General features: G+C 42.9%; 8 protein-coding genes across 11 annotated transcripts; 7 read left to right on the top strand and 1 right to left on the bottom strand.

The window, feature by feature from the left end:
* Positions 1 to 14,878: 14,878 nt before the first annotated feature.
* On the top strand, positions 14,879 to 37,325 carry epha2b (eph receptor A2 b). 4 transcript variants are annotated; one of them, XM_079273498.1, is made up of 17 exons: positions 14,879 to 14,997; positions 15,691 to 15,770; positions 17,079 to 17,727; positions 27,818 to 27,973; positions 28,313 to 28,672; positions 29,048 to 29,178; positions 29,467 to 29,638; positions 29,748 to 29,847; positions 30,540 to 30,595; positions 30,690 to 30,815; positions 31,525 to 31,710; positions 31,882 to 31,943; positions 32,048 to 32,257; positions 32,399 to 32,548; positions 32,670 to 32,863; positions 33,924 to 34,079; positions 35,521 to 37,325. In XM_079273498.1, the coding sequence occupies exons 1-17, from the start codon at positions 14,913 to 14,915 to the stop codon at positions 35,627 to 35,629; spliced, it is 2,982 nt and encodes a 993-aa protein (XP_079129624.1). In that variant the 5' UTR covers positions 14,879 to 14,912; the 3' UTR covers positions 35,630 to 37,325. The 4 variants fall into 4 exon arrangements, with proteins under 4 accessions (XP_079129624.1, XP_079129623.1, XP_079129622.1 ...); XM_079273497.1 differs by having other exon boundaries at positions 31,525 to 31,722; XM_079273496.1 differs by having other exon boundaries at positions 29,437 to 29,638.
* A 13,567-nt stretch (positions 37,326 to 50,892) lies between these two features.
* On the top strand, positions 50,893 to 63,521 carry fam131c (family with sequence similarity 131 member C; the record flags this gene model as incomplete). The annotated part of the gene is made up of 6 exons (XM_079272785.1): positions 50,893 to 50,923; positions 52,412 to 52,476; positions 54,934 to 55,018; positions 59,294 to 59,539; positions 59,799 to 59,888; positions 63,250 to 63,521. The coding sequence occupies 6 exons, from the start codon at positions 50,893 to 50,895 to the stop codon at positions 63,519 to 63,521; spliced, it is 789 nt and encodes a 262-aa protein (XP_079128911.1).
* Positions 63,522 to 64,577: 1,056 nt separating this feature from the next.
* clcnk (chloride channel K) lies at positions 64,578 to 77,055 on the bottom strand (the record flags this gene model as incomplete). The annotated part of the gene is made up of 19 exons (XM_079273068.1): positions 64,578 to 64,652; positions 64,900 to 64,986; positions 65,480 to 65,560; positions 65,888 to 65,958; positions 66,380 to 66,513; positions 67,757 to 67,973; positions 68,493 to 68,603; positions 68,759 to 68,828; positions 69,537 to 69,692; positions 69,950 to 70,034; positions 70,470 to 70,571; positions 70,853 to 70,937; positions 71,789 to 71,914; positions 72,389 to 72,464; positions 73,163 to 73,240; positions 73,332 to 73,471; positions 75,301 to 75,429; positions 75,510 to 75,641; positions 76,905 to 77,055. 19 exons carry the CDS (start codon positions 77,053 to 77,055, stop codon positions 64,614 to 64,616), a joined length of 2,070 nt encoding a protein of 689 aa, XP_079129194.1. The 3' UTR covers positions 64,578 to 64,613.
* Positions 77,056 to 81,123: 4,068 nt separating this feature from the next.
* Positions 81,124 to 83,441, top strand: hspb7 (heat shock protein family, member 7 (cardiovascular)). The gene is made up of 3 exons (XM_079274247.1): positions 81,124 to 81,514; positions 82,575 to 82,699; positions 82,889 to 83,441. The coding sequence occupies exons 1-3, from the start codon at positions 81,355 to 81,357 to the stop codon at positions 83,066 to 83,068; spliced, it is 465 nt and encodes a 154-aa protein (XP_079130373.1). The 5' UTR covers positions 81,124 to 81,354; the 3' UTR covers positions 83,069 to 83,441.
* A 1,445-nt stretch (positions 83,442 to 84,886) lies between these two features.
* On the top strand, positions 84,887 to 93,150 carry zbtb17 (zinc finger and BTB domain containing 17). Its single transcript, XM_079274444.1, has 15 exons — positions 84,887 to 85,026; positions 85,933 to 86,177; positions 86,361 to 86,540; positions 87,037 to 87,366; positions 87,477 to 87,566; positions 87,870 to 88,135; positions 88,465 to 88,607; positions 88,692 to 88,992; positions 89,186 to 89,273; positions 89,663 to 89,779; positions 89,904 to 90,024; positions 90,426 to 90,556; positions 90,692 to 90,955; positions 91,130 to 91,219; positions 91,871 to 93,150. The coding sequence occupies exons 2-15, from the start codon at positions 85,973 to 85,975 to the stop codon at positions 92,287 to 92,289; spliced, it is 2,745 nt and encodes a 914-aa protein (XP_079130570.1). The 5' UTR covers positions 84,887 to 85,026; positions 85,933 to 85,972; the 3' UTR covers positions 92,290 to 93,150.
* Positions 93,151 to 93,490: 340 nt separating this feature from the next.
* Positions 93,491 to 98,687, top strand: ddost (dolichyl-diphosphooligosaccharide--protein glycosyltransferase subunit (non-catalytic); the record flags this gene model as incomplete). Its single annotated transcript, XM_079273350.1, has 11 exons — positions 93,491 to 93,725; positions 94,825 to 94,935; positions 95,053 to 95,139; positions 95,227 to 95,330; positions 95,433 to 95,527; positions 95,821 to 95,914; positions 96,095 to 96,243; positions 97,023 to 97,170; positions 97,295 to 97,415; positions 97,562 to 97,668; positions 98,032 to 98,687. The coding sequence occupies 11 exons, from the start codon at positions 93,491 to 93,493 to the stop codon at positions 98,179 to 98,181; spliced, it is 1,401 nt and encodes a 466-aa protein (XP_079129476.1). The 3' UTR covers positions 98,182 to 98,687.
* Positions 98,688 to 99,576: 889 nt separating this feature from the next.
* plekhm2 (pleckstrin homology domain containing, family M (with RUN domain) member 2) lies at positions 99,577 to 115,416 on the top strand. Its single transcript, XM_079274399.1, has 21 exons — positions 99,577 to 99,855; positions 101,106 to 101,212; positions 101,526 to 101,635; positions 101,767 to 101,866; positions 102,057 to 102,144; positions 102,239 to 102,413; positions 103,780 to 103,839; positions 105,262 to 105,550; positions 105,662 to 106,390; positions 106,478 to 106,547; positions 107,174 to 107,264; positions 107,507 to 107,571; positions 108,043 to 108,131; positions 108,322 to 108,454; positions 108,972 to 109,162; positions 109,631 to 109,696; positions 109,911 to 110,070; positions 110,317 to 110,496; positions 111,343 to 111,459; positions 111,635 to 111,765; positions 113,617 to 115,416. The coding sequence occupies exons 1-21, from the start codon at positions 99,796 to 99,798 to the stop codon at positions 113,744 to 113,746; spliced, it is 3,141 nt and encodes a 1,046-aa protein (XP_079130525.1). The 5' UTR covers positions 99,577 to 99,795; the 3' UTR covers positions 113,747 to 115,416.
* A 2,986-nt stretch (positions 115,417 to 118,402) lies between these two features.
* Positions 118,403 to 132,037, top strand: ano11 (anoctamin 11; the record flags this gene model as incomplete). The annotated part of the gene is made up of 23 exons (XM_079273342.1): positions 118,403 to 118,534; positions 119,041 to 119,158; positions 119,281 to 119,468; positions 119,575 to 119,682; positions 120,845 to 120,981; positions 121,081 to 121,138; positions 121,221 to 121,331; positions 121,419 to 121,584; positions 121,778 to 121,868; positions 123,663 to 123,759; positions 123,840 to 123,983; positions 124,621 to 124,758; positions 125,523 to 125,621; positions 125,774 to 125,876; positions 127,314 to 127,425; positions 127,516 to 127,570; positions 127,683 to 127,780; positions 129,285 to 129,421; positions 129,524 to 129,729; positions 129,826 to 129,962; positions 130,244 to 130,334; positions 130,801 to 130,984; positions 132,021 to 132,037. The coding sequence occupies 23 exons, from the start codon at positions 118,403 to 118,405 to the stop codon at positions 132,035 to 132,037; spliced, it is 2,727 nt and encodes a 908-aa protein (XP_079129468.1).
* Between the last annotated feature and the right edge of the window lie 11,234 nt (positions 132,038 to 143,271).

Raw genomic sequence — 143,271 nt, 5'->3', positions numbered from 1 at the left:
TCAAGCGCTGTCAATATTTATTAAATGCCAAAACTTGAACGTCAATGACATAATAAAAATGTTCTTGCTGCACATCATTTTAGCGGTATTCAAATGGCTATGAAGCAAGACGAATGAGCACCATGGCTATCAACGCTGCAGTTATGGACTCAACCCCGAGGCAAACAGCTCCTTGGTTTCGGGAATTTTAAAACCATGCCTTAAACATGAGGGTTTCCGGCTGCACCAGTCAAATTCAAGAGTAGACTAGCCGACAGATTCCCCAGCGGGGAGGCCTTTGGGGATTTAGTGGTGATTGGAATTCTATTTGGAAACATTTGGTGGTCAAGGCTGCGGGATCTTTCCCTCTTTGTATTCCTCAGAGTGTGATTAATTTCATTCAAATGCAGGCAGCCTGTGACAGACACCAACTTTACTGTATTTAGTTTAAGGTAAACATCTCAATATTAGTCTTCAAAATACATTTATGGAACAAAACTACTGCATGTAATGGATTATGGACAGTTATTTTCTATCTTCATCCCAGAAGGCTGATCCAGTTGGTCAGGACTTCCCATAAAAACAGGATGACACTGAGGAATACCAGCTGCAAAAGCATAAGATGGTGTTTGAGCAACCAAAGGAGGGTAAAGAGGGCCATAACCGTGCTTCGCTCATTTTCTCTCTCCTGTCATTAAGCCTACAGTAGAAAGAAAGAAGTGTGACCACTAGAAGAGGTGAGGCACAAGTGATTTATAGTGCCCCGGCAGGCCAAGACTTGGAATTTTAATTGACGCCCTGTTCGCAGCGTGAGAAGAAGCAGATCAGATTGGGACAGTGAAAAGGCGAGACAAGGAAGACTTGTGAAATTCAAGATGATTTCCTGCACGTTGTTCTCCCTCCTTCTCCAGATTCGTAGTTCTTCCAAGATTAGAGGCTCTGCCTTTGAGCGATGAAGCGAAGTCGAGGGGGAGTCCAGTGCCGTTGTCCTTAAAGTAGACATCATTCATATTTCTGAGCTCCTTTTTGAATTCCTTGCCACAAGAAGGCATTTCGAAAGCCCAATTTTAGCTAGAACATGTAAAGAATGTTGAAAATTCAGAGGTTGGTTTTTCAGACGCTGATAAGTGCTTTAATAAGTTTTCTTGTTGGCGCCCTTTCGGCATTGAGTTCCCTGCATTCCGTGCTGGTGTTTGGATAATGTGTCCTTACATGCGAGCAAAGAATAAACCTGGTAAAAGGGATACTTTGATTAAAAATACTGCTTACTTTGATTACAGTGCTGCATAATGTCAGAGCGTTGGAATGAAGTTGTCCATGCTGCATCGATATAGTCATGTCGAGCGCTGGAAAGTCTTTGTAGACAAGCACAATGCATGCCTTTGTCGAGGTATTTGCCAGTTATCAAACCGTTAATAAGCAAGCTTACACAAAGACTAACGCAAAGGAAGCTCAACAGGTTTTAAAAACTTCTGCTCAACAGATGGTTGCCATGCTGCTTTTCTTGCCAGAAACCTACAACAGCCTTAACCTTCATAACCAGAGGCACCAGTAATATCACCATATAAAAAGGCCTGAGGTGCTTCAGCAGCCTTTTTTTCCCACAGAGTTGTGAGCTTGAAGCCTGAAGCCTGACACCTGGTTGCAGTTGAAGATTTACTACTTGGAATATAGTTTGGCTCACCTCTGCCAACAACTGCACGGGAGAACGTTGATACAGCAGTGTTGTGATTTGCTCCAGGTATTAGACATTTGGAAGCTTTTGTATTTGTGTGGACTATGCGCACACTGACTCCCTCATGTGATACTGAAATAGGTGCTTCTTTCAGCCTATAGTACAGCACATATACAACATGGTTTACTACTCCTGTTGCATATTGTCACTACTAGTATGATCTATTTTACTTCTGTAGACCAGAAGATTGATACCCAATTTGTCTCTGCATCTTCTGCTGTCCAACATGCTAGCATAACATTTGTGTCTGCTAATTGTTTGTGCTTTGCATTGTCTTAAAGGGACAACGTGTTCGCTTATCTTATTGTGATGCAGATTTATAATATGTCTTTTAAAAGAAAGTAATTCATTTTGTTTCATAAGGTTCCGATAGAAACAAAAGATTGAATAACAACTTTGAATTACAGGGTGTGTCACTCATTAAGTTCTCCAGACAATATTCAGAGCATTCAAATAGCAGAAAACAACTATTAGCAATGTAAAGATATTGCGGAATTATGTCAACCTGATCAGAGAATGAAGTTGCCTCAGGTATACACTCTTAGCTCTGTCATTCCACATCTTGTTGTTTTTATTGCTAGCTCCATTAGCTTCTCCCAATCTCGTATTTAGCACCAAATACAAATGTCACATCCATGCTAGCAGCTGTTCCATTCCATTAGTTTGTTTAATTCTGAAAAAATCTCTTGTTAAAAGTCTCTGCTGTCAGTTTTTCCGAAATAAAAAAGTGTAAAAGGGATTTACTATCCGTATTCTAACAAAAATGAGTATCTGCCACAGCACCTGCTATTAGAATTTGAACCCTTTGTGGTTCTAGTAAAGTTAAACCACAATTAAATTGCCATTCAAATGTCAACTTTCCAACTTTTAACCAAGGCATTTAACCCACAACCATCGTGGGCTTGTGGGAAATAATTATTTCTTTTCAGTTATTGCAAAAGGTTAAACGTGTTATGATTTCGAAAATTCTGGACCAGAACCCAGAAATTCTGGTTTCCCTAAAGCTCTCCAGCCTACTGTATGCTAAAGCTTTTAGCAGTAAGCGTGGATATTCCATTAAGAATGCTTTATTTTGTGGTGTCTGTGAGATGATTTCGATGGTGGTCTCTCTTCACATGCTAGGCAAGGCCAAACTCCTAAAATGTCGTCGTCCTTCTTTGGGAAGACAACATTTTAGGAGTTTGGTTTGGAGTTAGGGAGATGTTGTGTCCACTGGCGCCAGCAGTCCCAAAGACAACACGAGTCTGAATGTCAAAAGAGGAAACTCACACAAAGTAGACATGGCTGATTTTCATGTTAGCACGATAAGCTACTGTAATACAGAATGTGGTATTTGTTTATTGTGATAACGTGAGTGATTTGAGTATGTTTGAGAGATAAAAAATTGCCTGGAGCCATAAATGCTTTCATATGAGAGCGTTAATGTAAACATAAACTGTAGAGAAACAAAAGGACTGAGTTCGATAAATGCCCTTTTACAGCTAGACTGGAGCATTTCAATCAGGGAAAACAAAAGGCAAAGGTCATGTACACACGGGTTCATCAAGTCATTTTGGAAATTCTTACGAGGTGCTCTCAAATTCCCAATGATTCAGGAATTTTTAAACACTCCTCAATGCACGACATCACATTCATCGTGTGACCCTGTAAATAAGTTGTCATGCAAACAACAGGACACATAGCTGACTTATAATACCTGTCCACGTAAAGTGAGAATGCTTCTCAAGGCTGAATATAAATGAATGAATGAATGAAATGCAATGATCCATTCGATCAAGTGACTGATGGGGTCACAGTACACGTTAGGTGTGGACAGGCAATGCTACAGCAATATGGCCTCACCCTGGTGACTCAAGCGTCATAAACACAACAACTTCCTCTGAAATCATGGCTTGGTGTCCTATAGTTGCAATCGTATACCCGCGATGCCATGCGTGAGCTTTCATATTCTATTTCTGACTTGCTTCCTCTGGTGTCCTTTTTGTGTTATGTAAATGTGACTTATACAGGTTTTTTATCTGTTCTGAATATTTATGCATGTAAATACATTATTTCCTATGCAAATTGTTTCAAGTGTGCTGATATGCCAACAGCTTGTTTTGGTCTCTTGTAGACTTGAGTGCTTTGATGAAAGATTCCATGGCTAAAACAGAAACTGGGCGCACCCAAAGTGTTTGTGTGCGCACATAATTATGAGAAGCATGCTCGGTTACAAGTTGACGGATGTTTAGAATGGAAATTATATGGGTTTTTTTCCCATTGACTTTCAGTCTGATTGTCTGAATTCACGTGTCTCTTGTCCCGTCAATGGACTTCTTTTGAGCAATGTCACGGCCTTCCCAGATCTCAGCATTAACATTGCCCTCTCTTGTACTTCAATTTAATTCATGTTTACATTCAGTGCTACTCAGCAAACACATTGTGTGTATCATGGAGGTCCAAAAAGAAAGGTGTTTAAAGCAGTTCCTTCCTCATAAACAGTTGCGAAGACGATTTTTCTCAAAACGTTTGAAACATGCCATCTTAATGATCATGTTGGCTTTTTATGCGCATTGCCACCATCAGTGGAGTTGCATGAAACCTTAACAGAACCAGCACACCTGTAGTATGTTAAATCAGCATTGTTTTAGTATGAGCACTATAATGGAACGCTATGGTCCATATATTACAGTAGGACTTTGAACGACTCTTGTTCCATTCCCTCTTTCCCGGAGCGGCAGGGTTTGGGTCATAATCTGGCTCCGGGGAGATGCGAAGTTGATTTGTGGTTCTTTCACTTTTTAGGGATAATAAAAGACAGACGTGTTGGTTGTCCTCGTTCTTTTCACCCTCCATCTATTCTGGATTCAACCACTCTCCGCCTCCAGAAACCAATCTGTCAGTCAGTGTGAATAAGTGTGAGAGGCTTCACATTGTGCCTCGGGTTGCTCGGCTGGCAAAACTGGAAACAGGTCACTTGAGGTAGGCGTAGGTGTGCTTGGGCCTGACTCATTCTGAAATAGGTTTCCAGAGGGTGGGGGAGTACAAAGAGGTATTATGCCAGTCAGGATGTGTTGATTGTTCAGCGTGCTCTGCCTGCACAGCGCTCAGAGAAAATGATGCGGTTGGAATTTTTTCAAGACTGGAAAATGCGAAAGTGGAATTAAGGAAGAGATAATGCAAAAAGGAAGGCATTTAACAAGAACAATCTGGATTCCTCTGGCGTGCTCTTTTCCATCGTGTGTTTGTGTTCGTTGGACAGCTAATTGTTCCGTCTCTGCTTTGCCGGTTTTTGAATCTTCTCTGTTAAGCATCCAGGGCACTAACAAACGATAAGCTGTTTACAAGAATATCAGTGCCGCCCTCAAACCTCAACCATCTTATGATTAATGGAAATATGTTTTTTTTTAAATTCTAATATATGTTGAAATTTAAGGTTAACCTGATAAAGTAAATTACATGATCAGACTATCATTGAAATCATGGGTCAGCTAAGTGACTCATAGTATAGCCAACTCATTAGTAATATAGTCAACATGGCACGACTGGGATCACTGGGAAAATATCCTTTCCCTTAAAATAACAAAAAAGTTGTTGACGTTTAAGCTTTGCAATAGTGGATAAACTGCGCTGTGGGAATAATCTAATTTAAAAAACTGATTGTTTTTTGAGAAAACACATCATTTGTTAACTTTTTTGTTGGTGGTAAATGTACTTAATTTCTCTCTCTCTGTGCATATCTTTCCCCGGACAGAGGGGAGCAGATCATACCTGACCCCCAAATTACATCTGGGCCATTTAAAGCTGCCTCCACCATGGGAGCTGCCTTAAGGTGCAGTCCCACTAATGGTGAGCAGATGCTGGCTCTACAATAGCTCTCGCTATTGAAACCCATTTTAAAAGTTCTCATTTCGCTCTTGAAATATAATGTAAGTAGCGTTTCACGTTTTTCACATGAAGTTAGAGTTAAATAGTTTTCACTGAACTGACTTCAGTGTGCTTTAGTCGTCATGGGTTCTGCTTTCTACACTCGCTTTAGCTCGAATGATGCATTCAATACCAAGTACTTCCAAAGAAAACTGTCGGATCATGAGTGATGGATTATTACTCAGGACACAGTTTTGGGAATGACATGTTGCTGCCGATATTATCATATGTCACTCTTCAATGCTTTGATCACTGAACATGCATTTCCATTAAGCTTCATTGGTGGCAGAAATCTCACAGATGGATATCTCAAAACCTCGCGCCTGCACGGCTACACCCCATATGGGTATGTGAGGGAATATGTTTTTTGTGATATGAGTGAACCTATAGAACAATCAGTGATGCTAGTCAGTGTTTTTTTGTACAGACCGCTGTGATGACGAGGGGATGATCCCAATGATTACTGATGATCCGCTGACACTTTTCTTCACTGCCATCATGAGGCTTATTTTTTTGTTATTTAGTGAATTGTCTTCACGGCTATTTGATGGATTACCATGACATTTGGGTCAGATTTACCTTGTACACAGACGATACATCTTACTGATTTAGGTGATCCCCTGACTTTTTCTTCAGCTCCACCAGCAGGTCAACAAACTACAGGTTAGGCAGAGAAATCAGGTTACGCGGGTGATCGAAAATGTCTGTAAACTCTGTTACAGGCCCACTTGGTGATTTTAAAACAGTTGGTAGGACTGGTCAAATCCCAACAGGGTCGTGTGCAGGTCGGAGTTACAGAGAACAACAAGAAGCACCTAAATAATTCACAGTCATTACAAAACTTATGTTCTGTTCAATTCCCATCCCACGCACACGTCATCAGCCTCACAGGTGCAGAAAAAGACTCGCTGTGGTATTTGGTGATTGTTGAAAGAGACCAACAAGAAAGAACAGGCTCTAGGCGAAGCAGCCCTTGACAGAGAGTCATTGAAATGAGCCGCCATTCCACAAACAGCTGTGATGCGTGTCACTCCGCTGAACCACCTCCACCACAATCACCAGCACCAGCAGCTCCCTCGGCGCTCGTGCCTCTAGTATGGCAAAGAAGCAAGCAGGTACACGAATGCACATGCCCGTACTGTACGTGCTGACACATGTATGCACACACATGCACGCATGCGCGCACGCCCCGCATTGCCACACTTGGATCTATGGCTGTAACAGCTGCAGGCAGGCTGTCTAAACACTGCGATGTGACAGCCTCATTCTGACAGCGCTGCAAGTGAAAGTGGACAGAATGTGTGTTCGTATTAATTGTGCAATCTGGAAGGTCACTGCAGGTGTGTTTATGGTGGCAAGAGGTTAAAAGACGGCGGCTGCATGGCACCGTCTGTGAACAATGAAATAAAGTGTTACCATCTCATATCCTGACAATTAGAGCTACCCACACAATGACTCAGCTTTTTCTTTTTCATTCAGACTATTTTGTCATTCTCATTGGCACGCCAAGGTGTGGGTACTTTTGAATATAACCTTATTATTCAAGGTTTACCATAGGAATTTTTACTTACGAAGTGGAAACTTAAACAATACATAATAGACTCAACAACTCAGTGGAACCAAGGATACTATTACAGTAACTACTGGAGGCATTTACTTAATCTTGCAGATGCTGCAACAATATGTATATACACTGATATATTATCACCTAACCTTGGCAAATGTTAACTATTCACACTCTTTATAGCTTGATTTTGGTCTCCACCAAGAAATATCTGTCTCTGTAGCAGCTGAAGGCTAAACTAATTTCAACAGCTAGTCAGTAATTGTACTGTATCAGGTGTTTGGTGCTGAACAGTGGGTTTATCTGGGCCTGCTGCTAAAGTGGGGGATTGGGGTGCAATTTTTATGCCTTCATACTGCTTTGTTGACACAAGGTCACATGGTGCTGACAAGCTGTGATTTACTGTAATTGTATTGGCTGAATCACAAATGCAATGCATGCAAACATCGAAAAGATATTGTGAATCTTGCAGAAGGATCGCGATGCAACGGGTGCAGCTGCCTTTGACAAAATGAAATGAACTAATCCATCAATTTATCCCTTACTTACCATTATTGTTTTTAATGATTAAAGACAACTAAAAGAAACAAATACTTCGATAATTAAAAAGGGCTGGATTCCAAGATGTTTCCTTTGGCTACGAAACTAGTTTTCTTTGTTGAGTTGTATGATTATTCTTGCTTTCACATAAGAATGGATCAATACATTTAATCCATTGTTAACATAAAAATATTGACCTGTGAGGCTTTTCATTTATAACAGTGCTTTGCACTTCATGATCACATGTTCATCAAATGTCGTCGATTAGATGTGTTACGTAGCAATGAATTGAAATGCTAAGTAAAAATCATACTTTTATTTTGTTTTGTTTTTCACCATAAGTATCAGTGCCTTCAATTTCATTAACACTTATGTGTTAACAATTATGTTATGATCGTGGGATCGCAAAGAAAGTAAATGATGCATTAAAAAATACATGAATCATCCTCGACACATCAACTGAAGTCTGTGTTGTTTCATTTTTAATACCATTACTAGCTGTCCATCTGTTCCAATGACAAAAGAGCAGCCTAAGTCTTTGAGCAATACATTTAAAGTTATTGCAAGGCTGGTTTAACAAGTTGATATTCTGTGTGAGCTCAGCAAACGTTATGTTGTGTGAACATATATATAATTGGTTTAACATGTCAAAGTCTTGGCAGAGTTGACAGTCCTCTGTTTGCTTTCAAATTGAGTCGTGCAATTTAGGAATCTGACTAAGTAGGATCAACAGTGAACCATGAAAGCTGCTCCCTGTTGTCAATCACTTGTTGCTAATTGCTAGTGGCAGGGAGGATGGAGCGAGGAGGGGAACGGAAACTACAAGTATTTATCTTACAGTTGATCTTTAAACTTACCTACCACAGCTTCAACATCTGCGGAGCCTTTTTAGACAAGTTAACTGCAGATTATACTTAGTCAGCTGGACTGAGAGGAGCAATTTTAGATTTAGTCATTGAGCTATTAGAGGGTCCGTGATTTGCACCATGCAGCTGAGCCTTCGCTCAAACAGACTGTGTTTCACTGGTAGTCCAAGTGTTTGCTGCTAACTTTGTATGTACAGTATACTCTGTTCTTATTTATTTTATTTGTAATTTCTTTTTTTCACTTTTGTCTATTTTTTCTGTACTGATTTCTGTGCTGCTTCTCCTGAATTTCCCTCTGGGTATCAATGAAGACTTATCTCAACTATGAACTTGTGTTATTTTGTACATGATGTGACGGAGAGGGGGTGAGATGGAGGACGAGAATGCAGGCTCTCAAATAACCAGCCGATTTGCAATCCAACCCTCACTCATGGTTATGAGCTTTGGGTAATGACAGAAAGAATGTTATATTGGTTACAACCGGCCAAAATGTGTTCCCTTTGCAGGGCGAGGACCTCAGAGATCCCGAGGGAGCTTTGGAATCGACCTTCTTTCTGTCTATAGAAACCATTTTAGGTAATCAAACTTAGAGGAGACCAGAACCAGAACATGGCTAGAGGGATGTCCCACCTTAAGATCCACTATATTAGGACCTGGAGGACATGGCTGGGACATGCATGGTGTGGGGAAGCATGTTGGAATGGAATTCAAATGGGGCCTGAAATAGAGGCCTGTGGAATGCCACAAAAGAGAAAGATGTGACTTGAATTGTCATGGGAGATAAATAACACTTTCAGATCTATTGTATTGAATGCTAAATAATAAAATTAAATAAATAAGCTGCAACTAAAGGAGGACTGGCTGGCATGGCTGTAGACTTTTAGTCTTGTTTAGTTGTGTTAAGCAACAGAACAGAATAGAGGCCCCAGATGCAAGAAAATCAAGGCGAATGTAAAAGCTCATTTCCACACACTCCTTGTCTCAGCACATCGCTCCATTTCCTCCCTCGTTGCGTCCCATCAGATACCAGTGAGCCCAGTAGGGTCATCTGGAACTGAATCAACAGGTGGCTTTCAATAGAGGCACTCAGCAGCCCAGGGTCCCTCCTCCTCGGCCCCTCCAGGAATCCACTTCGACTTTATTCTGAGCTCTGCCTCCTTTTGGTCTTTCGTCTGCGCTTCCTTAAACGTCCACAATGGCCTTTAGGCTGGCAGTTACACGATATGGAAGGAGGAAAGGAAGGAGGTGCCCGAAGGAGCAGGTCATTCTACTTGGGTGAGCAAATGGGAACATCTGCCACTCCAGTGTGACCCGTGTCTCCAATAAAAAAAACACCGGTGGCGTCGTCTGAGAATATGAGCATGTTCCACCTCAGGGCATCGGAATGCTGAGATAATGTTGTGATAAGGAGTTGAATGAATGGTACGATGCATCTATTCTGCTTTTCTTTTTCTCCTGCAGGGTGGATCGGTACTTTCCAAGGACAGTTCACATGGAGGAGGAGGAGGAGGAGGGAAGGAAGAACTGCTTTGATTTTGAATAAATATGGACATAGGGAGGGCCATGTGAATATTATAATTGTATGTAGATACACTGATAAAGCCATTGGATAATGGATAATGGAACAATCTGTGGGTAACAGTAAACTTTTATTTTTTTGTGTGCAGAAGTGTGAGGAAACCTTCGGTTGCTCAGTATAGTTTTCAGGATGAACAACCGACGAGTCTAGTGTCAAGTCCTAAAACCCAGAACAAACTGAATTAAATAAACGTTTTAAGCCAAAGTTACTTGAATGAAGATGTGATACTACCGTCTGAAATACGTCTTTGGTTAAGATATGCTCCGGATATCTTTTTGTTTCCTTCTGTCAGACAAACCATTAATCATTGCATTGAATATTTAAGTTGCTTTTAAGTATCACGTAACTAAAGTGGGTTAAAGAACTAAAGGCTGACACTATAGCGACACTGCACAGAAAACATGTGCTTTTACAGCTTTTGAGTTTGAGTGACTTTGGGCTGGTGTCATGAGCAAAGTTAACTCTGATTAAGTTGATTTTATCACAGGTTAGCATTGCTTCAGCATTTTACGCATCATACTTATATTTTAAAACTTGTAAAAGTAGAGTTGCTTCGTCAAAATGAACTCTTAGAAAATGGATAAAACGCATTCAAAATCCCACTGGAGATAAACGCTGCAGGCTGGTCTGATCCAGTATTTGTACGCATGAAAAATGAGGTGTAGCTTCTAGTAGATATCATACCAACACGTTGAATACTTAAGGTCTGCCTGATGTGACACGAGCCGCACGGTGGTGTAGTGGCTAGCACTGTCACCTCACAGCAAGAGGGACCTGGGTCTGTGTCTGTGTGGAGTTTGCATGTTCTCCCTGTGGAAGGCTGGATTCTCTTCGGGTTTATCCGGCTTCCTCCCACAGTCCAAAGACATATGCAGCTGAGGTAGATTGATGACTCTTAAATTGCCCGTAAGGTGTGGATGTGAGCGTGAATGGTTGTCTGTCTCTGTGTGTCAGCCCTGCGATATTCCGGTGACCTGTCCAGGATGTACCCTCCCTGCCTTCACCCAATGTCAGCTGGGATCGGCTCCAGGCTGAACAGGATGAGCGGATACAGATAATTGATGGATGGATGGATGGATGATGTGACATGAACTCGCCAACAACTACGACTTAATGGATGCATTATGGGAATGTAGGACGCCGCTTTCTTTGGAGCTTGCCTGATACTATAAATCAGGATATCTCTGCATGTGCTGCTTTGATTTGGACTGTTTATTTCTTAAGCAGTCTCTTGTATCTCCCCTAACTTTACTGAAATACAAAATCACCTTCAACCTGATTTTGTGAGTCGGTAGTTTGATGAACAACTGTAATAATATTACATATATTTTTTTAACAGAGTAAAGGAATCCTGTCTACTACACTGTGGCAAGTGTGTAGAAGAAAAGATACACTAACGTTAAAATTCACAAAGTCCACAAAGTCGTATCTTTAACGGAAACTTTTTTAAGTGTTAACGTGACTGACAAAACATATACAGCTCTGAAAAGACAGACAAAACATGAAAACCATGTAAGGCATCACAGGCTCAACTTTGCAAGTACGGGAGACTAATCGCAGCATCAGCTACCGCCGAATGTTTCCTTTCAGCAGTGGTCTCTTTATCTGTTTGAAATACAAATGGCCGCACTGCAGCCAACCACACATGGTTGGTTTACATTACAACTCAACACGTAGGTCACACATGCCCTCGAGCTTCCCACCCTCTCACCTCAATACACACACAAAGCATTTGCTCATTACCACATACACACATTTCTATGCATAATATATACAATTGTCCAGATGTCTCCCTCGTATGTTGATTCGCACAAATCCAGCTGCCATGTCTGTGGCTTCTAAGTTGATGTAAAGTATTAGCATGGTTTCCGGCTGTTCTAGGGGAGCATAAATGAAAACTCAGTGATCTATATCTTTCCTTGAACTGTCCATGCTGAACGTGGCTTCCACAGGTAGTTTGCAATTCCTCCGCACAAACCTTATGTACCCTCTTAATCCCCCTCCCCCCAAACCCACTCCTACCGTCACCCTTATCAGGTAGCAGTAAATCTGACAAGGCACATGGAACTACTTTCTCATGCCAGTGCCCAAACATAGCTGGATCAACAGGTTCAGGTGTTTTTTTGTTAGTTTTTTCGGGGGGGGGGGGGGGGGGGGGGTATTTGCAGGAGATGGAAGCACCAGGCTATGTAGGTAATCAGACTAACAGATGAACCAATATCCTGTTCTCACATGGCTGTATGCTGGCCCACACTTGTTGCACTGTGTGTTTGTGTGTATGGGGAACAAAGGCCCTGCTGTTGGCCCATCCACCACTGCTGCTGTAGTTGCCTTACACCTGTGCTTACCCCGCCAAACACACACACATAACCCCAACCTACCCACCACCACCCCCGCCCTCAACCACACGCTCCCAATCCACTTTAGTTCTCAGTTTACATCCTGCATTAGCTTTTAATGCTGCCCTACAAAGGACAATGCATATTCAACAGGCTTACCAGGACAGATAATGCACATGTGGCCCCTCAGGCACATATTATGGTTTCATATTCAAAAAATGGAAAAAAGACCATATCAAAGGTTTCTTCATTCCCTACTCAACCACCCCCCCCCCACACACACACACACACACCTAACCCTACCCATCCTGTCATGACCTCAACCCTTAATAACTGAGAAGCAGAGCTCCCCTTCCACTCCTGCTCATGAGGACGAGGTGTGAGAAGTGAGAGGAAGAAGGGAATGTGAGGACGGCTGTGGAGGCGAGAGTGGACGGGTGAGTGGTTGGATTTTTAGGGATTCAAAAGCTCACAGAGAGCCGTGGCGTTCATCTGCGGTCGGAAGGGGGCCTTTGTGTGAAACCGGAGCCCCCAGAAGGCATGGGGGTGGAAGATGGAGGGAGGGTGCAGTGGTCTGGGACACAGCAGAAGCACGCCTCTTTTCCCGCAGTGTCGGCGTCACAGGTGTGCGAACGACAATGCATGTGTGTGTTTGGGAGAGAGACCCATGTCCAATCAATGACACACTGTATTGTAATCCTCTATTGTGGGCACCAGGCTGGTGCTCAAAGGTAAACACCATTGGGAATAAACGGAACCAGGTCCCTCTGGCTGGAGCACTGCGTTCAGTGATGTATACAGGATAGGAATGGGAGGGGGGGGGGGGGGGATTTTCGAAGCCAGATGTAAAGCACAGCATCTCCTCTTATCGCTTTCATAGCCGTTGCTCAACATTTTGCCATCGTAACTCTGGCCAACAAACACTGAAAGTAAGTCAGATAAAGCTTGACAGTGAATTCCACTGTGCACCAGTTGCTAGGTAAAGGACTTTTCTTTATTCCCCATATTCATACTGGACTCCCACTCCCACTCCCACATACCCTCCTGGGACTGAAAAGAGATTAAACTTTGTTTTGTTCATAACTTGACGACTGTCTGTCTACTCTACAGGGTTGGCGGGGTGCAACATTTTTGGGATACTTCCCATAAATTATGACGGGCTATCAGTAGGCCAGCTGTACTGTTGCTATTATGCTGATATGAATACATCTCTCTCCGCTTGTCACAATGATTCTACCTCTGTATATGGGGATGCTCAGAAGAAAGGGGCGTCAAATAAAGCAGCTCCCGCTCCTTTTCCCTCCTATTCAACGGGGCAAACTATTCTAAATCAAAATCTTCATGCTAATTATTCTGTGGCCCTGCAGGCTGCTTTACAGCCAGGTAGGCAAGACTGTAACCAAGGCCATGGTGCCTTCAAGTGCCTTCAAGTAAAACTCTACTTCGATCAGATTTAAGGAGAGTGAATGAGGAGTTGGTACTTCCAAGTTATATGAAGACAATGCAGATTAGGTCTGCGTTTAATGGTTATTTTGATGATCGATGAATCAGTCAATTTCTTTTCGGAATAAACAATGAATAGTTAATTCTATAGAATGTCACAAGATGGCAAAAAATACAAACATCACATAATAGTTTCCCAAATCCCAAGAAGACGTCTTTAAATTGCTCGTGTTCATTTATATTGATTTGAAAATGAGAGAAAAGCAACAAATCCTCCCGTTTATGAAACTTGAACCAGTAAATGTTTGACACTTTTGCTTGATAAATTCCTGAACAGTGAATTTTCTATTGATCGAGTAATTCACTCGTGGTTTCAACATAGTGCATATTATATTCACACATGTACTGTAGGATCCACGAATATTCACAGAACTATTTATTTATTTCGGTCATCTATGGTCATAATGCTGAATCGGGTCTCCATCGCTGTATCATAGGTAAGATAAGCACATTTTATACAGTGTGAACCCACATAGTAATTTGTTGTTCCAATCAATACAATAAGGAACAAAGAACAAATAAATAACCCAACTTTCTCTTTATTCCTTATTTTCTTTTCTTTTTTGCTCAACAGACATGCATCGGGCTGTACCTCAAATTGAAACGTTTACAGCTTGTAGCCTACACGTGCGTTTGTGCGAAGAAATTGCAAAAATCTCTGACAGAATTGCAAAACTTTCTCATGCGCCACTATCCCCTCTCCAGCTCCTCTACCCCCGCCCCCTGAACACGCCCCCACACACGCGCATGCACGAATACATACACACACATGCACACGCACATTCCAGCAGGCGGAGTCTGTGACGTCCTCCTGGTTTGTGAATGAGCTGCACAGAGTAGCGTTCTTCTCTCAGAGTCCCAGCCAAGCTCAGGAGCGGAGCGGAAGGGAAAAGTTTACCAAATGGATTTCTTCACTGGAGTCAGACCTTTACTATTTTCATATGTACTAATTCACGGCATACTAATAACTTTACAGACTAAAGAAGGTGAGTGTCTTTATAAAAAAAAAAAAAAAGAAGTCTCAATCATTGACGAGGCTAAATCTTTTGAGAGTTTATTGAAGTGAAGCGCGTGCTCCATGCGGGGAACCTCCTTTTAAGAAACTTTAAAACCAGGAAACCCACTTTCTTAATCCGGTGACAGTCTTGTAGTCTCTCAAAGTCGTATACAAAGAAAAATCTTGAAGTTCATAAAAATGTATTTCGTTGAAGTTTAATATTGAATCACTCAGCTGAAAGTGTATGCCTGCATGTGCGCTGCTCTAAACTCTGTCAGCAGGTGAATTCTGGCAACTTGTTTCTGAAAATATTTACTTCCTTTTGTATCAGCCGTTTATCAGTGTGTGTGTGCGTGTGCAGTGTTTATTTTACACCCATTAGTTTGACATTCAGAAACTCTCAAAGTATATGACAGTTTATTTCTAGTTGCTGTGTCGTAGAAAGCCAGAATTTTGAACCTTTATTTCGAAAAAGTTGTTTGTTTTGTGAAATTTGACTTTTAATTACATCTGGTCAGATTTTGAGTTAATATGCAGGTGATTTAAAACCATTTCATTTGTAAATGTTCCAACTTCTGTGTAAGAAAGAAAGTAGGATTGATTACCATTCATTCTAAGTCAAAATGCGCATGAGCTCAAAGGTTTATTTCCATGTACTGACTGTGTTCTCATGTCTCCACAGAGGTGCTTTTGGATATGAAGGCAACGGGAGGTGAACTGGGCTGGTTGACATGGCCCTTAGATCAGGGAGACAAGCTCGGGGTGAGTACCGGTTAGACTTCTCCTGCAGCTCCCACGTTTCCACTTGGAATTTGCCTTAGGACAAAACAACTGCTTGGAGAAAATGCACAGGAAAGGGCCCGGCCAAACTGAGATCCTCAAGGGCAGAACTATTTGACCATTTGACGTGTGTGGTTAGCCTTGTGTCTGTGTGTACATGTCAGGTAGTTCTACAATGTGGAAGCTAAGTCTAATTGTTGCTTGAGTATGGATATTGGAGTTGTAGGATCCTATCAGGAGCTGCCTGCAGAGCGTGTCTGGGCTACACCAAAACCGAGGCAGACAGAATCGCTGCTAGCGCTGAACTAGGAATACTTGTGGTTTCAGGGCTTCAGCTCCAGAATTGTATGGTAGAGAGCAATTAACTTTAACAGTTTGCAGCATGTGGTACCTCTTCTTAGAGGGGGAGGGGTTTTAGATGGGGCCAATCAGTCAGAGCTACCTTTTCCTCAAACCAGGGTAAAATGTCTACGTTTTGGAGATGCGTCTAGATAATAGCTACATTGTTGCACCCAAATGCTGCGGTTTGTCTCTTTGCCAGAACACAGGAGGAATGTGTGCCTTCTTCCATGAAGTAATTAACCAAGCAAGCTCATGCAAATTCACTGTAAATAGCCTCATTTCATGTGCCGATGACTCAACGGCATGTGCAGGCGTGCTGTTCACAGTGGCTCAACCAACTGGAGGTTTGACTGCTTAAATAATCCCTTTGACATTTAAGTTTCACTTTTTGCACTAATGTGCATCAAGTGCTGTACTTTCTTGAGGTTGGTTGGAAACATTTTGTCTTGTGCATGTCATGTAACTACATTCACTTATGACAATTATTATTTCAAGTTTTAAAGGCCCCTCATAGAATAATGTCCACCAGCTGTTTAATAGAGGTGTTTGTGTAAACGCGGCACCACACACTCTGCTAACAAAGCACATTCCTTTCATTAATAGCACGGTGGCTACATGCAGAGAGCAAACCACAGGCTCTGCCCCCGTGAGGGCCAGTTGTTCCTAGAGCCAAGCTTACGTTAAAACATGTCGCTTTTTTCCCCAAAAATATTTGTGGCAGCATTTGGTATTAAAGCTGCAACGCTGTTTGGGGAAGATGCCAATAGTAGCGACAGAATGTGAAAGACCGAATTGGAAATAATTTGGTATCTTTGCAATGCCAGAAATGCTTTCTCACACACAGTCCTTGAGGTTTTTCTGCATTGTTATGCTGTAAAGGCCCATAATGGCTCCCAGGGGTCAGTGTTGGTACCTCTAACCTTGTTGGTTTGTGTGGTTTTGTTTCAGTGGGAGCTCATCCAGAGGACCCTAAACGGCTCTCAGCTCTATACCTACTCGGTCTGCAATGTCGGGGAACGTGAGCAGGACAACTGGCTGCGCACCACCTTCATCCAGCGGCAGCCGTCGGCTTCGCGGGTTTTTGTCGAGCTCCAGTTCATCGTACGCGATTGCAACTCCTTCGATGGCACCTCGCTGACCTGCAAGGAAACCTTCAACCTCTTCACGTCCGAGTCTGATGCGGACGTGGGCACCACCTTCCGCAAGGGCCAGTTTAAGAAAGTGGCCACCATAGCGCCCGACGAGATCACCGGCAAAAACGCAATGCACATCAACACTGAGACGCGAGTGGTGGAGAACCTGTCTCGGAAAGGCTTCTATTTGGCCTTTCAAGACATCGGCGCCTGCGTCGCTCTTGTCTCCACCAGGGTCTACTACAAAACCTGCCCAGACACAGTGAAGAGCCTTGCGTCGTTCCCGGAGACCGTGGCCGGTGGTGAAAACCAGGCGCTGAGGGAAGTGACCGGGGTGTGCGTGGACAACGCCGTCAGCGAGAAGATGCCCCGCATCTACTGCACCGTGGATGGGGAGTGGGTGGTGCCAGTTGGACAGTGCCAGTGCAAACCGGGCTATCAAGAAGTCAAAGATGCGTGTCAAGGTAAGGGCGTGCGGTTGAATCTTTGGTATTTGTAAAAGTCTTTCTGCCCCCAGGCACCCCCGATGACACACCATCTCAGTTCCCATGAGAGTTTTAAAACGAACATTAGTCATTTATCTTCATTTTAATTGCCGTTTGTTGCAAAACGTGTGGTATGCTGCGGATATTCATCATACGTGTTATTATCATTGTTCAGTGGAATTCTCCCCATGGCTAACAAGGCTACTGTGCAATGGAAGGAATGCTTAGAGCTACTTGTGCATGTCCCAGCATCGTCCCTGACCTTGAGCCGATACCTATGAAATTAGCGAATGTGAGCTTTTGAGTTTCAGCTATGAGTCTTATTTAAGATCCTAAGGAAGTGTTTGTACAAGCCTCGATCATGTGCTTGTGCTATGAAGTGATACACCCCTTGTGTCATCAAGGCTAACATTGGGCAGTGAGAAAAGCTTTCAGTTCTAAGGGAGCTCACGTTCAGGTTACACCTACAGTTTAACTCTTTACCATTTAGTTCTGAAAAAAAATTCTCATAAACTCGCAAGACATTGCGTAAAAATCTTCTCCGAAGTGTTGTGGTCTTTGAAACCACACATTTTAAAAGAGTTGTTGAAGTCGTGCTCAAACACTTCACCTTTCTCAACGCTTCACATACTGTAGGTCATAATAACTTGCAGCCTGTTGCATCAGGTGATTTCCTGCCCCCTCATTATCGTGTGTTCTCTTATCTCGACATGGGTGTGCTACGTAGTCCAACCATGACACGGCCCCTTGACTTTGTTGCCATGGCGTCGCTGTGTTTCAAGTCCTGCAAATAAGGATTTTATTGTTGTGGCAACGGCCGTCGGACTGACAGTAAGTGATCAAAGAAGCCGGAAGGCTACTGTACTGTGATGGATTAGCATCTTCAAGGCTGGGGGGTGGGGGGCTCGGAGGCAGGAGGAGGCCTCTGAGCCTCACTGACTTTGTTCATCTCAAGCATCACAGAAAACAGGGGCCCTCCTCGCCACATCCGTCTGCCCCTCGTGAATCCACTGAGCCCCAGCTTTGGGGTGTATTGTGTGACTCCAGCAGTGTATGTCAACATACAACACAGGCCGGCATGCAAGGGCATGTTGGAATTTGTTCCATGTCAGAACACCTAAAGACTCCCATCAGCCCCAAGTCATCCTCCCCCTCTTTTTTTTTTTTTGTGGAAGTTTCTTTTATACACACACACATGACCTCACCCACACACACACACAGGTAATATGCCTAATCACACTCTGGAACATACACTTTGGACTGCAGTTGTAAATCCACATGCAGCCTGTCTATAATAAATTCCCTCCCATTGGCTACAGAGCGATAAAAGTGATGAAGTTTTCTGTCAGTACATCATTTTCAGCTGCGGGAAAGTGCCGGGTAAGATGATTGGGGAGGAGGAGAGGCAGGAAGGAGTGAAAGAAAAGTCATTCAAAAGCGACAGAGGATTTGCTTTGCGGAGGGGTGTGATTTTAAAACAGAGAGAGGAGAGGTGAGGTATGGAATGCAAAGGTATGAGAACAATGAAGTGCTGTGTTTTCCCCGTGAGGCCGGAGGAGCCCACCTCCGCCTCCTCTCCCCCTTGGTTGGTACATTCCTGATCAGTTTGCTGAGAAGGAGCCTCCGAACATTACTCCAGACCTGTGGAATTCCCAGGGGGGGAAGAGCAACTCCGGGTCAAGCCCTCACATAAAAATTACTAAACAAAGAAAACCCCCCAAAACTACCGAGATGAAGTCAAATGAGAAGCCGGAGACACACGAGGGCAGTTGTAGATGAGGGTGGAAATGAATCACAGGGTTGCAGAGCTAGGGCCAAGATGAATGGTGCGTAGGGCTTTAAGTGGAATCTCATACAGACACACAGTTAATCATTCTCCCAACTTCTTTCCTGTGCTGCCTGCTGTTCGGGGGGGAAAACGCAAAACTTCAATTGTGGTGTTTTTTTTTTTTTTTTCTTCCTTGGTTTGAAGGTTTCCATGTTCAGTGATGTGTTCACTCAGTTTTATGACTCCTCGGCCCCGCGGGATCTGTTAAAGTAGCAATCTGTGACTTGATCTGGTTTTTGTCCGCGTCTCCTCATCAGCACTTACCGCGATGGTGTTTTTGGCTTAAAGATCCCTAGTACGTCAAACCCCCCCCCCCCCCCCCCCCTAAACTCCAGTTGAGGTCTCTGCAGGTGGTGTTCGGCGCTCTTCTCTTGGTGTCCATCATTGCTCGTGTAATCTACGGCTTCAGTCTTGCGGACAAACAAACTGTAAAGATAAAAAGGCATCACTTCCTGTGCTGCAGAAACCTACCAAGAAATGTAAGGGCTTTAATGAACTGGTTGTAGATCATATCGGTCAACAGTAGAGAGGCATTTGTTTTTTATGGAAGCATTAGAGACTTCTATAAACAAATCTTTATTTTGGCTCTCAAAAACGTCAATTATGAAATTAATCAGAAATAGAGTAAGCCCAGTGAAAGCTGCTCTCAAGATTTGTGTTTATTGCCAAAATCCACACAAGACTGACGATGGCCTGATGAAGACGGTCTTTGTTTTCTCAAAAATGTGTTATTCTTTTTCCCTGCCCTTTATATTCTAACATCCAACAATAATACAAATATTTCTCTGGTGAAACAAGTACTTAAATCTTCAACAAGTAATGAGTATTTGTAAATGTTCCTTTAGGAAAAGTCCTGCATTGAAATTTACAAAGTGAAAAGCTTCGTTGTTTTCTATGACTGAAACTTGTTTGCAAAAATAAATAAATTCTGTAAATAACAATAAAACATGGTGGAAATGGCTTTTCAAGTGGCGTAATCTATTTAATTTGGCTCCTGTTTTACACCACAATGTCGTGCATTCAAAACAAACATACTTTTTTTTCATTCTGGAAAACAATCGTAACTCTTTATGCAGCTAAGCGGTTGGCTTTTAAATCGACAGCAGCGCTGTGACTCACTGTTGACACTGACACAGTTTTCCTCCGCTGCCTGTTGCCCCCTTCCTTACCCATAATCCTCCCTGGCACAATAGAGCTGCATACCGTGTGTCAACCCCACAAAGGACCACGGGCTGCCTTGGCTGGTCCTCAGGAGTGTGTTGAACCGCCCAGGTCCACACCTCATCAGCTGCTCGAAAGCCTCAACAAATAGGACTTAATCCCATGTCATGGTTCTAATGCCAGGAGACACAATGTGATATATTTGGACTGCTGAGGGCAGTTTTGGTGAAGAATGGCGCCTCGGTGGAACAACTAACTGTCCACTGAGTTCCAGTAAAGTTATTATTCCAGAGAGCCAGAGAGGTTCCAGTAAGCCATTTTCACGCTGCCCCTCCTTTCCTCTCGGTCCGTGTCTCCAAACTCATCCCCAGCTGAGGTAACAAAACAGTTGGTGACTAAGTTGTAGCTGTGACTTGCGCGCTGTGGTGAGTGATTTGTATGGGTAGTAATTGACTTGGGTGTGTTTGTGCTTCTTAAGTGAAGTAACTACAGGTTCTGCATGCTTTTTTGCCTTTGTGCAATCCTTTTTTGCCATCCTCTATACCTCTCTCCCCACTTCCTGGCGGCCCCTGGAGAGCCTTTCTATTTTTGCATCAATTTTCCGCCTCTCATCTTCTATTTATTTGATAGATTCTTATCTCAACACTCGATTCCGTCACAATTTTGCAGTTCTTAATGCACGTTTCTCAGACGTACACTGCTGCACAAGCTGTCCCAAGTATAACAAACGGACAAAAGTTTTCCTTTTGTGTGTTGTGTTCTTGTTGTCCGTGAAAGCACAGAGCCACTGTTGTTTTTGGCTGGCGTGCAGGTCATGAATATGACACCAATAGAGTTGAAACATCCCGTTTCACACGGCCCTGATGGGACGATTTAGACTGTGAGGTTCTCGTCTTTCTCACTGGTAAATACATTTCTCCGAGACTGACTCGTAAAGATAAATAGAGGCTAAGTTTGAACAATACTGCCAATCGCAGCGTTTTAGTGCAACGGAGAGAAAACAACAACCGGCCCTGTTCTCATCGTGGTTAGGGCATAAACATTTAGTGGAGGTGAAATGTAAACTTCAGCTGTCCGCTTCTGTTTTTGTTGGTGAACTTTATGACGGGGTTTGAGATTTGGACGCAGATTGTTCCCTTGGAAATACATGCTGGAGAGCCAGTGTTTCAATGCCAATAGTCTTTAAATCTGCTCGTACCTGGAACCAACTGGTTCATCGTAATCACCCCCAAACCTTTTAAGACCAAAAAGTCTTGTGCAATTTCAGCTTATCTGACGAACGGGAACATAGCGCCATACCTCAGGATCTCAGGGATTTGATTTAGCTGGTTTACAACGGATTACACATCAATCATCTCCTGCTGCAGAATAAAGTCTACATTGAAATGTTCTCGTCTTTTACCCCTGTAGCCAGTCGCTGAAATAAAGTCGTAAGTCACCGACTTATCGGACACGGCTGCTCCTTTAGGCTGGATATAACCTCCTTTTCTTCCCCTGCTCTCGAAAGCAGCCGTGATTACTTTGAATTGGGGATTCCTCAGATCTTGTGCCAAGGTAATGTCTGCCTAGCGGGCTGAACTTGAGGGAGTTGGTTGGATAATGGGGGGGGGGGGGACCCTGAAGGCACTGAAGTGGTGTCATGCACCGTCTTGTTGGGCCGCGTTTGGAGTGAACAGAATACTGGCAATTACTGTGAACGAGTTGACAGGAAATCTAGCAAAGAGGAGATCTGGTGGGCCGATGGTTCTTTAATGTGGATTAGAGCTGATAGCACTGTTGTGGGATCAGTCTGTGGGTTGAGCCTTTGAGGTGTCACTGTGTAAAACACACTCAATATCAACTATACAATCAGATATGTTACTTCTGCACTGCTAGCCTGAACACTGACTGAATCGTTAAGCGTGAAAACAGTATATGAGCCATTTTTGGTCTCTGGACAAAAGTAGTTTAAAGCTGCAGTACTTGACTTATTTAATTTTCTAACTTTGACTACACATCTCGGATATTACCACCTGGAAAAGTTGACATGGCGAACTCGTTATCAAACGGTAATGTTAGCTCATTTACGCATGTAGCAGGTGCACGGCAACATACGCAGTAACTTGGAGTTTTGTTTCTGGTCACCAGATAAAACACAAGTCCAATATTCTCTCTTCTTCCTGGTTTGGCCTCTAACTTCTGGGTCTCCTGCTTGCTATATGTTCACATTTGTTCAACTAGCTGCTAACAGTGTTGATGAGAACAGAGTTTTCACACTGGAATACCAAAACAATGCATGAAAGGAGGCCTTTTACATTTCACACAGTTATATCTATTGCAACACATAAATATTGATCGGTGCAGCTTTAACCTGGGGTTGGTTACTTCAAATATCAATAACGACCAATTAAATGTGTTTAAATTCAGTCTCCTAATTTAGCTTGTGAATGTCTGTCATTAGTGAAATAACTGAACCTCAGCAATTGTTGGCTTTTTTTGTGTGTGTGTGTATGTGTGTGTGTGTGTTGGTTGTGGTGGGGAAGTTGGGACATATTTCCTCTTGGTGACATTCCTGAGCCTGGGGGCTGTTGGTGTGTGTATGCGTGTGTTGTGATGGGGTTGTCCAGACCAATGTGAAGCACATTGTATTGTACGGCTGGTGTGTGAGGTCAGCACTTTCCTTCCCCCATGTCAGTCAGTCATTCCCCCCCCCCCCCCCCCCCCCCCCCCAGCGCCACCCACCAGCTACCGCCCCACCCATCACCGCTAACAGGACGAGCCCGCAGCGGAAACCGGAGGTCACCTAATCCCTCGGTGACTCTCCGACCCGTTGGCTCAGGGCTTTCCATTGTCGCTCCGCTCCGAGCGGCCTCGCTCAGCCACTTTCCATTTTGTTGTACTGCCTGATAAGTCATTTTGTTTATTGGTGCATTTGGTCCCATTTTGGCCTCTATCCCCTAACCAGGAAGCAGACGGTTGTCTGCATCCAGTGCGTGACCTGTTGGCTCTGCGTGCTCCAGTAAAATGGTGTTGTGTTTGCCACCTGGAGAAACGTGGCCAAATGACCATGACTGCGGTGCAACTGAGGCCTCTGTGACTCACGTCAGCCAGGATTGGTGTTTTTAAAAGTGTCTACTCTATTTTAAACCATGTTTAGTATCTTTTGTGCCTTCTTGACTCCACTTTTCACTCCCTGTATTTCCTCCTCCTGTTGCCGGGCTGGACAGAGGGAGTGAGAGGAGAAAGGGGATCAGGGAATTTATTGTGTTTGTTAACAACCCCAGATGAAAGCCTGAGTGCAATTGTAAAACAGATGTAATGCCCTTACAGCTGCTCCATTGGTCAGCTAATCCTTTTGACTAATGTCCCCCCCACCCCCCTCCCACGTGCACACACTTCCATCAGCTCCTACACCTTTACTGCCCCCTGCTCCCTCCCTTCCTCTACCTCAGTGACCCCTGGCTCATGTTACCCGCTCACCTCCCCCATCAGAGACCTCATTGTTTCACCAGAACCCGACTCCCCCAAAAGGCTAATGACATGTTGTCACCCCGCATACAAACAAAATGACATGACATATTGCAAGTTACGGGTCTGACCAACTCGGAAACAAAAATGGGGGATGGGGAGGAGAAGTTTAGTAGATGAGGGCACAGACAAAGTGAAAACACCCCTATCCTCCAGATGCCCTGATAAAGATCTAGATATTGTATTTGTTTCTTAAGGATTTATTTTTCCATGATGTTTTTTTTGTTCACTGGCTGTACTTTAACCTCCCTCCTCATGAGGCAAGCCTCCAGCTGCTGCTGCAACTCTTTCTCCCTCCTCCTCCACCTCACGAACATGTTTGTTTTACTTGGCCACTGACTCCCTGTAAGCCATGCGCTACCCTGAGGCAGACATGACCTTTCTGCCTTTTTAAAAAGCCCAGCATCGGACTCGATTGTGCCCCCCCCCCCCCCCCCCACCACCACTTACTCTTCCAGTCCTGAGGGCCATTTCTGTTGTCAAGCCCCCATGTTACCCATTCATCCATCTATCCGACCATGCATTCATCACTGTCGCCAATCTCATCCATCTTAACTTCTGCCGACAAACCGGGAGGGGGGCCCTTAGGGGGCTCCCACTCCAGAGCCACTCAGGCTCCCAGAATGTAACAGGCCCCTGCACTCACTCCCAATAAACAAACACAGATCCACTCAAGGCGCACGGGGGCCTCTCAAATGACAAACCGATCCTTGCTCTTTAGCAAATGGGGAGGGAAAAAAAGTCCGGTTTGAGTTTGTCAGATGTTTCAAGTCAGAAGAGGCTGAGAAACTTTTGCTTATGATCGGGAAAAGTACGTCCCAGGAGCGTACGTCCCCCTCCCCCCCCCCCCCCCCCCCCCCCGTAGTTCAGTGCTTAGAGCCCACGTTCATGTCGGGTCAACACATTTTAGCTTCCTTTTCGGTCATTATTCTGTCTCAGGACTCTGGTAGTCTCCGCTCTGAGTCTTCATTTGGTCACGCTTCCCTGTGTTTCCATGCTTTGATTGATTGGCTGCGTTAGGAAGGAAGGCTGCATCAGCCTCACACTTCCTGCTTCCTGTTGTGTCCAGCAACAATTCAAAGCCCTTCCTCCTCCACTGTGGAACCGAGGAGTTTCCTCTCGCCGGACTTTTGCTCTTTTGTCAAGGAATCCTCTCGTTGGATACCTCCAGCAGAGCATCATCTACTTACTGTCTTTGTTTCTCATTATATCGAAGGAACAGAAACTCATTCACCTTCATAACGGAGAACTGGGCGGAAACTGAAGCTGCTCTGCTACAGGCCTACTGTTGGGTGGTGTGCACTGGAATGCATCTTGATTATAGAGGCGGCTCACAGTGTAAGGCCATCATCTCCGCAGACCTGACCACGATGCATTGCAGCCTGCACTGTAGCGCCAAAAAGAGGCTAGTCCTCCTCTATTCAGTTGCCATGTGGCATTTCGGCTATTCTCATCGGCTATTCTCATCGGCAATGCTTGTGTGTGTATGTTCTTTTTCTTTCAGCACTTGAATGGCATGGCATTCTCCTTGCCTGCTAGTCAGTGGTGAATAGCAATGTTAATGGGTTAGCTGGGAGCCTTTTTAGTGAGGACTGGGAGGGGAGGAAGGAATTTGGGGATTACGAGGAGGAGAGGTAGGCTATGAATCGGGGTTTGAGGCAGCAGCTGTTCCCCCTTCTCAATGGAAGAGTTCGCCCTGGCCTGTCTTTTCTTTCTTCCCTCTTTTCTTCAGTCCTCGGCAGGATACAGTGTTCCTCTCGGTCTTTCTCGAACCTTCTGTTCCTTCCTAGCACCTCACTCCGGCCTCGCCCAACCTCCGCCTCATTCGCGTTAATGAGTGGCTGTTTAGTGAAACAGCTGGCCAAGACGGAGAGGAGATGCAGTCTTGAAGGGGGAGGATTGAGTCTCATGCAAGCCTACCATACAAACTTACAAATGATTCTCATGGCGAGTATGGTTCCTGAGACCATTGTTGTCATGCTCCGATGCTAATGCAGACCTCTTCACAGCAGCTCCAAGCGCTGTGATGGAATAAGCTGAATGGCGCCGAAGAGAAACTCATGGTCAATCGAGTAAATCCCCTTGATATCATGTAAATGGAGCCGTGTGCTTTCCGTTTTGCGTGTGGTCACTTGCGGCTTCCAAATTAACTTCATTCAAGTGAGCCGCAGTGAAAGGCGGTCATAGGCCGAGACGGTATCTCCGAGTGAATCTGATATCGTCTTTGTCCTTGGTTCTGCTTTTCAATTCAATCCTACTGGAATCTGACATCGAAACTGTGTTTTTGCCTCGGTCTCAACTTTCTGGCATGAACTTCAATCTCCCACATGCGCTTAATTTCATGTCCTCTTTCTAACTTGTCTGATCTCCATCTTGCCATACTCTTCCTCATTCCCAACCCTTTGTGTCTTTTCTCTCTTGCATCTTTCGCCTTCTGTTCTATCTTTGCTCTCATTTGCATTGTCAACATCTCATGACATCTGTCATGGGCTATTTAAACACTGCAGGCAAAAGAGTTAGGGGGGTGTGGGTGTGGGTGGGCGGGCGTGGTGTGGCTTAACTGCCTGTGCAGAGGGACATGAACAGGTGACAGGCAGTGGACATAATCCCTCTTCTGATGTCAGATTTAGCCATGTGTGCCACGGGTGTGCTTTGCATACATGTATGTGTGTTTTGTGCATACATGTGGGTGGATGTGTGCAGTGCATACACAAATGTGTGTGTCTATGAATGTGTGATGGTGCGAGCACATGAGCAGCAGCCGGTGGAATGCTCTTGCAGAGTTAAAGAGGGGGCCGTCTCATTTTCACTCTCCTTTATGCTCTCTAAAATTTCACACCGTATTAAGTTCGTATTTTCACCACCGCTATGCACAGCTGGAACCTCTACCTGGATTTCTTTATTCTGAGTTGGACATGTGAAATTTGGTATCATCCTACCGAGGCGATACCGTATCAAATGCGGGTCTGCATGTCTATGAAAGAAGAAAAAAAAAAAAAGAAAAAACATAAATTACCATTGAGTGCAAACAAATGGATGCTCTGCTTTTGGCTGCTTCACTTCCATTTCTTACGTTTATGATTTTGCTTGTCTTTATTTCACAACACTGAAGACTGACTTACTGCTGTGGAATGTGGGATGACTGGTTGTGTTTGTTGTGTAAGAAAGCGGTAACAGAGGGGGGGTTGGTGGTTAAAAAAGTAAAGAGTAGGAGTGCCGACTAGGCAGGGAGTCTGTGTTCTTTTTGTTTTCAGGGTTGGGTTCATGTGAGCAGCAACTTCGCTGGAATAGACAGTGGTTTAATGAGTAGAGTGCAGAGCCTCGCCTCTGTTTTCCCTCCCATATATCTGTGACTTGTCCAACTCTCACCTTTAGCCTCGACATAAGAACGTGTCCACTCAGCCTTGTCGCGGTGCTCGTGAGGTGAAGAGTTCATACAGCGTTACTGATCTTCCAAAGGGGCTTGAATGATCTGGACCAACTGGTTCTGCTCTGTGTGGTATGAGACGTTGCCTGAAGTCAACATTGTCCTCGTCCACCTGCTCATGCTGCAAATGTGTTTGTTGTTTGCAGAATGTCAGCCAGGCTTCTTCAAAGCCGCAGCATCCGGTAACAAGTGTGAGCTCTGTCCTGCCAACACCCAGGGGCTGGATTCTGGGGCTTTGTTTTGCCCCTGCACGGATGGCTTTTACAGGGCCCCAACTGACCCCGCTAGTGGACCCTGCTCAGGTAACGAGTCCCCTTGATCCCTAATGAGAACCATGCAATGAGAGCATTTGGAAATATTAGCTGCCAATGAGCTTCCAAGTGATGTGATTTAATTTCCACCTGTGACTTTAGTTTTAACCCAACAGACTGTGCAGGGATTAAACATTATTCATGGGTTTCAATAAAGAATCGGAACTCTGAATTTTAGGACATCCTATAAAATTCAAAACAGCACTTGTTTTTTTGGACCTTCTGATTTTACTGTCATGTCAGAGAGGAATCCCGACACTTTTGCTTCCTGTTTTTTCGTCTTCCCTGCTTCTAGTAAACATCCCCTATCCTTTCCCAATCCTTGTTCAGGCCTCCCCTCTGCCCCACGAGACCTGGTGGCCACCACCACCCAGCTCTCCATGGGAAAACTCCTCCTCTCCTGGAGCCCGCCCGAGGACACCGGGGGTCGAACCGACATCACCTACAACGTCGAATGCCAGCGTTGCGAGGGCAGTGTCTGCCAGCTCTGCGGAGAGAAAATCCGCTACGAGCCGGCCAGCACAGGCCTGACCCAAGCCAAGGTTTCAGTGAGCGAGTTGGACGCACATCTCAACTATACCTTCACCGTGGAGGCACATAGCGGCGTGTCGCCGTTCGGCAGTCAGGCGATGCCACGATCTAATAGGCCGCGGTCCACCAGCGCTCTGACTACATCGCTGCATTACACAGGTGAGTGCTGCTGATGAGAGGGGGTGGTGTGATGATGTTAGTGCTACAATAATGACCGACGCTATCGCTGAGGCAGTGACAACTCTGCAAGTCGAATCACGCTCCCATGGTGAGAGGAAATCAAGTAAACTAGTTGATCTAGGTTTGAGATTCCAACTGCCGAACTGCAGATCAATCGGTCTTTAACCGACGAGTTCCTCCCCCACGTTAATTTCCTTCCTCGCATCTATTCATCAACATCCTTTACCTTTTTAAAAAAGTCACACTGGTGTGATGTGGTCCTTGCTTGTGAGCGCTCTTATGAGGAGGGATATTTTTGGTACTTTGGGTGGTTTTTCGCATCCCAAAGTTTCTGAAGTGTCTCTCTGTCCTCAGACCCCCCCAGGATTACCACGATGCGACTGGTTGAGAGGACCTCTGCCAGCTTGTCCCTTTCCTGGGATGTATCCCCCCGAACACGGGTCCAACCACGGCCCATCCGCTATGAACTTACCTACCGCAAGAAGGTGCTTCACTCTTGTTTATTCTCCTGAAATTTGTTTAAATTAATAGTATTATTATACCGTCACCACTGTAGAAGTTTAAAGGTGCTTCTAAGATAAATTAAATGCCGTTCATCATTTTAAGGCTCTTGATCTGATTATCAGCACGAGTCCAGCGTAAATGTTATGTTACAGGATAGAGGACTTGCCATCATAAATGTCAGAATTCATCCCTCTAACATGAATGCTAAAATTTAATCTGTTCTCTATTTTCAACATTAGCTGAATTTGTCCCCCATCTCCCCTGGACAGGATGATAACCTGGACGTGACTACCTACATCGTGCGCATACTGGAGAAGAATTTTGTGCACATCAGCGATCTGGCCCCTGGCACGGCTTACCTGTTCAGGGTGCAGGCCCTCAGCAGCGACGGCAGTCCTGGAGGCTCCAGCATTGAGGAACAATTTGAGACCTCCCACGAAGGTACAGAGGGGAACAATCAAGAACAAAAGTTTCACAGGTTTCATTCAAGAATGGGATGTCTCTAATGTCTGTCTTTTTTTTCCTCTTTTTTTTTTTTGGTCTATTCCAGGACACCTCACTCAAAATAACACGGCAGTCATCTTCGGCGCAGCAGTCGTGGGAGCGGCCATGTTGTTCATAGTGATCCTGTTCCTGTTCCTACGCAGACGGTCAGCAACCGCCCCTCTGCTGCTCTCCTCGTCTTTCTGTCCTGTTAATCAGTCCTCCTTCACTGGCTTCCTCTCTCATTCTTCTGCTTTTCCTTTGTGGGGCCTCCATGTGGCCTTTGCATTCACTCTCTCCTCACCGCTCTCTTTCTTTCCTCCTTTAGCCAACTTTCTCTTTATCTGGATCTGTGTCCCAGCACTCACTGGGGAAGAATTTGCGTTGAATGTGCCTTGTCATTGCTCAATGGTTGTACTCTAGTCTAGTGAGTGTTGGGAGGGCCTTTGAAAGGGAATTGGTCCGGGGTGGTACATTGTTGGTGATGAGAGGCGCTTGGTTCCTTCTTTACCGGACCGCAGGCCCTTTGTAAAGGTGACCTGGGCCTGTACTGTAGCAGACTGTAGCCCGTCTGTCCACCTCCCTCCCGCCTGCTTGTCTGTCTTTCAGTCTTGAAATCGGCTCGGCAAACACAGTCTGCCGTCAGCCTTTATCAAAGGGCCGCCTCTGTGTGAATGGACGCATTGCGCCAGTGTCTGGATCCTTTTGAAAGCCTTAGAACTTCTTGAAAAATGGTTACAAAGGTTGCTATGTGCCATTGATATTAAATCAGGCAGATGATGTAAAGACACATTTGTTCTTTGAAAGTGGGATATTAATTTGCAGATGTTTTTTTTTTTTTTTTAATCTTTTTATTCAGGAAAAGAAACTCTCACTCCAGACAAGGCCCAGAGGACACTTATTTCTCCAGTTCAGGTCGACAAAACAAATCTCTCATCTCTTTGTCACCCTATTCAATGGGTTTAATTAATTTATTAACATACAACAATGTTTTGTTTTCTTCTCACAGAGCAATTGAAGCCTCTGAAGACCTACGTCGATCCACACACGTACGAGGACCCTAACATAGCCGTCCTGAAGTTTGCCACTGAAATCCACCCCAGCCACATAACCAAACAGAAAGTCATTGGAGCGGGTGAGTGACAACCCCGTTGAGACAATCTGCATGGGGCTTAACTCCGAGATGTTAAAAGATTTGTCCAATCCCCAAATTCGCTGTTGATATTGTGCATTTTCCACAGCTCACTGGTTACTGTAGTGAGATTATCAGCTATCTGGCTGAGCTCTCGCACAACAAGTTGAGACATTTTATTGTGAGACAACTCTTGGCTGTGAGATCAATCTGTTTTGGCTGCAGTTGACATGTACAATTATGGTACACAAAGAAAGTGTTGCAGGAACAGTATTTTGGAAGGATATCAGAGCACCTTCCCGGGCCCTGCCCACATCTTAAATTCTTAAAACGTTTATTCAAGTGTGACCACCTTTACCCTTTGAACCAACAGTCTTTTTTTTCCACTTACACCCCCACCCAAGTTCCCACGGCCGTGACACTCCCCCCCCCCCCCCCCCCCCCCCTTTATTATCCTCATGTGACAGCTGATTCCCATGCTTCCACACCACAGGCCATCCACCAATTATACAACATAGCATCTCTCAACACCCAGCCAACAACACACCTCTGTGAGAGAGCCTCAGGCGAAACGGCCGCAGAGACTTCCTTATTCTCACTCTGTTGCACAGCGAACCCCTACAGCTAGAAACCTGAGCAGAAATATCAAACGCCCCGCCACCTGATATCCCTTTCCTAAATCAATCGTTCCATTGATGTTTGTTTCCTGAAGGGGAGTTCGGTGAGGTGTACCGTGGCAATCTGAAGATGCCGGGGAGGAAAGAGGTGGCGGTGGCTATCAAGACGCTGAAGCCGGGTTACACAGAGAAGCAGAGGCAGGACTTTCTGAGTGAGGCCTCCATCATGGGCCAGTTCTCCCACCAAAACATAATTCGCTTGGAGGGGGTGGTGACCAAATGTAAGGATTTCTGTGAGTTTTGTTGCTTTTTTGGCCCAGTTATTTTATTTATTTGTTAAGGATAGTGCACATTTAATAAAACATTCCTGTAAATGCGACAGCATTATCCATGTTCAGGGACATAATTTGTTCTTTTTTTTTCTCTGTGTGTGTGTGTGTGTGCGCACGCAGTCAAACATCCCATGATCGTGACTGAATACATGGAGAACGGAGCACTGGACAGGTATCTTAAGGTAAGTCCATCACTTTACTTTTGTGACGGTACACAATATTTGCTGTCTGGAAAATGTTTCTGGTCACAAAACTAAATTAATCCGTGTTCACTTTCTGCCATCAGGACCACGATGGCGAGTTTCCCTCCTTCCAGCTGGTGGGCATGATGCACGGCATCGCCGCGGGCATGAAGTACCTCTCTGACATGAGCTACGTCCACCGCGACCTAGCCGCCCGCAACATCCTCGTGAACAACAACCTGGAGTGTAAAGTGTCAGACTTCGGCCTATCCAGGGTGCTGGAGGACGATCCCGAGGGGACGTACACCACAAGCGTAAGTAGACATGGAACTTCCTGTTGGCGTCAAGCAAAAACAATTCCACCTCAGTCATGTCATTACAAGGTACAGCGTTGGCTTTTAGAAGAGTCGTCTTTTTTGTGTCTGTCTGTCTCTAACGTGTTCTTTCCTGAACAGGGAGGTAAGATCCCAATTCGCTGGACGGCTCCAGAGGCAATAGCATACAGAAAGTTCACCTCAGCCAGCGATGTGTGGAGTTTTGGCATCGTCATGTGGGAGGTCATGGCCTTCGGCGAGAGGCCCTACTGGGACATGAGTAACCATGAGGTAAGTGTTTACAGATTGCACTTTTCTCTGAGGTTTTGCTGTTGGGGCCAACGTTTTATGTTAAAAGAAAAGAAGCCTACCAGGGAGAGGAGATTTCATCACATTTAAAATCTTTTTGCAGGTGATGAAGGCTATCAACGAGGCGTTTAGGCTGCCAGCTCCGATGGACTGTCCCTCAGCTGTTTATCAGCTGATGCTGCAGTGCTGGCTCCAGGATCGCTCCAAGAGGCCGCGCTTTGGGGACATCGTCAACCTGCTGGACAAGCTGCTGCGGAGCCCAGACTCCCTGAAGACCATCGCTGATTTTGACCCACGGTAAGATTTAGTTACATACAAGACCAAGGGCTTGAAACGCACATTCGTCCAGTGCCGACCCTTCAGCAGCTGCCAACCAGTTCTTGGAAACCACCTTACAACCAAAGGTTTTTCCCAATGCTTCTTTTTTTTAAAGATAATGTTGAGTCTCACTTCTGTTAGCTCCTTTTGTACTCTTTCAGTCTCCCTTCTGGTTGGTTCTGGTTTCGCCATTTGTGGCATAAAACTCTGATAATAAGCACCGAAAGTCATGTGGTTTCCTCCAAGAAGTGGAACCTTTCTCAACTTTAGAAAGAGCTATTAGCCTAAAAAGAAACAGTATTTTTTTTTTAAACATGACCAGTATTTGATCATTAGGCCTCTGCATAAGAGGGACATGGTCTGAGTTCATGTAAAAAGGCTATTAACAACTCTGACAGGAAAAATAAAAATATAGTTTTTTATTTTTAAGAAAGTTGATAGTAGAGATAAAGACAGGAAACGGGGGGATAGAGAGAGGGGAACGACGTGCAGGCTGGAACCAAACCAGGGACCTTGTCGTAATCTGGTGTCATCTCTTTCACAACCCGGTCTCGTCTCCCTCCTGAATTGAACATTGACTTGGACTTCTCCCGACTTGACCTGGACCTGCTTAAAAACAGCAGCTCCCCGTTTACTTCAAGTTCAAAATGGGCTGAGTATTTAGGATTGCTTGGGGAAGAGAGGCAATAGCTTTAAGATGTTCTACTTAAACCATTACAAGGACAGACTGACACCGTGCCGCCAGGCTAATGACAGAAACGTGTGTGCACTCCTGCCAGGGAATAACAAAAGCACCATTGTATGTGATTGTGTGTGTGTGTGTGTGTGTGTGTGTATGAATGCATATTTTCCCTTTTGTGAGGGAGCAGTATGAAAGGACAAAAGGCTGTCAAGCTCATGTTTTAATTGGCTCTCGCCCTCACTGCTCCAACTGGTTTTCATCACCAACTGGTTTCTTGCACAGTCGTCCACCATCGGCCTTCGTTGTGGGAAAGCCTGTTGATCACTATCATTTAGATCTACTTTCCTTTGCTTGCAGTGTATCCATCCGCCTGCCCAGCACCAGCGGCTCGGACGGTTCCCCCTTCAGGTCGGTGTCCGAGTGGCTGGAGTCCATCAAGATGAGTCAGTACAGTGAGAACTTCAACTGCGCTGGGGTCGTCACCATGGACCAGGTCCTGCAGATGAAGAATGAGTGAGTGGGACATGATTTCAGATTTGGTGACTCCACATAATGAGTTTCGATCTATTTACTTTATTTGGTTCCGTGTGTTTTTGGCAAAGAAGAGGAACATTTTGTTGTCTAATTACGGCATAAATTCTAACCAGCAAAGATGTTTTTCCTCCCACGATGAAGTCTGTTGTGCCCCCCCCCCCTTATAGTTTATGTATTTGTTTTTCTAAAAGAAGTTGCTTTTATATAGCCTGCATAATAGTTTGCGCACAATATAATCTCCAGCCTCAGTTACAACTTGAGAAATATTTTAGATGGAAAAAGTAATGGAGGGAAGGAGAAGGAGTGGGCTCATTTGTGGTGGGGCGGTGGCTCGTGGTCTCTGCAGTCCTTATTATTCTTTCGTCTCTCCATTCTCTCTCTCGTCCCTCCCTTCACTGTAGGCAGCTCTGTGCAGCACTTTTGCTAGAGCCCCGAAAACCACCGGTTTTGCCTGTTTAGGGCAAAGGCCTTTTGTGGCTTCTTCAACATTAAAGGAGGGGAGGAAGAGGAGAGTAGCCTATGGAGCAGCAGCAGCTCGAGGGGATTAAGGAACTGAAATAGATGGATGAGATTTAAAGGCCCCGACATTTATACTTGTAGAAAGATTGAAGAGGTGCACTTGGAATATACCCTCTGAACTTATCACAGGGTAGTGTAAAGCTATTGGATCTTTTCAGATGTGTAGGAGCGCTATGGGGGTAATTTAATGAAATGGACTCACCCATAGTGAAGCACATAATATATGGTTGTTTTGAAGCAATAATGAGGGCCAGAGCTTTTCCTAACCGCATGACCAGCCAACAAGACCCCCTTCCCTCTGCCGTAGTGTAAGTGTGTCAGCAGGTCTTGCTCCTAATTTGGGGAGATGGGCAGACTGTAAATCAGACGACAAACCCCTTTGAAGTGTTTGTCATACAGAATGGTGTGATTTCATGGCCCCATGTTTCCATCTCGGGGCATCTGGTAGCACTCTTGGAAAACCAGCGGTTATTTACGACCCACCCTCTGCTTGCCAGACGAGTGATTCATGGTCAACGGGGAGAATCCTCGTTAAGTAATTAAGGCTGTAATTAGGGCTTTGACTTTGGGCTGCTGCGTTCCGGAGCTCTTGCAGGTTTGCATCATGTGCTCATGAAGAGCGAAGCCCCCAGTCATTACCCTTTTTAATGTCGGCGATAAATTGAAACCTCGGCAGATTGCTAACTTGGAACACACCCCCCACCTTTCCGTGCTGGTTCAGCGATCGAGCTCTGCACAGGATTGGCGTGGAGGCTGGCACTCTAGCACGTTGGATGAGTTGGTGATTACTACAAGGCTCAAGAGGCAGGGAGGTTGTGCGTGAAAAGTGTTGGAACAAGTCCAACGTTTAAATCCATGTGCTGCTCCTCTTATATTCTGTCACGTCTCCTTTCTTTCACAGGGATATTAAAAACATCGGCGTGAGGCTGCCTGGCCATTTGAAAAGAATCGCCTACAGCATCTTGGGTTTAAAGGACCAGACCAGCACCCTGAGCGTCTTCGCAGTGTGATCGTGACAACAAAGGGAATTGAATGCGGGCTCTGAAGCAGGCAGCCCTTTGAACTCTGAGCTGAGCTGGAGCGAAACTGCAGGCACGGCGTTGAATCGGCAGGACCAAGAGACATGTGCCATCCATTGGGGGCCGACTGAATCAGACTGACTTGCTGTACATTTTTGATTTCTTCATCTTATCCACATGGGAATTGAGCAAATATACAACAATAGATGTATCAAGTAGACTCTGTATATTTAGATCTCTATTTTTACTGTCTTCATCTTCTGTACAGTTACAATTCATTCCTCCAGTTTGTTTTATTTTTTTCTCATTTCGCATTCCTGCTTCAAGAAAATCAACAATCAAGTCAGTTCTGGGAACGGCTTCAACTTTACAAAATTGCACCCTGTTGCATCCAGTATCAAACAAACAAACGCAGTAAGTGTGACAGTGTGGAGCCCAGCCCTCACTTACGTGGAGGTTGGCACTGATGTCGCGACGTCTCCCTTTTTAAATGGCACTTTGGTCCACTTCCAGACCAATGAGGATGGAGGGTCGATCGCTTGAGCTGGCCCAAAGTTAAAGAGACGGTCTATAAACAAACACAGACGGACCTGGCGTTGCTACTGGCCTTCTGCTGGATCTGTGCAGAAATTAAGCTATACTCATGAAAGTGATGTTGTATGAAAAATAAAAGAGGATATATATCAGGTACTCTGTGTACAGATAACAAAAAATGTTGGGGTGACAATTTATAATGTAGCACTTGGATCTAGAATCTCATTGTCTTGGTTTGTCTCAGAATTGCATGGAAAAGGATGATTACACACAAAATCCCGAACAAAATGAAATTGTATAGAAGTGGTAAATTGTGTGAATTGAATAAGTTTCAGTTAGAAAGCTATCCATCTGTTCATAGCGTGCTGGTAATGAAGAGGGAGAGGGTGAAGTTTGCCAAAAAATGCAAATTCCTGTTAAGAGGATTTAATGAGTCTTGTTGTGGAGATGATTTCATACTTAATAATAGTTTGGTTTGCAATTTCAATGTCATTTATTTTTTTAGAAGCTATATTGATTCATATTTCGGTGTGACATGTTGACAGGACGATACTATGTTCTTTAAAAATGTCGTGCCTGGCTCGTTCCACACATTCAAAGACATTTTAAAGTGCCTGTTTGTGGGACATTAGTGGGAGTTTGCTTCTGTTTTTAATGAAGCAGCGTGCCGCTGTAGTGGGACATGTATAGTGGACAGTTTCCCCAGTGCTCTTAATTGATGACTGCAAATCATTGTGTTACTGATGTACACCTTCCTTTACTTGAATTTTTACTGTATTTTCAAATGCATCTATGATGCTCTTGTAGTGGATAGATCCATCTTTGGAAAAGGGATTTTGTTATTACTCTGGTTGACAGGTTGCAATTACCTTTTGTACATTTTGTATGATCTCACTTATTACCAAACTGATTATTTTTCTAAGTTCTCATCACTTTCCCAAGTGATGTCTCCTCCCTTTGCTGCCTTTCCAAACTTTTTGAGAGTTCCTTCATCGGAAAGCAAACTCCTTTCCTTTTTGCCTGTTTTATACTGTATTTAATAGCCTATTTATTTTTTACTTTTATTTATTCATGCTGAAAAACACTGAGCTGGGATTATAATTGAAGGTTGTGCTCTCATTCTCAATCATAAAAATTCACTGCATTTGTGGAGCGATGGAGTCTTGTGTTTAATTCGGCAAAGCCTGCTGTATGATTGGTGCAAGACGGAGCAGAGGAACGCTTTATTTATTTTAGACGGTGCCCGGATGGTTAGACTTCCACCTGGCTACCCTCATAATGCTGCAGTATGGTTTAATTCCAGTGTTTGAACCTGGAATAAACATGCATGTGCTTCATTACCTGCAGGGGGGAAGTGTCTAAGTAAGTTTAATCAAGTATACTTTAGTACAAATATGAGATACTAGAACTTTATGCTTCTACTTCACTACATCTGCACCCTGTGCTCCTACTTCTTAAACTAAATAAATTAAACTACCTAGCAGGATAGTATATGTAGTTTAAGTGTTAAGATTAGCACAACCACATAAACATCTGCACCAGTAAAATGCAACATGCACATTAATGCAGCAGTCATTTTAATCCAGAAACTTTATTTCTAATGGTAAAACGCTGACAGACAATTTGCTGCAGGATGAGTACTTTTTGTACTATCAGTATGTGTTGCTGGTTAATACTTACATTGTTTCCTTTCAGTAAGGTTCTGAATGCAGGACTTTGACTTGTCACATAATATCGAACTACACTACTGATGTCCAGACATGAACACACACACATTGTACACAACACACATCAGCACTCCTGTCAGCAATTCAAATTTCTTTTGTTTTAGATTAATATTTTGTAATCAAATCAACCAGATATTAAAGCAAGACGCATGAGATAAAAGTAAGCTTGAAAAATCTGATGTTTGTATTCATTTAACAGAGGCCGTGATCTTTCTTGGGAAATGACTCGCTGCCTGACTCCACGTTTTCTTTTCCCATGAACTCCTCTGTTGTGGATGGAAGGAATTCTGTCTTACTGCCTAGAAATATACAGTGCAACAGCCCTTTACATTGGGATTCTGGGTAGGAAGATATGGACAGGAAATGTGATATATTTGGAGATGCACTTACCAGACATGATTATGGCATCATTCACCTGTCTTTAACCTAGCATGTCTTTAATACAATACTTTCGTATTTTTAATATGCTCATAATCTTTGCATGTACGTATCAAAAATAATTAATAGTTTAACATGTAGAATTGCACTTGCAACAATGAATATTTCACGTTCAATAGATAGAATAGGTTACCAACAATGAATCTGTTTTTTCACAGCAGACATTTGACGTTATCGTCAAAACTAAGCAAATACGACCAAAATGTTATCAGCAGTCAGTCTGATGCCTAAACTTAATATAACTAATACATACATTTGGTGTAACGCCTGCTTCTCTCACTACCTACATTTACATCTTTTTCTCCCAAAACTAAACCAGAGGTCAGAGGTCAGACAATTCATTTGGGGGAACTTCCAATGTCTGACCTTTGAATGGAATGCTTCACAGCAGCGGGCAAGCAGGCGAGCGTACAAATGTCAGCGGAAAATGTTGCATCAGATCGCGAGACTCACACCTGCTGACGACAAAAAAAAGTGCGTATAGAATGCAATAAAATGGAAATGTTCACGCATGAGAATTCAAGTCCAGACATGCCCCCTGCTCACGTTGTGCTTCACCTTGACAGATCCACTTCACCTTATCTCACTCACTCACTCTGACCTTGCAGTGGCATGGAAGTCCCTGGCGCCTCGCATTTTGAAAATGATCGGCTTCGGCTGATTGATGCAAGCGACAAAAGCCGTAAATGCATTCCTAAGATAAGAGCCCGCGCGCTAGAAAGACAAGTGTCAATAGTTAGGTGCTGAATTAATCCGCGGCTCAACAGAGGAGCAGCGAGAACAAGCCCAATGCAGACGGGCCATGGGAACCTGAATCTGACACTTGTGAGTCCTTGTCCTTGACTTAGAGTTGGACGTGTGTTCTTGCTTCTCTTAAGCCAATAGGATGCCTAGAAATAGTCCTGGCTTTGTGTGGCGACTGTAAACTGAGAAAGTCTTCCACCACTTTCCGTCTCCAGTGTTTCACAGCGTGGTGGATTATTTTCTTTTTTTTCCCTCTCCCTCTTCCATCCTCCACGGAAAAAGAGGAGCGGAGCCACGACGTACAGCTGCTGACTGTACTGTTTGGTTTCATGCAAATCCACGTCTGAGTGCGTCCAAACTGACTGCCGGAGCAGCTTGGTTTATGTCCCTGTCGTCAGCTGTAATGTGATTATCCTCGCTCCGCGGGGGTTGAATGTGTGGAAGTTTGTGTCTTGTCATTAGGACTGTAAATGACAGGGATGCATGGAGACACAGAGAGATGGCGAGGGTGGGGGTGGATGGGGGTTAGCTGGAGATTTGAGCCCTACCAGGGCTTTACTGCAGGCCACAATAGCATGTGTGGTGATTGTGTTGAAGGCTTGGCGTCCAGGGCCAGGGCCTCCCCCCGTGGACTGTTGTGCGTGGGGGCCGCGGCTTTCGCTTTCAGAGTTTTTCTCCTCCTTCTTGTGGCTTGTCAGATGTCTTTGTTCAGAGGGGGAAGGTCAATTTGAAAAGACTTAAGGAAGGAGAGAAAACACTCCCATGGCACTGTTCATGTATGACCTCTCCCTATACCACCGCCCTTCCATTTTTATTTCAATTTTAATTTTTTGTTCTTATGTTTTCCTGGAAGCTCGCAGTGTCATGCGGGGATTCGAAAACCGGCCACGCTTAGGAATTTACATCCACGCTAATTTTAGCAATGGGTTCCTGACCAGAAAACACATCCTCCAATTTCTGTCTATATTGGGCTTCCTGCGTCTTTCCGCTGCAGTTTCTCTCACCAGCCCTCCAGGGCTTTTGCAGATTATTCTGCTCCCTAAATTTCCTCCAAGCCCCTCAATTTTCCCATTTTCACTACATTCTCAACTGAAAGATTTTATACGTCCTGATTAGGGGTGTAACGGTACGCGTATTCGTATTGAACCATTCAGTACGAGGCTCACGGTTCGGTACGCATGACGAACCGAATACGTTTGAAAAAAAAGAAAAAAAACGTTTTTGTTTATTAAACTTTTTTTTTTTTTTTTAACCTTTATTTAACCAGGTAGTCCCATTGAGATTAAAAATCACTTTTGCAAGATGTAACTAACAATACTACATAACATTAAGGAGCAGTTTTTGTTTTTTATGCTGATGTGTTGCTAAGAAGACACCCCAGAAGACGGGTCACTCAGGTATAGTTCCATCATTGTTCAAAGTCAAAGAATAACTTTATGATGTTAGTTGGAATGAATAAATATATTTTAAAATCAAGTACATTTCTCTGGCATTTATAGTTTTCTACTGTACCGAAACGTACCGAACCGTGGCTCCACCGTATCGTACCGAACCCAACCGTGTGAGTTTTGTGAACCGTTACACCCCTAGTCCTGATCCAACATTACGCTCTGAATGCTGCCAAAGCTCATCAACAAACTAAGCTGCTGGAACTTAATGATTTAATTAACTTATTTAAAGAGACAGTGAGGAGCAAATAATTATTACCAGCAGCGAGCATTTTCCCCAAATGTGCTGCTGCGATCTGTTTGATGTCAGCACCAGGCGACACGTGGGGGAGCAGAGAGCAGACACACACACACAAGCTGCTGCTGACATAAGCCTTGTCTTTCTGCAGACTCTTTGTATATTTTGAAACGCCGGCCTAATTCACTCCATATTCCTGCTAATGGCACTGCTGATGTCACTCAACACATAAAAATTCACACAAATCCGTCTTTGCGAGAGCCTATGAATGTCTCGGCGCTGCTCACCTAAAGGTGCCTTTCTGGCTATGCAGGAGGTTTTGTCAAGGAGAGAATCGTCAAACTGCGGCAGCACAGCAGTCTTACCGCACCAAATTCCTCCTAAAACTGCCTGCAGGTCTGAGGTAGCGAGGAGTTGAAGGTGCTACACAATGAAAAAGGTCACACATTTGCTGTTTTGAGAGAAGAAATATGCAGAGATTTTTGCCTTTTAGGAGATGAAGTTCCATTGAGGTCTGCACATGTAGTAGTTTAGTCTTAACAACTTATTGAATATAAATGTAATTTGTTGAATAATTTGTATTTAGACATGGTAGTTTAATAAGAGCATCTTGCAATGAATTAACCTCTTAAACACTAGCCCTATTTGTAGGCCTCTGCTCGAAAATAGCATACCCATACTAAGGAGACCACAGTTCTGTAACTACAAGGTATATTTTAATACTTTTTGAGGCTATAATCAGATCACAACACTGGGGAGATTGTCCAGTGGGTAATATTGTGTATATGTTGCTGGTTAATATAGTAAATGAAGATATTCAGGTTCGCCTGAAAAAAAAGCACTTATTGATATTGTGTTTTTGAAATAATGCAGCAGCTCCCTAAAAACTCTCCCAAATCACTGCACAACTGATCAGTAGTTGCTGAATAAAGGCTAAAGTGGGATAAAGTGAAGAATAAGAGGCTTTAGTACAGGAAGCACTTGGCCTCCATGACGGTACCGCTAAAACGGATTATTTTCGATGTTTTTGTACTAATATTTCATAAAACGTCACAAAAGACCAAGGATTTTTTCGGCTGAAGACCAGCGCCATGATACCCTTGTCCACTCACAGCTTTATACTGGTTCAACTGAGAGACAAAACGAAGGTAGTTATGATTTCTGTGTCGCATGCTAATGCTAATCGATGTACGGATTAGCCCGCTAGCTCTGAGCTAAGTGGTGCAAATATGGATTTAAAGCTGATATAACGCAGATTTCTGGCCAGGATTTCGTCCTTTTATCACACATTTTCTAGATGCTTATATGAGTAGTATATAGTTGTGTTTGGAGTGTGTAAAAAGTGACTTATATGATCGTGTTGCCCATACGTCCGGTAAGGCAAGGCAAGGCAAGGCAAGTTTATTTGTATAGCACATTTCAACAACAAGGTAATTCAAAGTGCTTCACATAAAACCATTAAAAGCATCAAAACATAAGGCAAAAGAAAAGGAGATTTAAAAACAATTAAGAACATTCATTAAAACATTAAAAAACAGTGTAAGAAATAAAATGCAGTAGTAAAATGCAGAAATGCAGGAAATTGATTAATATATTAATTGAATGTGGTTCAATTAAAGGCAGCAGCAAACAGAAAAGTCTTCAATCTTGATTTAAATGAGCTGAGGGTCTCAGCAGACCTGCAGCTTTCTGGGACTTTGTTCCAGATATGTGGAGCAGAAAAACTGAACGCTGCTTCTCCATGTTTAGTTCTGACTCTGGGAACAGAAAGTAGACCGGTCCCAGACGACCTGAGGGGTCGGGATGGTTCATAAGGTAGCAGCAGATCAGAGATGTATTTTGGCCCTAAACCATTCAGTGCTTTGTAAACCAACAGCAGGATTTTAAAGTAAATTCTTTGTAGGACAGGAAGCCAGTGCAAAGACATTAGAACTGGGGTGATGTGGTCCACCCTCCTGGTCTTAGTGAGGACTCGAGCTGCAGCGTTCTGAATCAGCTGCAGCTTTCTGACGGACGTTTTAGAGACCTGTAAACACACCGTTACAGTAGTCCAGTCTGCTGAAGATAAATGCGTGGACAAGTTTTTCCAAATCCTGTTGAGACATAAGTCCTCTAATCCTTGATATATTCTTCAGGTGATAGTAGGCTGATTTTGTAATTGTCTTGATATGGCTGTATCTGTAGATTTGTGTGTCATCTGCATAATTATGATAACACACTTTGTTGTTTTCCATAATCTGAGCTAGTGGAAGCATGTAGATGTTGAACAGAAGAGGCCCCAGTATTGAACCTTGGGGAACACCACATGCCATTTTAGTCAGCTCTGATGTGTAATCAGCTACAGACACAAAGTATTCTCGGTCCTTCAAGTAGGATTCAAACCAGTTAAGTGCTGTGCCAGAGAGTCCCACCCAGATTTTTAGTCTTTCTAGGAGTATGGCATGGTCGACCATGTCGAATGCAGCACTGAGATCCAGTAACACTAAGACTGAACTTCTGCCATTGTCTATGTTTAAGTGGATGTCATTGAAAACCTTAACAAGAGCAGTTTCAGTACTGTGGTGCAGTCGAAAGCCTGACTGGAAAACATCAAAGCAGTTATTTATGGGCAAGAAGTTGGTCAGCTGTTGGAAAACCGCTTTTTCAATTATTTTACTTAAAAATGGGAGGTTTGATATTGGCCTATAATTTTTCATTGTTGCGGAGTCTAAACTAGCCTTCTTTAGGAGTGGTTTAATGACTGCAGTTTTTAGGGCTTGTGGGAAGACACCTGAGAGAAGGGATGTGTTTACAATTTGTAAAAGATCAGTGGTCATGCAGTTTGAAATATTTTTGAAAAAGTGTGTTGGTAGAATATCCAAGCAGCAGGAGGATTACTTCAGATGTTGTATGATGTCTTCTAGGCTTCTACGGTCGATTTAATGAAATTGTGTCATGATATTTGAATGGATGTTATTCAGAGATCGGGACAACACATATCCTGTGGTTGGTGTGGAGGCACTGACTGCTTGTCTAATTTTCTGAATTTTGTCAGTAAAAAAGGAGGCAAATTGATTGCATGCCCAGGTGGATTGGAGCTCAGCAGCTACCGACACTGGAGGGTTTGTTAGCCTGTCGACGGTAGCAAATAAGGCACGTGTATTGTTCTTGTTTTTAGTTATGATGTCAGAGAAGAATGACTGCCTTGCATTTCTAAGTTCCAAATTATAATTGCGAAGTCTCTCTTTATAGATGTCACAGTGAACCTGGAGATTAGTTTTTCGCCACCTGCGCTCAGCTTTCCGACACTCTCGTTTCTCTATTTTGACGAGCGTAGCATTTCTCCAAGGAGATCTTTGCTTACCCGAGACAACCTTCACTTTAGTGGGTGCAATGGCATCAATAATATTTTTTACTTTAAAATTGAAGCCATCTACAAGCTCATTGACTGAGAGGCAAGAGAGGGCTGGTGTGGAGGAGAACTTCTGAATAAATAGTTCACTGGTGTTTTCAGAGATGTAACGCTTTGTCACAACCTTGGTTTGGACATTTGTGTGCAAGGAGATTGCACTCTCAAAGAAAACACAGAAATGATCAGAGAGTGCAACATCAGTCACAGCAACCTTGGAAATGTTTACACCTTTGGTGATGATTAGGTCCAGAGTGTGCCCCCTGTTGTGGGTAAATGAAATATACACATGTACACTTCTGGCTATCAAAATGAGCAATTTCTGGACGCTACTTATGAGCCCCCCTCCCCCCCAGAGCCCCCAAATTCGGGGGCGTCATGCTAGGACAAAAACAATTTCTAAACAGCTAATGTGACAGAATAAGTATGTACCGTATATAGAATTGTCTGCAAAAAATAAAGACCCATCAATATACAGAATTACTGTAGGTCCGCGAGTGTCTGTGATATCAACCGCAGGCCTCTGGCTCAAGCCCCTGCTCGCCAACAACATGCCCAAAACGTGTATCTCTGCAACTACCGTACGTCAGGGTATGTGTCATTGGGTATATGAGAATGAAAATGGAACGCAGCATGAATTAAAGATTTAATTTCCGCCTGACAAAACTGGGTCACATGGTTGATAACAGCACTCCAATTTCAATCTTGATTTGAAACTGGATCCCAGCTGCCAGTCTTAAGACAAACACATGATATGATGTGAGCTTAAACTCCAACTCCAAATATCCCTTTGAAATGATGGTAAAAATGGTTATCGTGAGCTTTTATCCGAGCCTCTTCTTGTTATTATGCAGGATGAATATGTTGCTAATTGACTTGTTTAACTCGTCCTTATCTGGTGTTTGTTGCGATGCCTGTAACTGCCCCCGGTGTTTCACTTTATCAAGTGACCCTGTTAACTGCAACTTTCAATCGGGGGGCACTTAGGTTCAAGAGTTAAGAAAACATATCCCTAAAACATCCGAGTCAACTATTCTTCAAGTATGTTGACACATAAGGAATTTGACTTGGGTTGTCGATAGGCCAATAGCTCCTAATATACACACACACACACATATAGAGCACAAATTTACCGGGAGATACAAAGTCAGACATACAGCTAAACAAAGAATGCAAATGCTAAGCAAAGATAAACAAACAGAAACATATAGCTATTATGTTAAAAAAAACAACATACAGTTTACATTTCTACGGTATACAGGCCAGTATACTATATTATCAGGACTATGGTGTGAAATTAGTGTATGGCAGTGAGACGAATGTTGAAATAAATATTTGGCAGATTATTCCATGCTGAAAAAGTTTCATCTCGTCGCAGCCCTAGAGAGGATTCACCATCCTGACACAAACTTGTGATCCAAACCAATTATTATCGCTGAAAAGTATATTTTTTATAATACAGTCAGAGATCTTTTGCAGCCAGCATCTAGAGGACATCAGTGGTACTGCGTAAGTCATTCCGCTATGGTGGCTCCTGTAGGCCTACTATGTGTGGATGTTTTCTGGAGCGTTCGCTTTTACCCTTTTTCACTGCATGGGTGGCATGTCCTGTAAATGTGCCTCAGATTACATCCAGTAAATGTTTTTTTGTTTCTATGAAATGAAGAACCAAGCTTTGAAGTTAATATGACATTTTAACAGCAACAAAATTCCCATAAAGAAAGAAAACGCGGTGTCATTATTGTAGTTGTCTTACCCAGCAGGATGCGTCTCTCTGCGACTTCATGGCTCTTTTTTTTCTTTGTCTCAGCCCCCCTCTTAATTTCCGCCTGTCTGCATATGTTTTGGAGGCCATTAATCGTCCCCTGCACACCATGCACCCCAGCAGATAATTACGGTCATTAAACCAATTAGGGAGCACATGGAGGGGAGGTTTCAGTCGGGGCCCCAGGCCTCCCACTCCTGTTCTTCTCTTACCAGGACGGCCGAGGTGGTCCGCTGAAAACGCTGGCAAAGCCTTGAATAAAGAAGGGAGTGAATTACTTCAGCCAAGCTCTGGATTAATGCAATTTCCTGTTGGTGTAGCCTTGACAGACCTTGCCAACTTTGCCTCAGGCCAAGTAACCAAAGCCATTAGCCAGCAAAAGTCCTCCCCATTTTCACATTCCCTTTTTTGTGGGACAAAGCAGTCATTTAGGTTTATGTCATCAGAATGTTTTCCTCAAGGCTCGGGCTATTTTGGTGCGTCTGTGGCAAAACACTGAAAATGAGGAGCGAAGATATCAGAAGGGGCAGGGGAGGGAGTGAAGAGTGGTCCGTCTGTCTGCAGACAGTGGTTTTCAACATGCTCAGTCTATCATGTGATTCTAGAGCTAATATTATGGTTTCATTGTGGCTGGCACAGAGCGAGTTCTGGCAGAGTGAGGCGCTAACACACAAGACATACAACTATGATTACTTAGTTATTGAGACAAATGGAACCGAGACTTCCAGTCACCGTCCGAATGTGCAGGCAAGCCACAGAAAGTCCCTCACACTCCCTCAGAAGGTCTCACACGATTAGTCGTGTTGGACAACAGGCTGTCGTCCCTTGTTTCGGCGAGGCATTTCCCAGCATTGCTCATGTTTTGCTTGGCACGTGTGTCCCCGAACTCTGCAAAGAGAGCATAAGTGAAAAGCCAGCACAGAACAAGGAGCTCCACACAGGTTGTCTCAGCTTCCTCATGAATACCACGTAAAAGTAGATCAAATGTAGATCTTGTAATGACTCCAAAATACATAAACAAAGAAAAACAAAATCAAATCCTGCATGTTGAGGATACGATGATGACAAGCACATGACGGTCCAAACAGGGCTCCAGCTAACACAGATGTTAATGGTGTGAGCTTTATTCTCGGGTGTCGGAACCTCCAAAGTTAGAAAATGTGGCTCAAAAAAAGGAAACAAGGAATGAAACATGAGGAGCAAAAACGACTTGAATCTGAAAGGGTTTAGCCACGATAGCCGCAAACCCTGCATAGAGGAACTGGGCGGATGGATACTGAACTGTTTTTCATCAATAAACTGCCACAATGTATGCTAAGCTAGGCTAACTGCCTCCCTACTCCGGCTCTGTACTTAATGCACATACATGAGAGTGGCGACCTTCTCATCTAACTCTTGGAAAGAAAACGCCAAATTCTGGCCAGTTGCTAAGCTTACTTTTTTTTTAAACAGTATTTCAATGTATAACAGTTTTTTTTCTTTATATTCTCATGATGTATATTTGATATGTTATATTTAATATATGCCACAAACATTAGTCTTGATATTTCTAGGCTCTGTCCCCCAAGTGGAATATCCACACTGCGGTGTTCAGCTCTGCTCTGATTGGGCCAACTTGAGTGTAGGTGATTGTGATCAATCATGTAGATCACGATCGCCTGAGTGATTATTGTGTTTGTGTCTATATATAGCTTGTTCTGCTTCGTGAGGGTGATTTTAAATTCTGCTCTCAGTTAGCCTGAAGCTCATTGAAAGATTTGAATTAGGTGGTCATTTTGGATATAAACCACGATGGCAGCAAAAATTACCAAAAGCTCAAGACTCTCTGATCTCAGCTAAAGGCTCACACCGTCTACCAAACAAGCCTTCATCTGAGCCTCAACAGGACTGATTTTGTTGTTGCATGTGCTCTGCAACCTTAAGTAGAGCCACTGCCAAACCATGTGGATCCGCTCCGGGTGTGAAACGTGAAGCAGGGTGGCTCTATAAAGAAACGTAAGCTTGACCTTGTGAAAGGTTTATAACATACTTCCAAGGCCCCCCCCCCCCATCATATTTAACGTATATCAGAGTTGGAAATTCCCACATTGACACAGACTGAAACTAAAAGTGAAGTTAAACTTCTCCTGAAGCTGGATCATTTAGATCAATTACAGAATCAAAGTAATTGCACCTGTATTCCGTCATAACTCGACACTCCGAACTGAAAACGTGTTTCATTTACTATGTGCACATAAACGGTGCTATTTGAGAATCATCCGGTATTGAAAGGCATCCAACTCCCTCTTTGCCTAAAGGGGAACAGAAATGGCTGCTGCTGAATGTCTGTGGCTTCCCAGTGAGGAGCATCACAGTATATGCAGACGTTACACATTCCTGCTCCCTTTGCTCTCCTCAACGACTGGGCTAAAAAAAAAAAACACGTTCTCATCTAATGAAATTCAAGATTTTCATTTAGTTTGATAGAATCTCCAGTTCTATAGGCAGTGGGACAAAAAGGTTTCTGCAATATGCAAGGTGAGAGGCAGGAGGGCCTCCTGCACCCTCCTGCGGTGGTCCACGTTTGGATTAACAACACAGTTCACAAGGAGTCAACAGAAGACACAGGTGGAAGTTTGAGGCATTGCTTTCTAAAAATATAGGGCGATAGATATGTGATAACAGAACTGCTGCACTTTTGCCTTTTCACCACAAGAGGTCAGACTGCTCCCAACCAGGTTTCTCTGCCATGCCGATTGTGTCTCAATATCGAGTTTAGGAATCTGAGTCTTTGAAAAAGTTCCATAAGATCATTACAAATATTCAAGATATATTTCACAAGTCCTGGAAGCAGAATGGTCCTCATCTTTCAGGAGTCAAGAAATTCTTAGGAAAAAAGTACAACTTCTATCTTATACTATCTCTAACCCTGACCTCAGTAACCTGGTGATGGAACAAAACCGACACTCTGTCAATGCTGTCAGACGTAACAATCAGGCACCTCGATGAGCAAGCAGCCGCTGAGTGAAGCCTCTGTAAGATGTGTCAAGAACACAGCAGTGAGCATTAGACAATGACTTGCAACTGTCCGTTTTGTCCTAAAAACTGCACTGTAATTTTGTGGAACGGCTAATTGCTGTAATATGACAGGCATCTGTCTGGAAACTTTGCGGCTGTGCTGTTGTATTTCTTTTACATTTTTATTTTCTTCAAAAAATACGGTAATACATAGGCAGTAGACTATAGTCTTCACTGAGTATACTGAGTGTCTCTTAAACAGGGAATAGTAAATGTATGAATGCGAATGAGGGATTTTCCACCAGACACAAAAGACAAAAAGAGTCAGCACACTTTTGCTGAAGATTTGATGAAAGGTTGTTTCAGGAAGAGTCCTCAGAAAGTGAGGCTTATTGTCCACACAAACCTCACCGCCTCCGCCCATGGAGGCCAGCCGATATGTATCATGTGTATCTACGTATATTAGCAATGATAACCCCATTTTATTTTATATCCACCATTACAAAAGAAAATATTTGAATGGGCCTGAAGCAGCTGAAAAAATTAATAATATCATTGAATATAATTTACAGGTGCTAATCAACCATAGCCTGTAGGCTTGTGTTTACATTGTAAAGCCAAGGGTGGATGGTGGTGGCGATCACCGGCTCGGTATGCAACAATTTGAATGCTGGTACAACACTACAGTGCCACCTTTTGTGACTTCATTTTCAAACCTCTTGTTCTGCATTCCTCTACGTCATAATGTGAGAAGAAGTACTTTTACTGTCACGGTTAAACAAACTTTTATCAACACGAGACACGCAGCTCTTTCTAATCCTCTGAATGGAGATATCAGCGTCCAGGGATTTGGAAATTTTATCAGCGCCATCTTCCCCTGCCCATCAAATAACGTTCCTTTGCCTCCTTTCTTTGAAAAATGAGTTAAAAAGAAACATGGAGTTGCTTGGTTGCCATGGCAACATGATTCCCCCCCCCCCCCACGGCATTTACACATTTCATTACAGGCGTGTGTGTGTGTGTGTATGTGTGTGTGACAGCGCTAACGAGGTCACAGGAGACGCAGCACGCTGTGTATTAAGGTGTGAATGTGTGTTATTGAGTCTATATGTCTGAATTTTCTTCAACTTAAATCTGTGAAAACTAGACATTTAAGATGTCAGAGTTCTCGGAGCATTTATAACCATAAACGGCAATAATCAGATTCTATCTCTTCGATACAGGAAAGCCAAAACATTCCTAAGCATTATGTACCGATACTCTCACTGTGAACCTTGTTGTGGTTAATTATCTGTTACTCTGTGACATACTTGACAAAACTGTGTTTGTACTTTCACTACCATTTGTTGCACAGTGCGAATTATTTGATGAGATATCGATTTCAAGGAAAACAGTTAAATATTCTTTCATGTCACGCATCAAAAACAGTACATTTGTAGCAGCAGGTAGACATTATTTGGTACTTTCATACAATGTGCTGAATTGTTCCCATATCAAAATAGCACTAACATATTTAACATATAGCTCTGCTCTGTCATCAAGCCCTCCATTCACAATGTGAGTCTCCTCCATACAGTAGGATAGAGAGGAAGAGTGGAGAGGGAGGAGAGTAGAAGAGAAAATAGAGGGGAGGAGATTCAAAATCGTCAGCAAACAGACATTCATGCTTTTTCCCCGATTTCTTCTTGCTCTCTCTCTCTCTCTCTCTGTCTCACCTCCCCACATTTTGTCTGTGTCTCTCCCTCACCTCTCTCCTCTCCTATACAGACAAGTCAGCCAATGCATCAGCCTGCAGCTCATCTGGGCATCCACTCGTACTCCCACCTGCCTCAATTCCTCGCCTCTCTCTGCTCCTCTGCTGGCTCATCCCTCCTTTTCCTTCCCTGCCTTGCTTCCCCTTCTCCCTCCCTTTCACCCGCGCCTCATCCTCAAGCCACCATGGTGAACAGATAAACCGCCCGACCGTCCTGACACCATGGGCGCCTGCCTCTGCAAAGGTCACAAAGGTCAGTGCCTGAATCCACCTGTTTTGTGCGTCCAAGTCCGTGTTTCTGTTTGAGGGTTGGCACAAGTGTCGACAGCGGGGCCGACAAACATTTTAAGGAGCACAGCTGTTTCAGAAAGTTGCATCATGCTTTCGAGGGACAGCTCTGTAGGTGAGAATCTAGACAATTAAGGAAAATTAACGAGGTCCCTGAGGCGATGACGACCTACTGAATCACACTTTTAGCCTGGCTGAAGTGCTTGCATGTATAGTGTTGCAGAGAACAAATGAAAACATGCAACCGACAACTTGTTTTCATTTGATCTTTTCGAAAGCTATTGTTGATCTGAGTGAATCCGTGGATGTCGCTTTAGAAACTCGACTCCGGGGGGCGGGAGAATGATGAGAGGGCTGTGAGGATCAGCGGACGACAGCAGGCGGCTTTAGGATATGACAGCTCCATCCAAATCTCAGATCCAACTTGAGGATGTGACTTAGGTTGCAATTTTCTCTCTCGTATTTGCCGTCTGCATGGAGCTTTAGGTGGAAATAAGGCAGGTGTTTGTTATCTGGATGAAACAACGATGGCTGGGCTTGCAGCGGGGGCCTCTTTCAGGAGGAACACAAGCACTAATTTGCGCTGTCAAAACAAAAGATCTGATCAAAAACAAAAGGGCAATTGAAGGTGTAGGCTACCAGCATTCTGTGACATCTCTGAACAACAATCTATGTGTTGTTTTGTCAGTGAGCGACATTTAACGTCACGTCACATTCTCACACTTATTTTTAGCCTGGATCTGTGAGTCTCACAATATGTTGTGAGATAAGAGGTCCCTTTTAACAAGGTGGAGGGTGATGATGGCAGTGCTTTCAAGCTGGGAAGAAAGAGGGAAGGCAGCTGTGAGGCTCCTGGCAGACAGCTAAGAGAAGAGCGGGAGTGTGTTTGTATGTGTGTGTGTGTGTGTGTGTGTATGTGTGTCTGTGTGACTCAGGGTGGGATTTTAACCCCATAAGGAAGGCGGGTTGGTTCACGAATCATGATGGATTTGTTGGCCTGTGGATAGCGTTTGATGAGGCCACAGCACGGATCGTGACTTAAGTAAATGGAAGGCTATCACTCGCCTCTTGTTGCTGTCGTGTATCCATAGCGACAGCCAATTGTCTTGACAACATCTCCCAAGTGTGTGTGTCCACGTGTCCACTGACCTTTCTCATGATGTTAATTCGCCATTGCTGTGAAGTGCGCTCCATTTCCTCTTGCCACTCGTATGAACCTCATCACCGTCAATTAAAAAGCGAATAGGCCGAGTGTGGGCTGGTGCAGAGCTAACTATGCAGAGAGGCTCCAGTTAAATGATGCTGAGCCTCGCTTGACCCTTGGCCGTTTGTCAACTGGGTTCTGGCTGTAAGGACCATCACCCTTGCAAGAAACACACCCACACACACACACACACACACACACGCAGAGCATGAATCTAACACCAGTGTTTGTTTGTGTGGCTTCCCACAGAGCTCCACTATCCCATGACAACACTGCAAGACCAGACTGAGGAGGTACAGCGGCCCTCTGTCAAGGTGAGTGAAAGCCCTCATCTTTACCTTGCAGGCTTTGGCCTGACATTGGCCTTTTCAGTGTGTCTGCCTCCCAAATGTAGACTGACAGCAGCGAGTATTGACTTTTAGTGTCGGTTCAGCAGAATTATAGCTTCTATCACCAGAACTCTTTTCAAGAGAAAAAAACAGTTCCTCTATTTGATGCTGTGTGAATTATTGGGGAGGCTATTTCTGCTGAACAAATTCCTTTTCATCTAAGTTGTATTGGGTTCGGGGAAGAAATCTCAGAGACAAGTAATCTACAATTCAGGGCAAATAAAACCCACACGATCTGTATTCTTAATACCACAAGAGATAATTATGAAACTATATGTTTTCTGTGCTGTGAACCGACGTTTTAAGTGTTTGCCGGCAGTGTTTGCTGCTGATTGAATGAAAATGAAATGAGCAGAATATTCAATGTTCACATTGGAAGGTTCTCAAACAGCTGTTCAGTCTGCTCCTCAGCCAGGCTCTATCACACTCTCCATGCAGGCTTACAGTGAAATGACCAACCTGATCAATCAGCTTTCTCTGTATTTGTGTATTTAAAATAGTAACACCCTGCTATTAAAATGAATGTCCCCAGCATTTTACAAATTCTCAAATATATATATATATATATATATATATATATATATATATATATATATATATATATATATATATATATATATATATATATATATATATATATATATATATATATATATATATATATATATATATATATATAAAAAAGTAGACTTGTTCCTTTAGGTCAATTTGTGTATCTCTTTACTCTTCTGTCTTGTGTACTTGTTCTGTGCTTTGGGGCGACCGTGGCACACTGGGTTAAGAGGTCATCTGGGAACCGGGAGGTCAACGGTTCAATCCCCAACTGGGACGTGTCACGTGTGGGAGTGTACCTGAGCAATACACTGAACCCCCGGCTCCCCGGGCGCCTGTCATTCCCTATAGGGATGGGTCAAATGCAGAGAAAAATGTCCCCCTTAAAGGGATAAAGATAGTATAAATTCTTTCTTATTCTTGCTATAATGTAGCTAGCATACATTTTGACATGCTATTGCAGGATAAACACAGGTGTAATTTATATTATTAATTGTGGCCCTCTTCCAAATAGAATGGGACTATAATTAATAGTATTAATTACACCTGTGTTTACCCTGCTGTGACATGTCCTATTTCACATTGTGTTAGCTCAAGTTGGCCGATAGCCTTCACATTTCTAGCGTCTCCATCAGTATTGCATCAGAGACTCGTCAGAAATACATCACTCAAATTCTTTGTGGTAAGTAGAAAATAGATGAACGAACTTACAACAAACAAATTCAGAGTTATTGTTTTGTATTTCACAGTTTGATGTTGAGCTAACTGTACAGCTAGTTTTTGCAAGCTATCTGGACAGCTATTAGCAAAATCAACTTAAAGATATTACCACCATTGAAAGAATGAGACATTTGAGTTATTACATACTTTTACGAAAGTAGGATATGTTTGTATGGCTGAATTACTTTACTACCAGCCTTTTTATAACCTTTTTATTTGCGCTACAAAGCATCACAAATAGAATAAATGTTAAACCTACCAAACTGTGTCTTACAATCATTACTTAATGATACATTTACAGATATCATGATGTTAAATAAGAATTGTTCAGAATTAATTTTGTTAAAATATAAAAAGATCAGTTTTAATGGAAGGACCAAGACCTCTTTGGGTTTGCAGTGACCACACATCTGGCAACGAAGCACTTGATGTCAAAAACAGAAAGGGCCATAATTTACCCAAGATACCGCTGGGTTTTCCCAATTTTCCCATTTTACATTCAAGTGACTTTTATGCAACATTTATTTTGCCTGTAAAAGTTAATTTGGAATGGTTTCCAGCACTTTGAAGCGGCGCCATCCACTAATGTGTAAACATGTACTTACTTATTATCCCATTTTTCTTGCAACATATTTGGGGAAAAAAAGCTTGAAGGTTTTACTTTCAGATCAAAAATACTAAACCAAGGGAAATGCATTTGCAATGCAGTTTCTCTTTCCATATTGACTGTTGCCACTTGGGTGTATGTTTAAGTTGAAATTACTTTTCCACAAATTCCAGATGTTATTATCATCCCCATTTTGTGTGTGTTTGTGTGTGTGGGTTGAGTCATCACACACAGGACGTGATTGCCAGAGGAAGATGTATATAAATGTGCTGATGTGTGCGTTTGGATGTGTGTATGTGTTGTTTTTTATTCATGGATCCTGGTGATCTGTATGGCTTGCTCCTATGTGAGATAAAAAAATATCTATTTGTCATTCAAAATCCCATGTCAGAAATGGTAAATTATAGCTATTTTACTCGTTTGGATTGGAGAACAAGCTTTTCACCTTACATCAATGATAAAGATGTGACATTCTCCCTCCTCTTGCGCATTATATTGTGCAGGATGGCCAGAACCCGTCCAACTGCAGTGTGTCAGATAAAAGCAACGGCTATGATATCGGCGAGCTGGCCACCTCCTCTTTGATGGGTGAGACAGACAGACACACACACACAAACATAAACAGGTTGAGGTCATGTTGTGTTTCGTTATGGATGAAACGTATGAGACTGGGGAAACAGCAAGCTGGGGAATTGCGTTTGTAACCATGGAAGGTTAGCATTGTAATTGCCCTCTTCCTTCATACCCTTTAGCTCTCACACATATGCTGTATCCATCCAGACATGAGTAAACAGTCAGTTACACACACGGTTGCTTCACCCATTTGATTTTTTGCTTCACCTTTGAGTCTGGCTTCCTCTTCTCATCATGTCGGTGCCTCCTACTCTTTTTCATCCCCTGTTCCCCATCTCCACGGCTTCTCTCCCTCTGCGGGAGGTTAATCATCTGACTTAATGTGTTATGCCTTGCTGAACTTTCCCCAGTGAAAGCTCTTTTATTACCCCGACAGCATAATTATGAAGGCTGTGAAAACCTCATGAATATGTTAGACCAATACAGACATTCAGGCAGACAGCTGAGAGGCCCGACACCTGCTTTGGGAATGACAGAACCGGTCCAGTAAAAAAAAAAAAAAAACGCTTTTGGACATTTAATCACTTAATCACTTGTCAGTCATCATTTAAATTGGCGGAGCAAGTTCTGTTGAGTGGATCAGTCACAAAGTGCAGCCGACAACCTGCTGAAATCAGATCCCACTGCGGAAAACTTTGTTATTATTGTACTAATGGAATTACATTTAGAAGAATATCATGCAGACGTTATTGCTACATTTCATCTTCTCATATGCTGCTGTTTGATTGATGTATCAAGCTGATGTGAAGTTATCAACAGCAAATGGTTTGAAAAGCCCTGCTGGTGGCACCAAGAAACTGAAATGAAATCATTAGATTCCATGAATCTAATAGTGTTGCACTGAACAAAGGAGTTAATGGCAGTTCTGTTAACCTAACAGCCTCGTAGTGAGAGTAAACAAAGTTCGTCTTGAGGGAGCGGGCTGCCAAAGCAGTTGTTGAGATATACTGCTTCTGTTGCATGGACGGACAGAGTGACTGAACAATCAGATTCCGCATATATGAATGCATATGTGGCATTGGTGTGTTTAGTCATGCTAACGCTGTGGCTCAAGGAAGGATGAAGCCGAATGACTTTGGTGATCCCTGACTTTTCCTTTTGCGCCACCAGATGAAATGTCTCGATAACTGTGAAACTTTAACTTGTCATCTAGCTCCATCATCTGCTCACATTTTCAATGTGTGCAATGCTCTGGTATATGACCAAATACAGGCAATATAATGGCATCAGCCTAAGCATAAAGAGAATAGGCTTCTGGTTAAATCGTCCTTCGTGTTTGCTATGCTTCAGTTATAAAGCAATGAAACGGTTCAGAAGTAGTTTTTTTGTTCAGTAAAACTCATGTAATGATACTCTGGTCCGGTAATCGAAACCAGTGTGACATAACGAGGCCTTGTCAAGTGCCAACAACTGCACTTCCTCTAATGGTGACTTGAGGCTGACTCCAAATTCAATTCAATTCACATAGACACATGTTTTTTTGGTCTCTATAGGTCATCTAAACTAAAGGATGCACCAGATGCCCTGACACGTCGATAAGAATAAACCTTGAGAAAACTGTACCTGTATCTTTTTGATATTAGCAGCCTTCAAAATGTTTTTGTCAGCTTTTGATTTGAATGCAACACCTACACTCCATGTTTGTTCAGCCCCTTTGTTTCCTCACAGCAACAGCAGGGAGTGATGCCTCACAGTATGCGATACATGTCTATTTTTGTAAAGGGACTTATTCCTAATGGATTGTGGTTGCATTGTTGACGGTAACACTGTGTTGTAACATAATGAACAAGACTGCGAAATCCATACATTTCTTACAGCATCCACAGAAATGTCAGTATTGTTGATCCTTTGAAATAACATCTCAAAATACTGAATCTAGCTGTGGCATTACAGTGGGGCAGCTCCTGTTACATAGTATAGGTAATGCAATCTCAGAACATGCTAGTTTTCCATAGAATTTTTACCGCACTCTCGGCTCTATGGAACGTTTTAATGTCTTTCAGCCCATTGTTTGGTTTTACTGCCCAGATCTTTACGTTAGTTCAGTCTCACAGCTCTCACCAACCTCGATTCCAGACACAGTAGGCACACGGTTTCAGCAAAAAGCTGTTATGAATCAACTGCTACCTGCCGAGCACCAAAGAGAAGACAAGTGGAGACAAAACACAGAGCTAGTTACTGGACTTCCATTTGAATGCCAATGATGCTCCGTATCTGCCGGTTGTGTAAATCGATTATTGACCACCCGATCACCTTTATAATATACCAATGTTGTTTACATCTTGTGACCAAAAACATCAGTACATTTTCATGCTACCATCTAACATCATGGAAATGTTTTACTTTCGTTTACACAGAAAGACCTTTTGGCAAACAAATCAAATATTTCTTCTCACGTGCGAAATGCAAAAACAAATCCACATAATTTCTAGTCTGTTATCATATTTAATGTTGGATTAAAAAAAATCCAACATTAGGCAGAGCCTTAGAAATCAACAGAGACATATTTGCTAGCTTGCTGCTGCCCACTGAAACATCAAACGCATGATTATTCTGTGCACGGGGTGTGATGGCAACCTGATACGATCTGGTCATTTTGACACCGCAGTGTGGAGAGAAAGGCTAAAATATCAAATTCGACAAACAAATGGGATTTTCCTGCACTTAAATAGCGATGTGCACACCTATTTCCTCACCATCGAGTGTCAGCCAGAACAGAGCCTCATTGTCACAGTGTGAACGCTGGGTGAGACAGCAGTGGGTGTCACAGTGCACAAAAGAACACAGAGAAGAGTCAGTAGGTGTTGAGCTCAAATGAAAATAACATGTCAGGATTGTTTTTTTGTTCTCTCTCTTTCACTTAGCCCAGGCTGCCAACTGTCTTGGCTTCGTTATTATATCAAGTGTTTCAATATCTTGTTGCTCTGTCCTCCTCCCTCTCTTCTTTCTCGTCCAACCTGAACCTTTCCTCCTCATTGTCTTTTTCCACCTTTGCCTTTTCAACCTTTGCTTTCTCGTCCTTTCACATCATATTTAATTGACCTGTTCTGCAATTATGACCAAGGTAACCTGTCCTGTCACGTTCGCTTCAACCCCTCGTTCCCCTCGACCTTTTCTCCCCTTCGTGTGATTAAAATAAATGATGGCTCCATTGTAGTTTTGCCCAGTGACTCTACAGGTTATGAATGACATATTACTGTAGAGATCACAGCATCTCCATGAGATGCTGCTTGAATCTTGACATGAGTCCATTAAGTTAAAGCAACAGAGCTGATGATTTGAGTCAGTCACAATAACAATAACAACAAACCGATTTGAGTTTTGAATGAAAAAAAGACAGGCCTTGCAGAGCTTGAACGTTTAATTATTAAGGTGCGCTCTGACAAAACATGAAGCGAAAAAGTAATTGGAAAGATGCAGGTGAGCGCGATCTGTCGCTAGCGAACTTACAGCATTCAAAATCACAAAAATGACGCACGGCAAAAATTTGCTTTGGTTTCTGTCTGTGCACATATACCTTTGGAGCTATTGCACTGAAAGGACTTGTGTGAGCACAGCTGAGAATGCTTAACACTTTCTCATTTTTTAAAGTCAGTATGCAGAGAGCTGATGGACTTTCTTTCTTTGTTCCACTTTTTAATCAGGCCTAAAAACTAATTACAAAATAAAATTACAAAATAAGAGCAAAGTTGTCTTGCGTTATCTCATTGTGAGTCAAATTAAATATTTCATTTTGTGTCATTTTCATGATAGGTTTTCTACTCCTGTGGGCTTCTTACGGTGCTGTTGAAGTGCTGTCCGTAATCATCAAGAACATGTACAATTCTCTCCAAATTCACCCTTTGGTGCCGTTATACTGTCATTTTCAACCTTAATGGAACTCTGCATCAGACTGCAGCGGGAAAGAACAACTCTTTCATGCTTCAGGTTATGCAAATCAGGAGAACATGTTCACCTTCAAAGTCTGAATTATGCTAAAGTATTCTTCTCAATTCATAGCTTTACCCATTCTTCTTGCTCTATGTGTCTTCTTTTGCCATTTCCATATTTCTGTCTCTTAATGTGACATTTTTCTTCATTCTCTATCACATACTGTACACCATTTCATGTTGCCTATAACTTTAGCGTCTCCTCAAATTGTCTCCTTATATCCTCTGCTCCCACACTGACTGTATGTCCATCTAATCCACTTCATCATGATGCTGCCCTCCTTGTCTTCCTCTTATTTAGGTCTGGTGGCCACGATAAAGGAGCATATCACTAAGCCGACTGCGATGGCACAGGGGCGGGTTGCTCACCTGATTGAGTGGAAAGGTTTGGGTGGAGGTGGCGAGGCCAGGGGAAGCGGGGGCGGTTGGAGCGGGAACTGGGGTAAAGGCGGCGGAGGCTGGGGGGGTGTGGGGACCGAGCTGCATGAGGATGAACAATTCTACTCCCAAATGACGGATGAACTCAAGGAAGCTCGCTTCGCTGCAGGTGAGACAGACGAATTAATTCAATTGAAGGAAAACAAGTCGTGGTCGGTGGAGATGGAGTGACACTCGCATCCCTGTGGCCATTGCTTCTGTTTGATGGGCTTGTGCAGAGAGAGTGTCTACGAAAATCAATCGCCCTTAAGATGTGCCATTACAGTGACTCAAATCTAGAGCACTTATTTAGATTTCTCTTTGTTTGTGATGGCGGTAAAAAAACAACACTTGTGAGAAAAGGATCATCAGACGTGCTTGTTTCACAGGAGTAGCAGAGCAGTTTGCCTTGGCCGAGGCGTCCATGAATGTGTGGTCCCTGAATGACAGCTTAGACCAGCCCTCCACCAGTTTACAAGGTTTGTCATGTAAGATAGCTTTTGGTCTAAAATGTCTCTTTTTAACTTCATGTGAGATTTCCTAATGAGGTGCAAACTTTGCAGATCTGTTGTGTCTGAAAACAAGTGAACCAAAAGATTAAAATGAACCATTTCTGCTGTAATAGTGTGGATTTGTCTATTATTATAAGTCTTTTCTTTAATGCTACTGTTGGACTGATGGAACAAGACACTCAATCAATACCTGCTGTACAACTTCAATTATTTTATGTGTAATGCAAATATATATGATCTGATATGTTATATGTTAGATTAAAATATGGAACATTTTTCAAACTCCAGCTTTGCTCTTACCCACAGGAGCGGACGAATCCTGAGCGTGATGTGTGCATCACTGTCAGATGTTTTTATATTTTTTATTCCGTTTTTAACTTTACTAATGGAATTGCTGTAATGTCACACATGAAATTGTGTACACACATTCATGGTCTCCAGAGGATGACACCTGTTGACTGTGGTCATACCATATCTTGTTATTAAGCTTCACCATAATAAACAAAATAACGTCCATATTTTAATCAACCTCCACCCTACTTTGAGCTTAAAGGGGACATATTGTGCTAATATTTAGCTTCATACTTGCATTTGGGGTTTCTACTAGAACATGTTAACATCCATTAACACATCATCTTTCTCGTAATGTCTTTCTGAATATACCTGTATTCACCCTCTATCTGAAACGCTCCGTTTAAGCGCCTGTCTCTTTAAGACCGCCTCCAGAAATACCCCAGTATGCTCTGATTGGCTTGCAAGAAAAATATAGTGCACCTTGGTTCTAAAGCCGTGGGTGGAGATACTCAGATGAAGGGGGTGGTATGTTCTACTGAACCTGCACGTGACATATGAAGGGGAGCCAAATCTGAATGGCTTGTTGAGTCACATGCTATCTAGAAAGCCCACAAAAACTGACTGACTTGTCTTATTTCACAGTCTGTGGGTTGATAGGCACTCCAGATACTGTATGTTAATTATCCAGGTACTGTATAATTGCAGAATTGCGGCAGTGTATGGTTGATTGCGTGCAGCGCAATGTCTCAGGGAGACATCGATTCAAATTTAGAAAGTGCAGAAAATATCGCCATTTCCTCCGGGACCGAGTTCGTGCAAGGCGTACACTATGAAACGCAGATCGGCAGAGATCTTTTCCAGACGTTGTTTGTGTGCGAGTAATTGCAGAATTGCGGCAGTGTATAGTTGATTGCGTGCAGCGTAATGTCTCAGGGAGACATCAATTATTGTTTCAATGTATGTTTTAAATCTCCTTTACTTTTTACTACTGAATTTTATTTCTTACACTGTTTCTTTAATTGTTTTTAAATCTCCTTTTCTTTTGCCTTGTGTTTTGATGCTTTTAATGGTTTTATGTGAAGCACTTTGAATTACCTTGTTGTTGAAATGTGCTATACAAATAAACTTGCCTTGCCTTGCCTTTGTGCACAAGCAATGAAAAAGCGAGTTTTCATGATATGTCCTCTTTAATGCTGATATTACATGTTAACATGCGGTGCATTCCCCCCCCCCTGCATAATCACAGTCCACAGCTAGATAACTACTTTCAGTTTGTAAATGACACTTAACTTCGCCAATCAACATTTAAGGTGTCAGATTTGCCTTAATAACTAAAACAAATCCCAAATATATGGCCAAATATATGGTTGCTTTCAGTTCGTCTTTTTCATTGTAATTACTGTTTGAGCACATATTCAAATTCTGTTTTTGAAGCCATACTTAACATTAAATTAGTTTGAACTGAACAAAATAGAAATGTATCCTCTATCCCAGGGGTCAGCAACCTTTACTATCCAAAGAGCCATTTTGCTCTATTTTCCACCAAATAAAATGTGTCTGGAGCCGCAAAAGCCATTCGATATCACAGCTTATATACGTTTTATATATAGTTGTATTATATATACAAAAACTATAGTTTGTTGTATTTATGAAACAATAGAACAAGAATAAAGACAATTATTGACATTTTATTGCTATTTTAACTTTCATGAAGAGGAGAAAAAAATACACTGGCATGTGTAGGTCTACATTGAGGTCACAGAACTAAACACAGAACTATGCAGGCCTTGAGTCCTCCCCATAGCTGTGGGAAATAAATTTGAAATAAATATAACATATAGCTGCAGAAGTGAATCAAACACAGAACAAGTCAAGTCTATTTGGGTCCTTTCCCCATGTTTGTGGAAGAAATATTAAATAAAAAGTAGCTTACTTTGAAATAAATACAACATATAGCTGCAGCCTAATATCTTAAAATGAGTGAAGATAAACAATAGGCAGTTTGTATTTAAGTAAGACTAAAGTCCATTTCAGTGCGATGTCATCCTCTTCTTTCCTCAGACACGTACAGCCATCAACCGTCGCGCCTGAACATAAAAACACAACTACATCAGTTCAGGATCTAAAATTAATATTTTTCTCCAAGATAATAGCCAATTAAATGATAGTGTTCTCACCTGTTTAATGTGACTTTTGTTTCTGAACATCGCTGCAGAGTTTCTCTATGTCAGGGCTGTAAGATGTGACTTTGAGCTTCAAACAGGACTGCAGGCTGTCATCTGTGAGGCGGGAGCGATATTTAGGCATCTCCAGCTTGATCTTTTTCAGGACATGCTGTGTGTTGGGTCTGAAAGTGTCTTTCAACATTCGATTTTTTGTTGTTTGCAAATTTCTCGCCACATATTAAGCATACAGGTAGGCCAGCGTTGTTGGCAGTGAACGCAAATAAATACGTCCACGCAGAATTAAATTCTCTATTCTCTATTTTCTTCCAGGAGTTTTCTTTTTTTGGATTTATCCATTGATAACCTTACCGAGTCTACAATCACGACGAGCCACCTGCAGGGGAAGGCGCTTGACGGCGACGTAATAGGATGTGATGCACATTTTAGTTGACTCAATATTAAAACGTTTTTTATTTTCCATGACACAGTATCACCTCAAACTCCAAGATATGAGGTGTTCCCTTTGAAAGATTGTCCACTGACAAAAAACATAAAAGTAAATAAAACATCTTTTTCTTTTTTTTTTCTTTTTTTATTTTTTGCACAAAGACTCAGGGAGCCGCAACAGAGGGGCTAAAGAGCCGCATGCGGCTCGCGAGCCGCGGGTTGCCGACCCCTGCTCTATCCATATATTTTACCAGCTTTGGAGGGAATTCGGTGTATTTAAATGGATTTACAGTTATATGTAATCTACATGCAGCAGCTGGTTCAGAATAAATTCTACTTTTTTTGATCCAAGTCAAGCACTGAGTGCATCTCTATTTCTAGTATATACTAGTGTGACTCACACTGTTATTATCCCTCCTCAGCTGCACAAACCCACTTCTTGTCCCAGTTCTGGCTGGATGGTGGAAGCGTCAGCGTCCCTCAGCACCTGTACAGCATCCACGCCCAGACTTATGGTGACAACAGGGCGGCCAACTTGGTCTGTCCGCCAGTGGTCCACACCGTTTCCCCAACGGCCAACATCCAGCAGGACAGATGTCGTCCCCTCGACAACAGAAGCACTGCGACTGCAGAGGCTGCTGTCCGACACGTGGACAGCAGCTCGCTATCCGAGGATGACGTTTTTTATAACTAGGCTAAACAGGAAAGCGAGCCAGCAATCTTGACGGCAATCTCTAAAACGAGCCCTACTGAGAGGACTTGAGTCCCATCCACCAGCAACGGCTGACCCAAAACATAAAGGCAAATGGCTGGCCTGGGGAGGTTTCAGTGCCTGGTCCTCAGATACAAAGACTCCAAATTGTATTTTCTCCTATGTTGAGGCGTGTACTTTTGTGAATGTACATAGTTCCATTGTTCATTTTTATTTTTATTCAGCATACAACAAAACACTAAAGCAGTATAGAGTATCGAAAATAACATGAAATAAATTGAAACTATGTCTTCTTTGAGGTTTACCAGCTGAATCTAGAGAGAAGAAGAAGTCTGTTGTAAAGGAAGTGTAAACACAATTATCGAGCTAATATTCACACTTTTTCATTCAGGTGAATATTGGTGTTGCTATCAGGTGGCCAATTAACGTTTTTGATGGTCTTACTTGGGGGTGCCACATCTAGATTTAGACCTGTAAAGACAAGGTAGACTGACTGTGAGTTTAAGTGAGCCACTAGCCACCTCCATCACAACAAGATGTTGATAAAACTCTGTCTAATTCGGTAATATGTGTTTGGTGGATATGTGTCAGTTCACCTGTCCCAATGACGTTTTAATGGTCTGCAAGGTGATTTTCATAGTGTAGTGAAATAAATCGAAACCAGACTGCATGGAGGGTAGAAAGCCAATCTCAAACTCTCAAAAATGCATCAACATTGTGTTATTTGGTGTACAAACAGTTTCATAGGCTTTTGTTTTCATCCCCACATATTATTCAGGGTAGACACACTTTTAATATTGCTATGTTACAAATTGAGGGTCAGGGAATGAGATCGCCTGCTATCGCCTCAGTGGACGAGACCCTGCTATTTTCAATAAAATACGAGACTATAACCTCTATTACATGTTAAGGAGCCTCCAGCGGGTGATGGTGTTGTTATCTTTGGGCAATGAAGAAGTGATATTATGACCAGAGCCAGGCTTGTGTCACTGCTAATCAAGAAAGAGATGGATTCACGTTTGCTTAGAATAAAAGTAAGGCCAAGGGATGAGCTTATTTCCTGTGTGTTGCTGATTAGATTTCTTTGGCCAAGTCTTCTAATATTCTCTTCATCTGGAGGAGAAAATAGAGAAAGAAATAGGGAGAGAGGGAAGAGACTGCTTTGAATTCGTATAGAGCCATTTTGTCTCCCGACACCCAATTACAAATGCTCTTGTTTCCAATGTGTATGTGGACGAAACAAACGCCCAAAGAGGAACCAAACAAACTCAAGCTGTGTGTGTCATTAACAAACATTGAGTATTATATGTGTGGCTGTTAGTGAGCGTGAATACACACATAAAACACAAACACGTATTACCTCTGGCCATGTGATGATCCCGACCAGCCTTCCCTTGTCTGCGACAAACAAGGTCTGAACCCCAACCAGACTGAGGATACTGTGGGCCTTAGAGGACGCGAAGGAAAAGGGATTAGAAGTAAAAGTTGCTCACCATTTTGGGAAATGTGATTATTCACTTTCATTCCGAGAGTTAGCTGAGAAGATTGCTACCAATCTTCTGTCGTTATACCTGCAATAACTATCACTTATAATTGTTCAGTCATGTTTCTGGCCACGTAAGTGGAATATTCACTGGCTTTTAGCTCTGTTTTTGGTCTCCACCAACTCCTGAGGGCAACATCTTTCACTGCTCGATGCTCGACTATGTTCACCAGCTTCACGTTGCTAATCTTGCCTCTCCGCTGATTGGTGCTGGGCCAACCCATTCTCACTCCCAATGCCTCAAAAACAGCAGCTTGGTCAGTGGCCCTCGCTACAGAGGCTACCGTTGGCGTGTTTGCGATGCACTGGGCTTGGAACTAAGTCCAATGCAAACCACGTCGCTGAAAAGGCTCCGTAAAGCTGAGTGGAGCAGCAGAGTTGCTCAACGTCTCCCTACCTCCTGAACGCTGGTGTGAGGTGATAACAGGACAGAGGTCGGGTAAATGCAGCAGACCTCATCCAGATGTTTCTCCAGAGTCTGAACAGAACACAAAATGATTGAACGTGTGTATGCATTTTCGAACAGATGCATGCTTGTCATTCAGTAGCATTTGAGGAAGTATGATTTACAATTGTGTTGTACTGTCCTGAATATGTTCATACTTGCTCTACTGTTGGACATTGCTACCATCAGTTTTTTAAAAGCAGCTCTATTTTTCTAACTCTATAATGCTTTAGAACGGATGTCAGGTGTCATAAGATGAGCTTTTACATCAGCCAGCGGAATGTAAAGACATGACCTGCCTTTTAAACAGCATCAGACAATGCTGCAGCTATACCTGTGTGACTCCATCCAGCCTTTTACCTCAGCGGTGCAGCGGCGCAGGAACATCAGCAGCTCTGACCGGAGAACAAAGCCCAGTATAACCTGCGAATCTTCAACAGACGAAAGGAGAGCAAATTAATTTCCGTCGCCACAGTCGGTGCAACAGTTTCGAGTGTGTGCAGCTCTCTAGTGGGCTGTGAGTCCTCTGTTGCAAACGTAAAAATTCAGCAATGTATTTGCAACGATTTTCTCACACTTGTCGCCTCCTTGTCGGGGGACTTTAACACTGCTGAATGGCTGCAGCTTTTTAAACGGTTACAATCATCGTGTTCCTCCATTCTTTTCAGGGACTGTGTTCATCCAGTGTGTATCTGACATTTTCTTAAATATCCTGATGACTGTGTGTCAATAGTCTATGTCCTCACTTATATCGATTTCATTTTTTTGTGGGAAGATTTAGACTAAATATGATTTCCTTGGCAAGACTGCCAATAATCGAGTAAAATAATCGAAATATCCTTGTCTGCGCACCATGTGAGTCCACCACAGGGATTTGTGTGTCAGTGCTGGTGTTGACAGCATGCTGAACCTCCACTCGCCCAGCTGCTTTCTGAAGCTGCACTGATTTCCCTCCCAAAACCTGTCCGACTGGTGTGGAAGGAAGCCTGCAAAAGAGAGGAATCGTGTCACACCTGGAACAAAAGCAGCAGTGGCTAAATCGAATACATCTGAAGGTTAATGCCTTTTCAAAAGCAGTCTCGGGTTGTAAGGATTCATCAAATCAGTGGTTTGGTTTGATGGTGGATCTGACACGAGTGCCCAGGTACAAACAGAAGCAAATTACTTCTGTCAACAAATTCACAGGGTACACAGGAGACTCTGGGGAAACCATTTTCAAGTCGTTTCTCAAGTAGCGTCTTCTGTCAGACAATAAGTCGTCTCCACCTGAATGCTGTCTACAAGGAGCTGTGGGTGACGACGACTTGATTTCCATCGAAGCGTATTATTAGAGGCTGAAAATCCAGTCTGCGTGAGACACAAGTGTGGAGGGAAAAACCTCAGTGAGGCCGGTAACTGCTGTCAGCGAGAAGGTATGGTGTCATGTACCCATGTAACCTACAGCCACAATAGTGATTCATCAACTCTATATTTATATCTAATCAGTGCTTTCAAGGAATATTTACTCATAGCAGAATATGATGAAAAATGACTCTGAAAATGACTTGAGAGGTGAAGTGAGACTGAGACCGGGTGTTTATGTTGAGAGATAGCGAGGGATGTTTTTTAATTGTGTTTGGTTTGGCCTAAAGTACAAAGACCACACCAACAAACAAAACTGTTGGATCCATGAAGTGTCGATTTACATTTTAATGGACAAAAATAAGTTAATTGGAAATGAATCTCCCGGCAGTGTAGCCTGAAAAAGTGATTTTCTCCAAGAGCTTGTTGCATTAGAGATGCTTTACTTTGTAATAAACTGTTCTCAGGGCAGAAATATGCACATGCAACTCATTTCCTTTTAGGTTTTCCTCCTTCAGAGCACAAATTGAGAAAAATTGCTATGCCGGTGGTTGATCGAGCTCTCTTGAGTCATTACTTCGCCTGCTTTTCAAATTCAGCTGTTTAAAATCCATCCTCACACCTGCAGCTTTCACAAGATGTCACAGTCTTTAGCTACTGTATGTGAATTAAGGGTAACTTTGACCTAGTCAAGGGAATGAGAGAATCCTCTGCACTTGTGCCTCACACTCAGCCAGATTTAGCCAGGTTTGTGAAGTATTTCCAGGACTTTTCACACTGCTTCCATATTATTGATTGTTTCGTGATTGTGTAACTGCCGACACGGAGGCGATCATCCCAAAACTTGGTGTATTTCTTTGATCCATCTGACACCTCGTTTTTACTTACCGGGGGCACGCCTTCACCAGAGAGGGCAGGTGTGGCAGCCTCTTGCTGATTGACAGTGCGTCATAGAAAGATGGGCGTTGCCCAGAGCGAGCAAGGGCATTGGCCAGCAGAGTGGCAAGGAGGATGGGTGCAGCGTGGCTGAACTGACCGGTTAACTCTAAAGCCAGCAGCGCTGGGGACAAGGTGTGTGTCACGGCCCCGGAGAAGGCTGCTGCACCTACAAGGCAGAAACCACATTAAGACACGACTCAAAGGCTGTTTTTCAACATTGATCCCATTTCCTATATTTTGTGTGGACATCTCCACACTGTCAATGTACGTCTTTGCCACCCCGTATTGAAAAATGTATTTGTGTATCCTTTGGGTACTAATGGTGTTATAAACAGTTAGTACTCAAGTTATCTTGATCACTTAAGTATTTTAACATGATAGCACAAATCTACATTTTATTCAACATAATATTGCTTCATAGGGTTATTACATCCCGATAACACTGAATATTTTAAAGTTTCTGGAATATGTTTACGTTAAAAATGATCAAATTCAGATATTGGTCTAAAATATGAGCTCTTGGCAGATTTGGTGAAAACATAGTCCGTGGCTCACGGAAACTTACAGTGGTTAGAGGATACAACATTAAGAAAAAGTGCATTAAAGAGGGATACAAACACTGCAGATATACAGCTCATGTCTTCTCGATATGAACAGCAAAGAGCCAGTGATCAATGTCTTCTACCAGCAAGTGCATAGCCCCCAGGATTTACAGAAGCCCACTGCTGGCCTGAAGTCAATCCAGTGGAAGACACATAAGCTACTCCTTCTCCAAACAAACGGCCCAAAGCTGCCCCTGGAGAACAGAAATAGAAAAACACACACACGTAAGAGGAGTTTCTCGATCTTTCAGATTACGGAACAGCTTTCACATGCCGGTGAGAGGATGCAGCAAGACTTCAGGTATTCCGCAAAAACAAAAACTCGCCCAGGTGCTTCTCTTTCACTCACCATAGACAAACACTGGCATGACGTACCCAGCTGGCAGAGGCAGAGTGCAGGCGAGGACCAACATCCACATCTGAGGACAAACAACAGACACACACACAGTCAACTCTACAAGCACAGCAGATGAGCCACTTGTCGCGCTGTGTGCATGGAGATGTTTCCACTGCTCTCGAATCAAGTTTGCAAAAATAAACAGATTTTTTTGCCACTTCACATCTACAGCTGGTGTTGAGGGGACAATCACAGTAAGCCGATCTCTTCTCAATGCAGAAATGTCCACATACAAAAGCATTTTTTTTTTTTGCAACAGTAAGTAAGGCTTCCATCCGCTTGGAGTGCAAATGAGAATGTTAGATATGTGCAGTGGTTGATGAGTTTTTTAATCAATACCGTCAACTCTGCCAACACTTGTCTGGCAAGCTGTTCTCTGTTACAAAATCACTGAATCCATCCTTTTATCTGCAGTGTTGTTATGGAAGAGCATCAGATATCACAAGACATTTCAGCATGAAAGGGTAAACAGCCTTTAGCTCGCTACTGTGCAAATGTCAAGTACTGTATGTTAATTAAGGGTCACTGTGACCCAGGGCAATAAAAGGACTGAGTGCTTTGTTGGTTATAAGTGCAGGCAAGGCAAGGCAAGTTTATTTGTATAGCACATTTCAACAACAAGGTAATTCAAAGTGCTTCACATAAATACATAAACACATAACTGATGTTATTTCAGGTAGACAGATAGATAAAAAAATACTTCTTAAATGGCTTTCTCAATTGCTTATACCTTCATGAGCAGAAAGACAGCCAGAGAAAGGACTGGGCTCCCTGGTGAGCTCCACTCCAACAAAGGCTCGGGCCCCAGTTGAACAGAGGCATTGTGGGATTGAGAGCTCCACTGCCTGCTGTCCAGTAGGGAGGTTAGGAGCTGCTTCATGGTGAGCTGTGAAAGACATGTCTGCCATTCAGAGTGTTGTGCAACCACGAGAAAGACTAAACAAAGGGTCAACATTAAAGGACGAGTCTGGCATTGTTCTATTGTTGTTCTTACTGTCTCAAGAAAAGACATTTTTATCTAATAATCCATCTCTCAATACTGTATGACAAGCACAACATTTCCTATATGTAGCATGGCTCCATGTCATCAGTTATGTGTTTATAAAGCCCCCAAAAGAAATAAACTGTGCCTTTAATTCCTACCTTAGAAGCCATATATTGACCAGCAGAGGGAGGAAATGTCAGAGATGCCAGGAAGAGGGCCACCATGCCCGAGTATAGACCCTTCCTGCAGAGACGTATTCACACATACAGCCACCATTGTTATAAGTTCACTCTCATTTGGGTGAATCCTATTGAAATTTAAATGCATTTCAATGGGCTGACCGCTCCCTGTGACTTCATCGCAATAAACTTCAGCTCTGGTGCTTTTCAGATCTATGCTTTCAAAGGTTTACAATGTTTTACACTACTTAGATCTGGAGTATATATGAAATCGCTAGGTTTAAAAAAACAACATCTAATTGTAGCTTGAAAGACCCTGCACAGTCATTCATCATCAATCATAAAGCTGTCAGTTGCATATCAGTGTGGTAAAATGGATTCAGGCGCTAACAGATTTGTAATACAGTAGACAGAAACACACCATTGGCCCCTCAATCTGCTTGAACTAATACTCATCGCTGAATCACTATCAGGCTTTCACATCGCAAAGAGCTCTCACTCTGTCGTCAGCATTCTGATGAAGATGGGGTTTGTTTTGATGAATCGCAGGATACACCGATGGCAGAGGAGGTAGCAGCAGCTCACAGCTCCACACAGCAGCCTGTTTGCAGACGGAAAGCCAACTCAGTCCACAGCGGGAGGCAGGAGGCTGATTTTAACCTCGTCATTAGCAGACTGTCGGAAGTCATTATTCTCGGGGAAGTGATGAGGAGGAGGAGGCCAGGAAATGATTGACTTGAGAACAAAAATAACTCTGAATGCTGATTAGAATATAGGAGGAATGCAGAAAATGGTCAAAGACTTTGAATGCTAAAATGTCCGTTTTTATTTGTGGGACTCGACTTGTTTAAACTATGCAGACGCTGTCAAAAGTAAACTCACCCCAGGAAGGCAAACAGAAGAATCTCCAGTGGGTAGAAAGGTAAAGCAGAGGGGAAATTAGTTTTGAACATCGCCTGAAGAGTCTCTGTGGACACAAAACAAATTGAAGTCATCCCTCTTATTTCTCCCACAGCCTCTCAAAATCTAATCTTCCCTCACTTTATCGCGCTGAGATTTTATTGAAATTCGCCCTCGGTCAGCGGAAATGTTTCTGCTAATTTTGACAAAGTTGATGCTCCCAGTCATTGTCCTGACAAGTAATTAGATGGTTGTCAACATCGCTGACAAGCTGAAATGAACAAATCATTATATTTACTTTGAAATACGTTTGTCAGTCGGCCTTCAACTGTGACATTCTCTCGTGGGAGAAGAGTACGGAAAGGATCGGTGTGCAGGATTTCGTGGCGTCTGGTGGTGAGGTTGCAGATTGCAAATAGCTGAATACTCCTCCGCTCGCCCTTCCCTTTCCAAGCACTTTGGAGAACTACGGTGGCCTTCAGGTAACATAACAAAACGCAAAACTCTCGCTAGAGTCAGTATTTGATTTGTCCATTCTTGGCTACTGTAGAAACATGGCGGTGCAGTGGAAGAGGACCCCGCTCCCTACGTAGATAAAAACGACTCATTCTAAGGAGATTATACAATATTTTATCCTACACACTGGAACCTTGAAACCAAACTCAATTTAAAAATGTAACATTTTAATATGACCATGCTTATTGGCAAACATATACACACTAAAACATAACTTTTTTACAAATCGTTAGGGTTGTCTGTTGATTTCAGCACATATGCTATGTGGCCAAAAGTATGTGGACACCTGGAAATTACAGCCATTTCTGATTGTTTCATTCATTCCAAAGCCATGGGCCTTGATTTCCAGCTGTAGCAGCTCCCACTCATCTGGAAGGGCTTTCAGCCAGGGGCGTCCATTACCTCCATCTCCACTCCACACTGAGAACAGGCGGAACATCAACCCCCCACAGGCGGCTGAGAAGAAACATGGGCAGTAATGCCTCAGGGCAAAGTGGGAACACATCACTTCCACGCTGAACAGCACACCTACAGGAGCAGAGGAGAGTGAGGAAGTCACATCAGACTTTTCCAAAAACAGCAGTAATTATTGTCTGCTAAATGAGCAGAAGACAGAAGAAGAAAAGGAATGATCGTTTTGCCTGCGTGTGTGGCAAAAATCAAGCAAAAAGGAAATGTAAAAAATATGCATTCAAAGTGTTAATCTGTAATCGTATATGTTAATAATGACATTTTGAATTCATCTTGCAGTGTGAGCACAAATTGAGTTTGAGGCTGAGGTGCTGAATCCCGATGAGGTTATGAAAGGTCATACAGTGAGCTGAGAGAATCAAAGCATCGGGCCGAGAGGCGACCAAAGGAGGAAGATGCTGAACACATTATGATGAGGATAAAAGGAAAGAGCAAATATGTGAAGCTAAGAAGTGGGAAATGTCAGGTGGAGCTGCATTAACCAGAAAAGTGTGATAATTCCTGATGCTGAACCCGTACTGGCTCCCTCACCACTGATGGGAGCTCCAAAGCAGCTGGCTACTCCGACGGCAGCAGCTACAACCAGCATTTCTCCAGCAGCTTTTTCCTAAAAGAGAAAGATGGCATAATGTGCCGCCTCTTATCAGACCATAATATCCTCCAGGAAGTAACAATGAAACTTTTCAGAAGGCGGTTTCTATTCCAACCAAATGCATTTTCTTTTTTTTGTGAAGATATAATACAATATTTAACTTGATTTCAGAATGATATTTACTTATATCCTAATAGGCTATACCTTCTTCATCATATTGTGAAAAATATTCATAAAGTAGAAAAAGGCCATTTTTAAAAATGCATAAATCTCTCCATTTTCCTGCAGCTGCATTCTTTCTTAATTTTTTGACGTTTGTCAGCAAATAGTTGCATATTTACACATCCAGCAAACACGGAACAACATGAGCATTTTGAATAAAAAAAAGACAGTAGTAGTAGTATGACCTGCACATTGTTTCTTTGCTCCCAATCTGACTCGAGCAGTCATGTTGCACATGTGAAATCAAATGTTATTGTCAGGGCAAAGAAACAGCATGCAGATTCTGCAATGCTTTACCCTGATAATTCGTGTTTGGTTCAGCACCCCTTCAAGAGTTGTTGGATGGTGCGTACCTCCCTTCTACAAAGCCATATTGGCTCGAGGTGTAATGGCTGAATCTGAGTCCAATATTTACTCTCCTTTTAGCTCCGTTTTGGTTTCCACCGAGTGAAGTGGGTAAACCCATTGCTGAAATTCTTTCTACGGTCTACCTTCTTATTGGGTTGTATGAGAGTGCAGAGGTTGCTCAGATAGGCTCCAACCATGGTGGAAAGATGCACAAACGGACCCTAATGTTAAGAGACAAACATAGAGAACTGTGACGTACAATTTCAAATGGATGCTTCGTATGACAAACAGGTATACTGAGACGCCTCTCACCACTTTGCCCAGGAAAACAGTGCTGCCGGCTGCCAGTGTACAGATAAGGCCCAGGAACTTGGTAAACATATTAGTGAGAGACAAGTAATGAGACATTTCAATGCCGGCCAGCATGGTTCTCACCTCTGGTATCCCAGAGCCTGCGGAGAAATGAAGTGACAGGACAGTATTTTTTAAAGACTGAGACGTACTAAAGCAATCAAGACGTTTTTTTATAAAAGCTATTCCAGGTGAATGCAGAGGAATGACTTCAGAATATTTAAACAGTTTGACGTGGTGGCAAGGACAATCAGCACAAAATAAAATGAAGCACAATTTAGTTTGTGATTCGTAAAGTTACGTTGGCATGTTTTTAGTATTGAAGCGGCTTCTTTGGGGAACTTGGTTACATAAATCAAGCACGTTTGCCCTTTTCAGGTTAATCTAACAGCTTTTCTCTTTGGCAACAACAGAGCAATGTGCTCATACTTTTAGGGGCAGAAGCCGTAAACACGACTGGGGCAGGAGTGTCCTGTGAGACCTCATTGTTGTCCTGCCCACCACTTTGAGTGATCCCATGTGTTAGAGCCCCATAACGGAGGTGGTGAGTGGGGTCACCTCATCAAAATCTATCATTTTAGTGTGCAGCACGATGAGCTCTTTTAATCCCTGCTTTCCCTTTTGTAGGTTCAGCCGCTGGCGTTTTGCGACTGCAATTTCAGTTTTGCTTATTCTTTTGCTTGGGTATCATTCTTTTGCTTGTATTATCGAACCAACCAGGTTGTTTTTGATTCTTTTTTCTGTTCGTGCCTTTTCTTTCATTGAGGCGGAGTTGCTTTGTTGGGAAGCCGGGCCCCCGTGGTGAGGTGTCTACACCATATACATCCAAGTAAAAGCACTCAAACAGAAATTGCATTATGTTTGCTGCGGTGAGTAAGCAGTAACACCCCTGGGCCCTCCTCAGTGTAGTCTGCCTCTCCACCAGTGGCCTCAGCCCACTTTCCCATGTTTGCTTAATGTGTTATGACTGGCAGTTTCACATGCAAAGGTTGTCCAAAGGATTCAGATTATGAATTTAGGCTTTTTTATTTTCTTTTTTTTTAGCAAATGAAATGAAATGGAACTAATTGTATTCCCGTTATTCGGTTGAGTCATTTTCATTTTGTTTTTATCATCCGTTACTTTCCAAGCACCTCCGGCCCCTATACCTATTTAATTATTTCAATAAAACAATTGGTCCATTGAGAACACACGTCTGTCCTGTATCCGTAACGCGTCTGTGAGCCCAATAAATAATTGTTGAGACCGTATTTGTGTTGATAAAAACACATACCTTGCTTTGACATCTGTTTTACTCTAAATGGGATCGTAATTTACTAAATCAACATGTTGATTGGTCTAAGCCTTGAAATAGCACTTGAGACATAAACTCTTATTTACATTTACCAAGGAAATGAATCGTGTGAGAAGTAGGGGTCATTTCTTAGACTCTTGTACAATCACTACTCTTTATGCAACCGCAGGAGAAAGAATGAAAGTTTAAGGTACTTTCACATTGGCTTCACTATAGAGAACCGGGGGCAGCCTGGTCTTTCCATTGTGCACTGATAGGCCTTTCCGAATTCAAATAAATGCGAGCTAATATGACCTTTGTTCAGGTTCCAGCCTCTATAGACCTTCTATAATGAATATCATTAAAATGAAGGCCAAACAGTGGAATCTATTTTTTTACTGATATTTTTCCATTTAAGCTCGCCAGCGAGCATTTGTTGCTGCTTGTATGGGTGGAAGGAAAATGGTCTACATTGAGCATCATTAGTGATCCTTCACTGTGCTACAAAATAAGAGTAGCATTCATTTTGAGTCGTGTTTGAAATCCGACTGACAAAGGCGACTCCAGTATTCACTCGGCTTTTTGTGCTCCTTTGCTCTCCACCAACTCCCAAGGGACATGCCGTGTTGCTAACACTAGTACTGTAGCTGGACAGACCTGTGGAGAAGGGACAGATGTTGTCGGAGAACGATGATGCGACTGCACAGAGGCATGCTGGGTAAAGGGTCCAACAGAAGAACTGCAGCAGACTGTTGCCCTCCAGCTTCATATAAAGCCTCTGGTGAGCTACATGTGGAGTGAAAGCGAAACATTAATTTTCTGTCATTTGCTCACTCAGACTGTGTCTTGTACGTCGGCGTGTCTACCTCGCAGCAGCTTTGCCACAATGACGTCCATCAGAAAGCTGAGGATGGCCATCGAAATGCCCAGAGCGGCGTAGCCATACCACTCCATCCCACACACTGTTCCCAAACAGCACCGCAGCTTCAGCAGCCACTCTAAGGATGCAAACATGTGGGTTAGCCTTAAGTTTCATTTGGGTTTTGTGAGGCATTGAAGTGAAATACGGTTATTGACGATACGCTGCAGATAAATAAGGAACACATTTCAACTAAGAGACATCATGACACTTCACTGGTTGATTTCTTGCATTAAACCAAAAATGCAAAAAAGTTTTCAGAAATTTTGGTTGAATATGGAAATGTAGTGTTGTCGAATGTGTTAAGTTGCATAAATATACAAAACTGAAATCTGAACACTGGATGAAGCCAGGTTAAAGACACTTGTTTCATTTTGTTGACGTATTAACATCACAGGTTTTTATCGAGGGACTTTTGCAAATACTTATATTATTCCATAAATCAGAAAATACTTTCAAAAGTTAAAGAAACATGTTTTTAAGGATTAAATGTTTTATAAATCAGGCTATGAATGACATAAGGACAAACCCCTCCATAGAAACCTTCAGAATATAGATGGGAATGAAACTGGGATGTATTTATTTTCTACTGAAGTAGCAGCTTGTGGTTCAGTGTGAGAAAAAACTCATCTTTAAAAACGGGCCTTTGAAGATGTATTATAAAATTCCATACATTTTGCAAGACAGTAGAGGTGAAAAGAATACAAAAAACAACTTGACACCATGAAACATCCACAGTTGAATAGTTTTTCAAATATGCAAATGAGGCATTCTCTATTGTTAACTTTTGGTGAATTTAGGAGAAATCTATAAACGCAAATAGCCAAAGTAGTAAAATATGCATACATATATATACGCTTTCTGTTCCACTAGTCTGAAATAAGACATGTTATGGAAGCAAATAGCCAAAGATCTCAAAATTGACCAGTGCATAAAGAAACCGATGCTTTGACTTCGTTTGAAAATGCAAAGAACCTTTACCAAGGCCTCACAGGGTTATTAAAAAGTTATGGTTTGCTATGATTAGTCGATTGGAAAAAGGCTATATGATACTTAAAGGATCACGTGCAGATGCACATAGCAATAGGATACAGAACAACGCAGCCACAGCGTATGAATATTAATGCAATAGAATCTCCGTATTGAGGAAAAGATTTCCCATCTGCCTGCAGGTAATTCCTGATTTCAAAAGCATTACATATCACATCCTAAAAGCACGATGTCTCAGATTAAGCTCAAAACTCAGATTGGTGTCTCAGATTGGCGTCATGAATAGCTACTCTGATGTATTGATCGGGTCGGTATCGATCACATTCTAATGATTTTTCCACTTCAGTCTGACCTTTGACAGTTGCACGGGACCGTCGGCATGGCTTCCATGGATCAGCAAGGAGCACAATCCTATTACAGGATGTGTCTGATTGATCTCCTTGCTCCCAGTCGTCGTTCTCTCCGACGGTTTCACTCCCAGCAGCCTCCTCCGGGCTCTTCATTTCGTCTTGAAGTGTTGGCATCATTGTGTGATTACAGTCTCAATCGAACACTGAGGCTCAACGATGGAAGAAAGAAAATATGAACGCACGGCTGCACTTATTGCTGCTACTGCAAAAGAAAACGAGAAGACAGCTAGACTTACCTTCTAGTTGCAGTGGAAAGTGTTGGTACTCTGCCCTCTGTCAAGGTAGCGGGCATAGAAGTGATGGAGCAGTCATGGTTGAGCGGGTAGCTAATATTAACTCTTTGGTGGAACAAGTGCCCTTCATCTGTCTTGAGTGTAGAGGAGCAGTGAGAGAGACATTTTCACGCTATTCAGCTTTTTAATCAACCATACCGCCGAAATTGAATGTACAATCATTTTCTATCAGCAGAGATTACAGGTTTCTTTGCAGGAAGATATTGAATAAAGGGCAGGAAAGAATTGAAATAGATGAGAAACCGAGTCGGTTGAAGATTTATATCTACGGATGTCATTGCTTTGGCTTTTCTTGTGCCAGTGATTGGCTTCAAAGACTCGTTTGAAAATCCCTGAAGGACCAGAAAAAGACATTCGACATGAAACGACAATCAGCAATCCTGTAAATATCCGTCGCTTTGTAGGAAGTCACGGTTTCGTTAATTCCAGCGGATTGCTCAAGGTCAAGGCAATCGTTGTTCAGATCTCGGGAACACACACACACACACACACACACACACACACACACACACACACACACACACACACACACACACACACAGACGTTAACTGAGCCTCTAGTTAATGTTTATTTTCCTCCCTGTTCGGCTTTCAATAAGCACTTGTGTTATTACAGAGATTTGCATGCTGTGAGCGACAGTCACACTCTCACGGTTATACACTATACAAATGTACAGATTGCTTTTGCGCAGACCAAAACTTGTTTCCATGGGAACAGCACACCTAGGCGACCAGAGAGCCAGAGAGTAGTTCTTTTTTTTACTTAACTCTCATAAACAATCATTGTTGACAACCTGAGTAGTTTCCCCGCAGGCATTGTAAGAAAAGGCAAATCAAATGATGTAACAAAGACTCCGAATCCCAAAACTGACTCTGTTTACAAATGAATACAAAGCAGAAATCACAAGTTAAACATTCTCTTTCTTTACACAACAGAAATACAAAATGAAAACATGAAATACAAAACTTTATTTGTGATTAGCTGAGATTTTGTTGTTTTGTTCTCAGACCAAAACTTCATTGAATATATATATATGTATATATATATATGTATATATATATATATACATATATATACATATATATATATATATATGTATATATATATATATGTATATATATATATATACATATATATATATATATATATATATATATACATATATATATATATATGTATATTTTGATATAGAATTGTTTTTTGTCATTATGAAATCAGGAAACATGTGCATTGCGTGTGTCTTGAAGCTGCATTAATACGAATAAATTATATCCATAAATGTCCATGTCAACAATAGATCAAATGAGTATAATATGAAACGCTGTCCCCAAGTGACACAGCTTTAAAGGAAAACCTAAATTATTGAAAAGTAAATATGTGTATTAAATATATATATTTTTTAATCAAATTGGACTTTGGTATTTTACTCAGGCCAATAAATAGGCTTTTCAAGTGAAGTACACCTTTTTAAGAAAGATCATTTCTACATGAAGGTCATGCCAGTGAATGGAGCCCCGAGTCGTAGTAGCTTGTTATTCATGAATATCTTTATAATCTGCTCACAAAGCTGACCATCTCACTTCATGAAATAAATCAGCTGCAGTGAGATGACCTTCCAGTTCAGCCACTGCGTGTCAGTTACTGTGGGACTTGTCCCTCTGCCTGCAACATTACGTAACATGCAGCAGCTGACGCAGACACAACCCAAACGTGTGTGTGTGTGTGTGTGTGTGTGTGTGTGCGTGCATGCCTTATGTGGCCGAATGCAAACACAAGTCCACACATATAGTGCTGACTCAAAGTCACTTGTGAGACAATGTTGATTACTGGCAGCGATAGATCAGATTGACTCTCCTAAATGTCGTCCTCCCTTTCTCCTGTTATTCTTGTTTGTCATTTTCATAATTCCTGTGCTCCTGGCCGGATCTCTGAAGTTATGATTAGCAATATTTTATCTAATTTACATATTCGTGATTCTCTATCTTATTGAAAGCCCTTGTGTGAGGATATGACCCATCATCGCTTCATTTAAATGCATTTATCTACCGACTAGGGTTCGTAGGTGGCCCGCATTGCCTCTTATTCCAATCTTTAACTTTTAAACTCCTTCACTTCAGAATAAACAACAAACACAGAGCAGCATTTTGGATCTGTCTTTGTTGACCCCATCATGTCTTTCGAATAGCAGCCTGGTCAGACGGCTCTTGATTGATAGAGCCCCGGTTGAGGGTTTGATGATGCGACCAGTTTTACGATAAATTCTAAAAGAAAGTGGAATATCCAGTGCTTAAAGTTTGAAAAGTGCCCAAAAAAGCAAACCGTAATTCGTGCATCAGAAATGTTTTTATACTGTTCATATTTTCTATCTTATTAAGCATCTTCATGACCCCCTCAAACGTATCTGGCGACATGGCTTTTGTTTCCTTGCTAAGACACAGCTGAGATCAGTTTGACCTTTCTTATATAAGAAATATAAATGATATGACCGACATCATTAGCATTAATAACATATTCCGCAGACTAGCTTTGGTCTTGATGACAGCTCCATCAGAGGTACAAAACAGGAGGAGGCTCTGTGTGCTCCCTGGCAGGGAAACTGTGAGTTGCTGGTCTGGATTTAGACCTTCAGCAGAGGACTCTGAGCTCTATACTGATAATACTGGAAGCACATATCACTGTGTGGCATCATTAGTAATGCTGGGTAACCTTTCAAACATGGCTTCAAAATGATGGACGGTCACCTTTGTGTGTTTTACTTCAGCTGTGACGGCAGACATTTGATGTGTGGCACTGCAGCTGCGTGGCATCAGCCGATAAATGATTGTTGTCATCTACAGACCATCTGTCAATTAAAGGCAACCCCCTCTGGACTGAAAAGACAAAGCAGAAGTCAAATGGCGTAATGTTGATTAGCCCATGAATGGATTTTAATGGATTAGCTGTCACTGTCGAGAGGGGGAGAGCAGAGCAGTGAGTGTGTTCTAATCACGATGGCCTGTGCTCTCTGTGCAGATATTAATAGCCACAAAGCAATGTCACCACTAAGTCCCCTGCTCCCGCTGACGGCTTTGTTTTCACGCATTCTTTCCATCTTTGTTTTGCTCTCGACTTATCCTCGGAGAAGACAAGGTTCCTATATTTCCCTTTTCAATTCACGTGCCACTTTCCACCGAGTGAGTCACTTGTTGGGTGCTCAGATTTTTGTCATATGAGAGATTAAATCAATAAACGGATGAGAAAAAGCTCTCTAATGAGATGTAACTATTAGATGAAATGTCATTTAATGGCAAAACCGTGTGAGGATCCAATTTTCAGGACAAAGGCATGGCACTATAGGAGAACCGACTGATGAAGCAATAAAGATAACGATAAAGATAAAGAGGTTTTTAGTGTCATTGTACAACGAAATTTCGTTTGGTAGCCCTCAGCCAGCCAGCAGCAGCGAACAACGATAAACAATTTACAAGATAGAAATACACAAAAGGAATAAAAAAACCTTACTAAAGATAATAATATACAAAAACGTTACTAAAGTAAAAATAAAATAAAGTTTGTGCAAACAGTGCAGTGGAGTGCGGGGGGGGGGGGATGAAGGAGAGGAGAGGAGAGCTATTTCAGGGGCGGTGCGTCTGAAATGACAACTGTTGCCCCCCCCCTTAGCCCCTGCTCTTCCTCTACCTCTCTCCATCAAATCTCGCTACCTCGCCTGCCCTTAAACCTCAAAGCCTTCAATGCCAACTTTTTCCAACAACAGGCCCCTCTCTTCATCGCACTCATGATAAATATAGAACACTGTTACCCTTTCCCAATGAGCTGTGACGCACGTGCACACCACCCAGGCGGGCATAGGACCGTACAGTATATAAGGGCCGAGGGTGGGTGGCTGCTGGAGAGTGGGCAAATACACGATTTTACCAAATACAAACAAGACATTTATACAAATATAAAGAAAAAGAAAGAAGAAAGAGCTGTGTGTATTGTTTGCTGACATTTAAAGCCTCTGGAAGACTCCCAGAGGAACCACTAGAAGAATCAGCTCACTCCGCCTCCCTCTTCCCTCCCTTCACTCTCTGCCTCACCCAGCACTCTCAGCCATCCATGAGTGGGACCAACTCCTCTGCCTATCGATCGGAGCGGAGTTTCCACCAGACCTCGTCCTCGTCCTCTGGTAACCCATACATGGAGAAGAGCCGGGGACTGTTCGCTGAGGACTTTGGTTCCTTCATGCGGCCCGGGAGCGACGCATTGGGCTTTTCCAGTAAGTCATAAGCAATGTCAGGTCTCTGTAACTCGTATTGTGTACAAAAGGGGTATTAATAATTATAATAGCAACAGCCGGACAGACGTGTGAATGTGTGACATCTGAACTTTAAATGGACTCGGAGATCAGGTGCCAGGGGCAGAGCAGAATCGTTTTGGGAACCATTGTTGGTGGGTGAAGCTACAGGGAAAACAACACACACACACACACACACACACACACACACGCACACACACACACACATATGCACGCCTGGGGAATGCTGGACTGGCTGCCAGTGGTGTGACTTCACACACTGAGTATCTGGAATGGCGCCTGCATGAGGAATGACCGGATGGTTGCCTGGTGACCAGTGTACACACCAGATCCACACACACACACACACACACACGCATTTGGAATGATGTCATGCAGTCAAACTAACCTGCATATGAAGTCAGAGGTCAGAGCACTGCATGATGTCATATGTGTCTCTACTGTATCCTGTTACTGCCTCATAATTACATTTTTTATTTTCTTCCACAAATGAGAAAATTCATAATTCGGATAGCTATTTAGCCAAGTTCTCAAATGTCAAATACAGTAGATACACTGAGAATATGAATACTAGAGCAACATCCCTTTTCATGTTATATCAGTGATGTGAAAACTAACACAGCAAAGGTCAAGACCCTGACACTGAGCAGCTAAATGGAATTCAGCCTGTAATATTGTTTCCTAGGGCCATTGAAACAGAAACTAATGAGCCTGAATAATGTTTGATTATAGATTATGGATTCTACGCTGTTGACATGTAAAGACAAGAACTGAAACATTTTCAATTCCATGATATGGTCTAGTAAATCAATGAGAGCCTGTAACATGTCTGTAAACGATCACTAATAAAAAAAGAACTGCAGGTTTTATCCCCAGCCCACAATTATCAGACCAGAAAGATAAAAGTGTCTTTAGCATGTAGCATACATAAGAATTGAGTAAAAATGATGTGGCAAAGAGAGAAATATACTTCTGTTTGCTCCTGTGGTCTAACATCCTTTCTCCTCTTGTTGTGCGTTAGGTGGATCTGGAAATATCAAGACTCTTGGGGATTCGTACCAGTTCACAGTTGACGTGCAAGACTTCTCCCCTGAAGATGTCATCGTCACCACATCCAACAACCAGATTGAAGTTCGTGCAGAAAAGGTGGGCGGCCTCGTTTTTCATTTGAAGTAGTAACAAGAGTCTTTAAAACAATGTCAGTGTTCCCGTGATAGGACCTTGAGACTAAAGTCTTGTTAAACTGGATTCTGTGGAGTAGACACATCTCTTTTCTCAGCATGTATCCTCTGTCACAAATACATTAAGTCACAGGTCATGTTCTGTCTTTGGCAGTTGGCCCAGGATGGTTCGGTCATGAACACTTTCACACACAAGTGCCAGCTACCCGACGATGTGGACCCCACCTCAGTGACATCTTCACTGGGCGCCGAGGGGACCCTAACAGTCACGGCACGGCGACACCCGGCCAAACACGAGCTCGTACAGACCTTCCGCACGGAGATAAAGATCTAGAGGGGGACCCAGCTTGCGCATCACACGCCTCTTGTTTTGTGTTTTTATGCTACTTCCTAAATTTCCTGTCTTCACTTCAACTATTCTACTTTTAAACACTCAACAAAGTTGTCGCTGTGCTCTGTGAAACACGTCATGTTCTCCCTCCGTGGCTGAAACACATGCCTGATGCTGCTCATCTGTATTCTGAGTTAGTTCACCATACACAGCAGCGAGAGGTCCCACCTGCATGAAACATATTGAGACACAGGGGTTGGACATGTACAGCATTCTCTCTCACACGCACGCACGCACGCACGCACGCACACACACACACACACACACACACACACACACACACACACACACACACACACACACACACACACACACACTAATTAACTGATCGGTTCACCACTTTACTCCTGTCCTCTAACACAGTTCTAAAATAGACTCAATTCATGGTTGCCACGTAAATAATAACTTATTGTATATTATTATTTGTGTGAATTAAATGATCCTGCTTTGACAATAAACATCAATGTGTAAGTCTCTTGATTGACATGCAATGACAAATCGTTTTTTTATTTAAAGGTGTGGGCCTTGAGTTTGGTTTTAGCAACCAATGGAGAGTTTATATTCTATTATTAGAAAACCTGCACATCTTTCGTATTTTAAAAGCTCTACAAATTAGTCGTCTTTCAGGCAAACACAATGATAAGGGCTTCAACAGTTCTCCACTTGATTTATATTGCTTTGAAACACCATTTAGCACTTAATTTGAAGAAATTTAAGTGAACGGTTAATTGAAAATATAAAATATGAAAAGACAAACAATCAAAGTAATTCAAACTATTTTTGTAGGGATCCTCAGACGCTGTCCAAGATGTATTTTTTAGAACAGAACCAGAATTTAACTATGCCTGTTTATGCAACATACCAATGAAATAATAACCTATTTTTGAAGCATGATTGACCCGACACCATTTATTTCTTCACCATATATCGACATGAAGTAAATTTAGGCCTAAAGCTGCATGCGGTAAGCAGTGAGGTAAACTACTCTCAAAAGGAATGAGACAAGCTTCGAGGAAAGATGGTGCTTTTATTCTATTCTTTTGTGCGAGGAGGCAGTTATGACGCGTCTGTCCTGCTTTCGTGAGAAAAGGATTTCAAAGGCTCTATTCAAGGGACAGATGAAAAATAGCCTTTTGGCGAACGCACATTTACAGAAATGTTTTTATCAATGTGCACTGTCCCTTATCAAATAAACCAATAAATCAGCAACAATCATTTTGACGCCTTTGTTATGTGCCTGTAATTGACTACATGTTTTATTCATTTTGGCATGCTGCTCCCTGTGAAAGATCACATCACACCATGCTTTAGCATATCATGTTGTACTGTAACTAAGTAGCAATGAAATGAATGCTTTTTATGTTCCCTTGGAGAGTGCTTTGGAAGTGATTACACGTCATTATTCTTAAAAGAACTTACACGCCCTGCACGTTTGTATAGTATAGCCCACACTATGATTTTTAATTTACAACATTTAAGATTAAAAGCCAATTTGTTTTTATGCTTTTACCATTCAGTAGGCTACATCAATGGCTCGAAATCAGTTTAATGACATCTAATGTGTTGCTTCTGGTGGTTGTTTTGTGTGTAACCTCGTTACGTGACGTACAGAACAACTTTTTTTTATCATCAATGGTGTGGATCAAATAGCGCGAGCATATTGCGCCACCACATGGTCTTCATAGGCACCGCATGTATTCACACTGCGCGTGCTCCTGTGATACATCCGGCCGGTCCCTATCAATCGATCAGAGAGAGGAAGATGGCGGTGGATGGACTGAACGGGGCAGGATCGATCACCGAAAAACTCGATTGGGTCTGTTTTCCTAACTGAGCAAAACACTCAATATCACCACCCGAGCAGCAGTTTGAACCCAGAGTGAAGAAGCGACAACAAGGAGGTAATTCAGGAGGTGTTCTTTATTAAAATGGCGCTTGAATAAAGCGAAGTTAGCGAGCTAGCTGAGAAAACAACAGGGGATGAGGACAGGCCCTACTCGTCGGTCCGCCATCTTGTCCCTTCACTACATGCATGTTAAGGCACGCTAAATTAATCCCCGATAACAAAGCTACAAGGATGGAGGAATTGTAATCGATGTATTGCACCGTCAAACCAAGCTGTCAAAACTTTTAAAGAAACCGAATTTACAGTTACGAAACATGTTGACTGCAGTCTTGAATTCCGATAGTATGTGTCCAATAGCCTGGCCATCATGACAGTTCATTATTATTCATCATTTTTGTTAGCTCACTTGCATTTTATTCCAAGGTTGCGACCCATTTTGTACATTCGGTAATGTTATTTAACGGACGTTAACGTATTTTGAATTGAATGTGTTTTCGTTGTTTAAACGTTTGGGGTTGAAATTGTATATCTCGCTTTAGTATTTCTTGGTGCTGAGACCGTCATTCACCAACAGTACAGCACACAGAAGACACTTTTTTACAAAAATAAATAAAAAGACATACCTCAATACAAATGTGATTATTTTTCAAACTGATAGTGTATCTAATCGACCTGATGCTGTTGTACATGGAAATAGACGCGAGTTGCAAGATACATAACGTTGGTCCTAGTTCTTAAAACTTTTTTTTAATGTGGTCAGATACAATAGTGAAGTGAGGATAGTTAGAAATAGGGCTCCTGTTCTTTAACCCTTGATTGCAATAAGGAAAAACTCCCCCCAAAAAACTTTTTAACAGGGGAACAAGTTAGAAGAAACAGAGCTATCAGAGGTGAACGACAATGATTGGATGTCATGCCGGTGTAAAGACAAACTAGTCAAGCCGACTATCTGTTTCCACAGAGCAGCCAGCCTCGTCCACCCTCCTCGAGGCTTCGGGACGATGGAGTTCCCATGGCACAGTGGGAAAGTTCTGGAGCAGCTGAACCGCCAGCGCAGACAGGGCATGCTGTGTGACTGCACCTTTGTTGTGGACGGGGTGGACTTCAAGGCCCACAAAGCTGTGCTGGCGGCCTGCAGTGTCTACTTCCGCACCCTGTTCCTGGACCAGAAAGATGTGGTGCACCTGGACATCAGCAATGCAGCAGGTGTGTTCCCATCAGCCTTTGGACACGTATCTCTGGATACTTTCACATGTACACTATATGTACTTGTTATAGCCATCTTTCAGTGAGTTTGCATACCGTCGCAGTGCTTTACTTTAATAATAGTTCATGTACCCCAGTATTACTGCTGTATAACCAGACCTGTTGTATTGTTTATCGTTGCAGGTTTGGGTCAGGTCCTGGAATTTATGTACACAGCCAAGCTGACTTTAAGTCCACAGAATGTAGAAGACGTGCTGGCAGTTGCAAACTTTCTACAGATGCAAGAAATTGTAAATGCCTGCTCTGCGTACCAGTCAGTGGCAAATCCTGCTCCGTCCCTCATAACACTGGATTTCGCCGTTGGTGAGTCCAGATTAATGCATCAAACTTTCATGTCTGAACCTTTCAATGATCCGTGCCCTCAATTTCACAAGTGCTGAACCAGGTCAATCATTTGTCGCTGGTGTAGAAAGGGGCAAAATACGTTTTCTGTGTTGAATGAATTTAACAGTCTTTCCATGACATGAGGCTTCCCTGTGTTTATGTTATTAACGAGGTAATTCTACCATCTCCATAGTTAGAACCAGTCATTAAAAATAACATACTTTTGCTGCATTTATTAGAATTACAAAGTCAGAGCTTTAAATTCCAAACTGTTGTTCAGGCATTGGTCTAAGTTAACTGTTATTATAATGAGCTGATATTAACCTTTTTATGAAGATTCACATCTGGCGATTAATCAGTCTAATCTGGTTACTTTCTGTTGTTAATGCTACGATATTAGGATTATCAAATTCAAATTCACCAAGTGTAAAATATGGAGCCTGATGATTCCTTTTTTTCTTTACGTACAAACCAGAAGAGAAACAAGGTGAAGTAGAGCAGAGGGAGGACCTGGAGAGTGACCTGGCAGAAGTGGCATCTCAAGCAGAGGAGAGTCCCTGCACGCCCACGGAAGACAAAAAGCCCGGACTAAATCAGGAAAATGTGAAAGAAGACGTCTCCACCGAGACACAACAGACTGTTCCTTCGCCCGACCCGGCCAGAGCCCACTCGGGCCGAGGACGAGCCCCCAAAACCACCCCCGTTTCTGCCCAAAAGAATATATCCGTAAAGAAGGAGGAGGAAAGGGCTGCACAAGACGCACCTGTATTTCAGGACGACCCCTCTGATGCTGACTACGCTCCCAGTAAGTGCGGAGTAATAGAAGGACTTTGAATCCGCCCATTTGGCGTTTAAGCTCCAAATGTATGTTATCACAGAGGTTTAAACTAATAGATATTTTCTATTTGACGACAGAATCCCAGCTGAACTCTGCTGGCAGTTCATCCTACATGAGCTCTCGGGGGAGACGGATCAGAAAACCTCCTCGACGAAACTTCCCACCTGGTGAGCCGGCTGAGATAGTTCGCTCTGCTGCAACAACCCCCGTTTCTTCTTAGCTTTCCACTGCTTATGGAATTTGTTGAGCATCATCGTGCAGAAAGATATTCCAGATCGAAAAACTCAAGGAAATTGATACATTTAGAAGAGTTTTCAATAGATCTAGTGTAAATGTTCTAAATTCCTGAGTGTTCGTCTTACATTCAAATCCAGGTATAGGAGGCTTTTTATCTGTTATTTGCAGTCAATACTCATGTCATACACAGACAGTATGTCATTTTCAAGACTTCTCTGTCATCGCCCTCGTAGACAATGACTCAGAGGAAGAAGGCACACCAAAGACCAAACCCCAGAAGAGGGTGGCGGAGCCGGCAGAAGTTGCAGATGAACCGGAGGACGACTGCGAGGAGACCGGCGACGGGGAAGCTGACGATGAAGAGGGGTCTGGAGAGGAAGATGACGAGATGGAAGGGGTCAATTCGGGCAGCGAGAGAGAAGGAGGACAAAATTTGTCAGCGTCTATGAGCAGCCGATCCGAGTCAAAGCCTTACAGCTCCGTGACACACGAATGTGAGGTGAGGAACATCAGTCTGGGTGCAGGAGGGAAGTGACCGGGTGCATTTACAATTATTCATTTCTTATCTTTTGTGTTCAACATTTTTCAGATTTAATGCTGTTCTTAGCGTGTGCATTAAAAGTAAATGTCATCAACTTTGAGCCACGAGCTGTGGAATGACTCATCGCTGTCATATCAAAATGTATCAAAGCGAATATATCTGCATCAAACATGGAAACGTTGCTGATGCCGGGGGCTTTTATGCAAACATGTTGGTGACATTTGCTTAGAAATCTTTGCATGAATAGGTTTTGCTCTTCACTCTTCACGACACATTTTCTTCCTCAGGACTGCGGGAAGAAATTCACCCACACTGGCAATTTCAAGAGACACATGCGTATTCACACAGGAGAGAAGCCGTTCAGCTGTCGGGATTGCAATAAAGCTTTCTCTGACCCTGCAGCCTGTAAAGCCCACGAGAAAACACACAGGTGAATTGCTTTTGTTTTACATTTAGTTCGCCGACACCCGCTCTGTCCGCTGTGTCTTAAATTGCGCTCCTTGCTGCCTCCTAGCCCTCTCAAGCCGTACTGCTGCTCGACTTGCGGGAAGAGCTACCGCCAGATCAGCCTGCTCAACCTGCACCGCAAACGCCACACGGGCGAAGCGCGGTACAGCTGCGAAATGTGCGGCAAGCTCTTCACCACGTCTGGCAACCTGAAGCGCCACCAGCTGGTGCACAGCGGCGAGAAGCCGTACCACTGCGACTACTGCGATAAGGCTTTCTCCGACCCCACCGCCAAGATGCGACACCTGGAGACGCACGACACGGAGAAGGGCAACAGGTGTTCACACTGCGACAAGCGCTTCAACCAGGTAACAACATGTCTGTGAAGCTTTGGTGTCAACAACGGTACTACAAACATGAATGCAATGATTGCAGATTATCTCAAACTGTAGAAATGCAGAGTTTGGTAGCCACATGTACATCACATTCAGTGATGTGTTACTGTGAATATTATGTTGAGTGTATTAACCAACTAGACACTTGATTTTGTGTTTTTCCTAGCCGGGAAATCTGAAGGCTCACTTAAAGATCCATATCACAGACGGGCCTCTCAAGTGCAAGGAATGTGGCAAACAGTTTACTACTTCAGGTAAGGAGATAGTACGGACCATATTTTTCTTGAATGGTGTTTATGTTTACGTCTGTTTTTCATCAAACTGAAATTCTACCTAAACTCTCTCAAACTGAGGATTTGCAGCTTTTTTATTGTTGTAAATTGTATTTCTTTGGGTTTGGAACTTTTTTCAACGGGTACATTGATGATGACAATAAGCGACCCCCACTGTTGTTAGTAAGATGCTACCAGTGGTGTTAACAAGACAGTGACAGATGTCAACCATTTATTTGGAGCACAATACACAATTCCAGCTGCTTTCAGTCTGCCTGCACGTTATCTGGAGGAAGTTGACTTTGAGTTTTTGACTTTTGCTTTGAGGCATTTGGTCGAACCTTTGTGTGATGGTGGTATGTGCTTTTTAGGAAATCTGAAGAGACACCTGCGAGTCCACAGTGGGGAGAAACCGTACATCTGCATGCACTGCCAGAGAGCTTTCAGCGACCCCGGAGCTCTGCAGCGGCACGAGCGCATCCACACAGGTACTTCCATGACATTCAGAGAGACGATGGAATGTGAAAGCAACGCGTCCGTTTTCAATCTGAAACTCCTGCACATATATTATTTACATCCCACCATAGTGACTCTCTAATTCATGTTCTACAGGAGAGAAGCCCTGCGTCTGTCTCATCTGTGGCAAGGCCTTCACGCAGGCCAGCTCACTCATTGCTCACGTCCGCCAGCACACGGGAGAGAAACCCTACGTGTGCGATCGCTGTGGCAAAAGGTCAGCAAGCAGATAAATCAGTGCTGTAACAAAGGCTGGTTTCTTTCTCTTCACTTGTGCTTGGGGAATATAACCTGAGTTTATCTAACAAGGAGATTTGTGTGAAGAGAGAGCAGAGAACATTAACTTTTGGTTTTAAGTGTTATCTTAAGGTTGCTTTATTGTCTACCATGGGAGGGAATTTAAGATAGGGATAACTGCTGCATCAACACCCGACCCATGTGACAATAAAACACGTTAAATAAGAACAGATGCGCAAACATCAGCAAAAAACAAGATAAAACAACCAGCTATTTGATGGCATGCTACAGAGCAGGAGCAGGAGCAGATCGTTATCTACAGCTAGAAGTAAGTGAGAAAATGTTTGATGAGGGGTGCATTTTATGTTCGTCTCCGGACAGGTTTGTACAGTCCAGTCAACTGGCCAATCACATCCGGCATCACGACAATGTCCGGCCGCACAAGTGTCAGATGTGCAACAAGGCATTTGTTAATGTGGGAGACCTGTCGAAGCACATCATCATTCACACGGGTAAGGACAAAACTAGTGTCAAAGAATTATGGGACTTATGGGTAAAGGTGGAAATAGGGAGACATCCAGCAGAGCTCGCAGCTTTCCACTATGACGTCGTCAGTTGATCCTTTTTCCTCCGTCCCGCTCTCTCAGGGGAGAAGCCTTTCCTGTGTGATAAATGTGGCAGAGGGTTCAACCGGGTGGACAACCTGCGCTCCCACGTGAAGACCGTCCACCAAGGCAAGGCCGGCATGAAGCGGCTGGTGATTTCCGGGGGCAGCGCGGACGAGGGGGCCGACGGGTGCGCAGGGGCGTCCACCTCTGACAGCGAGATCAACATCGTCACCGTCACCACAGAGGACATCGTCACCCTGGCAACTGAGGCCCTGGCAGCCAGTGCGGTAGCTCAGCTGACAGGTCCGACAGCATCTTATGATATTTGGGGAAATATTTACATATCCTGGGGTTGGATCTGTGACAATTGCTGCTGCTGTCCAATGGACATCTGCAGAAAATAAAAGAAGCATGAGGATTAAAGGTCTTAGACAGTGTTGAGTGTTTGTTTACTTTGTGTCATGTGTCTGTTTACAGTAGTTCCAGTGGCTGCTTCAGAGTCTGCAGACGAGACGGAGGCTTTGAAAGCTGAAATAACCAAGGCGGTAGAGAAAGTGCATGAAGCAGGTAAGACTACAAGGAAATGACTGGACAGTATGTACAGTACTCAAACAGAAAACCATCATTGCTGATCCTGTTTGCTGCCTTGGTGCATTATTCCAATCTGAACTCTGGATTTGGGCAGAACTGGTATACGGGTTGAGTTATCACGGTATTCAGCATCAACTATCAACACATTTAACAGAAACAGCTCAAGGACGTTAATTATATTTCCTATTTAAAACACAATAATTCCTATCTTTGGTCTTCTGCATAGAATATAAATTGTACCTTTTAAAACGCACAGACCAAATAACATCTATCTTAAACTATGTAGAAGGGCACAACAATTTTGAAAATAATATCTAATCTTATTTTTGACTGATATTGCAATTGCGATATGTTTTAAGATATTAGACGTAATGATCATTTTTACATCGTTATTCTCATTTGCATTGAACAACATTAAAATGAGAATGGTGTGACTTTTGTCTTGGATAGGTACCAAACAAAGATGTTTTCTTGAGTCTGTAGAATATGACGTGGAGGCTAAGACATCTCTGCAACATGACCAGCTTTAATTTTCATTCTAAGCCAGATCACTGAAAAGCACAGAGGTTGTCAGACCCTCCAGGAGGTAACTTTCATCGCTAACTTTGTCAACTCTTCTGTTCCCAGACCCCAACACCCAGATCTTGTACGCTTGTGATGCATGTGGTGATAAATTCTTGGACACCAGCTCCCTGGCCCAGCACGTGCGCATCCACACAGCTCAGGCCTTGGTCATGTTTCAGGCAGATTCTGACTTCTACCAATACACCACAGCCACCACCGCTGAGGGGGATTCTGCCACAACGTGGCAACCCACAGCTGAACAAGTCATCCAGGAAGGTGACCTGATCTTCCGTACCCAGGATGCAGAGGCAGAGGGAGAGATAGTGGGGGAGACACAAGGAGAAGAGACTGAAGAGGTGATTCATGAGGAGGGGAGGGAGGATGAAGAGGTGGAAACTCACGCTGAGATCCACACAGAAGGAAAAGATGAAGCTGCAGCAGAGGTAGAGGAGGAAAAACAAGAGGAGATGGAATGTGAGTGAGGCTTAGTGGGGCAGCAGAAGGAAATATGAAGAAATAAATTGAGTTGATAAAGCCTCAGAGTTTCAACATGCCATGATGTTTGAATAAATCTAAACTGGATTTGTAACATACAACACTTTATACACAATTTTATCTTTGAATGAATGTTCAAAAATCATGTGTTTTGCAGTCCTAATTCCAGAAATGAGATGAGGTCCAGTGATTCGGTAAATATTGTTGATAATTCTTCCAGAGATGTATATACTACGTTGTATAGTCTGTTTATTTTTAGAATGAAATGCAGGACTATGCAGTGTCCTTTGTATTTACATCATGATTCACTTAGAGAAAGACCTCTGTGTTATTTTTCCATTTCACTCAGAAGATATATGTACATTTCCTTTAAATGGTCAAAATATTTTATTGTACTTAGTTGTATGTATTTTCCTGAAAATCACATGATACAGAGATTATCTACATTAACATGTCGGGGTACTGAAGATTGATTCTTTACAGAAGTGGGATGTCATGGATTTGTATACTGTCAAACACTGTAAATGCTGTTCATGTATAATATTTGTATATTTGTAATGTGTCCTCTAAAAAATGTCTTAATTAACCTCTGCTTCAAGAGAAAGAAGGAAATATATAAGGAGATGACAACTTGGTCAACAATTCTCAGTTTCACATTGATACCAAGACAGTTGTTTTTCTGGTTTTGCAGTAAACTGGTCATAATAGTATGAAGACGGTTCCCTGTCACCAATGGTTTTACGTCATCATTTTGTCTGCTTATATTAGCACCTGTACGATGCCCGAGTAGATATCAGTGACATTGCTTAGGCTCACTGGAAGTCGTCATCATCTCATCAATAAAGAATCTGCAGTCTGACCAGCCTCGTGTTGTGCTGTTATTTTATGTGCTGTTATGTTTCCTTTCAGTTTACATTGCTCTCAGAATATCATGGAACGGTATGTTAAGTAATACAATGTATAAATTCATTGAGGAAAATAAGTCACCTTACAGGAATACAGCACAATCACAATAAGTTGTTTAATATGTCTCCACACTTTACTTCCGTGATGGTCAGTCTTATAATAAAGCTCTCATCCCATTGGCTGAGGTGGAACCCAGAAGGATGCGTTCCTCTCGGTGATTGGCTGGATCTTGGGGTCAAAGTTAAGTCTACTCCTAACGCTGACGTCGACTTCTTCAGCAAAATGGCGTCGTTGACAGCAGTCGTGCAGACGAGCCAGCCCGGTCCTTTATTGTCGTCCAAAAAACGGAACGGAATGACAACCCAAAGGAAGTTCAGACTTTTGGACGCCAGTATCATTCTATTCGTTTCGTTAGCTTCCATGTTGCCTTGTGCTTTGGCTGACGGTAAAACGTTGGTTCTTCTGGACAACGTCAACATAAGAGACACCCATTCAATCTTCTTCCGCAGTCTGGCAGGTCAGTAAGATGCGAGATTCGCGCTTTTTACATCCTTAAATACTCTCTTATATACTCTTATAGATCTCCCCTTGTATTGTTAACAGGTCTCTGGCAGGGAATATAAAGTTAGAGCCTTTTGTGCTCGAGCTCCATGCAGCACAAGCATGCTAACGTTTAGCTGCATTGTGTTTGCTGTGTCAAGCACAACGTAATTCAAGGCGCAGTATTTTGAACTAATCAATGGCAGTGTAGTACTTGCTCGTGTTAACTTACTCTGCATTTAATTGAAACGGGGACACTTTTTCCGGCATACTTCAAGTACACCAAATAATGAATAATTTGATGCAATGATATAAAACTTTTTTCAGTCAGCAACCAAATATTCAATTCTGACCGATGCAATTGATCGAAGATTCATGTAGATTACCTTAATTTGAATATAAATAAGGTTGCTAACATCTTATCCTGAATTAACTAATGATCTGCATGCCGATGCCTTCTTATACAGTCTACTTTAGATGGCCAATACACTGTAAAAAATGGGCTTGTCAATCTATCTTCAGCTATTTTTCTTAAAGGGACAGTTCTCCCACAAATCAAAAATACATATTTTTTGCAATACATTGCTTTTAAAGCACCCAAAAAAAAATTGAAAATACTCAACAGCAATGTCTCTTTCCAGAAACCATGACCCGGTGGCTCAAGATAATCCACAGACCTTGTTCCATGTAAGAACTATGGTTGCAAGAAAATAGTTCCTACTTGAAATTGCTCACAAGTTGTGTAGTTTTGATTTTGGGGTGCTCTGTCCCTTTGAAAAGATTTGTGAGCAGGTAACATAAAGTTTTATTCAGGCAGTAGAATTTTTAATATTGGTAGACAATGAATCTACACTGTACATAGGAAGTCAAATAGAACACGTACATGGTTTTGGTGGTTTCACTTGCCAGTTTTATTCTCTCAACAATGATGTCGGCGCATATTGCAAGGGAGTTATAGTATAGAACTTCCCAGTCCTTTGGAAATGCAAAGCTCCACCACTTTGTTGAAGTTAATGCAAAAAGGTTCAACATGTGTGTCTATGTTTCAGTGATGATGATGTGTCTCTCCTTTTCAGATCGTGGCTTTGACATCTCCTTTAAGACGGCTGATGATCCCTCCCTATCTCTGATCAAATATGGCCAGTTCCTGTATGACCATTTGATCATCTTCTCGCCATCAGTTGAGGGTAAATTTCACAACTTGCACACACATACTTAATTCAAAATGAAGATAGCAGACATGTTTTTGCCTTGTTGAAATATTAACAATTGTTAAAATGTATCCCTTTTTTGTTCATTTTCAGACTTTGGAGGAAATGTAAACGTGGAGACTATTACAGCCTTTATTGACGGTGGAGGCAACGTCCTGGTTGCTGCCAGTTCAGACATTGGTCAGTTGATTTCCAACAGCTTTTCTGTAATACATTATATAAAAATTCCTAAAATGCAAATATTAATGCTCTTCTCCTGTTACACAGGTGACCCTCTGAGGGAGCTGGGCAGCGAGTGCGGCATCGAGTTTGATGAGGAAAAGACTGCCGTCATCGACCATCACAACTACGACGTGTCTGACGCTGGAGACGTAAGCAGAATTCTGTTCAGACAGCAGGCACATTCTCTCCAATCCAGTCTTTAGAGCTGACGCTCCATGTTGATACTTACGAGTGATCCCTCCCGTCTCCAGCACACGCTGATTGTTGCTGATCCAGAGATCCTGATGAAAGCGCCAACTATTGTTGGCAAACCCACCAACAGACCTGTTTTGTTCAAGGGTGTTGGGTAAGCACAGCTCAACACGTTTTAAATGTTAGCAACCGCGTAATCAAGGTGTATTACCGAACATCCAGTATGTTAACACTCGCTGTTTTTTAATTATTACTTTATTAAATATAGTGAATGAATACTTAATTGCTTTGAGCACCACCTCCCTAGGTGAACTTTTCACAGAATAATTACTGTATTTGGATGAAGCAGAGATTTTGGAGAAAGAGACAGCATTTGATGTATCTGTTTAGTAATGGAAGCTCTATAAAGTCTGACTAACATGCCATTCCTCCCTTCCTCCTTTGCAGCATGGTGGCAGACCCAGAGAACCCTCTTGTCTTGGACATCCTTACTGGCTCGTCTACGTCTTACTCATTTTTCCCTGACAAACCCGTCTCTCAGGTAAGATCACCAAAGATAACAATTGTATCAGATGTCTTTCATTCATAAAGTTTATTCAGGTGGTAATTGGCTACAGGAGACCTGAGTGGAAATACTTTTGTTTTCTTAGAAATTAACTACACCTTCTTTGACATCATTATTTTTTTTCAGATTAATAATATATATTTTTTACCTCTCCAGTACCCCCATGCTGTTGGCAAGAACACCCTCATGATCGCCGGCCTTCAGGCCAGAAACAATGCCAGAGTGGTTTTCAGCGGCTCCCTGGAGTTCTTCAGTGATGCTTTCTTCAACTCCGCTGTGCAGAAGGCCACGCCTGGCTCCAAGAGGTAGTCTTCACTGTTCATCACATCTCTCCTTCTTTTTCCGTCTCACGGATGTAATTACAGCTTCCAGTTGCGAAATAAAAACTGTCATCAGTGACATTCTCACTTTTTGCCATGTGAACAGATGTTCATTTACTACTCAACCATGTTTCATGCAGGTGTTTGCAAGTCTTGAGCTGCCTTCAGTTCAGTGTCTTAAAACTCCCTGAAGGTTGCCTTAAAGGGTAAATTCACCACATTTGTATGTGTATGTCAAATCGGCATTGATGGTAAATGTAGTAAATTTAAGCAACATTTACTATGAGCGCTGATTGGATGACCACAGAACAGGTGGCACGTTTTCCTTTCATCCTGCAGCTCTGTGTATTGTGAAACACTTTCCTCTGGTGAGAAATGTCTCCAGTTGTGCATACTTTTCTGTTTTTTAACTCATCAAGCCAGTTTGTAGAAGGAAAGTATTCTTAAATGGTCTTTAAATGAATATTCAGGCGTTGCAGTTAAGACCTGTGTAGTTAATGTGTAAGACTGTAACGACAGTTGAGCAGTCATCATTTTTTAAATGTCAACTCGGATATTTTTATGTTTGCTTCTGACAGGTGATATTTTTTATACTAATTGGCAGTATTTCAAAAATGTTTTCATGTCCAAACAGAGCCAGCCCTAACAAAAACCTGCTCCAAATGTGTGCTGTGTAAACGTACGTCTTATCCTCCTCCTGACAAACAATAATATATTGATCAGTTCTAATGAGAATTCCTCTTCTTGCCGCGGCCTCTTGTTAGGCACGAGCAGACGGGGAACATGGAGCTGGCCGAGGCGCTGTCCCGCTGGGTGTTCAAGGAGGCCGGAGTCCTCAGGGTGGGAGCGGTTACCCATCACCCTGTTGGTGAGATCAATCCCCCTGCAGCATATACAATCACTGACCTTGTGGTGAGTAACATTTCAGAGACTCGTATGAACAATCACCCAGAAGATGTTTTGTCTCTGCCTGAATGAAGGGTTGTGTACTTTTTTTATGTGCACATCTTAATCGGTGTAAAACCATCCCACGCAGGAGTACAGCATTGTCATTGAGATGTTGTCCGAGGGCCGCTGGGTTCCCTTCGACGGAGATGACATCCAGCTTGAGTTTGTGAGGATCGATCCCTTCGTCAGGACTTATCTCAAGAAAAAGGGTACGTCTGTGGTTCTAAAACATTCACATTAATTCATGCTTCCAGTCTAAATGTGTTGCACCCTTGTGGTTTGTGTGTTCGAGCCGTATGCACCTTTGCAGGCCCAAACTGTATCCACTGTTAACGCTGTGCTGTCTTTCTTCTAGGAGATAAATATAGCGTCCAGTTCACGCTGCCGGATGTGTACGGAGTCTTCCAGTTCAAGGTGGACTACAACCGACTGGGATACACACATCTCTACTCCACCACTCAGGCAAGTTAATTGGAAGGTTTACTTCACTTGGGCGTACCCAAATAACAAGTACTGGTATGGTTGCGGTACAGATATCGTGCATGAAAATTGGCGAATGCAAATAGAAGGAAATACTAAAGAACCAGTTATTCACATTTTTGTTAATTTATGGTAATAGATGTAAGAAAAAAAAGTGTACCCAAAATCTAACAAGGTAACCCAGTGATTACCAGTAGGGCAATCTCCCAAAACCGTGGGCTATTATTTATAAGTTTACTTTCTGAGTACTGTGGCTTGGAGGAGGCTCTTCTTACTTAATGCATTTAACAACCAGGCTCAAATGTATGGTGGCCTAACCGTTGCTATTTTGTTTCTTCATCACAGGTATCAGTGCGTCCCCTGCAGCACACTCAGTACGAGCGCTTCATCCCCTCCGCCTTCCCGTACTATGCCAGCGTCTTCTCCATGATGGCAGGACTCTTTGTCTTCAGCATAGTCTTCCTGCACATGAAAGAGAAGGAGAAGTCAGACTAATGCAGAGAGACCGCCGGGGAAGGGATAACAAGATGATAGAATTAAACTTGTGGTGTGAAGAGTTGAAATTGAATGTCTCGGTGGCTTGAATCTCTTCACGCAGGGACTTGAACTGCAGTCCTCTGTAAAAATACAGTTTCTGTTCGGTTATTGGGTTTCTCAACTAATCTGGGAGTGGAGGCCAAAAGGTGTGACCGTAATGCGGTGGTTGGAGTTTGTTTTGGGTTCTTTTTTTGTACTCTGAAATCATTCAAAGGCTTATAAATGTCCTGCAGTCAGTCAACGTTTGTATAAAGTTGCTTTACATTTGATAAATGATCTCTTAAGTAGAGCACATGCCTTGGAACCTGAGCGATATCCATTATAAAATTTGATCCACATGTTCTCAACCAGGAAAATCTGTGGTAACTACATGCACTGAATATACCGACTGCTAATTTGTTTTTGATAAGTGTTTCCAAAAAAGTTGGAGTCATCTTAACAATAAAATATTGACGTTCCACTCAGAAGAAGTTCCTGTCATTTCTGTGACACAATCTTGTTGGTTGTAGTGATGTTCTTTACCGGAAGGGATGTTGTCGGAGTATCCACTACAAATTAAGTTTAGAAATACGGTCAATTAAATGAGCAGCTTTGCGAACAGCGAAACACGCATACCTACGACATTAGCTATTTAATACGAATTGTGTTAAAATACCGGTCAGTTGTCATAATTCTAATCAGCATTGCAGTGTCAATGAAAGGGACAACTATGAACGGTGCTTTAACCTCTTCCACGTGATTTGCTTTGCACGCAGTCATTCTGAATAAGGACAGGATGAAGCAATTCGAAACGCAGATTTATTGATTAATAAGTTATAATATCGAGTTGCACGCACGCCGAATTGAGGAGTTGGTTCTATTGATCTGCAATCCAGTCATTTTAAGATGTATTGTCTGTTTGCGCAAGGTGGAGGAAATGAAACTTTCAATAGTCATGCTTTTGAACGCGGTTCAGTCTGCATAGCCCTCCCATAATAAGCCGTACTGGGGCTAGTGGTGACGTAACCCACCGACGACCACTTCCCACTCAAACAGTTGGCGCTCGGTCAGTAGTAGCACAAAAAGTACCCCCTAGCATCCGTGACTTTGATGTAGTTAGTAAACGTATACAGGCAAATATGCGACAAGGAAATGCAAAGTAGTTTACAACAGCTAACTACATTGATGAAACTAAGAGCATGATAACCACAAATGCTACTAAAAGTTATCCTGGGTTGGATTCAGAACTTGCTAGCCACCCCCACCCTGAGGTCTAGCTTTAAAAAAAAGTCAAGTGGCTAAAGCTAACGCGAAGCTAGGCAAACATTACTTGGCTAACCGGATCCGCTAACAGCGGTTGACTGTTCACGCCACTTGCTCGGGCACTAACATGGTGGTTTTGGGCTAGCGGTGCTGCCGTATTGAACGTGTACAACTGACAGCCAGTGCCGTGTCGTTAGTTTGGCAGCCCGCTGCTTTGGAGGGCAATATAATGTGAGCTAGCTAGCTTAGACTGGCGTTAGCTTTAGCAAAACAAGAGCTCTGTCTCAGGAGTCAGCTGACAGGCTGCTGTGAGCTGCCAGCAGAGCAGTGATGGATCAACTGAAAGTAAAGGATCGCATATTGGAAAACCTCTCCTTATCTGTCAAGAAGGTAAGTGCCGTCCGCTTGGTCATCACACTTGAACGTTGTCGCTAAATTGAAGTGTTTTCACGTGAATGACTGTAGCTAACGATAGGTCATCTTTTGTCTGCCAGAGAGGGCAACTTTCAAGTCGGTGGGACATTACCAGCTGGCTTCTACGAGAGGGCCTTTCCCTTACTGACACAAATAACATGTAGACTATTCTCTACGACTTCTGAATTCACTTGTATGTTCTATGGTGTTGTAGTTTTAGTTTCTCTATTTGACCACGGTGTACCACAGTGGCATCAAGCCTGTGTTGTAAACACACCTGCAACTACATCAGGACACAGATTTGCAACACAGATGTTTGCTCCTAATTTCCCTTTTATACTTATGGAATGTTTTAGATTTGTTTGTCCAATTGTGCCTGATGTGATTGTGAGACTACCTTTCTCCCAACTTGACAGACGACATTGCATCTTCCTCCTGGACTTTCTGCATGCTTGTACATTCACTTTCCCATTATTAGTCTTTAATGCAATGAATCAAGCCCAGTACTGCGTCTTACTTCCTTAATACACCTTTTTCTAATCACCCCGTTTATCTCTTCTTTTGTAAAGACTGCACAAGGACCATAAATAGTGCTTATGAAATGGAATGCCTCAAGCTTCCAAGAAGGAGTACAGTGTTTACCTCAAACAACATTGCTTAGTCATGTCAAAGGATTCAAATTATTGTTCTTTGGGTCAAAACCCTCAAAGCTACTCCGACCTACACTTTAGTTGGTTATGCTTAAGGGTTAACACCTTTTAGCACCCTTAATGGCCAGTATCTGCTCATACTGTTGTTGCTGTTCTATTTAAAATCGAGTGTGCGGGAGCACAGAGCCAAAAATAATGAGATGACTTGATCATCCGGTTAGACGTTCATGACAGCCAAAAAGTACGTAACAGTTTGGCTTATTTGCATGTTTTTGAAAGCTCTTTCACCAACTTCAACAGTCACTGATACCAACCGAGTACAGGTAACGGTGTGCACTGCGTGGTGACTCCCGGCACATATAGTACATTGCAATATACATATAGTATAAAGCCAACCTATCTGTTAAAAAATGAAATAGCTTAATGTAGGTATAACTTTTGAAGGTCTGTCCTTTGTAACAACTTTTTCAAATACAATCAGTTTTTGAGAAATAATTACAATTTCTGTCACTGGAATGTGAGTTTTAGAAATGACCCTCTCTAAACTAACAGCAGAGGCACCATGTCGCTCTGTAGTTGCAGAGTTACTTTGCGGCCTGCGAAGATGAGACTCCAGCTATCCGAAATCACGACCGAGTCCTTCAGCGCCTCTGTGAGCACCTTGACCATGCTCTGCTGTATGGGTAAGAGACTTACTGCCAGTAATCTGCACACAGGAAAGAGGGAGGGTGCATAGACCAAGTAGTAATCTGACTTGTTTTTATTTGTCATATAAATCTTATTTCTGTATTTTCTGCACCTCATGTCCATGTTAACTGTCACAATTATGACATGTTTTAGACGCACGCTACAAGTAATTGATCTAAGTGTGGATACTTCAGAGTATATTACTGTTCCATTGCTGTGAAAATGTCGCTCTTGTGTCATCACTCTGCCCCCGTTGCCCCTTTTTCGACTCACGCATGTGATACTATTTTACTGTGTTCTGCATTACAGCCTGCAGGACATCTCCTCGGGCTACTGGGTCCTGGTCCTTCACTTCACCAGGAAAGAGGCTGTCCGGCAGATAGATGAGCTTCGGCACATAGCAACCAACCTCGGTCGAAGTGAGACATCCCCCTCACACCGTCAAACACACTCGCACGCACAGGATTTTAGTTTGCGGGGTGGGGGGGAGCATCGATCCTGATTCAATGGGTTACATTCATAGAAAATAACTCTTCTCTTTTCTGCGTAGGCCGAGCATGGTTATACCTGGCATTGAGTGAGAGCTCTTTAGAGAGCTATCTACGCCTCTTCCAGGAGAACCAAGGATTACTACAGAAGTATTATTTCAAGTAAGTGATCCAGTTACGAGCAAAGTTAGTTAAGTAATTCAGAATGTACAAACTGGATGGTCTGTAACTAGTGGAAGTTGCATTGCAGGAATTACTTGTTGTGGCTGTTGAACAAATAAATGTACTATTTTAGTGGTTAAAGTGAATGTCTGTCACTCACATGAAGCTAACTGATCTTCATCTCTGATAGGAACGCACTGGTCTGCAGTCATGACCACCTCACGCTCTTCCTCACGCTGGTGTCCGGCCTGGAGTTCATTCGCTTTGAGCTGGAGCTGGTTAGCATGTGTTTCACGACAATATCAATAGAAATGCAGCTCCTCAGTGATAGCAGCATGCATGTAACGTTTCTCTTGGGTCCTGCTGGTGCAGGATGTGCCCTATCTGGACGTGGCCCCCTACATGCCAGAATACTACAAACCCCAGAACCTGCTGGACTTCGAGGAAAGGCTGCCCAGCTCAGACAGCTTGTCCCTGCACTCCTTCACCTCCCTCACCTCCACCAACCTGGAGTGGGATGACAGCGCCATCGCCCCCTCCAGTGAAGGTAAGCAGTGGGTAGTGGGTCCCGATCAGCTCTCGTTGGCTCCGATGCCAATCCCAGTCCTTCAGTGTTTAGAGGCGGAAGCGCCGGCTAAAATGAGAAGCTGCTAGCTGCTAGGAGAGATAACAGATTTGATAGAGTCAGAGATGAACAAATCTTAAATCCTTTTATTTTTGCTGACAGTGATCTAATAATACAGCCTCATCATGAATCTAGTGGCAGTTCTATGTGCCACTGTGTCTCTGTGTGTCTAATCTGGACACTAAAGGACCAATCATGATATAACTGTAGTGCAGAACGGCCGCATTTATTTCGGGTTCATGTTTGGATCAGGCCACAAGTACACACTCGTATGCTGAGGCACAAATTCAGAGAGCGATGTCACGCTGACGGCATGTGGAAGTGAGACTGATCTTTGGCAGACTCTTGTGACTCACGAATACCAAAGTGCATTTCATCAAATGGATCACTTGGTCGCGGCTACAGAATGTTCTCATCGGGGTGATTGCTGTTAGGGCAGCAGAGCTTCTGATCGACGAGAGAGTCCCCCTCGCCACGTGCTTCTCAACCGCCTCCAAAACAGAGCAGCTGGTTCAAGTCAAAATCAAATGGATTTATTATCCCACAAACGCAAAAACGGTTACAAACCGAATAACACTATTAATAACACAATATTTCATGAAATTGAGGCCCGATCCACCCGCAGAGGATCTGAAGATGTCCGGAAATTCACAGTCCTTCAGTTGTCTTCCTAGTGTCCCGTATCAGCTCAGTGATTGGCTGAAATCCAATAAGCCCCTCCTGGCCTTTGACCCGCTGGCCTGGTCAATCACCAATCTTCTGAACCGGTCCCCCCTCCTTCCTTAAAACAGCGTACACCTTCATCCTCGCTTGGCCATCCTTCACTCATTCATATGGCCGTGTCTGAAAGGCCTCACTCAAAATCCCTCACCTTCCTTCATGGGTCAAAACATTCAGTGACTATTCTTACAGTGTTCAATTCATACCGTGACTATACCTTTTAAGTTTAATACATTCAATGATTATGCCTTCAGGGTTTAACACTTCTATAAGTAAATATACTGTAAACATACAATGTCCACCACTAGGGGTGCTATTAAACATACCAGCAATGCTTTTAAACATAAATTCCTCACATTGCGACGCTCACTGAATGGTTTCCACGTCACTCTGTACTGAGTCAGTTTCCCTCTTTTAGTTTTAGTTTCCACTTTGTCTATTTGTCCCCATCGATTGTTATTTCATACACCATATGTCATGTTATTTTTCTCTTCCATTGTGATCTCCTGTCTCCACTCCATCGCTCTCTAATATTGAATGTCATCCTTCCTTGTTTTTTTTTTTTTAGATTATGATTTCGGTGACATCTTCCCCGTGTTGCAGTCATTGCCAAGTGCAGACTGGGAAGGTGGGACATTGGTCAACCCATCCCCTTACTGCTGTTTCACCCTCCCCCCCCTCCCTCCCTCCCTCCCTCCTATCTAGCATGGCCATCCCTCAGTTTGTGCATAATGCATGCTGTGTGCGCTAGTCAGTAATGTTGATATGTAAAGTACAGCGAGCTGGTGCAAAAGACTGCTGATCTGAGGACATGGAAAGAAGCACGATCAAAGGGGCTGGGGTGAAAGTGATTCAAATTTTTGGGAATGGATTCAGTCGGAGGGGATGCGTGTTTGGATGTAAAGTTGTGTGGCACACTTTCAGCGAATATAAATTCAGTGATGTGGCAGGCATATGACTTAGATCACTGTAATTCATATGCACAAAGCTTTATGTTAACCGCCATAAAACATGAAACTAACTGAAAACCCTCTTTTGACAGTAGTATTTTAACGTCTAGTAAAGCCCACATTCATTTTTAGCAAAGCTTCTCTTAATGCTCATTCCATGAGTAGAGTTATCAAACAAAAACACAAGGTGTCGTTATAATGAATAAGTTGACAGGTAAGTTTGGGAGGTAGCGCAGCTTTTTTTTTGGTTCCCTGGGAATTCATTGTTGGGCGGGTACATGGAGCTGCTATCTGTCATGTTCTGCACGTTGCGTTACTCATCTTGGGAATGATCCGAATGCTCTCTCTGCCTTTTTGTTTACCGCAACAAGATAACCGCCTGGTGTCCTGCCTCGTCCAGTCTGTCTCCATTACACTGTGTTATCTGTTTGTCTGGTGCATCGTTGTCTTCCTGTGTGATATGTGGCACTGGTCTCGGTTCAGCTCAACTGTAGTGTGGAGGTAACAATCAAGAACAGTTGCTTAAGCACATAGAATGCAACTTCCTTGAAGTTGTTACAGCGTCGGCTTGCTGTAAGCTTGTCGGTGGTTTGTGGTCAGTCCGCTCACGATGAATCAAAAATGCTGATTCTTCCAAATTGTGTTATTTAAATATGTGTTTAGTATGACCCATCTCTAACTGAAGAGGTGATGCTTGACCTAGGCCAGTGCCATGAAGTAAGCTGCTGTCCGTGCACCTACTTGATGTCTTGCGCATTGTGTTGTGTGCCTCTCTCTCTGACCCGGCCAAAGAACTACAAAGGACACTGCGGCCCCCTAACATTTGTTTGTGTGCGACGCTGATGAAGAAACACCCAGAGTTTTTGTGAAAATGTCTCGTATTGGTGATGAAACATGAACAAAAAAAGACACATTTTGAAAGTGCTTTGATAGAAACTGCTCACAATTACTTTCTATCGTCAAACTTTTTGATTTCTAAGTTAATCGCTCAACTTACCGGCGAGACAGTGGAAGCAAAGATTCAGTGTAATTCTTATGTATATTCATAACTGCATGTGGGTGATTGCTACTTTAACTCTTGGTGTATCTTTTCATGTCAGAGGGTGACCTGACTGACCAGGCCAGCTGCCCACGATCCAGTGGCTCTGATCCCCAGACAGTCATCAGCGACACGGTGGTCCTTTCCGCTGGCACTGTGAAGGCGATGGCAGCAGCTCATCTCTCTGCGGACAGCCCGGCGTACAGACACAACCCCTTCAACGAGGACTCGGACACCAACACCACCAACACCTCAGCCGACGTCACGCCGGTTCACTTGGCCAGCTGCTACTATTCCGTCACCGCCGTAGATGACACGGAGACCACTGGCGGCGAGCTGGAGGTCATAAGGTACAGTGGCAACAGGTTGAGTTTCAGGCTCGTCCGCTCACATTCTATCTGCACAGTTGTTTTAATTGTATTAGAACGGAGGAGCCACAGCTAACCATTCTGGTCTTCCAGGATGGCCAGACGAAGGAAAACAGCCAAGAAGCGACGAGGGAGGGGCTCCACAGATTCCATCAGCAGCCTCCAGAACTCTGTCTCCTCTGAGCACGTGGAAATGGGCAACAGCCTCCGGTCTTCGGAGGATGTGGATTCATTGAACGGCGCTGTAACTCAGCCGGATGCAGAGGCCGAGCTGAGGAGAGGCCGGGTGGGATCAGAGGTCGTGGAGGAAGGAGACGAGGACGGAGTAGAAAGCCTCCTACGGCTCCCAGAGATGACGGACACCTCCATGGACGCCGTGGGCCAACCGCTCCGTGACGTCATGGACCGGCTCAACGGGGCTCTGGATAGGGAGGAGGCCTGGGAGCAACGAGAGGAGGCAGAGGAGAAAAGCGGTGCCGACCGTGACCGGGGTCCCGAGCCCCCTACGCAGCAGCCCTTTCGGGAGGATTCAGAGGGTGAGCCACCTGACCCAGCCCCAGGAGAGACGTCTCTCTTCCTGCAGGCCCCTGCCGAGCCTACAGTCTTATGCTGCTTTACCCCCAACAGTTCAGACTCTACTCTCTCGGGTGGTGGCCACTATGACTCTGCAGAGCATAGCCACTCGCAAACTCTTTCAGGTGGCCTTAAAGATGAAGGCGATGCAAAAGCGTCAGCAGGACAGGAGCCCGAGATGAAGACCGGGGAGGAAGACACAGAAGTGTTTACTGAGGAAGCAGAGAATTCTCATCCTGCAGAGTTTAAGTAAGGAGTTTCTAAAAAAGAACACATTGTTTGTTGTTGTAATGTTGTTCAAAGTATGTTTAATGTTCTTCATATTTTATATTTCAGGGTGGACAACAATCACTTGCTTCTTCTCATGATTCATGTATTCAGAGAGAACGAGGAGCAGCTCTTCAAGGTGAAGACGGAGGATTGTTGTCACATTTACACATTGTATACATCTATGTTGAAAGAAGTTACATCGTTTGGATAAAATGTGAATGTATCAATCAAATAGTAACATTTAAAGAAGTAAGGCAGCACAGTGATGTCATGGTCTTTCACCAGGCCTGTTTTCAGTCGTCTACCACACGTCTTCAAATCAGTTTTGGTTCTTAACTCTGACAGTAAGAGGAAGAAGTGCTTTTGGAGACTGTTGCTCAGTGGAAGTGTTGCAAGGCTCGGCTTGCCAACTGCATTGTAACTGCTTTTACTCAGGTTGTAGCAATGTACATGTCTGGTGTAAGCTTGTTAAAAATCCACACTTTTTCACACACGAACAAAAAAGCTGGGTTATTATTAGCTTAATTAGCCTAAATTATTTGAAGTATCAGGTGAATAAAGCGTGCACACGTTTGTGATAAATGATGAGAACTTACAGCTGATGATGGACAAAATAACCGAGTATAAAGTTTTGTTATTTCTCTGCTGTACTACAGTGTGCTATCCAGTTGCCAGAAGCCATCGCTCGTCAACACAACAGTTTGACACAGATGAATGTGGAGGCTGCAGACATTTGACAGAATTCATCTCTTGTGTTTTCAGATGGCGAGAATGAGCACAGGCCATATGGAGGGGGACCTGCAGCCCCTTTACCTGCTGCTGACTGACTGTTACATCTACCTGCTGAGGAAGGGTAAGTGCTTAAACACAACTTTTTCTTTCACACATGGTGAAACAGGCATCGCAGTTTCCTTCCGTTTGGGGAGTACAATTTTGACCATGGCTTCATAAAGCGATGGTGTCCATCTGTACTGGCAATGCTATGAGAGTTTCTTTGACATTACATTTGATTGAGGTTATTCTTCAGACAGAAAATACTTTACACTAACATGTGCTCACTGCGTGTCTTGGTTGTACTTTTGTTTTCCTCCACAGGTGCAGCAGAGAAGCCCTACACGGTGGAGGCTGCTGTTTCCTATAATGAGCTGGACTATCTTTCAGTAAGTGTCCTCCACAACAGAATTGACTTCACATATGTCCATGGCCTGGGCCGCTGTTACTTTACACACACATGTTTCCACAAACCCTTTCATGTTCTTCTTACCAAACACACTCATATCGGGCATGTGGGGGCGGGACTGATGCAGACAGATTGGCACGTTTTCTTTATCATCATGCTCGCATATTTTTGAAGCGGAGGCTTGTAGTTGCCAAAGTTACGATCATAGCAAATTGCTACTTGTTAATTAAAACTAGTATATTAGAATAAAAGAGGTGTCTAATAAACCTGCTGTTTGGCCGGCAGCCAGCGCTTACGGGAAACTGCATGGTCCAAAAATGTGAACCATGTCGAGTTAATTACAAGATATTTAGGAACTAATTAGACTCCAGCAAGCTGTGACAGCTGGGGTAGTGGAGCACAACATTAGTTTGGTGTCTGATATATCAGATGCAATGCTGTTTTCCTTTAGGTGGGCCTTGACCAACAGACGGTGGCGGTGGTTTGCACCAACAGACGAAGAAAATTCCTGTTGGACACAGCTGATGCCTCCCTGACTCTGTGAGTGTACCTGTTTATCTCTGACTCCATAAACTGTTTTTGCGAGCAATGTGCAACTCTTTGCAAGGAGCCAGCATGCACAAAATCACAAAATCACAACTACTCATGTGTCTATATGTGATGTATTGTGAGCCACGTCACAAAATGGATGATTGTTGAACTTATCCAATCCATCCTTCTTCACGTACAGGTGGTTCTTGTCAGTTCTGCAGTCAGCCATGGTGAAGGGCTGTCGTGAGCCTCCTTACCCCTCTGTGCTGACGGATGCTACCATGGAAAGACTGTCTCTCACGAAGTTTGTCTCCCAGGAGTCTCACTGTGAGGTACGGACGTGTTAAACTTCTCAGATACTGTATCAGCTCTTCCTTACAGGTCTGGTCTTTACAGAGAGAATGATACCAACATGTTACTAATCACCACTAGTAACTCAAGTGAAAGAACAGAAACTTTTTGGGGAAAATCTGTGACGCAAGTAATCACAAATCATAGCTAGTGTGTCAAACTGTAACACACACATGCACAGCATTTTCATTTCTAGACGCATTAGGCGTGTAAAAATGCATTTAATCATGTTTGTATACATGGAACTTACTTTGGACTGCATCACCATGTAATAATAATAATAACACCATGCTCACTGTGATAAATACTTCACCTAAGTCTCTGGAAGTCAAACTTCATATTTTATATGAATTGAAGTAACTGGCTGCCTGGAAGGTTTTTTCCATAATTCTATAAAGTTTGGGAGTCCCCCATAATAACACTTTTTTTTTTACCACTTTCCTGTTCTTTGGCTGACTTTCGGCGCAGTGGTAAACTAATACTTTCCTGTTTCTCCAGGTATGTGACGTGTCTATCCAACTGTACTCACTGGTCCACTGGGAGGATCCTATGGACATGACTTTGTCACCCCAGGGTGGCCTACCAATCTCTGGACTACATTCCAGCACCAAGGAGGGGGCTCTGCAGTACCGGGCTGGAAGCACCTACCTGGGCAAAGAGCTCTGGAAAAGCTGCTACCTCGTTCTCAGGTGTGTGCAGGTCGCACACGCCAGTATCCCGTCCAGCTGGTATCGATACGTTGAGATAATCCTGAAAAACCAGTGTGTGTGTTGAGTGCCAAAAATGTAGATCACATTTCCCATAATCCCCAGTACTCAACATGTGTGTCATCAGCCAATGTGTTTATGATTAAATCGTTTACCAGAGCACAAGGTTCTTCATAGAATTATCCTCTTCATTTATGCGATTAAAGTACACCAGATTGCTGCATTTAACTATAAAAGTGAAACGTTTTCTTTTCAAGCTTTCCCCCGGAGCCCCCTAGAGGGTGAATATTACAATATATATCTGAGAATAAACAGCTCAATGTCCCAATAATGTGTTCCAATATTGTGCAGCCCTGCACTGAATATTATGTGAAAACAATTGATATTTTTGCAATCTAACTTCACGCTTTATTCGGTGACTATATGAACAGCTGTCTCTGTTTCTTGCAGAAAGGGGATTCTGTACCTGTATTCAGAAAGAACTGATGTGGCACCTCTGCTGTCAGTCACTATGCGGTAAGCTTCACCTGGCTGAAAGGTCTCCTCTATTCAAGCGTCCCAGTAAGTCCTGACAGAGAGACAGTGAGCCAGCGTGCACAATACAAGGACAAATCAAAAGGCCCACAGAGCTGATTGAAATGTGGAGGCCTTTCATTGTTCAAAAGCAGCGAACGACACGCTGAGAAAATGGTGTTCGCTGATGTATTTTCATGCCTCTTGTGCCCAACAGAGGAGAGCACTGTGGAGGTTGCCGTCGCTCAAACAGCACAGAGCGTCCGCACGCCTTCCACGTCATCCTGACGGAGCGGCCGGCGCTGGAGCTCAGCGCCAACAATGAGCAGGACATGACCGACTGGATGCTGCTGCTCTGCCAGTCCGTCTCCAAAGGGGTAACGAGTTATACATACGCATGCATCGTGTGTTGTCATTTCTAATATCGCATGTATAGACGGACAATAATAGGTGTCACACAGTCTGTTCATTATCAATCCGTAATGAACATTTTTACACCGGCCCAACCCTACATGTGGGCACGTACAGGCTGTTTTCCTCCCTAAAAAAAGTTCACTAGGACTCCAGTTGCTGATGTTCTTCATAATAAAGGTATAATTACATTATAGCCACTGTACCTGCAGGTCATCCCTCAAGGTGTGGTCCCCACTCCATGTATCCCATGTTGCCTGGTGATGACCGACAGGAAGCTGCTCACCTGCCATCAGGACTGCCAGACCAGCTTCTTCCGGTCGCTCGGCAGCGCCGATATCTGTGACGTCACTTCCGTCAGCCTGGAGGCCGACAAGGAGTACTGTGTCATTGTGAGTGGCCATTTGTTTAACTCCTCTTGGTGTTAGTCCAATGTATGGATTTATATGAGACTTAAACTAATTACTTTATGTATACATAAGTATATGCTACACAGTTTGAATGTATTAACTATGAAATTAAGCTGTTCCGAAGTTCTCCTGCACTCTCAGGACTGTGCTTTTGCTTAGGGTATGCATGATAACATAAAACATATATATAATTTGTCACCGATGTTTGGCAGATTAAGAAGCTGAATTAATGATTTTTAAAACGTAAAAGTACCAGCGTCTCCATGTCTCCAAATGTAAATATGATATTTCCAGTCTAACAAGGGGTCCAGCCTTCATAAGCATACAAGACACACGTCATACATCACGCTGCAGTTTGTGTATCAAACAAACTGCTCTAACTGGTATGAATAATGAACAGCTAACAGGGTCAGGTGTCTAAACCCAAGACCTGGTGGGTCTTGGGTTTAGCTAAACTCTAGTTACATTTTGTCATGAAGTGCCTTCCACCGCAACATTTTTTGCTGCAACAAGTAAATCGTGTGGTATAATTTGTATTAATGAACAATCTTGATTGAGACCATGAGAACAGTATGACATCACTGAATGGACTTTGTCTATTAGTTACATCTCCAGGTAGCATCTTTACAGTACATCCCACTTGCATGCACCAAGATGAAGCAAGAGGAAATGAGTTCTTTTAGCATTCGCTCAATTTAGTCTCAAGGCATAAACATTGAACAGCCAGTTCACTATATATATATACCAGTTTACCAGTATATAGTTCTGCTATAATTCTCTTGTGTTTAGGAACTTTAATGTAAGCCGTCCAACTTTCTCCCTCTGTAGGAGTTTGCGTCAGATCGGACCCAGTTCCTTCCTCCGTGGGTGTTGTACTTCAGCGGCTGTGAAGAGAGAGATCGACTGCTGGAGGCGTTGGACCACACATGGAAGGCTGTTTTCCAGGTAGGAAGATAGTTAGACTCGTCGTTATTGTGGTTCAAGGAAGAAAGAAAAAAGTCAGTAATATTGCAATATTTGCTGTCCTAAAAACATTAGCATTCAAGACCTTATATCCAACAGTTCCTGCCAATGGCTGTGCATCTCGTTAAACGCTCATTTATGTCCTCACCGTACACAGGTTGATCTTCCCCACAGAGAAGTGTTGGATGTGTTCGTGCAGAAGCGTTGCGGGGAGGCCCTCGCCCTGATGAATGGCGCCTGGCAGAGGGCAGACAGTCTGGCCCGAGGCAGAGCCCAGCGTGAGCCCTGGTGCTGACAGACACACACACATATGCACGCATACACTTACCTGTGGGTAGCCACTGGGACAGACTGATCGTTAAACAGTCTGGTGTAGTTTCAGGGCAGACGGAGTTCACTCTGGCATTCAGTCTGTGTCACTGTAAACTGAGCTGAAAACCAGACGCGGCTATTGGTTGATGCACTACAGCGCAAGCACGTGTTGCACCTCTGATTCACTGATGAAACGTTTCTATCAGAGAAACTGCAGAAGTAGCAATGCATACGGCACGTCGCACATCGCAGCAAGACATGCTCGCTTGAAGTGAAATGAATCGATATTAACAAAACAATAAAACAGGTTTGTATTTGATTCTAGTGACACGTTGCCATTATTCCTTTGTTAGAGCTTCTTAAGAAATAGCAGCACTGCAGAACAAATGTGCTGAATCAAGGAAACGTTTGAGGTCAGATGATATGAAGGGGATGGCGATGGATAATTGTAGAACGTACATAATGTATTGATGTGTCGAGACTTTGAAACCAGTCATTACGTCGTGCGTTGAAGTATATCCTGCTGTATTGAGTTTAAGAATTCTGTCTCCACAAAGTAAACCTTGACGTTGAGATGTAAACGGGAGCGATGATGAAACACAAGTACAAGCTGAGAGGAAGACAAGGACCCGGTGCCGGCAGCTTCCCTGCACAGTGAAAAAAAGAAAATGATTAAAGTTTACTTGAAAACAAAATCACTCTAATGTACGTCAAGAAAGCCATACATGAAGGGGGAAAAGTTCACCCTCCTTGCCTTGCACACACAGAAGTAACGCTCTCTGACCTGCACAAGTCACACAACTGGGAAGATAAGTCACTCCTTGCTTAGTACCAGTTACAGGATGTTCTACTGAACCGGTACAGTTATAGAGCAAAATGTACAGCGCTGTACAGTATCAACGCGTATTCACCGATGCTTATGTGTGTGTCTGATATTCAGTTTTCAGGTTCTCTAAGGGCAACACGCCTCGACACTGAATTCTTGTCACATACAGAATGAGGATCCCAATACCAAGAATATCTGGATGTTTAACAGTTGCACTGTACACGACGTCCTCAAACTCTATCCGAGAACTTTCTTTACCAATTTAAACTTTGTCTCACGTTCAAGCAAAAGAAGAAAAACTATCAGGAAATGCGACAGACATGCCTTTTTATCTCCACTCTGTAGAGACGGGTGGAGGCTTCCATGCAGACTTGCACATTGTTTTTGCTGTTTGTGTTTTTTTTAATGGTATGATTTTTGTTTTAATATCATAATGTGCTTTTGTATGACCTTTGCAGAGTAAGTGGGAACAATTGTTGCCAAATTATTTAATTGAGTGGGGACAATTTGCAGGGGTCTGACGTGTGTGTGTGTGTGTGTGTGTGTGTGTATATATATATATATATATATATATATATATATATATATATATATATATATACCGTATAGATCTCTATATTCCCCCTTTAATGTGGGCAAGTATTTAAGGAATAATCTGTTACTGACTGAGCGCTACAACTTGTCTTGGCTTACCATTTTTACTTTGCACCAGTGGTTGGTGGCACGTTACTGTGCTGCACTCTACAGTGCGATCGGGCCACTCCGCTAAATTAGAAAATCCCTTTCTACAAGAGTCGTTTAGTGGTGCAAGACAATGTTTGATGCTTAGTCTCAATCTCAAAGACCTCCGTTTCATTCTCTTTGGCTAAAAGCAGTAATTGCAGTTGTCTTATTTCGGATCCCACTTGCCAGTGATCCAAACAGGACGGGTGACGTCACTTATTCTGAAGTGTCACTTCTGTCTGGAGTCATCGATCTTTTCTTTGTTTGTTTCACCATAGTAACCGTGACAACAGCAGCAGAGACCAGCAAAAAAACCAGTGCACCGCTTCACTCGCAAGTGAGTTGAAGAGCCAGTGTGTTGCATTCGCTCCGCCTGCCCTCTCTGGCGAGCCAACCGCTGCTGGGTGATGGTGAACGCGTCGCTAACTGTGCACCCTCTTGAGATTTTTCCCGGGAATGTCGCCGCAGACACTCTGTTCACAATACTGCAAATGCAACGGCTGTGATAGTGGGCCATCGACTGAAACGCCATTGTGTTACCTCGTCATTAAAATCTTCGAGATTATTACTTTAAATAGCCAAGTGTTGCATCAGTTCTTCACCGATTGTTTTTAATTAGTCTGTAATATCAAAGCTTTACTTGGAAACGGAATAAGATTTAGAAGACCCGAAACCAAACCCTTCATAGTTTCCCTACCAACTACAGTCAGTACATGGGTGTGTATGTGTTTCAATCTGCCCTTAACGTTGACACTGATGAGAGTACTGCTGCTCTCCTTACAGATTTATTTTGCAATGACAGTGTTGCCTTTTTGTCAGCCTTGACTGAACTGGACAAAAAACCTTTACACTAAATGACGGCCTATTTATTTATTTCGGTGGTTGCCTCACACTGTACGACTGCTGACTGCGTTCGAACACTCAAACAATCATCCTCGGTTCATGGTGGGGTTTTCTTTTCTTTTTACTCTTTTGTGTTAAAATATGTGCTGTATGTAGGGCTGGGTATGAACCTCGATACTCTAAGGACAGACATAACGCTGTCCTCATTGAATGTTGGCACACAACGCTTGCTCATTGTCAGTTAATTGGATGATGGCACATTTTTGTGGAAACAAATACGTGATTATATTCCATACTGAAAAATATCCAGTATCAAAAACCTTCAAATGATACCCAGCCCGATACATCCAATGTGTCCCTTATTTATTGTATGTACATGTCTTTCTCTGTCACACTGTGTTGCCTTCATGTCAGCATTAATCAGTGCTTTAAGCCTTTCTAAGTGCCGCTTGGTCTCATTCGTCGTCTGCTTTTTTTTACAAAGAAATCTAATCTCAGGTGAAAAAGGTACTTCACATCCAAAACCTTACGACTCACCGTGTGTTCTTTTTTTTTTTTTTTTTAAAGCTGCTGTTTTCTTGTTTTTTTTTCTTTCTAATTTGAATATTTGTTTTAAATCCCTTTTTTATTTTGGTTTGATGCAGCATTATGAAGTTATTTTTGCGCACACAGACAAGGCTGCAAAGTAATATTACATGTTGGAAAAGGTTTTATGTAAAAGTCCTTTAATAATTCAGTGGGTTCCGAAATTGGATTGTAGTAGTTAAATTGCGTAGTTAAATTAGTCTCCTCCAGTGGATTACTTTAGGGCTTTTTGACCAGGGAGAGTGCACTTGCAATAAGTTGGACTTACTTGAAATGTTTGTTGGATTAAAGACAAATAATAGAGTTGTGGCCTATGAAGTGTATATAAAGAAAAGGTTAAAGTAAGTCTCTTTGAGCAGTGTTTTGAATGTGGGACATTGCTGGCCAATGATGGATGACATCTTCCGAGTGACGCATTGTCAAAAAGCGCCTTTTTTTTTTGTTCGTAACTGTATTACTGCATGTAATATATGTATGACGTTTAGCGGTTTAATTGAATTGTAAATAGAGCACTCATCAAATATAACATACGACACACGCGCGCGCGCGCACACAGATGGATACGTGCATGTCCAGAAGGTTTTACACTGTTCATAATGGTAATGAATGTACAAATAAACCTTTGTGATTGGACAGCGTAACTGAATAAATTGGAACAAAACCTCGACTCCTGTGGTGATATATGCGCTGTATGAACCGGTATATCCGCTTTTAAACATCTATAGTTCTGTTGTAGGTCAAACCAGTGGAATGCCGTGCGTTCAAACACAGTTGTGTTAGAGCAGGGACAGAAGATTCACAGGTAGGAGAGCAGCTGTGCGTTAGGTAAGCTGTCAAACTACAAAACATGTAGTCTCCATTGCACACTGCTGTTCCTGCTTTAATCACCAGTGTGCAGCATGTCAAAGGATGGTTGTCAGCGAAAAGACTGCACACAAAAAAAACGGCGTTCTAACTTATGTTCTATGTCTGAGGGAATTGATTTGTTTAACGACTTTAATTCCTGACTTTTAAACTCGCTTTCCAGCCTTGATCACTGTTTTTAAATCAGTACTCCCAGAACACATTTTAAAACCAATACTGCTGGAAGACAATTAAGCTAGAATGACTGGAAAGCCATGCTATCCACACAAAAAAAGGAAATGAGATCTTGTCAGATAAGCGTGGTCTATTGCTGTTCTTCAATAGAGCTGCAGTTCCTCTCGGTCACCAGTAGAGGTCACACATGAACCTCCTCTTTAAACCCCATTAACAAGAATCTGGTCTGTCCTTGATATTCTACATATCATGTAGGCAGTCATGAGTAAGTTACTTACTTTACCTTTTTCTTTATTTTTTTTACGATACTTGTGTTTTAACTTTTACACCATACGATCAAAAGTACAAAGTTTGGTTTGGGGCTGTTTTTCCTTAGTTTGGACGACGCTCCTTAGTTCCAGTTAAAGTCAATTCTAATGCTGCAGCATACAATTACAGTTCAGGCAGCAGTGTGCTTCCAAATTTTGGGCCACCGTTTCAGGAGGCCCCTACCTGTTTCAACGTGCACAAAGCCAGCCAAGATATGGGTTTTTGTTTTTGTTGCAAGCTGATAGCTTTGGAATGAGATGTTAAACTATGTACTCCTCCACCATTCACATACTTTTGGCCACGTGAGGTATTTATCAAAGGGTCGGTCGCTGAGCTTCTTCAGAACCACTCTTGTTATGTCTTGGTATTACTCATATTCCCAGTTGAAGCTACCCAGCACAATCTGTCTGCCTTGTTCTTTTATTATCATACCACCTTTCTTTCTAATTGCGGTGAAGCAAAATCAGGTATGTGTCACATGCTGTCCGATCTTAAAGTTTGGAGCACCTGTCAAATACTACATGGTTATCATTCAATAACCACTGCTTCTACCAATCAATGGGGTCTTCTTTTTTCTTTTTTTAAACATTGAGAATATAGATCTACTTAAAGATAGTACAGTTAACTTTGTATCTGGTGCAATGTGAGATGTTCAGTGTCGGCTGTAAAGAGTCCACAGTGACAAGAGGACAATATCAAGCGCAGCATCGATGGGAAATGTTCAAAGCCTCTGGTGTTTTTCATTGTCTTGTAGTTGCTCGGGCAACAGGTTACAGCTGGTGTTGTTCAGATACATTTTAGCAGCGTAACGGCACCTCGGGTGTACTTGTGCTGCCATGGTTTCGACGAGCCACTAACTCTTCTCCCAGTGTGTGTCGTCTTCTCTGCACACAACTATACAGAACAGCATCGCAGAGGATTATAGGGAGGTGCGTGTTTGACTTTAGTCCCTAGCTTGGGTCAAGCTCCAAAAACAATGGATCCATTTCATAATTCATCTGGATGCATCTTTCATTAGACCCTCGCTGCCCACATCTCTCGAATTCTAAACCCCCAATTGTAACGCAGTCATTTCATTGAAAAGTAACCCTGATGACATGTGGAGGTGAAGTGCCTTAACTTGGCAGCATAACATAGTATTTTTGTGTTTGTGGTTATAAAATGTATTTTTCCATGCAAAGATTTTTTTCATATTATATTTATAATGTCAACCTCTCAAAAGACTCTGAGTCTCAGTTGAACCAGTAGATAACTTGAGATGACCTCTGTAATGTTGTATAGACTATCGCTCTCATAATTAGCCGCAGTTGGTGAATTCAATCTTTTTTGCACGGTACTCTTATTAAGGGACTTTGAACTATCCAGACAGCACACTGTATTTCTATCCAATAAATGATACTGATGTGAGAATCATTCTGTGTTTCCCCTCATTTGCTCTGCTCTACATTTTTTACACTTTCTCATGCAATTTGAATTCATCCCTCTTCTCGCGCTACACTTTCATGCATCCTCCCTCTCTCCTTTTCCCTCCTCCTCTTTACGTATCTCTTCATGTACTCTTCATACATCTAGCTCTGTTTTGACTGCAGCAAACCAGACCGCTGAATAGAAGCAGGTGTGTTGGAGAAAACAAATTGTGTCACCTGTTTATGATGCATTTTTGAGGCTGTCCAATAAGAGGATCTTTGAAAATCGACCAACAGCATTGGAAGGTGTGTAGTCCTGTGCCTGTGATGACGTACATCAGGAAATGAAGCTAATAGGGGTGAAGCTTCTCTTAAATCTTGTTAATTGTGTGTACATTTCAAAACCAATTAAATAAAATGTGCAAAAGCAGCTTGTGTGGATGAGGGAATACCCATTCACATCAAAGAGGAGATTTCCCCCACTCGTGTTGTACCCTGCATGATGAGCGTGCCACACATTCTCCCATTCTCCACCCCAGACGGACTATTACATTATTTACGAAGTGGGGATGCGCGCTGTGCTGAAAGGCTGTTAAGGGTCGGCTGCTGCCTGCGTGCTCGGTCCATTACGGTACTCCACCGTTATCAGTGGAGCAGAGGAGGCTGACGGATGCAGAGATAGAGAAGAGGAGGACAAGGGAAGCACAGATTGCTGCGAATCCGGACTTCAGCGGCAGCCTCATTTTCACCACAGTAGAGGTACAGTATCAGCCGTTCTTTTCTCTTTTCAGCCTCTTTCTCTTAAGTACATATGTCACATGAGAATGACTTCAGTAATAAGCACAGATTTGTTTCCACAGGACCTTTTGTCATCTGCCTCATCATGTTGAGGAAGGGCTCAGAGCTGCTGAAGGGAGACCGAGAGGTCCTCCTGAATCTGGACGACGAGGCTGAAGCGCAAACCACAGACAGCTATGGGAGCCTGCAGAACGGGAGCTACATCCCACCTCGATGTGTAAGCAGTATTTGACTTTGTTCCTATAATGCTGCAGTATTTCCTTTTGTGTAGGAATCGCATAGATATCGAAAAAAACGACTGCACATTCACAAAGCGGCCATAACCCTGCTGCTTTGCTCATCCCTTCACCCCTCACTGACTTCTCTGAGATGTTGCAGTAAATCTGAAATCTACAGGGGTACAATATGGTATGAGGCACTGTACATTGCCGGGAAAATCGAAAATGTCTTGTTGTGCAACGGGACTTAACTGCGCTGAAAGATTGTTCTCAATCAGACTGTAAAAAGCTCAGTGATCATTTTCTGACTCCTCTTTCTGGGCTCATTATTGCAAAGTGGAGGCTTTTACAATGCTGAGTAATGGCACAGGATCTTATGGGTTAAACCTCTTTGAGAGCAAATTAACTGAATATACAGAACAAAGGCCAAGAAGAGAAAACAGTCAGTTTTTGCCAGCAGTTCTAACCGATTTTGATAATAACTCAGCTGTTTGGATGCTTCTAGCTTGCAGCTGTTGACGATATGGGTGGTGATGATCCCATGTATAGTCACTGTAATACAAGAAGTAACCAGTCAGTTCCACAGCTGGGGAACTACTTCAGAGATGGAAGAATCAAAATCGGTAGGTATAGCATCAGCAGTTCTCAATGTATTGGTTGTCACAAGCTCACTGCTGGAGGACAAGTGCTGAGTCAGTCCTTCACGTAACCGTTTGGACCTTCTTTTTGTTGATCTGGGTTTTAGACTTTATACTGGTGTGGGAGGTTCGCTCGCAGAGGAAACGACGAGGGAAGAGCCAGGGGACCGCTGAGGAGGGGGAAGCAGCACCAAAAGAGGAGAACAGCAGGTCTGAGCGAAGGAAGGCACAGCTGGCACAGTGGAGGGAGAAGTTTGTTCAGAATCTGGAGAGTGCTGGGTTGCTCATGGAAAAGGTGCTGTCGATCAGATTAAGGATCATCATCTTATGTCTTAATAAGCCTACTTATTATTTGTATGGCCTTATTACCAACCTGCCTGTGTTGCCTCTCTTTTCTTCAGGAGGAAACGGCGAATGAAAAGAAAACGATACATTTTCTGAAACTTAGCGCTCCTTGGGATGTGTTGCTGTATTACGCTGAGGAACTCTGTCTGAGAGCTCCATTGCAGGTCAGTGCAGCTGTTTATAATCTAATGGGTCTATTTTAGATTTCAAGATTTGTATGGATGGCCCTCTTGGCCTATCAGGTGTGAGTCCAGACTGAAATATCTCAACAACTATGAGATGGAACGCTTTGGAATTTGTCCAGACATTCAGATGCCCATCTTGTGTGTTATTCTAATGATTTCCACTTAAGTTTCATCTTGTGCAACAAGCTGGTCAAAGTTATACTTTTTCCTGTGAAATATTTGAATATGTACAAGATGAATTGCCATCGAATTTTGTACAGAAATTCATGTTTCTCAGACGATGTATCCTACTGACTTTAGTGATCACTTGACTTCTCCTGTTGCGCAACCATGAGGTTGCCATTTTTGGATTATGGATTATTGGATGGCTTGCTACAGAATCTGATATAAATATTTGTCCTTTACTTTGGTTTATGACCAAATATCTGCAAAATTAATCACATTTCCATCAGCCTCAGCCGTACTTGTGTGTTTAGTGCTAATTATAGTACATTAGCATGCTAAACTAAGCTGGCAAACACATTATACACATACATTACATCATACATTATACAATATACAGGTACATGGTGCATATTACACCTGTTAAAGATCAGCATGGGAGCATTGAAGTGAACTGAAGTGAATCGTCATCGTGCACATTTAGTATGAGAGGTTAGTATTTAGCTCAAAGCACTCACAGAGTGTTAGTGTGTGCATAGTGTTGTTATTACATCAAACCCCACTTTCATTGTGTCTGGCAGAGTCCGCCTCTGCTGAGCAGGATTCAAATAGAACAACACACAAGGAACTCACAGGAATAGATGCATGCACGTACTGGACATGATGGACGCTGTTGTTGGCTGTTTTTTGCTCTTAAAACTGAAACTGAATCCTCTGAGCCCACTGTTTGTTTGTTTGTGTCGTAAACAGACACAAGTTGCTATTTTTTTGTTTCATTACTGACGGAGTCGTTTACTGCCCCAAATGGTTGATTTCAACATTTCCAACAAAACTCTAGGACCTCTACCAGCAAAATGTTCTTACCGTGAACCACCAGTAACCACAGGTGTCACAAAATATAATTTTAAGGATTGTAACTTCATAAAGAGAATGAACATAAATGTTCTTCATACTTAATTGCGATGTGTTTGACTTCCAGGCACAGCCAAACCTGGACTTAAACACATCTGCTCAGGTTCTGAAGAGACTATGCATACCTAACGTAATGATGGAGTCAGTGCCAAACAGGCCGCTGGACTATTACACATGTGCCTTTCGCAAGTCAAAGATGAACAGGTGAGTTCGAATTGACAATCATAAATAGGTGGATCGCTTCAGATAGAATCACAATATATAAAAGGGTATGTTGGCTGAATGAATGTACGTCTTCTACAGGTTTCTTGGCTGCAACGACCATGAATCCTACTTCACTAATACACAGAGACACCGTGTTGTGAGTAAGAGGAATTCCTCTACAGTGCATGTACTCTGTGAAATGATTCTCTCATGGAGTGAGAGTTTGTGTGTTATTTCAGGTCTATGAGATTCTTGCCAGGACGGTGTACGGCAAAAGGAAGAGGGCTGAAGTTGGTGTGGACAGACTGGTAAATGAAGGGGTGTACAAAGCAGCTTTCCCGCTGCACGAGGTCCGATATTATTTATCTGCTCTTTAATCGGGTGAAAAGCTTGTGCTCTGTTCTCTCTCGAATCAACATGTTGTTGTTTTTTCACAGGGCCCCTTTCAGCTTCCAAAGAATGAGATCCGTCCTGACGAGCTGAACCAGAGGCAGATTCTTTACCACTACTGGGCCCGCTGGGGCAAATGGTACAAGTACCAACCACTGGACCACATCAGGGAGTACTTTGGAGAGAAGATTGCGCTCTACTTTGCCTGGCTGGGTAAATACGAATTTGTGTTCAGTGCTTTGAAATTAGTGGTTTCGGGTGATGTACAAGCTTTCGTCTTTTGCAATGCTGACCCGACCCCTTCGCCATAGACATTCCAGCATCAAACTAATCTGATGGGCAATCTAATTGCACATCCCTGCATCAGCGGAGAGCTGCAGTCTAATGGAGCTTTCTGTCTCTGCAGGTTTCTACACAGCCTGGCTGCTGCCGGCAGCTGTGGTTGGAACCCTGGTCTTTGTGTCTGGAGTCATGTCCATGGGTACCAACGCACCCGCGTGAGTCCACACACTACACAGAAACTACGTGTTTAATTGCTAAATTACATCACGTTATTTTGGTGAACGTCTTAAATGGGAGATCCGCCAATTTTACAGCCATTATGTTGTGATATGTACGCTATCGTACTAGTACTGGTAGTACTAGTAGGACTGTATTTGTCTTAGTAGTGGTCATTCTGATGAATTGACATTGAGGTGGTCCATTAATGTCTATAAGTCGATGTAACTTTTGAGAAAAGAAATAATACAATCTTAAAAATTCAGTATAGTCGGGGGTTTAACTGCTATAGCCTTATCTGTACTGCTATGTGCTTAGTTAATGGTAATGATGGCACATTTCAGATACACATGGCGAGACATTGTTTGTCGTCTTTGTATGAATGTTTGTTCACAGACTGAACTTTTGTATCATGTCACAGATAGACATTTCAATGGTTGCATCACAAAAGTAAAAGGGATCAGTAAACAGATCCCCAGGCATTTGTGTCACTTTGTTTCATTCGACTCCATCTCAGCCAGGTTTTCCTCAGGACGATCTTTTTAAAACAATTCGCCTGAATCTTGAATCTTGGTAAATGAAATTCAATGTGCCAATAATGAGTCATCCTTTAATTGTCACTAGTGGGATGGGAAAGAAAACTGTTTGCAATGTTCAAAGTGATTTACACATTGGAACTATTTGATGGGAGACAACAACAGGGCGCAGTGACTTCCTGGTGTCTTGTTGCTGCAGTGAGGTTGCCGGGTTTAGTACCATAATGCCTGCACAGACACCTATTCCAAAACCTTTGCTTCAAGAAATGGTACCCAGCACCATTGCAACAGTCCAGCCTCGTACTTAACGCACACACAGACAGAAGATTCTTGAATGGATACTGGAATCGTGCAGAAATTCAAACTCTACTTACACTCTTCCTCCCACATTATGTAAAGCTGGCCCAGTTTTACATACAAACATACCAAAGCATCAAAGCAGAGTCCACCCTGCATGACAACAAACCACTTGATTATTCAATCCACAGCGGTATGTCTGTGCCCAAATTCTTATTCATTATTCATCAATGCAGTGGGCTCTACTCTACCTACATAGCATTGTAGTTCAGTGTGTTTGTACCCTAATGTTGCTTCACCGATTGTTTTGTGTTAACCGTTCTCTTTCTATGGCCTCCTGTTGGTTTTAGTGATTGAAAATTCATCCCTCAATAAAGTAACGAGGGAGGTTAGAGAGAACGGAAGGCAAGTCGATATCTCAGGACGAAATACAACCAAATGTCTCAGATTAATGAGGTTCATTAGTTCAGACTATAGATTAAAGCCACTGATTAGTGTAGAGCGGATGGAGAGCAGACTGCGGAAACAAACTGCAGCCGTCTTATGTGATAATGAACTAGTGCAGATTGATAATCTCCACATGACATAAATAAGGAAGATAGATGTTTCCCAGTGAGTCCAGGCTTTGTTTGTGCAGCTTGTGTGTAGTCATTATCGTACCTCACTGAATAACTGCAATAAGTGAAAGTGCAGCAGCTCTGCTGCCTGGCAGCAAGCTGGGAGACTGATTTCAACACCCTCCATCCGTCCTATTTTCTCACTCAATCAATATGCCCTGGCCTGGTGTGAATGCAAAACACATCACAGTTAATCCACCCGATCGCTGAGCTGTCACATTTATAACCACGAGTGTTGTTTTTGTCAAATGGTTTCGGCCACCTGATGCATCAGAATCTGAAAAGCGGTCCTTGTTTGAACGCTTTAAAATGTGTTTTCTAATCAGTGTCTATGTGTCAACAGTAAGGACATCTGTAACAGCGGAGGTAGTTATCTGATGTGTCCTCTCTGTAATACATGCAAGGCCTGGAACATGTCTGATATCTGCACCATGGCCAAGGTAACAAACTTTTCGCGAACCCTATTTTTTTAATTATAATGCAAAAATACTTTTAAGCTGATGTACTTTCTGCATTGCAGTTGGGCTACTTATTTGACCACCCAGGTACAGTCCTCTTCAGTGTGTTCATGTCCTTCTGGGCCGTAACCTTCCTGGAGTACTGGAAGCGAAAGATGGCCACCCTGGCCCATCACTGGGACTGCATGGACTTCCATGAAGAAGAGGTCTCACCATCCTTCCTTTCTTGCTTGCTTTCAATACGTGTATGACCATGTTGGTCTCATAAACTTTACGGTTCTTAGGTAGGTCATGATTCAGCGGCTAGCAATCCCAACAGATTCCAACTGCAGACCTTAAAGGGCCAGTGTATATTATCACCTGAAAATAGTGTGTTGTCGGTACCTCAGAATGAGCCGTTTGTATCTACATACGGAACAGGTCTTCTTCACCGAGTCTGCTATGTTGCACCACCATCTTTCTACATTAGCTCAGATCGGACAAACCAAACACTGGCTCTTTGGCATGGGCCACCGTAGTTCTCCTACTCGTTTGGCACACAGACGTTTCTGTTGGTTGCAATCTGCAACCTCGCCGCTAGATGCTGCCAAATCCAACACACTGGCCCTTTAAGTCCATGGGAACGTTTTACACAAAACTTTGAATACTGTTCCCTTCCCATCCTGAGTAAACAACAAAAATAATAAAACATTTTAGCTGTTATGTTAATGGCGTTACAAGCGTCACCTCTAGAGAACCTACTCTAGTCTGTACCCATTGGGTCGCTAGACCTGAAGCCTGCAGCTGGATCGTACAGCAAAGAGTGTGTCCAGTGATGCTGATATCATCACTGTGTTTCCTCAGGAGCGGCCTCGTCCAGAGTTCGCAGCCATGGCCCCGACTATGGAGCAAAACCCAGTGACTGGGGTGAAAGAGCCCTACTTTCCAGAAAATACCAGGTTGTCCCGGATGTTCACTGGCTCCATGGTCATCATTATGATGGTGAGACACTGTTTACCTGTGTGTTAAAGGCAGATATTGTGCTCTTTTAATTTGAGCATGTTTTCCTGATGCAATATATTGGATTCTCAATAACACCGACTTCTAATCCGATGAAGACATTGCAGTTTGTTTGATTACTGTGGTTAACTACTCCACTTGGTTTCCATAGACATACTCTTTTATCAAGTCAAACAATCATTGCCATTCTACAGTGTGTCTTTTCAGCTCCTACTTTTGTGACCCTGAAGAGAAAGAGAGGTGGAGTTCACACCTGTGTGCTATTCCACTGAATCCTGCAGTGGTAACTGAACCTTTCTCTGATAATGAATCCAGGTCATTGGCCCACAGGGCTGGATATTATCTGATAATCTCTAGCCATACACATTATGTTCAGTCTCAGGATTAACTTGTTCTTGGACAGGGATTTGAGGATCATTTTTCCCAACCCTTCTACTGACAATGATGATTGAGGTGGAAAATGCTACCATGGTACCAGCTCCGTAAAGGCACACTGCATAGAATAGTATCTATGACCACTTACAGGTATCTGGAAAAATCAGCCAACTATGAGGAGTGTGTTGTAGACGATGATGGCTGCACCCCATTAGGCTATGATGGTGTGCGATATAATTTGTAAGCAGCAATCTCACGAAGAACTACGACACTGAGATACTGTTGTTCAGAATATCTCTTTGCTGTTTTCCTTCACAAAATCCACCAACTGTGATGTTTTCCTCCCAATGTCCCCGCTTCTTCCCTCTCAGCTGTGTGTGGTGATGATTTTCCTGGTGACGGTGGTCATGTGCCGAGGTATCATCAGCTTGATGATGTTCCGCACCGGGAGCCCCGTCCTGCGTACGGAGGTATATCAGAGTTGCATAAGGCCTCTTCATCGACGGATGTGTGAATTTAATTTGTTCTATTGTGAATATGTTTAATATTTAAAAGCAGTGTAATGACTGCATACGCTACAGGTGTACGTCAGCTCCTTCAACATCTCCGTGTGTCTCTCCAGGCAGGGACCATAGCCAACATCGCTGGCAGTATTGTGAATCTGGGCCTTATCCTGTTGATGGGCCAGGTCTACACTGCATTAGCTGAGCAGCTCACTAAATGGGGTAAGAATCAATACCGCTCTCCAACACCTCAAACCAGAATGCTCTATATTGATATCAGCCTCTCACTGAATCTCCAATAACTAAAAGATGAGACTCCTCAAAGATCTGATGAAGTCTTGAATTTGATCCCAGCCTCTTGGGTATTAATAATAATGGTAGGCTTAATTTGAATAGCACCTTTTAGACAAGAAATGCAGCTCAAACTATTTTGGAAAGTAGACATAAAATGAACATCAAAACAGGGTTAGAATGCCACAATGTGAAATAAGATAGAAAATAAAACAAACTTGATAAAAAAGGGTATACATAGAATAGTGATAAGATGGAGAATAACAATAATCTCATTTAATTATTTATAAGATCAGGACCCATTTTTGCCGCATGTACATATACATCAGTGAACACTACAGCAGCATCAGATGGCCTCTGTTTTTCTGCTCTGTTCTCTCTTTTTTTCCCACATCAGTTGTGGAGATTTGAATTTTCTAAGCGACAGAAGCTACCTCAGATCGCCTTTTTCTAGGGTGCAACCTTGCTGTGGCCAACCACTGATGTTATCATTTAACGAAACACAATAGCACACAAACAAGAGACACGGTAGAGTTGCAGGCCTGTATCAGGAAAGTCATTGATAGCTAGTCAAAGGCTTAAGTGAAGAGATAGAATATTAAGTGAGATGTCTTCCCCGGTATCTATAGGTAGTATGTGCATCCCCAAATTTAAATTTTCCAAGCATCTCTGTCACTTTAAAATTTGATGATGATTTTCAACTTCTTACCAGATGCTATTACTTGAGCTAGTTAGCTTACAGCTAAACACAACAAGAGTCAAGTAAGACAATCAAGGTTGTCATGCTAACATGCTCAGATGGTCACCATTGTCTGAGCACAAGAAAATGGTCAAAACCAGATAGAAATGTCATTAATTCTTCACCTATTTGGTCATAAACTAAAGTACAATTTTGTCTTGATGGCACCAGATGACAAGTCAAAGGATGCTTTAAAGTTCTTATGAACCAAAGGGGTTGACCAACACAGCAACCGACCAACAGGGCCATCTCATGAGCAACTCAGCGAGGGTGGCTAGAAATAGTCACGGGTCAATCAGAATATGTGCAGCTCAAGTTAATGGCTGTCTGATATGGTTCACTCTGCTCTGAGTTGCTGTGTCGATTTCACTCCATTTGCTTTCATAGAGGATGATTTCAGTTTATTTTTTGGTTTGTTTTTACACAGTTTTGTCCAAATTGTTTCAATAAGTTAAGTAAATATATTCACCAAGTTACATGACAACATGTGCTGTCAGACGCCTCGACAGGTTTTAAGCAAACCCTTTGTTGCTTGGCAAACTTATGTGGAAGAGAAAACAAAGGCGAACAGTAAAATTATGACTTTAGTTTCGCTCTAATGTTTTGTGTCCGTGTTTTCTCTGTTGCAGAGATGCACAGAACACAAACCCAGTATGACAATGCCTTCATCTTCAAGGTGTTCATCTTCCAGTTTGTCAACTTCTACTCGTCCCCCTTCTATGTGGCTTTCTTTAAAGGAAGGTGAGACACAAGTCAGTCTTCAACAGAAACACAGAACATATTGATGAATGACGAACAGATTTTAACTTCCTTACGTCTCTGTGTGGGTAGGTTTGTGGGTTACCCCAGCAACTATGGGACCTTGTTTGGGATGAGAAATGAAGATGTGAGTCTATCATTTATCAGTAAATGTCAAAGGGAGGGAGTATTGCATATCCCTGCTGTGTAAAGCAATGTCATATCGCTCTGTGTTTCTGTGTCTTCACACTCTATTGCAGTGTGGTCCTGGCGGTTGCCTCATTGAACTGGCTGAGCAACTCTTCATTATCATGGTGGGAAAGCAACTCATCAACAACATTCAGGAGTTCATTATCCCGTATGTTTCCTGTCCCCAGTATATACCAGTCCTGGTTTCCTGTTATTTTCCTGTTATTTTCCTGGAAATTGTTGTCTGTTGAACTTACAAGCCTCTTAGAGAAAAGCTTTTCTCAGTCGGACAGGAGTACAATTTGTCAAAATTAAATTATAATCATCAGCTTGAACTCTTAAATAGCCTTAAAAAACTAAACCAGAACTGTCAAATAGAATGAAATATATCAGAATAAGGTAGAATTAGCATAATATGGGCATGTGATATTTGTACTCCGTACTAAAACGCATACGTTGCTTTTTTTCTTTGCCTGCATGACATTGTTTTTTGAGGTGTTGCATCAGACGGCGCTGCAGCTCTGTTTGTTTGGTGCAGTAAAGCTCACTGATGTACCTCTGCAGCACTGGCACACTGTGTGTGTGTGTGTGTGTGTGTGTGTGTGTGTGTGTGTGTGTGTGTGTGTGTGTGTGTGTGTGTGTGTAACAGGGCAGAATCAGATTTCAGAGAGCTTTGGTAAACCGAAGAGTTGCCTTCAGTTTGTTGGGGCCTTCCAAAGAGAGAGAGCTGTGAGGCTTCGTGGTAATGCTACTTGCCTGTGAAACGGAACACAACCTGAGATGTTTGAAAAGATGATCGGAAACTGACAGCAGAATGGAAACTGCATGGAAAAGCTGAGGACAAGGGTGTCGGGGTCGACAGATTTTCTTCTTATTGCGTTCTGCTTTCTTTGCTTCAACTTTTCTTGACCTACCTACTTGCTATAGTTAGTCATGGCAAGTTCTATTTTGTACACCACTTCTTTTATATAAGCGTGCAGTTGTCAGGGTGAAATCAAGGCCATATATTTGTATCTAGATCTCTATGCTGATAACTGCAATAGGGAAGTCTTATGTGCAGCTGCTGTAAGATTGATTAAGAGATTTATTGTCGCTAAATGTGTGAGTTGGCAGCTAGGCTTGTTCTGCTTGTTGTAGTATTTTTATTTTCTTGCTATACTGTAGCTGTGTCCTAACATATGGTACTGGTTTTTGACATGTACGGAGAGTTTTAGACAGATTTGTGTTACAGCAGAGCAAGAATTAAGAACTAAGTTGCCAGTTCCAAAGCCACAATAGAACCGTCTGTAACTGCTTTTGAAGATTTGAGCCTCAGAGACTGGCTACTCTGACATCAACTTGTCAAACAATGTTTCCAGCTTTGAAGAGATGAAAAACCCATGCTCATGGAAAAAATCATCAACACTGAAATGAAGCTGACAGTTATCCATGTAATGTAATATCTTTGAATTATAGTTTGTAACCAGGGTGTAGAAAATGACAACAGTAGAGACAAAAGATAAATACAAACTGTGTTCACAAACATGAAAGGCATTTTAAACTAGAATAAGATAAAACCAACAGCTGTTTTTGTAGGTGTTTTTGTGCATAACCTCTGACCTCCATGTGTTGACTACAAAAGTTCTATATTAACGCTATTGTCATGTTTATTTCATCTTTATTTGCTCTGATAGTAAAGTGAAGGCCTGGAAGCAGAAGAGGACTTTGGCCAAGGTGCTAGGGAAGAATGCATCCCATGAGCCTCGGCGCTGGGAGGAAGACTACAAGCTGGTGGAGTGTGAGGGCCTGTTCGAAGAGTACCTGGAAATGGGCAAGTATCAGCTACTGTAGTCTAAGTACATGACGTCACTGCCATACAAATGTTTATGAAATAGATTATGATGAACGTATGTAAAAACAACTTGCTCTGCAGTGCTCCAGTTTGGGTTCATCACCATCTTCGTGGCAGCGTTCCCGCTCGCTCCGCTCTTCGCCCTCCTCAACAACTGGGTGGAAATCCGCCTGGACGCCCACAAGTTTGCGTGCGAGTACCGCCGGCCGGTGGCTGAGCGCGCCCAGAACATCGGAGTCTGGTTCAACATACTGGAAGCCCTGTCGCACCTGTCCGTCATCGCCAACGTGAGCCCATTGGAAATGAAATCCACGCCAGACTGGATGCTGATCTCTTTTCTCCAACGTCATCCTTTGTCGTTTTTTTCTCTTTGCCGTCCGCAGGCTTTCCTAATAGCCTTCACATCAGACTCCTTACCTCGTCTGCTCTACCAGTTCAAGTTTGGTAACGATCTCAGTGGATACGTCAACTTCACCTTAGCTTACGCCCCACTGAACTACACTGAGAACCCCATGTGCAGGTAAACTGTCTGCTGATTGCCTGAATGCATGTCATCTAAGAGTGGGGAAACACTTTGGTTTGAAATTCTGTAGTTTGCCTCTCAAATATGTTTTGTTTCATGTCATTATTGCACAATCCTGAAAAAATGCCAAAGTTTCATTCTAATCTTGTTGATTTCAGATCAAAGGTCAGAGGATAGTGTTACTGAAGTTTAACACATAGTTGCTGCTGCATATCATGCACACTAACCATTACACAGTATTTTCTGCAGTAACTGTGTTTTATTTTTTATTTTTTAAGATATAAAGCATACAGAGACGACGATGGAAACTTATCACTGTTCTTCTGGGAGCTTCTTGCCGTCAGACTTGGTTTTATCATTGCTTTTGAGGTATGAAGGGAGCTGCCTTGTATATATTTGCTAATCTGTTTCCTTCTGCCTATTTCAGTGATTTTAATGCCCACATATTTACCATTAATATCTTTCACCCACATCCCTATTGTTGTGCCTCTGTTCCCAGGTGCGTAGGCTACTTGAAATACAATCTTAGTGTATGTTTTAGTGTTTCCATCTTGTGTAATGCTGACCCATATAAGTAGTTCATGTGTTATTTTGTAGTTGCTGGTTTACCATGTCTCCTTTCTTTGACATGTCTCACGTTCTCCGTCTTCGCCCTCTTCTCCAACGCCTTCTTCTCACTGTCTCTCTTTCAAAGTTCATATTTATTAAGTTGCATGAGCAGATGCAAGACCTGGGTTGCTTTCAACATCTTTTCTAAAGTTGTTTGAATTGCCTTTTTCTTCGATCTGGCGAGGACCTTAATGTCTCGCTGTCTGCACGTCTTCCCCTTCACCAGCATGTGGTGTTCTTCGTGCTGCGAGCCATCGACTGGATCGTGCCTGATGTCCCCGGGTCGCTGGAGCTGAAGATCAAGAGAGAGCGCTACCTGGCCAAGCAGGCTCTGGCTGAAAACCAGGAGGCTCTGTTGGTGAGTCGAGGCCGAGGGGCCGCCCCTGCCTCTCCAGGCACATCCAGCCCAGGTTAGTAGAGTGTGGGACACACACACACACACACACACAATGCAGTGCAACACACACTCATTCACAAAACCTGACACTCGATCGGGGGTCCTCACATGTTTTAATGAGAGGGAAATATGAGGCTGTATTTGATAGGAATGAGAGCATTTATATGCATTGATGTGTGCAGAGATGATAGCGATCAATGTTAAATCATATCGAAGTTATCCTCAAACCTTTCTAATGTATAAAATAATAACGAATTCAAACAATAAGTTTACCCAAATCACCGAAAATGATATTCTTATTATTTAACTTTTATGAGCTGAGGTTTACAGATATCTGCCTCTCAAACTGCTCCAAATCTGCTGCCACACAAATACAATGAAGGTGACCAGAACAATGTCCTTGTTATTCTGGATAGTACCGACTCTTTATTGTTATTTAATTAGATACTCACGTAAGTCCGTATTAGCTCTATGACACCTCCCCTAAATTTCACAATCCTGTTTTTAATATTTGATGTTGATGTTCTGCACTGTTTGGTAACATACAGGTGATCAATGAAACAGTGCACCACCAGAGTTCACATGCAGCGTTAAACCTGCCACTGTTGATTCTCATAAATGAATTCCAGATGTTAAAGGCTTTTAAAAGCTCACCCACCCGTGCACACACTTCAACAGAGCATTTGCAAAGCACCTGGGGCTCGACTGGCTGTTATAAACTCGCCACACTGCACGCAACATGATCATTAAAGGTAATCTGTGTGGGATCCGAGCCAAATATGTCAGATGAATATAATCCGTAGAGCTTGTGGGCTGTTGACATATGTTAGAATTTCCTCTATTAGTGCTGCTGCTCTTTTAAAGCATTACGTTCAAGCAGGAAGTAAACATTAATCAGAAGAACAGTTCAAACGCACACTTCAAGGATCACAGCCTGCACATCCACATTTTGTTTGTGGAGAATACCGTCCCATAGAGTGTGTTTTCATCCTCGTCTGTGTGTGTGTCCCTGTGCTCTGACCCATGTTGTTGTCATGTGTCTCATGTAGTGAATGTTGCTGGATGAGGGCAGGTGAGTACTACACAACACCTGAGTAAATGGCGTTCTCGAGAGGGATGTCAGCATTTCAGTAACCACAGCAGAATTGATCAAATGAAAAGGAACACAAGTTCATTACTCAATCACTGGCATTGAATCATGAAAGCCACAACACACACAGCACAACAGCACTGTAACACCTCTTATCATTTCTAGACAAAACTATGTTATCAATTGATATATGTGATAAATACGTAACATAACAGAATAGTGAAGAGAATATCTGTAAAGAATCGGGCCCCAGTGGTGCTGGGAAAGATAGTTACTGTTTATAGTGTTAGAGCTGTTATCAAGGGGCACACGCATTCTAGTGGCGCCCCCTGTCTCCTTGCTTTGGAGCTGTTTGTCATAGATGTCGGCTGGGTGATACAGTTGTAATATGGAAAATTATTGAAAGTGATGATTTGCGCAGTTACTTGTGTTCTGCTGTATTTTAGCACAAACAACTGTTTTGTTACAATTTAGCTTGTAAATCATTCATTTTGACAGCAGGTGCTTTCTTTGCTTCATGACCGATACAGTCTGTAAGCACAGGTCATGGTTTTAGCCTCTGTAAAGGTATAATGCTACCAAACCTGGCAACCTTCACAACAAGATTTTGTGAGGCTGCACACAGTCACTGTGCAGTTTACTCAAATGTTTTATTGCAAGTTTCACAATATAAAACAAATAGTAGCAGCCAGCTGTAACTTAGTTGCATGTTGCAACAAAGATTGTCTGTGTTAGCTCTTTTTTTCCCCTCTCCACTCTTGCAGTAGTCAGTCTGACAGAACTAATTCTCTCCTCTGTCTCCGTGCTCCTTCCCCATTCCTTTTGCATCCAAACCCAACTGCACGGCCTCCCCTGAAGCAAGCGACGCGTCCTTTGGAAACATGAGTTAGGACTCCAGTGCGAGTGGTTTGAGGGGATATTGGAGGAATAAAAGACACTCCTTCACATCTGGGATAACATGAGTGAACTTTGTCCCTGAGTGAAATACTGGCGCTGCACTGGGATTGTTTTCATTTCATTCACGCATACCTCGGGGCAGACTTTAAGATAAGCAGGTGTGTAACGGAGGCTAAACTCACCTTTTCACCTGGAGACCACAGTTCTTCAACACAAGTCTAAGACTTATATTTAGGCCGATAGAAATGTATCTTCACATGTTCCAAAATCGGTCTTTGATCTGAAAAGGATCCACATCTTTCTTATCCCTACGGGGTACTGACCCGACAGCAGCCCAGCCCTAGCGGACCTGAAGGAAACGGAAGAAAAACACCCAGAAAATGTGATTTATACGGTTTGCTGATGCGCTGCCCCCAATTTTCTTTAAACCAGCATACATTTTTGGCTTGGCAGAAATGTAAAAGTAATGTCTTAATATATGTATAGATGAACAGTGAAATTTATTTGGCTAGTTTGTGGAAAAACTCAATAACGTCCGTGGCCAAAATGCAACACTCACACAGTAACAGGCATAATATGTACCTTAGTGAAGCCACATCTATGCCAGTCATTTAAGTCGTTGTGTTTCTAGTGGCTAACTAAATTTGCAGCATGAATTGTTAATGCTGTCAGACTTCATGTTCAGTTCATTCTAGTTACAATTTCACACTGACCTAATACCTGCAGCAGTGTGCATCAGACCCAACCGGAGTATTAGTAGTATTACATTGATGCTATATGTTTTTAATGACATTAAAGAGTGACTTGAATTCCCCTGAAAATGTTGTTTGCTGATCTCCAGTGGTTTAAGTTTTCACCTTCAAGCAGTTATGTTCGGGTGTATTCCAGGACCCTTCGACACACGGTTGGGTGTGGTTGCAGGTCTAGCAGAGTACACCCAACCACACCCATCAGTGAACCTGGGCGTGGGCAGAGGTGAAATACTGCTGTTCAGCCGTTTAGTTGCTCTTTAAAGGGGCCCTCCTATCATTTAGTATTGCACTTCCATAAAGTTGAGGAACAATGGAGCAAAGGCTGAGATATCCTGACGGATCCCTGGTGTGGGTCGAATTTCAAAAACACTGGCTCCTATTTTTCCCATCATGCATGTCTCTCCTAAGATTGTGCAATTGTGCTGCTATAATGCATAAAGTTGACATGTGGGTTAGCGTGGTTGAGTAATGCATTTAGCGAGTTGGGCGTTCATAACGGGTTGTGTGGGTGCGGGTAATAAATAAACCTACCAAGGTGCAATTTCAAAAACATCCAATCACTGACCTTCAAATTCTTTCACTGATAACAATCTCAAGCTTCAATGAATTCCCTCTGGGTCACGGTTGGCTAAATCTGACACCTATGGCCTATATTTAGAGTCATCCACTGTGTTAAAATGATTTGAACTGATGGCCATGAACCTTTAGTGTCCTTACATTGTGTAGGACACTGTTGTGTTTCTATGTCGAGGAACACTGAGGATATTATTAAAACTAATATTAGCACTCCCCCCAACTTCTCCCTGCCTGGTAAATATTAGGGGTGGGGGGAAAAATCGATACAGCATAGTATCGCGATATTTTGCGTGGCGGTATTATATCGATATACGGACGCCAAATATCGATATTTTATTATATAAACTATTTTTTTTTTTAAATCAAATCAATTTCTTTTTCAGTCCACTAGATGGTGCTGAGTTGTTTTCTGGTGAGGTCAGCAGAGCTGCCGGGTCTGCGTGAGTGATTGGTAGGAAGTTGGTCGAAACAAAGATAGAGACATCAGAGAAAGAACTCAGATAAAACATGTTGTTGACACAGTTTTCCTTTGGGGACATAATTTGAAGTTGAAAAAAGTAATAAATCGCAGTATATGTTATCACAATACTCAGAATATCGCAGGATCGTGAAAGTATCGTGTTAATATCGAAGTATCGTTATATCGTATCGTGACCCAGGTATCGCGATAATATCGTATCGCGAGAGCTCTGGCGATTCCCACCCCTATATGCCTTTCAAACTGCACTTCCCCCAAACACTTCAATTCCAAGCAGAGATAACTCATCATGACATCATTAGGGTTATTTTCTCAGACTTGACAAAGTGCTGCAACAGTCAACATTAAAGAACCTGTGTTCCAGGCTGTCCAGTACTCCCCATAGTGAGTAAGCTGATCATCATGTGTAACATCAGTGGACTGCCCCTTTGAGTTTACGTTGTGGTTGTTTTCGTTCTGATGGCCTCTGACTGGAGGTCAAAGTGCACCTACCTTTAACCACTAGCTGGCTTTTTTTCAGTTTTTTGTCATTTTTAAAAGGCATTGATTGTGAGCAGTTATTATTACATAGATTGTATGTTGTTTTCAATGTGACGAAGAGCATATATAGACATCTAGACACTAGTATGCAAAGTATGCAATGTATATACACACTGTACATGTGAACTGTGCTTGGATGCTAGGCATGTCCATCTTTTCTACTTGAACTATGGAGGATCTCTGAGAGTTGCTGCTGTAAGATACTGTAAACAGCAGTGAAATATAGGATCAATATAGGACATATTTTGATGTGTGAGCTGTTTTGCATTTAAGACCTTTTAGACCAAAATAAATGTAGTTTGATGAATGCATATGCCTCCTCAGCGTGGGATTCTGAAATGCTGATCATGTACTTTTCTCACTGTGCTGCAGGGATAAACTCTCTGCTGACACGCCTTTCCAGCTACCTTCACATTATGCTTCTTCTTCCTCGCTACAAACAGAAGAGACCTGCAGACAGATAACGAGGACGCTGATTTATTAGGAGTCAGAAAGAGATGGGTGTTCGTTGATGATTTCTCTCTTCCTCTCCCTCCTCCCCTCACAAGCTAAACCAATGGATGTGGCTTTAAGCAACTCCTGACTTTTATTTTATCTTCTTCCCTTTTCTCCCCCTCTACCTCTGTCACCCTTTCTTGCACTCTCTCCTCTCTCTGTCTCTTTTATTTAACTTGTATCATCCTTTCCCCTCCCTTTCCGCCTCTCTTAGCCACATTAATCCTCTGATTGTTATGACTGCTGTGCGTTCCTCTGCAATAGCCTGCAGGAAGAGTGAGTTAGTACTTGTCAGTGAGCACAGGTATGCACTGTGGACACCTGCTGGCTCATTCACCGACTGCTGGAGCGAGGAAGGAGACGCTCACGTGCACGGGCTGCAAAATACAGCTCCAAATCAGCCACAAGGTAATTGATGCAGCAAACGAAACGCTGCAACACGGCACGTCAAATGGCCAAAAAAAAATCGACTTTTAAAAGTATTTTATTTGCATTTCTGATGAGGCTGAACCATTTCTGAGATGTTGAGTGTGATGCAGATAAACTGTAGAGCTGGGTTATATGTCTGGAGTCAATATCATATTGTGAAAAGAATATGTTTGCAATACTGATATACTGTATTACAATATATCACAATATGTAGAGTAAATGCAAACATACAAGAATCAACATACAATGCAATCAACTTACATTTGAATGCATTAAGTTAGAAAAATCCAACATTACCTATGGTAATTGGATCAAGACACAATTCCACTGAATCCGGATAATCAATAATATTTTAATTAACACCCATCCCTGTGCAGATTTTATCTTGAACGTTAGCAACAAAACAGTCTGAGTTCATAAATATTTATTATTTATTAATAACTACTTAAACCTCACCGACAACAAGCAAAAACATTGTTCAAACCCTGAAAACGGTATTTTTTTATTCTGGCGGGGATCCCAAAATCTACGGAAATGTGTATACGTTCTGCAAACGATATAAGAAATATTTCTATTCGAAGGTTGGGGGGGGGGGGTTTGAAGAAAACAAGTTAAAATAGGGAACTTTAATTAGCTTTCCTGTTGAAAACTGCTGAGTTAGCAAAATAAAGCAGTTTACAGGCCAGAAAACCAAGACAAATAGCTAAGAGGCTAAAATGCTTGATAGTCGGGACGATCCCATGGTTTGGAATCATCACTACAAGCGACACCTTTCACGTCATTTGATATATTGTTGATATCAATTATGTATTAGTGCAGCTTTAAAGCTACTGGGGTTAAATAGCTGTGTCAATCAAACGTGCCCCATGCTTCTTTTTTTTATCTCATCTGAAAATCCTAGTTGTATTGTAGATCCTTTAAAATATATTCCAAAATATTTTAGATTGCCAAATAATTCACAGTAAGAACAGTGATACCCCCCACCACTGTTATTTTTATGTTTGATTAGTGAATATAGTCGATACAGCAGCAAGCAGAGAGCAAGCGATGAGAGAGCTCAAGCATGCCGTAGCAGCTTTCTTTTTTTCTGTCACCAACTCGGTTTGACGTTGAGAAAAAGTTGCATGAAGGCACACGCACACATGCACACTTCAAGCGATGGATCTGCACACAGTGCTGTGTACGTGTAACAAGGCAAATGTGCACTTTTGCATTGCCTGTTAGTCTTTGTACTCGTTGTGAATGCAAACCTCACACATTCAAATAAAGTGCATGAGCACACAGGCTTTTGCTGACAAAGTGCACATGCAAATTGTACACATTCCCACCGAGGAGCAACATTTTTCTTCTTCAAGTCTGTGTGCTCCCTCATGTCTGTGTCTCTTTCTGGCTTGAAGCAGGTGCTGAAATGAGACACTAAATAACTATTAGAGTTCGAGGAAGGGCGAGAGAGGGGGGAGGAGAATGAGAGAAAATGAGAGAGCACTTCCCCAACAGTAGCAGGGAGGGAGGGAGGGAAAAGGAGCGAGAGGCTAGGGAGAGAAGAGGAGCTTATAGGGGATCTGCATTGCAAGTAGCTCTGAGAGCAGCAAGTGGCGGCTGTTTTTCAACCTGCTTTTGTTTTTTTCCCCGAGGAGGCGGTGAACAAGAGGGAGGAGAAGAACCAGGCAGAGGAGCACAGATTTGGAAAAGTCTGAGCTGAGTCTCAAAAGAAAAAGACACCGAGAGAGGAGGGGAGCGAAGCCGGGAGGAACACAAGGCAGCAATGGATAGCAGAGTGGCTCAGCCTGACCCTGGGGTGGCATTGATTCACACACAGCTGCTGGCTACGATCCAGCACACACACTAGGCTGCAAACACCAATGAGGTACTGTAACAGCAACAATAACTAACCAAGCACAGACATTCATTCACCCTCAATGGTCTTTCTGCTCTCAGTTGGAGATTTGATTTTTCTCCTGAGCGAAAGTTGAGCTGTGTTATTTGCCTGAGAGTGAAGGGTCTGCTTTGTGTGCTGTGCAGCTTGTCAGGTGCATCGCATGAAATGACAGCTCTGAATACAAAGGTATACTTCTTCAACGTAGAATCCAGGAAACAGCACAGGTATGAGACCTGTTATCAGGACTGTTTGCCTTGACGTTGTTTTGTAGCAACTAACAACGGCAGCTGTTTAAATGTTAGTTTTTCAATAGGCCTGTGTGTATGTGCATTGCAGTGGCGTACAGGATTGAATTGTGAAATCTGACATTTCATTTTCACTTTCCTGCAACACAAAAGTTAGAGGCAGCCAAATACCCAGCAGCAAGTAGACGCACATGTCCTGCCAGTGGGATCGTCGGCTTCACCATTCATGTATTCTCTTTGAACAAGTCGCTGTTTGCATCGATAATGTTTCCAGCAGCTCCCTAGGCAGTGCCGAGTGAGGTGAGCCTTGAATGTGATGGTTACAGTGCAGCAGAGAGTTGTTGCGGAGCAGGGCAGGTAAGTGCATGTCTGCAGTATGTTGGATGAGGGGTTGTTAAAAAAAACTGTACATGGCTGAAACTTCTCTGTTCTTCTCCGTGGGATATTTTAGCATAAGACTCAAACACCCTCTCTGCCTGTACAGCTTCAGGCGAAGACAACCTCGGTTACCAAGGAGTGTACGTGGATCTGTGTGTGTGTGTGTTCATGTGTATTTCCCAGAGTGCACAGGGGTTTAAGTTTTCTTTCACCCTGTCTCACTGTTTTGTTTATTAGCTCATGGGAAGCCTCCATCTGGTCCGAGTCATTTACACGGCTTCACGAGGGCTGAGCAACAGGGCAGTCATGACATTCGGCAGCCAGCTCCTGATTTTTAATTCGAGGGGAAGCTTCTCCCTTCTTCTCAGTGTGACAGTTGTGACCCACATGTGAAACACATTACCACCTTCCAGACTTTTCCCCCGGCGTCTTCCAAACTGCATCAGTGGGAGGGCGGGCCGAGGTGATGGCTGCCTGTTCTGTCTGCCGTCCCAATGACGAAGCGCATTGTCATGTGCATTGTCTGCTGCTGCTGCTGCTGTGGAGAGTCTGGAGGTACATATTTTGGCTGGAGCGCAAATAGATGGCTGTGGGTGTTTTTTGGATTATCCGATTTACTACGGTATGTCTGGACTGGAATGCACCACCTGCACGTTGGGCAGACGTGTACCAGCACAAAGCATAAACCAGGACCTGTTTTACCGCACGTTATTACAGGCTGGAGATTTTTGATGACCTTTTGCTGTGATTGAATGTCTAGCCTCTGAGCGCTGTACATTTGATTTCCCTCTGCATGCCTGCTCCTATCAGACACAGAGATTTATAACTCAGCTCACCGCAGGGCCCCACCTTCCTCCCACTTCCTCCCTCCCCCCACAACTGTATGTCTGGAGAGCACCTGCCCCATCACCTGCCGCTCAGACAGGGGCTGTGTGTGTGTGTGTGTGTGTGTGTGTGTACGTATATGTGTGGGGAAGCGTTCCAGGAGGCCGCACCTCAACCTTCTTCTACCCCATACCTCCCTCACCTGACTGTGCTCCTTATGGTGTTTCTACCACACTCAGCTGCTAACCTGAAGGTGACTGTCTCTGCCTGTCGTTTTTCTTCAAACTAGGCTAAAATCATGAGGCATCAATGACTGAGAGCAACCTGCCCTTTAAACATCAGTGACACCAATATTTTGAGGAGGCCCTGTCGCTTTCCAGGCTTTTTTGGCTTGTGGCCTAAATGGCAGCGGCCTTAATAGCCCATAATAGCAGCCCTCGCTGCTGCACGTGGATAGTCGAGCTGCTTTGTTTGTCTCCTGCCTCGGTTTAGTGGTCAATTTCAGAGGAATGAGCTTGCTGAGTCATCCAGGGAATGTGGAGAAGTGTCTCCGTGGGTCACAGGGTCTCATCTGGGGTTTGAGCGCCTATGAAGTTGGACGTGAACTTGTCCTTAAACCTGGACTATAAAAGAGACCACCTGAGTTGAACCCAGTGCATTCACTTAATAAAAATACAGTAATGTGATGGCTTTGTCTTGAAAGTAAAACATGTTTTTAAGACGAACAAAGAGCTGCTGTTCCCTGAAAGCACAAATCATAGTAGTGCACAAGCTCTGTCTTTTATTTGTTCATCTGCATGTCTGAGAATTTTTGGCCCACGCACGAATGTTAAAACAGAAAGAAACTCGAGCCCAGAGGCAATGTGTGCTGAAACCGCCCCGACTGCGTTGCTGCACACCTGTCTAGCACTGTAGCCCTCGGGTTATTTCACAAGACGCTGTGGGTTTTGCATTTGTGCTCACTCAAGATAATGTTTTTCTGGTTTCGGAGGCGTTGCTTCTTCGCTAAAATGTTGTTGTTTTTTTGTGCCCCTTTGCTCTTCTGGGGAGAAAAAAAGACAAACAAGGTGTTGCTCTCAAGTGAAACTGCAGCAGTTTGTTTTTAGCTTCTTCAAGGTTGTTTAGCTCTCATTCAATTCATTGCTTTAATCCCAATGACACTGTTAAGGCTATAACAAGAGTTAATAGCTTTAGCTCTGTGCTGAAGTAGAATCATTTCTGGATGGTCAGCTTGTGAGGTGCGTTCCACTTTTACCAGATCACATTTCAAAACAACAAGCTGGCTTGTCCATACCTGTCCAGACAATAAAAGCAAAAATCAGGGGGGGGGAGGGGGTGATCAGGTGGGGAAAAAGTGGGACAGACAGCTAGAAAGCAGAGAGGAAGAGAGTGCAAGTAAACACAGGAGCAGATGAATGCAAGAGATGCATCAGCAATTTGTTGTAAAGTAGGTCAGCCTCTTGAGAGCTCAGTGGCAAATGATCAGATTGGGATCAAAGTGCACCGATTGACAGTTTGAGTACAGCAAACCCAGCAGCCTTCTTTTTAGTGAATTTAAACCAGAACAATACAAACCTGGAATTAAGCTACAGCAGATTCAAGAATGGCACATATTATTTTAATGTTAGACGTTTACTCTCAAACTTCTAGTGTGCTGATATGATTGGTCGATCACCATAAAATTAATCAAAAGTAACTTTGAGAAAGGATTAAAGGATAAGGCTTGACTTTTTTGACTTACAAACAATGTATGACTTCTAAAGGATAAGGTTGATCATGTTTTATATTTTCTTACTGTCAACAAGTTCCATAAAAATACCTAAACCAGCAATGCCTTAGCCTCAATACCTTCCTACCTCAGTCCCGACCCGGTTTTTGGCTCTCAGACCAAGTCTATTGGTTTCTACTGAAAATGTAAATCTTTAAAAATCTGTCACAAGTTAAGTTTCACTTTCGATAAATGCTGAATAGTTCCCTTGAATTGCTGGGCACAGTAGTTTTTAGCATGCTTAACTAAAAAAAAAAAGGAGTAAAGAGTGCATTTGTTGGGGACTATTTTCAGCAGCGGAGTAATACTTTTTGGTGCTCTATTGAGTATTAACTATTTACGGCTGCAGGAGGGTTTATTGGGGCTTGACTGAAAATAAACCCGCAGTGTTTGTGTTGGTGATAATGAAGGAACATGTCATCCAGTGCAACAGTGTGGCTCGCTGATGTGAATAGTTTTCGGATAACAGTGGAGCTCTGTCGCAGAGGATTTGATTTGTAGTCCTTATATGGAAATGATAAAACTACAGAGAATCGCTAGCCTTGCACTTTAAATGTTTACGGTGTTTATCAACCTAAATTGCCAAAACATTACTTATTGCTCAGGATGTGCTGTTCAGACAAAATAATGTTTGAAGACATCACTGTGGGCTCTGGAATATTGTGATGCGAATTTTTTACTATTTTATAGACGAAGCAATTTATCAAAAACACATTTTTTAATCCAGAGATTAATGGATTATGAACATAACCATTAGATGCTGACCTTAAAGTGTAAGGATGGGGATCTTTGTCACATTACTTACTGTAATATGTTGTTGGAGAAGTTCCTAGCTATGAAACAACAAATGGTTGTTGAGTTATTTGTTAAACCACTTTTTTTTTGGCTTTAAATTAACATAGAATAAACTAACAATGTGTTTTTTCTAAGATGTGTTGCAGTTCACTTTTCTTCTGTCCGTGTAACCTGACAAAACATCTTAAATCAGAACGCCTATTCATAGAATCTCATCGCATCCATCATCTGTCAGAAGGCACTGATTATGGGATTTTCTGGATTTACTGCGTGTTGGATCCCTGGCCCTCCATCGACTTGGTAGCTTTCCCGTCTTATGACAAAGAACCATAATTAGACCGGGTTATTTCCACACGTTTGTCAATAGCCCCTTTGTGTCTTCACTATCCTGCCTGTATGTCTCCTGCATGTCCGCTTATCTGACTGCAGCTGTTATGGTGGCAGAGTAAAGCGGGGGGGTGGGGGTAGGAGAGGTTAAAGGTCCAAAAGTCTTGCCGTGTACGTGCGAGATGGTCGCCATTTTTCTAGGCTTTTAAATGAGAGATCGCTGTTTGTCCGTTTCAGTGGGCAAGAATCCCACCGGGTGAGACAAGGTCAGGGAAGGCCTCTCTACATCTTGTCGCTTTCAATCAAAGACAAACTGCGTCTCAAACACACACTCACGTTCAGGTGTGCCTTGTGTGTGTGTGTCATAGCTTTGTGTGATTGTAAGCCAGGTTGTCAGTATGCATCTTCATAGTGTCTCGGAAGGTCGTGGGTAAGTTGCCTGAGGCTGTAGAGGCGGATTAGGAGGACCCGCACCATGTGTAAACATTTGGGTAACCCCCCTCCCCCCCACCCCACCCGCCTCCTCTGTAGCCTCTGGGGTGCTCACCTGTCTCGGTGGGTGGAGGCCAAAAGAGCAACGAGAGAAACTAGAGAAACTCCCTGACCTGAATTCACTCAACCATTCTCACACCATTCAGGCGTCTGATCTTCCCCCCAAAAAAATGCAGCTTAGTGCGTCAACTTGACATCTGGTGCATTTTTTTCCGATTGGAATTTGAGTCTCGCTGAGGAGTTTGTTTTGATTGCGAGATTTAGATGAAGCCCATTAAAATACCAAGAAGACACATCCTGGCTTCCCATCCAAGTATTTCAGGTGAACATTTGA

The sequence above is a fragment of the Melanostigma gelatinosum genome (genome assembly GCF_949748355.1).
Source record: "Melanostigma gelatinosum genome assembly, chromosome: 8".
NCBI lineage: Eukaryota > Metazoa > Chordata > Actinopteri > Perciformes > Zoarcidae > Melanostigma > Melanostigma gelatinosum.
This window is presented reverse-complemented; position numbering and strand designations above follow the sequence as displayed.

Bases quoted from the DNA above. Each gene is read 5' to 3' on its own strand.
- hspb7 (XM_079274247.1), top strand. From the start codon at position 81,355: ATGAGTGGGACCAACTCCTCTGCCTATCGATCGGAGCGGAGTTTCCAC. The intron at 81,515-82,574 runs GTAAGTCATAAG...GTTGTGCGTTAG, and splicing joins CGACGCATTGGGCTTTTCCA to GTGGATCTGGAAATATCAAG. The intron at 82,700-82,888 runs GTGGGCGGCCTC...TGTCTTTGGCAG, and splicing joins TTGAAGTTCGTGCAGAAAAG to TTGGCCCAGGATGGTTCGGT.
- plekhm2 (XM_079274399.1), top strand. From the start codon at position 99,796: ATGGATCAACTGAAAGTAAAGGATCGCATATTGGAAAACCTCTCCTTA. The intron at 102,145-102,238 runs GTTAGCATGTGT...CTGCTGGTGCAG, and splicing joins TTCGCTTTGAGCTGGAGCTG to GATGTGCCCTATCTGGACGT. The intron at 110,071-110,316 runs GTAACGAGTTAT...CTGTACCTGCAG, and splicing joins GCCAGTCCGTCTCCAAAGGG to GTCATCCCTCAAGGTGTGGT.
- epha2b (XM_079273495.1), top strand. From the start codon at position 14,913: ATGGATTTCTTCACTGGAGTCAGACCTTTACTATTTTCATATGTACTA. The intron at 29,848-30,539 runs GTCAGCAACCGC...CTTTTTATTCAG, and splicing joins TTCCTGTTCCTACGCAGACG to GAAAAGAAACTCTCACTCCA. The intron at 34,080-35,520 runs GTGAGTGGGACA...TTTCTTTCACAG, and splicing joins GTCCTGCAGATGAAGAATGA to GGATATTAAAAACATCGGCG.
- zbtb17 (XM_079274444.1), top strand. From the start codon at position 85,973: ATGGAGTTCCCATGGCACAGTGGGAAAGTTCTGGAGCAGCTGAACCGC. The intron at 88,136-88,464 runs GTGAGGAACATC...TTTCTTCCTCAG, and splicing joins CCGTGACACACGAATGTGAG to GACTGCGGGAAGAAATTCAC. The intron at 90,025-90,425 runs GTCAGCAAGCAG...GTCTCCGGACAG, and splicing joins TGCGATCGCTGTGGCAAAAG to GTTTGTACAGTCCAGTCAAC.